General features: G+C 56.5%; 5 protein-coding genes across 5 annotated transcripts; 1 reads left to right on the plus strand and 4 right to left on the minus strand.

Moving 5' to 3' along the window:
• Positions 1-44177: 44177 nt before the first annotated feature.
• LOC138740974 (cyclin-dependent kinase 2-associated protein 2-like) lies at positions 44178-45817 on the plus strand. The gene is made up of 4 exons (XM_069894344.1): positions 44178-44467; positions 44969-45057; positions 45257-45383; positions 45637-45817. The coding sequence occupies exons 1-4, from the start codon at positions 44437-44439 to the stop codon at positions 45702-45704; spliced, it is 315 nt and encodes a 104-aa protein (XP_069750445.1). The 5' UTR covers positions 44178-44436; the 3' UTR covers positions 45705-45817.
• A 12719-nt stretch (positions 45818-58536) lies between these two features.
• Positions 58537-64254, minus strand: LOC138742059 (serine/arginine repetitive matrix protein 1-like). The gene is made up of 9 exons (XM_069896252.1): positions 64108-64254; positions 62835-63008; positions 62562-62710; positions 61662-61862; positions 61079-61289; positions 60084-60416; positions 59773-59943; positions 58750-58920; positions 58537-58665 (listed from the first exon to the last, which is right to left on the minus strand). The coding sequence occupies exons 1-9, from the start codon at positions 64252-64254 to the stop codon at positions 58537-58539; spliced, it is 1686 nt and encodes a 561-aa protein (XP_069752353.1).
• Positions 64255-65451: 1197 nt separating this feature from the next.
• LOC138742060 (proteoglycan 4-like) lies at positions 65452-68956 on the minus strand. The gene is made up of 6 exons (XM_069896253.1): positions 68806-68956; positions 68243-68391; positions 67970-68118; positions 66282-67238; positions 65804-66193; positions 65452-65680 (listed from the first exon to the last, which is right to left on the minus strand). Exons 1-6 carry the CDS (start codon positions 68954-68956, stop codon positions 65452-65454), a joined length of 2025 nt encoding a protein of 674 aa, XP_069752354.1.
• A 26805-nt stretch (positions 68957-95761) lies between these two features.
• On the minus strand, positions 95762-97804 carry LOC138742061 (serine/arginine repetitive matrix protein 1-like). Its single transcript, XM_069896254.1, has 4 exons — positions 97352-97804; positions 97105-97238; positions 96482-96976; positions 95762-96182 (listed from the first exon to the last, which is right to left on the minus strand). The coding sequence occupies exons 1-4, from the start codon at positions 97802-97804 to the stop codon at positions 95762-95764; spliced, it is 1503 nt and encodes a 500-aa protein (XP_069752355.1).
• A 1298-nt stretch (positions 97805-99102) lies between these two features.
• Positions 99103-101071, minus strand: LOC138742062 (uncharacterized). Its single transcript, XM_069896255.1, has 3 exons — positions 100287-101071; positions 99608-100108; positions 99103-99523 (listed from the first exon to the last, which is right to left on the minus strand). The coding sequence occupies exons 1-3, from the start codon at positions 101069-101071 to the stop codon at positions 99103-99105; spliced, it is 1707 nt and encodes a 568-aa protein (XP_069752356.1).
• Between the last annotated feature and the right edge of the window lie 3670 nt (positions 101072-104741).

Below are 104741 nucleotides of genomic sequence, written 5' to 3' on the forward strand. Positions count from 1 at the left end.
TTATCATTACATATCTCCCTGCTGGATCTATTATTTCCTCTTCTATTTTAATTGGTACATTTTTACTAATTAATATAGCTACTCCTCTTGCTTTTGAATTACACGACGCTGCTGTTACTTGTCCTACCCAATCTCTCTTTAATTTCTTGTGCTCCAATTCAGTTAAATGTGTTTCTTGCACAAATGCTATATCAATTTTTTCTTTTTTCAGTAAATTTAGCAGTTTCTTCCTTTTAATTTGGTTATGTATTCCATTAATATTTAAAGTCATATATTTCACCGTAGCCATTTTATACTTTGTTTATCTTCCCTTTCCGTTTCTCCATCATTACCTTTCTTTCTTATCCATTTCTGCTTTCTTGTTTTGAACACTTTATAAGACAACATTTCTAAAACATCAAACATTTTCCCTTTTCTCCTATTTAAAACTTCTTTAACCCCATTCTCCCCTCCCCCTCCTGAGTTGTCCTTTATCCCTTGTCGGACAACCGCATCTACCCTCTCCATTTGGATTTGCGAATTCACTCGCAAACGTCAGCTGATTTTGCAGTGACCGTAACTCCTCCCCACCCAGCCCCCTCCCAGAAAAGATTTCAATTTTCATATGTAACAAAGGTCACTCTTTTAATTCCCTCCTTATTCCCTCTATTCCATTTCCCTCCCTTATTAATTCTTGTCTGTAGTCTATATATTTTCCTCTAAATACGGATACATTCATGTATGCACACTATATATATTATATATATATATATATATATATATATATATACACACACATATACCTCTTGACCCACATACATATAGATCGTGGTCATTTTTACTCTTATTACATGTCTTCATCTCTCTGCTTGTTTTGTAGTTGTTCTGCAAATTTCCTTGCTTCCTCTGGATCCGAGAATAGTCTGTTTTGCTGCGCTGGAATAACTATTTTAAGTACCACTGGGTACTTTAGCATAAATTTATATCCTTTTTTCCATAGGATCGTTTTTGCTGTATTAAACTCCTTTCTCTTCTTCAGGAGTTCAAAACTTATGTCTGGATAGAAAAAATTTTTTTGACCTTTGTATTTCAGTGGCTTTTTGTCTTCTCTTATTTTCTTCATTGGTTTCTCCAATATATTTTCTCTTGTTGTATATGTTAAGAATTTTACTAAGATGGATCTTGGTTTTTGTTGTGGCTGTGGTTTAAGGGCTAATGTTCTATGTGCCCTTTCTATTTCCATTTCTTCCTGTAATTCTGGTCTTCCTAGGACCCTGGGGATCCAATCTATTATAAATTCTCTCATATTCTTGCCTTCTTCATCTTCCTTAAGGCCCACTATCTTTATATTATTTCTTCTATTATAATTTTCCATTATATCTATCTTCTGAGCTAACAGCTCTTGTCTCTCTTTAACTTTTTTATTAGATTCTTCTAATTGCTTTTATAAGTCCTCTACTTCCATTTCTACGGCTGTTTCTCGTTCTTCCACCTTGTCCACTCTTTTTCCTATATCTGACATGACCATCTCTATTCTATTCATTTTTTTTTCTGCACTTTTAATTCTTCTTTTTATTTCACTAAGTTCTTGTGATTGCCATTCTTTTACTGATTCCATATATTCTTAAAAATAAATATATCCATTGTCTTGCCTTTCCCTTCTTCTTCCATTTCTCTATGTTCTTCTTCTTCTTCTTCTTCCTCTGGGTTGGTCATCTGTTGTTTCCTTGTTTTCTTTTTTCTTTCTTCTTTCTTGTTCTCGTTGTTTTCTATGTTCTCTTCCTGTTGTTGTGTTGCAGCTGTCATTCTCAGCTGTGGAGATTGACTCCTCAGCTGGTCCCCCCTCCAGTCAGTGTTTTTTTTTCATGTGCATCGCGCATGCGTGACTCCTCGCGCATGCGCGGTTGCGCACTTTTACTTGGCTCCGCGAGCCATTTTTGTAGTCCCGAGCTCAGGACTTCCATTGATCTTAGGGAGCAGGCTTCTCTCTCCGCGGCGGGCCTCCTCAAACAGGTAAGGCCTTCACCTTCTTCTTCGACGTTCTTTCTTCTTCTCTTCTTCCCGTTGCTTTCGACTTTTCTTTCTTCGCTGCCATTTTCTTCCCACCTTTACTTTCACTTTGTTTTAATTTTTATTCTTGTACTTTGTGTTTTGTGTATTTTTTTAAATTTTCCGGAGAGGGCTGGAGTTCCATGACTGGCCACTACTCCATCACGCGACTCCCCCCATCTATTTGCATCTTCATCAAAAAAGAACCAATCACTGTGTCAAGTAGCACTCTGTTATATGTTATTCGAGTAGAAAGCATTTTTTTTTCACAGCTACATCTTGTGATTTGGAAACTAATCATTGTTTGTAAGTTTCAATACATTAAAATGCAATGGTTTGTTAATTAATATGATTTCCTTTTAGGTCTTCAAATGTTATGTGCCTATGAATGAATATTTTGAGAACATTGTGGAGCATATATTTTTGGTGGGACACTTTGGGTATATTGGAGAGGGCCTTGGGGGTGTCTGTGCTCCTATTCCTCAGGCCTCAGTGTATACACAAGGGTTCTGCTGATAGCATTATACATTCAATGTTTCTCTGTTCTGGAATTCCATATTTAAGTGTACCAAGGGTATTAGTAAATTGGGTGTAAATTAGGCGGCATGGACTCATGGGCGGAAAAGGCCTGTAATCATGGAAAAAAACGTTTGGGGGAAAAAAAAATTCACCCATGTATTTCACCAAGGCATGTTTGGATAACAATGAAAAAGTATGAATTTAAAATTTCAGAAAGAAAATTAATTGCATTGTTGAATATATATTTCATCCACAGGAATGTTTGTGGATGCTGGTTTGTTTTATTGTTTGGCTTGGCTTCGCGGACGAAGATTTATGGAGGGGGTAAATGTCCACGTCAGCTGCAGGCTCGTTTGTGGCTGACAAGTCCGATGTGGGACAGGCAGACACGGTCGCAGCGGTTGCAGGGGAAAATTGGTTGGTTGGGGTTGGGTGTTGGGTTTTTTCTCCTTTGTCTTTTGTCAGTGAGGTGGGCTCTGCGGTCTTCTTCAAAGGAGGTTGCTGCCCGCCGAACTGTGAGGCGCCAAGATGCACGGTTTGAGGCGATATCAGCCCACTGGCGGTGGTCAATGTGGCAGGCGCCAAGAGATTTCTTTAGGCAGTCTTTGTACCTCTTGTTTGGTGCACCTCTGTCACGGTGGCCAGTGGAGAGCTCGCCATATAACACGATCTTGGGAAGGCGATGGTCCTCCATTCTGGAGACGTGACCTACCCAGCGCAGTTGGATCTTCAGCAGCGTGGATTCGATGCTGTCGGCCTCTGCCATCTCGAGTACTTCGATGTTAGGGATGAAGTCGCTCCAATGAATGTTGAGGGTGGAGCGGAGACAACGCTGGTGGAAGCGTTCTAGGAACCGTAGGTAATGCCGGTAGAGGACCGATGATTCGGAGCCGAACAGGAGTGTGGGTATGACAACGGCTCTGTATACGCTTATCTTTGTGAGGTTTTTCAGTTGGTTGTTTTTCCAGACTCTTTTGTGTAGTCTTCCAAAGGCACTATTTGCCTTGGCGAGTCTGTTGTCTATCTCGTTGTCGATCCTTGCATCTGATGAAATGGTGCAGCCGAGATAGGTAAACTGGTTGACCGTTTTGAGTTTTGTGTGCCCGATGGAGATGTGGGGGAGCTGGTAGTCATGGTGGGGAGCTGGCTGATGGAGGACCTCAGTTTTCTTCAGGCTGACTTCCAGGCCAAACATTTTGGCATTTTCCGCAAAATAGGACGTCAAGCGCTGAAGAGCTGGCTCTGAATGGGCAACTAAAGCGGCATCGTCTGCAAAGAGTAGTTCACGGACAAGTTCCTCTTGTGTCTTGGTGTGAGCTTGCAGGCGCCTCAGATTGAAGAGACTGCCATCCGTGCGGTACCGGATATTTTATACACATCTTAAAATCAGTTTATATACAGTTAACATCACAAAATAAATTGGAACTCTGATTAAAATGTATATTTTTGATTTTATTATATATTTTTTGTCAAATAAAATACAGTCATTAAAAATGAGGAAAAAAAACAACACCCTATCAGTCACCAGCCTGTGCCCCACTACTGGGGACCTGTTATTCTATATAAAAAAACCTCACCCACCAGATCAGACCCCGGGTCGTGTCCCACTCCCGAGGAACTGTCATGCTGTATATAAACATCCCAGGATCAGACACCAACCTGTGTCCAACATCCGGGGACCTTTTATTCTATATATAAACCCCACTGGATTAGAAACCATCCAGTGTCACACTCCTGGGGATCTGATATTCTATATATCAACCACCCCCGGATCAGTGCCTGTGCCGCATTCGCAGGGACCTGTTGTTCTATATATAAACCACACGCCCCAGAATCAGATCCCAGCCCGTCTACCACTTCTGGGTATTCTGCTATTCTATACATAATCCCTCCCCCTGAATCAGATTCTAACCTGTGTCCCACATTCGGGGACGCTGTTATTCTATATATAAACCCCACGGATCAGGTCCCATGCTGTGTGCCACTCACGGGGACCTGCTATTCTATATATAAACCCCAGACCAGATCAGATCCCAGGCTGTGTCCCACTCCGGGGGAATCAGATATTCTATATATAACCCCCAGGGTCGTACCCTAGTCGCTGTCCCACTCCCGGGGACATTTCTTCTATATATAAACTCCCTGGATATGATCCCAGCCTGGGTCACACTCCCAAGGACCTGAAATTCTGGATATAAACCCCAACCCGGACCAGTTCCCAGCCTCTGTCCCACACCCGGTGAATTAGATATTTTATATATAAAACTCCCCGGATTTGTCCCCAGTCTGTGCCTCTCTACTAGGGACCTGTATTCTATATATAAACCCCACCGGATCAGACCCAAGGCTGTGCCCCACTCCCGTGGACCAGGGTCAGACCCCATCCTGTGTCCGACTCTTGGGGACCTTATATTCTATATATAAACCCTGTGGTCAGACCCCATCCTGTGTCACACTACCAGGAACTGTTATTCGATATATAAACGCCTCGAGATAAGATCCCAGGCTCTTTCCCACTACCAGAGTCCTGTTATTCTATATATAAACCCCCCACCCACACAAATCAGACCCAAGGCTATGCCCCACTTTCGGGGTTCTGTCGTGCGGTATATAAACACCCACAGGATCAGATCCCAGACTGTATCTCACTCCCGGGGACCTTTTATTCTATTTATAAACTCAGTGGATAAGACCTCAGCCTGTGTCACACTCTCGGTGATCTGAAATTCTATTTATAAACCCCACCCCGGTTCAGATCCCAGGCTCTGTTCCACTCCAGGAAAATGACATATTTTATATATTATCCCCACCGTATCAGTCTCCAGCCTGTGCCCCACAACCGGGGACCTGTTATTCTCTATATGAAGCCACACTAGATCAGATCCCAGCCTGTGTCACTCTCCTGAGGACCTGTTATTCTATATAAAAAAACCCCACTGGATGAAATCCCAATCTGTGTCCCTCTCCCAGGGACAGGATATTCTTCCGATATACTCCCCCTGGATCAGACCCCAGCATCTCTCCCACTTCCTGGGACCTGTTATTCAATATATATAAGCCCCCTGGATCAGATTCCAGCCTGTCACCTACTCCCCAGGACCACTTATTATATAAATAAAACACAGGATCAGATCACAGCATGCGTTCCACTCCCGGGGACCTGTTACTCTCTATATAAACCCACCCTAGTTCATATCCCAGCCTCTGCCCCACTCCTGGGTACCTGCTATTCTATACATAATCCCTCCCGCCGGATCAGATTCCATGCTGTGTGGCACTCCCAGGGACCTGTTATTCTATATATAAAGCTTCCCGGATGAGGTCGCATCCTGTGTCCCACTCTTGTTGGACCTGTTATTCTATATATAACCCCAGACCAGATCAGATCCCAGTCTCTGTCCCACTCCCGGGGAATCAAATATTCTATACATAAACCCCCTGGATCAGATACCAACTTGTGTCCCACTCCTGGGGACCTTTTATACTTTATATAAACCCCATGGATCAGACCCCAGTCTGTGTCCCACTCCCGGGGACCTTTTTTTCGATATAAAAAACCCCTCGATCAGATAAAACCATGTGTCCCTCTCCCGGGGACCTGTTATTCTATATAAAAAACCCCACCAGATGAATCCCAGTCTGTGTCCCTCTCCCAGGGACTGGATATTCTATCTATAATCCCCCCTTGGATCAGACCACAGCATCTCTCCCACTTCCTGGGACCTGTTATTCAATATATATAAGCCCCATGGATCAGATTCCAGCCTGTCACCAACTCCCAAGGACCACTTATTCTATAAATAAAACACAGGATCAGATCCCAGCATGTGTTCCACTCCCGGGGAATTGTTATTCTATATATAAACCCCACACCGGATCAGATCCCAGTCTGTGTCCCACTCCAGGAGCACTAATATTCTAAATATGAACCCCCACCTCGATCAGACCCCAGACTGTGTCCCACTCCCAAGTAATCTGATGTACTCTGTATTACCTCACCCCCACCACAGATACCAGGATCAGATACCAGACTGTGTCCCACTCCCGGTGATCTTTTATTCTATATATTAACCACCCTTGATCAGATCCCAGTATGTGTCCCACACCAAGCAACCTGTTATTCTATATAAACCCCACTGGATCAGGCGCCATCTGTCTCCCAATCCCGGGGACATATTATTTACATATAAATACCCCCCGGATTAGTTCCCAGCCTCTGTCCCACTCCTGGGGAATCAGATATTTTATATGTAAACCCTCCAGATAAGATCCCAACCTGTGTTCCACTCCTAGGGTCCTTTTGTTCTCTATTTTCTCTGACCCCATGGATCAGACCCCAGCGTCACACTCCCAGGGACTTATTATTCTCGCTATAAACCCCAATGGATCAGATGCCAGGCTGTCCCACTCCCGGGGAGATGTTGTACTATATATAAAGCCTGGCGATCAGACCCCAGAATGTGTCACACTACCAGGGACGTAATATTCCTTATATTTTTTCCAGCCTGGATTATATGCCAATCTCTGTCCCACTCCCGGGTAATCTGGTATTCTATCTATAAACCCCAGCCCGGATTAGATCCCAGGCTCCGATCCACTCCAGGAGAATCAGATATTTTATTTAAAAACCCCAACGTGTCAGTCCCCAGCCTGTACGCCACCACCGGGGACCTGTTATTCTATATAAAAAAGCCCCACCCCACCCTACCAGATCAGATCCCAGCCTGTATCCCACTCCTGGTAACTTTTTATTTTATTTATAAACCCCACTGGATCAGACCCCATCCTGTGTCACACTCCCGGGGATCTGATTTTCTATATATCAACCACTCCTGGGTATCTGCTATTCTGTACATAATCCCTCCCCCCAAATCAGATTCCAACCTGTGTCCAACATTGGGGGATGCTGTTATTCTAAATATAAACCCCACACCAGATCCCATGCTGTGTGCCAGTTGCGGCACCTGTTTCTCTATATATAAAGCCCCCAGGATCAGGTTGCATCCTGTGTCCCACTCTTGTGGACCTGTTATTCTATATATAAACCCCAAACCAGATCACTCTGGTGTGATCCGGGGAATCAGATATTCTATATATAACCCCCCGGGGTCATATTCCAGCCTGTGTCCCACTCCCAGGGACATGTTATACTGTATATAATCCGCCCAGATCAGATCACAGCCTTTGTCCCACACCCAGGGACCTGTTATTCTTTCTATAAACCCTATCCGGGATCAGATCCCAGTCTGTGACACACTCCCAGAGATCTGATATTCTATTCATAAACCCCACCCTAGATCAGATCCCAGTGTCTGTCCCACTAACGGGGTATCAGATATTCTATATATAAACCACCCCACCAGCATCAGATCCCAGCCTGTGTCCCACTCCTGGGGACCTGTTATTCTATATATCAACCCCAGGGATCAGATCCCAGGCTGTGTCCCTCTACTGGGAACCTGCTTTTTGATATATAAAGTCCGCCGATCAGACCCAAGCCTGTGTCACACTCCTAGGGACCAGATATTCTCTAGATTATCCCCAGCCCAGATCATATTCCAGCCTCTGTCCCACAGCCGGGGGCCCTGTTAGTCTATATATAAACCCCCCGGATCAGATCCCATCCTGTGTCCCACTACTGGGGACCTTTTATTCTATTTATAAAGTCAGTGGATCAGACCTCAGCCTGTGTCACACTCTCAGGGATCTGATATTCTACATATAAACCCCACCCCGGATCAGATCCCAGGCTCAGTTCCACTCCAGGAGAATCCGATATTTTATATATAAACCCAACCGTATCAGTCACCAGCCTGTGTCCCACTCCCGAGGACCTGTCATCCTGTATATAAAGATCCCAGGGTCAGACCCCAACCTGTGTCCCACATCCGGGGACCTTTTATTCTATATATAAACCCCACTGGATCAGACCCCAACATGTCTCACACTCTCGGGGATCTGATATTCTATATATCAACCACCCCCGGATCAGTCCCCAGCCTGTGCCGCACTCCCGGGGTCCTGTTGTTCTATATATCAACCACACGCCCCAGAATCAGATCCCAGCCTCTGCCCCACTCCTGGGTATCTGCTATTCTGTACATCATCCCTCCCCCCGAATCAGAATCCAACCTGTGTCCCACATTCGGGGACGCTGTTATTCTATATATCAACCCCACACCAGATCAGATCCCAGGCTCTGTCCCACTCCCGGGGAATCAGATATTCTATATATAACCACCCGGGGTCATATTCCAGCCTGTGTCCCACTCCCGGGGTCATTATTTTCTATAAATAAACTCCCCGGATATGATCCCAGCCTGGGTCACACTCCCAGGGAACTGTGATCAACCCGGACCAGTTCCCAGCCTCTGTCCCACACCCGGTGAATCAGATATTTTATATGTAAACCTCCCCGGATCAGTCCCCAGTCTATGCCCCACAACTAGGGACCTGTTATTGTATATAAAAAACTCCACTGGATGAGATCCCAGTCTGTGTCACTCACACAGTGACTGGATATTCTACCTATAAAACCCACCTGGATCAGACTCCAGCATCTCTCCCACTTCTTTGGACCTGTTATTCAATATATATAAGCCCCCTGGATCAGATTCCAGCCTGTCACCTACTCCCGAGGACCACTTATTATATAAATAAAACACAGGATCAGATCACAGCATGCGTTCCACTCCCGGGGAATTGTTATTCTATATATAAACCCCACACCGGATCAGATCCCAGTCTGTGTCCCACTCCATGAGCACTAATATTCTAAATATGAACCCCCACCTCGATCAGACCCCAGCCTGTGTCCCACTCCCAAGTAACCTGATGTACTCTATATTAGCTCCCCCCCCCACCACAGATCAGACCCCAGGCTGTGCCCCACACCCAGGGACCTGTTATGCTGTATATAAATACACCCAGGATCAGATATCAGCCTGATACATTCCTGGGGACTTTTTATTCTATATATAAACCCCACTGTATCAGACCCCATCCTGTGTCCCACTCCCGGGAATCAGATATTCTATATATAAACCACACCATGGATCAGATCTTTGCCTCTGTCCCACTCCCAGGGAATCAGATATTCTATCTACAAACCACTCCCGGATCAATCCCCAGCCTGTGTCCCACTTCCAGGGACTTGTTATTCTTCATATAAACCAACCTCCCGGATGAGTCCCTAGTCTGTGCCCCTCTACTAGGGACATGTTATTCTCTATATAAACCTCACCGGATCAGATCCAAGGCTGTGTCCTACTATCGGGAACATTTTATTCAATATATAATTGCCGCCGATCAGACCCCAGCCAGTGTCCCACTCCCGGGACATTTTATTCGACAAATAAATTTCCCAGATCAGACCCCAGGCTGTGTCCCACTCCCAGGGACATGTTATACTGTATATAATACACCCAGATCAGATCACAGCCTTTGTCTCACACCCAGGGACCTGTTATTCTTTCCATAAACCCTATCCGGAATCAGATCCCAGTCTGTGTCACACTCCCAGAGATCTGATATTCTATTCATAAACCCCACGCTAGATCTGATCCCAGTATCTGTCCCACTCACGGGGTATCAGATATTCTATATATAAACCACCCCACCAGCATCAGATCCCAGCCTGTGTCCCACTCCTGGGGACCTGTAATTCTATATATCAACCCCAGGGATCAGATCCCAGGCTGTGTCCCACTACTGGGGACCTGTTTTTTGATATATAAAGTCTGCCGATCAGACCCAAGCCGGTGTCACACGTCCAGGGACCAGATATTCTCTATATTATCCCCAGCCCAGATCATATCCCAGCCTCTGTCCCACACCCGGGGGCCCCGTTAGTCTATATATAAACCCCCCCTGGATCGGATCCCATCCTGTGTCCCACTACTGGGGACCTTTTATTCTATATATAAACTCCCTCTGGATCAGATCTCAGCCTGTTTCCCACTCCCGGGGACTTTTTATTCTAAATAGAAACCTCCCAGATCAGACCCCAGCCTGTGTCACTCTCCCGGGTACCTGATATTCTATATATAAACCACAGCCTGGATCAAATCGCAGCCTCTTCCCCACTCCCAGGGAATCAGATATTCTATATATATAAACCCCCTCCCCCACCCCCCCACCCTGGATCAGTCCCCAGCCTGTGCTCCACTCCCGTGGATCTGTTATTTTATATATTATCCACACTGGATCAGATCCCAAGCTGTGTACCTCTCACGGGGACCTGCTATTCTCTTTAAAAAAACCCAGATCAGATCCCAGTCTGTGTTCTACACCCAGGGACATGTTATTCTTTCTATAAACCCTATCCGGGATCAGATCCCAGTCTGTGTCACACTCCCAGAGATCTGATATTCTATTCATAAACCCCACCCTAGATCAGATCCCAGTATCTGTCCCACTCATGGGGAATCAGATATTCTATATATAAACCACCCCACCAGCATCAGATCCCAGCCTGTGTCCCACTCCTGGGGACCTGTTATTCTATATATCAATCTCAGGGATCAGATCCCAGGCTGTGTCCCACTACTGGGGACCTGATTTTTGATATATAAAGCCCGCCAATCAGACCCAAGCCTGTGTCACACTCCCAGGGACCAGATATTCTCTATATGATCCCAAGCCCAGATCATATGCCAGCCTCTGTCCCACACCCGGGGACCCTGTTAGTCTATATATAAACCCCCCCCAGGATCAGATCGCATACTGTGACCCATTTCTGGAGACCTGATATTCTATGTATAATCCCCACCCGGATCAGAACCCAGCCTCTGTCCCACTCCTGGGGAACATGAAATTCTATATATAAACCCCTAGGATAAGACCCCAGCCTGTATCACACGACCTGGAACCTGTTATTCTATGTAAAAAGCCTCCTGGTTCAGATTCCAGCCTGTGTCCAACTCCTGGGGACCTTTTATCTATATATAACACCCCTGGATCAGACTCCAGCCTGTGTCCGACTCCCAGGGACCTTGCATTCTATTTATAAACCCCACCCTGGATTAGATCCCACCCTCGGTCCCACTCCCAGGGAATCAGATAAACCCCCATCCCCCCACCCCTGGATCAGTCCCCAACCTGTGCCCTACTCCCAGGGACCTGTTATTCTATACATAAATCACCCACCCCGGATCAGATCCCAGCTTGTGTCCCACTCCAGGTATCTGATATTCTGTATATAAAGACCGCCAGATCAGACCCCAGCCTGTGACCCACTACCGAGAACCTGTTATTCTCTATATAAAGCCTCTCTGTATTAGATCCCAGCCTGTGTCCATCTACTGGGGACCTTTTAGTCGATATATAAACCCACCCCGATCAGACCCCAGCCTACGTCCTACTCTCGAGGAACCTGATATTTTCCATATAAACCCTACTCAATGATATCCCAGCCTGTCTCCCACTCCCAGGTACCTGATATTTTATATATAAACACACCTAGATCAGACCCCAGCCTGTCCCACACCCAGGGATCATATTCTATAAATAAACCCACCCCCCGGATCAGATCCCAGCCGGTGACCCACTCCCAAGGACCTATTATTCTATATATAAACAACCCTAGCTCGGATCTGACCCAGCCTGAGTCCCACTCCTCGGGACCTTTTATTCTATATATAAAACCCCACCCCCTCCGCCAGATCAGATCCCAGCCTGTGACCCATTCCCGGGAACCTGAAATTCTCTCTATAAACACTACTGGTTCAGATCCCAGCCTGTGACCTACCCCCAAGGACCCGTTATTCTTTATATAAAACACCGGATCAAATCTCAGCCTGTATTTCACTCCCGGGGTTGTGTTATTTTATATATAAAACCCACCCCGGATCAGATCCCCGCCTGTGTCCCACTCCTGGGGTCTTGTTATTCTATATATAAATCCCCCACCCGATTAGATTCTAGCCTGTCACCCACTCCTGGGGAACCTGATATTCTCTATATTAAACCCCCCCACCCCACTACGGATCAGACACCAGCCTGTGTTACACTCTCGGGGATCTGGTATTCTGTCTATAAACCCCAGCCCGGATCAGATCCCAGGCTCCGTTCCACTCCAGGAGAATCAGATATTTTATTGAAAAACTGCAACGTGTCAGTCCCCAGCCTGTACACCACCACCGGGGACCTGTTATGCTATATAAAAAAGCCCCACCCCACCCTACCAGATCAGACCCAAGGTTGTGTCCCACTCGCGAGGACCTGTCATGCTGTATATAAGCACCCCAGGATCAGATCCCAGCCTGTATCCCACTCCTGGTAACTTTTTATTTTATATATAAACCTCACTGGATCAGACCCCATCCTGTGTCACTCACCCAGGGATCTGATTTTCTATATATCAACCACCCCCGGATCAGTTCCCAGCCTGTGCCGCACTCCCGGGGACCTGTTGTTCTATATATCAACCACACGCCCCAGCATCAGATCCCAGCCTCTGCCACACTCCTGGGTATCTGCTATTATGTACATAATCCCTCCCCCTGAATCTGATTCCAACCTGTGACCCACATTCGGGGACGCTGTTATTCTATGTATAAACCCCACGGATCAGATCCCATGCTTTGTGCCAGTTGCTGCACCTGTTATTCTATATATAAAGCCCCGCGGATCAGGTTGCATCCTGTGTCCCACTCTTGTGGACCTGTTATTCTATATATAAAATCCCCACACCAGATCAGATCCCAGGCTCTGTCCCACTCCCGGGGAATCAGATACTTTATATATAACCACCCGGGGTCATATTCCAGCCTGTGTCCCATCCCGGGCTCATTATTTTCTATATATAAACTCCCCGGATATGATCCCAGCCTGGGTCACACTCCCAGGGAACTGATATTCTAGATATAAACCCAACCCGGACCAGTTCCCAGCCTCTGTCCCACACCCGGTGAATCAGATATTTTATATATAAACCTCCCCGGATCAGCCCCTAGTCTATGCCCCACTACTAGGGACCTGTTATTGTATATAAAAAACCCCACCGGATGAGATCCCAGTCTGTGTCCCTCACACAGTGACCGGATATTCTACCTATAAACCCCACCTGGATCAGACCCCAGCATCTCTCCCACTTCCTTGGACCTGTTATTCAATATATATAAGCCCCCTGGATCAGATTCCAGCCTGTCACCTACTCCCCAGAACCACTTATTATATAAATAAAACACAGGATCAGATAACAGCATGCGTTCCACTCCTGGGAAATTGTTATTCTATATATAAACCCCACTGTATCAGACCCCATCCTGTGTCCCACTCCCAGGAATCAGATATTCTATATATAAACCACACCACGGATAAGATCCTTGCCTCTGTCCCACTCCCAGGGAATCAGACATTCTATCTACAAACCACTCCCGGATCAATCCCCAGCCTGTGTCCCACTTCCAGGGACTTGTTATTCTCCATATAAACCACACCCCCCGGATCAGTCCCCAGTCTGTGCCCCTCTACTAGGGACCTGTTATTCTCTATATAAATCTCACCGGATCAGATCCAAGGCTGTGTTCCACTCCCGGGGACATTTTATTCGATAAATAAATTTCCCGGATCAGACCCCAGGCTGTGTCCCACTCACGGGGAATCTGATATTCTATATATAAACCACCCCACCAGCATCAGATCGCAGCCTGTGTCCCACTCCTGGGGACCTGTTAGTCTATATATAAACCCCCCCACCCCTCCGGATCAGATCCCATCCTGTGACCCTTTCCTGGAGAACTGATATTCTATGTATAATCCCCACCCTCTGTCCCACTCCCAGGGAATCTGATAAACCCCCATCCCCCCACCCCTGGATCTGTCCCCAACCTGTGCCCTAATCCAGGGGACCTGTTATTCTATACATAAATCCCCCACCACAGATCAGATTCCAGCTTGTGTCCCACTCCAGGCATCTGATATTCTGTATATAAAGACCGCCAGATCAGACCCCAGCCTGTGACCCACTACCGGGAACCTGTTATTCTCTATATAAAGCCTCTCTGTATCAGATCCCAGCAAGTGTCCATCGACTGGGGACCTTTTAGTCTATATATAAACCCACCCCGATCAGACCCCAGCCTACGTCCTACTCTCGAGCAACCTGATATTCTCCATATAAACCCAACTGAATGATATCCCAGCCTGTCTCCCACTCCCAGGTACCTGATATTTTATATATAAACACCCCTGGATCAGACCCCAGCCTGTCCAACACCCAGGGATCTGTTATTCTATAAATAAACCCACCACCCTGATCTGACCCCAGCCTGAGTCCCACTCCTGGGGACATTTTATTCTATATATAAACCCCCACCCCCTCCACCAGATCAGATCCCAGCCTGTGACCCATTCCCGGGAACCTGAAATTCTCTCTATAAACACTACTGGTTCAGATCCCAGCCTGTGACCTACCCCCAAGGACCCGTTATTCTTTATATAAAACACCGGATCAAATCTCAGCCTGTATTTCACTCCCGGGGTTGTGTTATTTTATATATTAAACACTCCCCGGATCAGATCCCCGCCTGTGTCCCACTCCTGGTAACTTTTTATTTTATATATAAACCCCACTGGATCAGACCCCATCCTGTGTCACACTCCCGGGGATCTGATTTTCTATATATCAACCACTCCTGGGTATCTGCTATTCTGTACATAATCCCTCCCCCCAAATCAGATTCCAACCTGTGTCCCACATTGGGGGATGCTGTTATTCTAAATATAAACCCCACACCAGATCCCATGCTGTGTGCCAGTTGCGGCACCTGTTTTTCTATATATAAAGCCCCCAGGATCAGGTTGCATCCTGTGTCCCACTCTTGTGGACCTGTTATTCTATATATAAACCCCAAACCAGATCACTCTGGTGTGATCCGGGGAATCAGATATTCTATATATAACCCCCCGGGGTCATATTCCAGCCTGTGTCCCACTCCCAGGGACATGTTATACTGTATATAATCCGCCCAGATCAGATCACAGCCTTTGTCCCACACCCAGGGACCTGTTATTCTTTCTATAAACCCTATCCGGGATCAGATCCCAGTCTGTGACACACTCCCAGAGATCTGATATTCTATTCATAAACCCCACCCTAGATCAGATCCCAGTGTCTGTCCCACTAACGGGGAATCAGATATTCTATATATAAACCACCCCACTAGCATCAGATCCCAGCCTGTGTCCCACTCCTGGGGACCTGTTATTCTATATATCAACCCCAGGGATCAGATCCCAGGCTGTGTCCCTCTACTGGGAACCTGCTTTTTGATATATAAAGTCTGCCGATCAGACCCAAGCCTGTGTCACACTCCTAGGGACCAGATATTCTCTAGATTATCCCCAGCCCAGATCATATTCCAGCCTCTGTCCCACAGCCGGGGGCCCTGTTAGTCTATATATAAACCCCCCGGATCAGATCCCATCCTGTGTCCCACTACTGGGGACCTTTTATTCTATTTATAAAGTCAGTGGATCAGACCTCAGCCTGTGTCACACTCTCAGGGATCGGATATTCTACATATAAACCCCACCCCGGATCAGATCCCAGGCTCAGTTCCACTCCAGGAGAATCCGATATTTTATATATAAACCCAACCGTATCAGTCACCAGCCTGTGTCCCACTCCCGAGGACCTGTCATCCTGTATATAAAGATCCCAGGGTCAGACCCCAAACTGTGTCCCACATCCGGGGACCTTTTATTCTATATATAAACCCCACTGGATCAGACCCCAACATGTCTCACACTCTCGGGGATCTGATATTCTATAAATCAACCACCCCCGGATCAGTCCCCAGCCTGTGCCGCACTCCCGGGGTCCTGTTGTTCTATATATCAACCACACGCCCCAGAATCAGATCCCAGCCTCTGCCCCACTCCTGGGTATCTGCTATTCTGTACATCATCCCTCCCCCCGAATCAGAATCCAACCTGTGTCCCACATTCGGGGACGCTGTTATTCTATATATCAACCCCACACCAGATCAGATCCCATGCTCTGTCCCACTCCCGGGGAATCAGATATTCTATATATAACCACCCGGGGTCATATTCCAGCCTGTGTCCCACTCCCGGGGTCATTATTTTCTATAAATAAACTCCCCGGATATGATCCCAGCCTGGGTCACACTCCCAGGGAACTGGTATTCTAGATATAAACCCAACCCGGACCAGTTCCCAGCCTCTGTCCCACATCTGGTGAATCAGATATTTTATATGTAAACCTCCCCGGATCAGTCCCCAGTCTATGCCCCACTACTAAGGACCTGTTATTGTATATAAAAAACACCAACGGATGAGATCCCAGTCTGTGTCCCTCACACAGTGACCGGATATTCACCCTATAAACCCCACCTGGATCAGACCCCAGCATCTCTCCCACTTCCTTGGACCTGTTATTCAATATATATAAGCCCCCTGGATCAGATTCCAGCCTGTCACCTACTCTCCAGGACCACTTATTATATAAATAAAACACAGGATCAGATCACAGCATGCGTTCCACTCCCGGGGAATTGTTATTCTATATATAAACCCCACACCGGATCAGATCCCAGTCTGTGTCCCACTCCAGGAGCACTAATATTCTAAATATGAACCCCCACCTCGATCAGTCCCCAGCCTGTGTCCCACTCCCTAAGTAACCTGATATGCACTATATTACCTCCCCCTCACCCCAGATCAGACCCCAGGCTGTGCCCCACACCCAGGGACCTGTTATGCTGTATATAAGTACACCCAGGTCTGGATATCAGCCTGTGTTACATTCTTGGGGACTTTTTATTCTATATATAAACCCCACTGTATCAGACCCCATCCTGTGTCCCACTCCCAGGAATCAGATATTCTATATATAAACCACACCACGGATCAGATCCTTGCCTCTGTCCCACTCCCAGGGAATCAGATATTCTATCTACAAACCACTCCCGGATCAATCCCCAGCCTGTGTCCCACTTCCAGGGAATTGATATTCTCCATATAAACCACACCCCCCGGATCAGTCCCCAGTCTGTGCCCCTCTACTAGGGACCTGTTATTCTCCATATAAACCTCACCGGATCAGATCCAAGGCTGTGTTCCACTCCTGGGGACATTTTATTCGATAAATAAATTTCCCAGATCAGATCACTCACGGGGAATCAGATATTCTATATATAAACCACCCCACCAGCATCAGATCGCAGCCTGTGTCCCACTCCTGGGGACCTGTTAGTCTATATATAAACCCCCCCCCACCCCACCACCGGATCAGATCCCATCCTGTGACCCATTCCTGGAGAACTGATATTCTATGTATAATCCCCACCCTCTGTCCCACTCCCAGGGAATCTGATAAACCCCCATCCCCCCACCCCTGGATCAGTCCCCAACCTGTGCAATAATCCAGGGGACCTGTTATTCTATACATAAATCCCCCACCACAGGTCAGATTCCAGCTTGTGTCCCACTCCAGGCATCTGATATTCTGTATACAAAGACCGCCAGATCAGACCCCAGCATGTGACCCACTACCGGGAACCTGTTATTCTCTATATAATGCCTCTCTGTATCAGATCCCAGCAAGTGTCCATCGACTGGGGACCTTTTAGTCTATATATAAACCAACCCCGATCAGACCCCAGCCTACGTCCTACTCTCGAGGAACCTGATATTCTCCATATAAACCCTACTGAATGATATCCCAGCCTGTCTCCCACTCCCAGGTACCTGATATTTTATATATAAACACCCCTGGATCAGACCCCAGCCTGTCCAACACCCAGGGATCTGTTATTCTATAAATAAACCCACCCCCCTGATCTGACCCCAGCCTGAGTCCCACTCCTGGGGACCTTTTATTCTATATATAAACCCCCACCCCCTCCACCAGATCAGATCCCAGCCTGTGACCCATTCCCGGGAACCTGTAATTCTCTCTATAAAAACTACTGGTTCAGATCCCAGCCTGTGACCTACCCCCAAGGACCCGTTATTCTTTATATAAAACACCGGATCAAATCTCAGCCTGTATTTCACCTCCGGGGTTGTGTTATTTTATATATAAAACCCACCCCGGTTCAGATCCCCGCCTGTGTCCCACTCCTGGGGTCTTGTTATTCTGTATATAAATCCCCCCCCAACTGATTAGATTCTAGCCTGTCACCCACTCCTGGGGAACCTGATATTCTCTATATTAAACCGACCCCACCCCACTCCGGATCAGACATCAGCCTGTGTTACACTCTCGGGGATCTGGTATTCTAGATATAAACCCCAGCCCGGATCAGATCCCAGGCTCCGTTCCACTCCAGGAGAATCAGATATTTTATTTAAAAACCCCAACGTGTCAGTCCCCAGCCTGTACGCCACCACCGGGGACCTGTTATTCTATATAAAAAAGCCCCACCCCACCCTACCAGATCAGATCCCAGCCTGTATCCCACTCCTGGTAACTTTTTATTTTATTTACAAACCCCACTGGATCAGACCCCATCCTGTGTCACTCTCCCAGGGATCTGATTTTCTATTTATCAACCACCACCGGATCAGTCCCCAGCCTGTGCCGCACTCCCGGAGACCTGTTGTTCTATATATCAACCACACGCCCCAGCATCAGATCCCAGCCTCTGCCACACTCCTGGGTATCTGCTATTCTGTACATAATCCCTCCCCCTGAATCTGATTCCAACCTGTGACCCACATTCGGGGACGCTGTTATTCTATGTATAAACCCCACGGATCAGATCCCATGCTTTGTGCCAGTTGCTGCACCTGTTATTCTATATATAAAGCCCCGCGGATCAGGTTGCATCCTGTGTCCCACTCTTGTGGACCTGTTATTCTATATATAAAATCCCCACACCAGATCAGATCCCAGGCTCTGTCCCACTCCCGGGGAATCAGATATTTTATATATAACCACCCGGGGTCATATTCCAGCCTGTGTCCCACTCCCGGGCTCATTATTTTCTATATATAAACTCCCCGGATATGATCCCAGCCTGGGTCACACTCCCAGGGAACTGATATTCTAGATATAAACCCAACCCGGACCAGTTCCCAGCCTCTGTCCCACACCCGGTGAATCAGATATTTTATATGTAAACCTCCCCGGATCAGCCCCCAGTCTATGCCCCACTACTAGGGACCTGTTATTGTATATAAAAAACCCCACCGGATGAGATCCCAGTCTATGTCCCTCACACAGTGACCGGATATTCTACCTAAAACCACACCTGGATCAGACCCCAGCACTCTCCCACTTCCTTGGACCTGTTATTCAATATATATAAGCCCCCTGGATCAGATTCCAGCCTGTCACCTACTCCCCAGGACCACTTATTATATAAATAAAACACAGGATCAGATCACAGCATGCGTTCCACTCCCGGGGAATTGTTATTCTATATATAAACCCCACTGTATCAGACCCCATCCTGTGTCCCACTCCCAGGAATCAGATATTCTATATATAAACCACACCACGGATCAGATCCTTGCCTCTGGCCCACTCCCAGGGAATCAGATATTCTATCTACAAACCACTCCCGGATCAATCCCCAGCCTGTGTCCCACTTCCAGGGACTTGTTATTCTCCATATAAACCACACCCCACGGATCAGTCCCCAGTCTGTGCCCCTCTACTAGGGACCTGTTATTCTCTATATAAACCTCACCGGATCAGATCCAAGGCTGTGTTCCACTCCCGGGGACATTTTATTCGATAAATAAATTTCCCGGATCAGACCCCAGGCTGTGTCCCACTCACGGGGAATCAGATATTCTATATATAAACCATTCCACCAGCATCAGATCGCAGCCTGTGTCCCACTCCTGGGGACCTGTTAGTCTATATATAAACCCCCCCCCCCCACCGGATCAGATCCCATCCTGTGACCCATTCCTGGAGAACTGATATTCTATGTATAATCCCCACCCTCTGTCCCACTCCCAGGGAATCTGATAAACCCCCATCCCCCCACCCCTGGATAAGTCCCCAACCTGTGCCCTAATCCAGGGGACCTGTTATTCTATACATAAATCCCCCACCACAGATCAGATTCCAGCTTGTGTCCCACTCCAGGCATCTGATATTCTGTATATAAAGACCGCCAGATCAGACCCCAGCCTGTGACCCACTACCGGGAACCTGTTATTCTCTATATAAAGCCTCTCTGTATCAGATCCCAGCAAGTGTCCATCGACTGGGGACCTTTTAGTCTATATATAAACCCACCCCGATCAGACCCCAGCCTACGTCCTACTCTCCAGGAACCTGATATTCTCCATATAAACCCAACTGAATGATATCCCAGCCTGTCTCCCACTCCCAGGTACCTGATATTTTATATATAAACACCCCTGGATCAGATCCCAGCCTGTCCAACACCCAGGGATCTGTTATTCTATAAATAAACCCACCCCCCTGATCTGACCCCAGCCTGAGTCCCACTCCTGGGGACCTTTTATTCTATATATAAACCCCCACCCCCTCCACCAGATCAGATCCCAGCCTGTGACCCATTCCCGGGAACCTGAAATTCTCTCTATAAACACTACTGGTTCAGATCCCAGCCTGTGACCTACCCCCAAGGACCCGTTATTCTTTATATAAAACACCGGATCAAATCTCAGCCTGTATTTCACTCCCGGGGTTGTGTTATTTTATATATAAAACCCACCCCGGATCAGATCCCAGCCTGTGTCCCACTCCTGGGGTCTTGTTATTCTATATATAATTCCACCCCCCCCGATTAGATTCTAGCCTGTCACCCACTCCTGGGGAACCTGATATTCTCTATATTAAACCCCCCCACCCCACTCCGGATCAGACACCAGCCTGTGTTACACTCTCGGGGATCTGGTATTCTATCTATAAACCCCAGCCCGGATTAGATCCCAGGCTCCGATCCACTCCAGGAAAATCAGATATTTTATTTAAAAACCCCACCGTATCAGTCCCCAGCCTCTACGCCACCACCGGGGACCTGTTATTCTATATAAAAAAGCCCCTCCCCACCCTACCAGATCAGACCCCAAGTTGTGTCCCACTCTCGAGGACCTGTCATGCTGTATATAAACACCCCAGGATCAGATCCCAGCCTGTATCCCATTCCTGGTAACTTTTTATTTTATATATAAACCCCACTAGATCAGACCCCATCCTGTGTCACACTCCCGGGGATCTCATTTTCTATATATCAACCACTCCTGGGTATCTGCTATTCTGTACATAATCCCTCCCCCCAAATCAGATTCCAACCTGTGTCCCACATTCGGGGATGCTGTTATTCTATATATAAACCCCACACCAGATCCCATGCTGTGTGCCAGTTGCGGCACCTGTTTTTCTATATATAAAGCCCCCAGGATCAGGTTGCATCCTGTGTCCCACTCTTGTGGACCTGTTATTCTATATATAAACCCCACACCAGATCACTCTGGTGTGATCCGGGGAATCAGATATTCTATATATAAACCCCCGGGGTCATATTCCAGCCTGTGTCCCACTCCCAGGGACATGTTATACTGTATATAATCCGCCCAGATCAGATCACAGCCTTTGTCCCACACCCAGGGACCTGTTATTCTTTCTATAAACCCTATCCGGGATCAGATCCCAGTCTGTGACACACTCCAGGAGATCTGATATTCTATTCATAAACCCCACCCTAGATCAGATCCCAGTGTCTGTCCCACTAACGGGGTATCAGATATTCTATATATAAACCACCCCACCAGCATCAGATCCCAGCCTGTGTCCCACTCCTGGGGACCTGTTATTCTATATATCAACACCAGGGATCAGATCCCAGGCTGTGTCCCTCTACTGGGAACCTGCTTTTTGATATATAAAGTCCGCCGATCAGACCCAAGCCTGAGTCACACTCCTAGGGTCCAGATATTCTCTAGATTATTGCCAGCCCAGTTCATATTCCAGCCTCTGTCCCACAGCAGGGGGCCCCGTTAGTCTATATATAAACTCCCCCGGATCAGATACCATCCTGTGTCCCACTACTGGGGACCTTTTATTCTATTTATAAAGTCAGTGGATCAGACCTCAGCCTGTGTCACACTTCCAGGGACTTGTTATTCTCCATATAAACTACACCCCCCGGATCAGTCCCCAGTCTGTGCCCCTCTACTAGGGACCTGTTATTCTCTATATAAACCTCACCGGATCAGATCCAAGGCTGTGTTCAACTCCCGGGGACATTTTATTCGATAAATAAATTTCCCGGATCAGACCCCAGGCTGTATCCCACTCACGGGGAATCAGATATTCTATATATAAACCACCCCACCAGCATCAGATCGCAGCCTGTGTCCCACTCCTGGGGACCTGTTAGTCTATATATAAACCCCCCCCCCCACCGGATCAGATCCCATCCTGTGACCCATTCCTGGAGAACTGATATTCTATGTATAATCCCCACCCTCTGTCCCACTCCCAGGGAATCTGATAATCCCCCATCCCCCCCACCCCTGGATCAGTCCCCAACCTGTGTCCTAATCCAGGGGACCTGTTATTCTATACATAAATCCCCCACCACAGATCAGATTCCAGCTTGTGTCCCACTCCAGGCATCTGATATTCTGTATATAAAGACCTCCAGATCAGACCCCAACCTGTGACCCACTAACGGGAACATGTTATTCTCTATATAAAGCCTCTCTGTATCAGATCCCAGCAAGTGTCCATCGACTGGGGACCTTTTAGTCGATATATAAACCCACCCCGATCAGACCCCAGCCTACGTCCAACTCTCGAGGAACCTGATATTCTCCATATAAACCCTACTGAATGATATCCCAGCCTGTTTCCCACTCACAGGTACCTGATATTTTATATATAAACACCCCTGGATCAGACCCCAGCCTGTCCCACTCGCATGGATCTGTTATTCTATAAATAAACCCACCCCCCTGATCTGACCCCAGCCTGAGTCCCACTCCTGGGGACCTTTTATTCTATATATAAACCCCCACTGCCTCCACCAGATCAGATCCCAGCCTGTGACCTATTCCTGGGAACCTGAAATTCTCTCTATAAACACTATTGGTTCAGATCCCAGCCTGTGACCTACCCCCAAGGACCTGTTATTCTTTATATAAAACACCGGATCAAATCTCAGCCTGTATTTCACTCCCGGGGTTGTGTTATTTTATACATAAAACCCACCCCGGATCAGATCCCCGCCTGTGTCCCACTCCTGGGGTCTTGTTATTCTATATATAAATCCCACCCCCCGATTAGATTCTAGCCTGTCACCCACTCCTGCGGAACCTGATATTCTCTATATTAAACCCCCCCAACCCCACTCCGGATCAGACACCAGCCTGTGTTACACTCTCGGGGATCTGGTATTCTATCTATAAACCCCAGCCCGGATTAGATCACAGGCTCCGATCCACTCCAGGAGAATCAGATATTTTATTTAAAAACCCCACCGTATCAGTCCCCAGCCTGTACGCCACTACCGGGGACCTGTTATTCTATATAAAAAAGCCCCACGCCACCCTACCAGATCAGACCCCAAGTCGTGTCCCACTCTCGAGGACCTGTCATGCTGTATATAAACACCCCAGGATCAGATCCCAGCCTGTATCCCATTCCTGGTATCTTTTTATTTTATATATAAACCCCACTGGATCAGACCCCATCCTGTGTCACACTCCCGGGGATCTGATTTTCTATATATCAACCACTCCTGGGTATCTGCTTTTCTGTACATAATCCCTCCCCCCAAATCAGATTCCAACCTGTGTCCCACATTCGGGGATGCTGTTATTCTATATATAAACCCCACACCAGATCCCATGCTGTGTGCCAGTTGCGGCACCTGTTTTTCTATATATAAAGCCCCCAGGATCAAGTTGCATCCTGTGTCCCACTCTTGTGGACCTGTTATTCTATATATAAACCCCACACCAGATCACTCTGGTGTGATCCGGGGAATCAGATATTCTATATATAAACCCCCGGGGTCATATTCCAGCCTGTGTCCCACTCCCTGGGACATGTTATACTGTATATAATCCGCCCAGATCAGATCACAGCCTTTGTCCCACACCCAGGGACCTGTTATTCTTTCTATAAACCCTATCCGGGATCAGATCCCAGTCTGTGACACACTCCAGGAGATCTGATATTCTATTCATAAACCCCACCCTAGATCAGATCCCAGTGTCTGTTCCACTAACGGGGTATCAGATATTCTATATATAAACCACCCCACCAGCATCAGATCCCAGCCTGTGTCCCACTCCTGGGGACCTGTTATTCTATATATCAACCCCAGGGATCAGATCCCAGGCTGTGTCCCTCTACTGGGAACCTGTTTTTTGATATATAAAGTCCGCCGATCAGACCCAAGCCTGTGTCACACTCCTAGGGACCAGATATTCTCTAGATTATCCCCAGCCCAGATCATATTCCAGCCTCTGTCCCACAGCCGGGGGCCCCGTTAGTCTATATATAAACCCCCCCGGATCAGATCCCATCCTGTGTCCCACTACTGGGGACCTTTTATTCTATTTATAAAGTCAGTGGATCAGACCTCAACCTGTGTCACACTCTCAGGGATCTGATATTCTACATATAAACCCCACCCCGGATCAGATCCCAGGCTCAGTTCCACTACAGGAGAATCAGATATTTTATATATAAACCCAACCGTATCAGTCACCAGCCTGTGTCCCACACCCGAGGACCTGTCATCCTGTATATAAAGATCCCAGGATCAGACCCCAACCTGTGTCCCACATCCGGGGACCTTTTATTCTATATATAAACCCCACTGGATCAGACCCCAACATGTCTCACACCCTCGGGGATCTGATATTCTATATATCAACCACCCCCGGATCAGTCCCCAGCCTGTGCCGCACTCCCGGGGACCTGTTGTTCTATATATCAACCACACGGCCCAGAATCAGATCCCAGCCTCTGCCCCACTCCTGGGTATCTGCTATTCTGTACATCATCCCTCCCCCCGAATCAGAATCCAACCTGTGTCCCACGTTCGGGGACCTTTTATTCTATATATAAACCCCACTGGATCAGACCCCAACATGTCTCACACTCTCGGAGATCTGATATTCTATATATCAACCACCCCCGGATCAGTCCCCAGCCTGTGCCGCACTCCCGGGGACCTGTTGTTCTATATATCAACCACACGGCCCAGAATCAGATCCCAGCCTCTGCTCCACTCCTGGGTATCTGTTATTCTGTACATCATCCCTCCCCCCGAATCAGAATCCAACCTGTGTCCCACGTTCGGGGACGCTGTTATTCTATATATAAACCCCACACCAGATCAGATCCCAGGCTCTGTCCCACTCCCGGGGAATCAGATATTCTATATATAACCACCCGGGGTCATATTCCAGCCTGTGTCCCACTCCCGGGGTCATTATTTTCTATAAATAAACTCCCCGGTTATGATCCCAGCCTGGGTCACACTCCCAGGGAACTGATATTCTAGATATAAACCCAACCCGGACCAGTTCCCAGCCTCTGTCCCACACCCGGTGAATCAGATATTTTATATGTAAACCTCCCCGGATCAGTCCCCAGTCTATGCCCCACTACTAGGGACCCGTTATTGTCTATAAAAAACACCAACGGATGAGATCCCAGTCTGTGTGTCTCACAGAGTGACCGGATATTCTACCTATAAACCCTACCTGGATCAGACCCCAGCATCTCTCCCACTTCCTTGGACCTGTTATTCAATATATATAAGCCCCCTGGATCAGATTCCAGCCTGTCACCTACTCCCCAGGACCACTTATTATATAAATAAAACACAGGATCAGATCACAGCATGCGTTCCACTCCCGGGGAATTGTTATTCTATATATAAACCCCACACCGGATCAGATCCCAGTCTGTGTCCCACTCCAGGAGCACTAATATTCTAAATATGAACCCCCACCTCGATCAGTCCCCAGCCTGTGTCCCACTCCCTAAGTAACCTGATATGCTCCATATTACTTCCCACTCACCCCAGATCAGACCCCAGGGTGTGCCCCACACCCAGGGACCTGTTATGCTGTATATAATTACACCCAGGACTGGATATCAGCCTGTGTTACATTCTTGGGGACTTTTTATTCTATATATAAACCCCACTGTATCAGACCCCATCCTGTGTCCCACTCCCAGGAATCAGATATTCTATATATAAACCACACCACGGATCAGATCCTTGCCTCTGTCCCACTCCCAGGGAATCAGATATTCTATCTACAAACCACTCCCGGATCAATCCCCAGCCTGTGTCCCACTTCCAGGGACTTGTTATTCTCCATATAAACCACACCCCCCGGATCAGTCCCCAGTCTGTGCCCCTCTTCTAGGGACCTGTTATTCTCTCTATAAACCTCACCGGATCAGATCCAAGGCTGTGTTCCACTCCCGGGGACATTTTATTCGATAAATAAATTTCCCAGATCAGACCCCAGGCTGTGTCCCACTCACGGGGAATCAGATATTCTATATATAAACCACCCCACCAGCATCAGATCGCAGCCTGTGTCCCACTCCTGGGGACCTGTTAGTCTATATATAAACCCCCCCCCCCCACCGGATCAGATCCCATCCTGTGACCCATTCCTGGAGAAGTGATATTCTATGTATAATCCCCACCCTCTGTCCCACTCCCAGGGAATCTGATAAACCCCCATCCCCCCACCCCTGGATCAGTCCCCAACCTGTGCCCTAATCCAGGGGACCTGTTATTCTATACATAAATCCCCCACCACAGATCAGATTCCAGCTTGTGTCCCACTCCAGGCATCTGATATTCTGTATATAAAGACCACCAGATCAGACCCCAGCCTGTGACCCACTACCGGGAACCTGTTATTCTCTATATAAAGCCTCTCTGTATCAGATCCCAGCAAGTGTCCATCGACTGGGGACCTTTTAGTCTATATATAAACCCACCCCGATCAGACCCCAGCCTACGTCCTACTCTCGAGGAACCTGATATTCTCCATATAAACCCTACTGAATGATATCCCAGCCTGTCTCCCACTCCCAGGTACCTGATATTTTATATATAAACACCCCTGGATCAGACCCCAGCCTGTCCAACACCCAGGGATCTGTTATTCTATAAATAAACCCACCCCCCTGATCTGACCCCAGCCTGAGTCCCACTCCTGGGGACCTTTTATTCTATATATAAACCCCCACCCCCTCCACCAGATCAGATCCCAGCCTGTGACCCATTCCCGGGAACGTGAAATTCTCTCTATAAACACTACTGGTTCAGATCCCAGCCTGTGACCTACCACCAAGGACCCGTTATTCTTTATATAAAACACCGGATCAAATCTCAGCCTGTATTTCACCCCCGGGCTTGTGTTATTTTATATATAAAACCCACCCCGGTTCAGATCCCCGCCTGTGTCCCACTCCTGGGGTCTTGTTATTCTGTATATAAATCCCCCCCCAACTGATTAGATTCTAGCCTGTCACCCACTCCTGGGGAACCTGATATTCTCTATATTAAACCCACCCCACCCCATTCCGGATCAGACACCAGCCTGTGTTACACTCTCGGGGATCTGGTATTCTAGATATAAACCCCAGCCCGGATCAGATCCCAGGCTCCGTTCCACTCCAGGAGAATCAGATATTTTATTTAAAAACCCAAACGTGTCAGTCCCCAGCCTGTACGCCACCACCGGGGACCTGTTATTCTATATAAAAAAGCCCCACCCCACTCTACCAGATCAGATCCCAGCCTGTATCCCACTCCTGGTAACTTTTTATTTTATGTATAAACCCCACTGGATCAGACCCCATCCTGTGTCACTCTCCCAGGGATCTGATTTTCTATATATCAACCACCACCGGATCAGTCCCCAGCCTGTGCCGCACTCCCGGAGACCTGTTGTTCTATATATCAACCACACGCCCCAGCATCAGATCCCAGCCTCTGCCACACTCCTGGGTATCTGCTATTCTGTACATAATCCCTCCCCCTGAATCTGATTCCAACCTGTGACCCACATTCGGGGACGCTGTTATTCTATGTATAAACCCCACGGATCAGATCCCATGCTTTGTGCCAGTTGTTGCACCTGTTATTCTATATATAAAGCCCCGCGGATCAGGTTGCATCCTGTGTCCCACTCTTGTGGACCTGTTATTCTATATATAAAATCCCCACACCAGATCAGATCCCAGGCTCTGTCCCAATCCCGGGGAATCAGATATTTTATATATAACCACCCGGGGTCATATTCCAGCCTGTGTCCCACTCCCGGGCTCATTATTTTCTATATATAAACTCCCAGGATATGATCCCAGCCTGGGTCACACTCCCAGGGAACTGATATTCTAGATATAAACCCAACCCGGACCAGTTCCCAGCCTCTGTCCCACACCCGGTGAATCAGATATTTTATATGTAAACCTCCCCGGATCATCCCCCAGTCTATGCCCCACTACTAGGGACCTGTTATTGTATATAAAAAACCCCACCGGATGAGATCCCAGTCTATGTCCCTCACACAGTGACCGGATATTCTACCTATAAACCACACCTGGATCAGACCCCAGCACTCTCCCACTTCCTTGGACCTGTTATTCAATATATATAAGCCCCCTGGATCAGATTCCAGCCTGTCACCTACTCCCCAGGACCACTTATTATATAAATAAAACACAGGATCAGATCACAGCATGCGTTCCACTCCCGGGGAATTGTTATTCTATATATAAACCCCACTGTATCAGACCCCATCCTGTGTCCCACTCCCAGGAATCAGATATTCTATATATAAACCACACCACGGATCAGATCCTTGCCTCTGTCCCACTCCCAGGGTATCAGATATTCTATCTACAAACCACTCCCGGATCAATCCCCAGCCTGTGTCCCACTTCCAGGGAATTGATATTCTCCATATAAACCACACCCCCCGGATCAGTCCCCAGTCTGTGCCCCTCTACTAGGGACCTGTTATTCTCCATATAAACCTCACCGGATCAGATCCAAGGCTGTGTTCCACTCCTGGGGACATTTTATTCGATAAATAAATTTCCCAGATCAGATCACTCACGGGGAATCAGATATTCTATATATAAACCACCCCACCAGCATCAGATCGCAGCCTGTGTCCCACTGCTGGGGACCTGTTAGTCTATATATAAATCCCCCCCCACCGGATCAGATCCCATCCTGTGACCCATTCCTGGAGAACTGATATTCTATGTATAATCCCCACCCTCTGTCCCACTCCCAGGGAATCTGATAAACCCCCATCCCCCCACCCCTGGATCAGTCCCCAACCTGTTCCCTAATCCAGGGGACCTGTTATTCTATACATAAATCCCCCACCACAGATCAGATTCCAGCTTGTGTCCCACTCCAGGCATCTGATATTCTGTATATAAAGACCGCCAGATCAGACCCCAGCCTGTGACCCACTACCGGGAACCTGTTATTCTCTATATAAAGCCTCTCTGTATCAGATCCCAGCAAGTGTCCATCGACTGGGGACCTTTTAGTCTATATATAAACCCACCCCGATCAGACCCCAGCCTACGTCCTACTCTCGAGGAACCTGATATTCTCCATATAAACCCAACTGAATGATATCCCAGCCTGTCTCCCACTCCCAGGTACCTGATATTTTATATATAAACACCCCTGGATCAGATCCCAGCCTGTCCAACACCCAGGGATCCGTTATTCTATAAATAAACCCACCCCCCTGATCTGACGCCAGCCTGAGTCCCACTCCTGGGGACATTTTATTCTATATATAAACCCCCACCCCCTCCACCAGATCAGATCCCAACCTGTGACCCATTCCCGGGAAACTGAAATTCTCTCTATAAACACTACTGGTTCAGATCCCAGCCTGTGACCTACCCCCAAGGACCCGTTATTCTTTATATAAAACACCGGATCAAATCTCAGCCTGTATTTCACTCCCGGGGTTGTGTTATTTTATATATAAAACCCACCCCGGATCAGATCCCAGCCTGTGTCCCACTCCTGGGGTCTTGTTATTCTATATATAAATCCCCTCCCCACCGATTAGATTCTAGCCTGTCACCCACTCCTGGGGAACCTGATATTCTCTATATTAAAACCCCCCACCCCAGACCGGATCAGACACCAGCCTGTGTTACTCTCTCGGGGATCTGGTATTCTATCTATAAACCCCAGCCCGGATTAGATCCCAGGCTCCGATCCACTCCAGGAAAATCAGATATTTTATTTAAAAACCCCACCGTATCAGTCCCCAGCCTGTACGCCACCACCGGGGACCTGTTATTCTATATAAAAAAGCCCCTCCCCACCCTACCAGTTCAGACCCCAAGTTGTGTCCCACTCTCGAGGACCTGTCATGCTGTATATAAACACCCCAGGATCAGATCCCAGCCTGTATCCCATTCCTGGTAACTTTTTATTTTATATATAAACCCCACTGGATCAGACCCCATCCTGTGTCACACTCCCGGGGATCTGATTTTCTATATATCAACCACTCCTGGGTATCTGCTATTCTGTACATAATCCCTCCCCCCAAATCAGATTCCAACCTGTGTCCCACATTCGGGGATGCTGTTATTCTATATATAAACCCCACACCAGATCCCATGCTGTGTGCCAGTTGCGGCACCTGTTTTTCTATATATAAAGCCCCCAGGATCAGGTTGCATCCTGTGTCCCACTCTTGTGGACCTGTTATTCTATATATAAACCCCACACCAGATCACTCTGGTGTGAACCGGGGAATCAGATATTCTATATATAAACCCCCGGGGTCATATTCCAGCCTGTGTCCCACTCCCAGGGACATGTTATACTGTATATAATCCGCCCAGATCAGATCACAGCCTTTGTCCCACACCCAGGGACCTGTTATTCTTTCTATAAACCCTATCCGGGATCAGATCCCAGTCTGTGACACACTCCAGGAGATCTGATATTCTATTCATAAACCCCACCCTAGATCAGATCCCAGTGTCTGTTCCACTAACGGGGTATCAGATATTCTATATATAAACCACCCCACCAGCATCAGATCCCAGCCTGTGTCCCACTCCTGGGGACCTGTTATTCTATATATCAACCCCAGGGATCAGATCCCAGGCTGTGTCCCTCTACTGGGAACCTGTTTTTTGATATATAAAGTCCGCAGATCAGACCCAAGCCTGAGTCACACTCCTAGAGTCCAGATATTCTCTAGATTATTGCCAGCCCAGATCATATTCCAGCCTCTGTCCCACAGCCGGGGGCCCCGTTAGTCTATATATAAACCCCCCCGGATCAGATCCCATCCTGTGTCCCACTACTGGGGACCTTTTATTCTATTTATAAATGTCAGTGGATCAGACCTCAGCCTGTGTCACACTCTCAGGGATCTGATATTCTACATATAAACCCCACCCCAGATCAGATCCCAGGCTCAGTTCCACTCCAGGAGAATCAGATATTTTATATATAAACCCAACCGTATCAGTCACCAGCCTGTGTCCCACTCCCGAGGACCTGTCATCCTGTATATAAAGATCCCAGGATCAGACCCCAACCTGTGTCCCACATCCGGGGACCTTTTATTCTATATATAAACCCCACTGGATCAGACCCCATCCTGTGTCCCACTCCCAGGAATCAGATATTCTATATATAAACCACACCACGGATCAGATCCTTGCCTCTGTCCCACTCCCAGGGAATCAGATATTCTATCTACAAACCACTCCCGGATCAATCCCCAGCCTGTGTCCCACTTCCAGGGACTTGTTATTCTCCATATAAACCACACCCCCCGGATCAGTCCCCAGTCTGTGCCCCTCTACTAGGGACCTGTTATTCTCTATATAAACCTCACCGGATCAGATCCAAGGCTGTGTTCCACTCCCGGGGACATTTTATTCGATAAATAAATTTCCCGGATCAGACCCCAGGCTGTGTCCCACTCACGGGGAATCAGATATTCTATATATAAACCACCCCACCAGCATCAGATCGCAGCCTGTGTCCCACTCCTGGGGACCTGTTAGTCTATATATAAACCCCGCCCCCCCCACCGGATCAGATCCCATCCTGTGACCCATTCCTGGAGAACTGATATTCTATGTATAATCCCCACCCTCTGTCCCACTCCCAGGGAATCTGATAAACCCCCATCCCCCCACCCCTGGATCAGTCCCCAACCTGTGCCCTAATCCTGGGGACCTGTTATTCTATACATAAATCCCCCACCACAGATCAGATTCCAGCTTGTGTCCCACTCCAGGCATCTGATATTCTGTATATAAAGACCGCCAGATCAGACCCCAGCCTGTGACCCACTACCAGGAGCCTGTTATTCTCTATATAAAGCCTCTCTGTATCAGATCCCAGCAAGTGTCCATCGACTGGGGACCTTTTAGTCTATATATAAACCCACCCCTATCAGACCCCAGCCTACGTCCTACTTTCGAGGAACCTGATATTCTCCATATAAACCCTACTGAATGATATCCCAGCCTGTCTCCCACTCCCAGGTATCTGATAGTTTATATATAAACACCCCTGGATCAGACCCCAGCCTGTCCCACTCGCAGGGATCTGTTATTCTATAAATAAACCCACCCCCCTGATCTGACCCCAGCCTGAGTCCCACTCCTGGGGACCTTTTATTCTATATATAAACCCCCACTCCCTCTACCAGATCAGATCCCAGCCTGTGACCCATTCCCGGGAACCTGAAATTCTCTCTATAAACACTATTGGTTCAGATCCCAGCCTGTGACCTACCCCCAAGGACCTGTTATTCTTTATATAAAACACCAGATCAAATCTCAGCCTGTATTTCACTCCCGGGGTTGTGTTATTTTATATATAAAACGCACCCCGGATCAGATCCCCGCCTGTGTCCCACTCCTGGGGTCTTGTTATTCTATATATAAATCCCCCCCCCTGATTAGATCCTAGCCTGTCACCCACTCCTGGGGAACCTGATATTCTCTATATTAAACCCCCCCAACCCCACTCCGGATCAGACACCAGCCTGTGTTACACTCTCGGGGATCTGGTATTCTATCTATAAACCCCAGCCCGGATTAGATCTCAGGTTTCGATCCACTCCAGGAGAATCAGATATTTTATTTAAAAACCCCACCGTATCAGTCCCCAGCCTGTACGCCACCACCGGGGACCTGTTATTCTATATAAAAAAGCCCCACGCCACCCTACCAGATCAGACCCCAAGTTGTGTCCCACTCTCGAGGACCTGTCATGCTGTATATAAACACCCCAGGATCAGATCCCAGCCTGTATCCCATTCCTGGTATCTTTTTATTTTATATATAAACCCCACTGGATCAGACCCCATCCTGTGTCACACTCCCGGGGATCTGATTTTCTATATATCAACCACTCCTGGGTATCTGCTATTCTGTACATAATCCCTCCCCCCAAATCAGATTCCAACCTGTCTCCCACATTCGGGGATGCTGTTATTCTATATATAAACCCCACACCAGATCCCATGCTGTGTGCCAGTTGCGGCACCTGTTTTTCTATATATAAAGCCCCCAGGATCAAGTTGCATCCTGTGTCCCACTCTTGTGGACCTGTTATTCTATATATAAACCCCACACCAGATCACTCTGGTGTGATCCGGGGAATCAGATATTCTATATATAAACCCCCGGGGTCATATTCCTTCCTGTGTCCCACTCCCAGGGACATGTTATACTGTATATTATCCGACCAGATCAGATCACAGCCTTTGTCCCACACCCAGGGACCTGTTATTCTATCTATAAACCCTATCCGGGATCAGATCCCAGTCTGTGACACACTCCCAGAGATCTGATATTCTATTCATAAACCCCACCCTAGAACAGATCCCAGTGTCTGTTCCACTAACAGGGTATCAGATATTCTATATATAAACCACCCCACCAGCATCAGATCCCAGCCTGTGTCCCACTCCTGGGGACCTGTTTTTTGATATATAAAGTCCGCCGATCAGACCCAAGCCTGTGTCACACTCCTAGGGACCAGATATTCTCTAGATTATCCCCAGCCCAGATCATATTCCAGCCTCTGTCCCACAGCCGGGGGCCCCGTTAGTCTATATATAAACCCCCCCGGATCAGATCCCATCCTGTGTCCCACTACTGGGGACCTTTTATTCTATTTATAAAGTCAGTGGATCAGACCTCAGCCTGTGTCACACTCTCAGGGATCTGATATTCTACATATAAACCCCACCCCGGATCAGATCCCAGGCTCAGTTCCACTACAGGAGAGTCAGATATTTTATATATAAACCCAACCGTATCAGTCACCAGCCTGTGTCCCACTCCCGAGGACCTGTCATCCTGTATATAAAGATCCCAGGATCAGACCCCAACCTGTGTCCCACATCCGGGGACCTTTTATTCTATATATAAACCCCACTGGATCAGACCCCAACAAGTGTCACACTTTCGGGGTCTGATATTCTATATATCAACCACCCCCGGATCAGTCCCCAGCCTGTGCCACACTCCCGGGGACCTGTAGTTCTATATATCAACCACACGCCCCAGAATCAGATCCCAGCCTCTGCCCCACTCCTGGGTATCTGCTATTCTGTACATCATCCCTCCTCCCGAATCAGAATCCAACCTGTGTCCCACATTCGGGGACGCTGTTATTCTATATATAAACCCCACACAAGATCAGATCCCAGGCTCTGTCCCACTCCCGGGGAATCAGATATTCTATATATAACCACCCGGGGTCATATTCCAGCCTGTGTCCCACTCCCGGGGTCATTATTTTCTATAAATAAACTCCCCGGATATGATCCCAGCCTGGGTCACACTCCCAGGGAACTGATATTCTAGATATAAACCCAACCCGGACCAGTTCCCAGCCTCTGTCCCACACCCGGTGAATCAGATATTTTATATGTAAACCTCCCCGGATCAGTCCCCAGTCTATGCCCCACTACTAGGGACCCGTTATTGTCTATAAAAAACCCCACCGGATGATATCCCAGTCTGTGTCCCTCACACAGTGACCGGATATTCTACCTATAAACCCCACCTGGTTCAGACCCCAGCATCTCTCCCACTTCCTTGGACCTGTTATTCAATATATATAAGCCCCCTGGATCAGATTCCAGCCTGTCACCTACTCCCCAGGACCACTTATTATATAAATAAAACACAGGATCAGATCACAGCATGCGTTCCACTCCCGGGGAATTGTTATTCTATATATAAACTCCACACGGGATCAGATCCCAGTCTGTGTCCCAATCCAGCAGCACTAATATTCTAAATATGAACCCCCACCTCGATCAGTCCCCAGCCTGTGTCCCACTCCCTAAGTAACCTCATATGCTCTATATTACCTCCCCCTCACCCCAGATCAGACCCCAGGCTGTGCCCCACACCCAGGGACCTGTTATGCTGTATATAAGTACACCCAGGACTGGATATCAGCCTGTTACATTCTTGGGGACTTTTTATTCTATATATAAACCCCACTGTATCAGACCCCATCCTGTGTCCCACTCCCAGGAATCAGATATTCTATATATAAACCACAACACGGATCAGATCCTTGCCTCTGTCCCACTCCCAGGGAATCAAATATTCTATCTACAAACCACTGCCCGATCAATCACCAGCCTGTGTCCCACTTCCAGGGACTTGTTATTCTCCATATAAACCACACCCCCCGGATCAGTCCCCAGTCTGTGCCCCTCTACTAGGGACCTGTTATTCTCTATATAAACCTCACCGGATCAGATCCAAGGCTGTGTTCCACTCCCGGGGACATTTTATTCGATAAATAAATTTCCAGGATCAGACCCCAGGCTGTGTCCCACTCACGGGGAATCAGATATTCCATATATAAACCACTTCACCAGCATCAGATCGCAGCCTGTGTCCCACTCCTGGGGACCTGTTAGTCTATATTTAAACCCCCCCCCCCCCCCCACCGGATCAGATCCCATCCTGTGACCCATTCCTGGAGAACTGATATTCTATGTATAATCCCCACCCTCTGTCCCACTCCCAGGGAATCTGATAAACCCCCATCCCCCCACCCCTGGATCAGTCCCCAACCTGTGCCCTAATCCTGGGGACCTGTTATTCTATACATAAATCCCCCACCACAGATCAGATTCCAGCTTGTGTCCCACTCCAGGCATCTGATATTCTGTATATAAAGACCACCAGATCAGACCCCAGCCTGTGACCCACTACCGGGAACCTGTTATTCTCTATATAAAGCCTCTCTGTATCAGATCCCAGCAAGTGTCCATCGACTGGGGACCTTTTAGTCTATATATAAACCCACCCCGATCAGACCCCAGCCTACGTCCTACTCTCGAGGAACGTGATATTCTCCATATAAACCCTACTGAATGATATCCCAGCCTGTTTCCCACTCCCAGGTACCTGATATTTTATATATAAACACCCCTGGATCAGACCCCAGCCTGTCCCACTCGCAGGGATCTGTTATTCTATAAATAAACCCACCCCCCTGATCTGACCCCAGCCTGAGTCCCACTCCTGGGGACCTTTTATTCTATATATATAAACCCCCACCCCCTCCACCAGATCAGATCCCAGCCTGTGACCCATTCCCGGGAACCTGAAATTCTCTCTATAAACACTATTGGTTCAGATCCCAGCCTGTGACCTACCCCCAAGGACCTGTTATTCTTTATATAAAACACCGGATCAAATCTCAGCCTGTATTTCACTCCCGGGGTGTGTTATTTTATATATAAAACCCACCCCGGATCAGATCCCCGCCTGTGTCCCACTCCTGGGGTCTTGTTATTCTATATATAAATCCATCCCCCCGATTAGATTATAGCCTGTCACCCACTCCTGGGGAACCTGATATTCTCTATATTAAACCCCCCCACCCCACTCCGGATCAGACACCAGCCTGTGTTACACTCTCGGGGATCTGGTATTCTATATATAAACCCCAGCCCGGATTAGATCCCAGGCTCCGTTCCACTCCAGGAGAATCAGATATTTTATTTAAAAACCCTACCGTATCAGTCCCCAGCCTGTACGCCACCACCGGGGACCTGTTATTCTATATAAAAAAGCCCCTCCCCACCCTACCAAATCAGACCCCAAGTTGTGTCCCACTCCCGAGGACCTGTCATGCTGTATGTAAACAGCCCAGGATCAGACCCCAGCCTGTATCCCATTCCTGGTAACTTTTTATTTTATATATAAACCCCACTGGATCAGACCCCATCCTGTGTCACACTCCCGGGGATCTGATTTTCTATATATCAACCACTCGTGGATATCTGCTATTCTGTATATAATTCCTCCCCCCAAATCAGATTCCAACCTGTGTCCCACATTCGGGGATGCTGTTATTCTATATATAAACCCCACACCAGATCCCATGCTGTGTGCCAGTTGCGGCACCTGTTTTTCTATATTTAAAGCCCCCAGGATCAGGTTGCATCCTGTGTCCCACTCTTGTGGACCTGTTATTCTATATATAAACCCCACACCAGATCACTCTGGTGTGATCCGGGGAATTAGATATTCTATATATAACCCCCCGGGGTCATATTCCAGCCTGTGTCCCACTCCCAGGGACATGTTATACTGTATATAATCCGCCCAGATCAGATCACAGCCTTTGTCCCACACCCAGGGACCTGTTATTCTTTCTATAAACCCTATCCGGGATCAGATCCCAGTCTGTGACACACTCCCAGAGATCTGATATTCTATTCATAAACCCCACCCTAGATCAGATCCCAGTATCTGTCCCACTAACGGGGTATCAGATATTCTATATATAAACCACCCCACCAGCATCAGATCCCAGCCTGTGTCCCACTCCTGGGGACCTGTTATTCTATATATCAACCCCAGGGATCAGATCCCAGGCTGTGTCCCTCTACTGGGAACCTGTTTTTTGATATATAAAGTCCGCTGATCAGACCCAAGCCTGTGTCACACTCCTAGGGACTAGATATTCTCTAGATTATCCCCAGCCCAGATCATATTCCAGCCTCTGTCCCACAGCCGGGGGCCCCGTTAGTCTATATATAAACCCCACTGGATCAGACCCCATCCTGTGTCACACTCCCGGGGATCTGATTTTCTATATATCAACCACTCCTGGGTATCTGCTATTCTGTATATAATTCCTCCCCCCAAATCAGATTCCAACCTGTGTCCCACATTCGGGGATGCTGTTATTCTATATATAAACCCCACACCAGATCCCATGCTGTGTGCCAGTTGCGGCACCTGTTTTTCTATATATAAAGCCCCCAGGATCAGGTTGCATCCTGTGTCCCACTCTTGTGGACCTGTTATTCTATATATAAACCCCACACCAGATCACTCTGGTGTGATCCGGGGAATTAGATATTCTATATATAACCCCCCGGGGTCATATTCCAGCCTGTGTCCCACTCCCAGGGACATGTTATACTGTATATAATCCGCCCAGATCAGATCACAGCCTTTGTCCCACACCCAGGGACCTGTTATTCTTTCTATAAACCCTATCCGGGATCAGATCCCAGTCTGTGACACACTCCCAGAGATCTGATATTCTATTCATAAACCCCACCCTAGATCAGATCCCAGTATCTGTCCCACTAACGGGGTATCAGATATTCTATATATAAACCACCCCACCAGCATCAGATCCCAGCCTGAGTCCCACTCCTGGGGACCTGTTATTCTATATATCAACCCCAGGGATCAGATCCCAGGCTGTGTCCCTCTACTGGGAACTTGTTTTTTGATATATAAAGTCCGCTGATCAGACCCAAGCCTGTGTCACACTCCTAGGGACTAGATATTCTCTAGATTATCCCCAGCCCAGATCATATTCCAGCCTCTGTCCCACAGCCGGGGGCCCCGTTATTCTATATATAAACCCCCCCGGATCAGATCCCATCCTGTGTCCCACTACTGGGGATGCTGTTATTCTATATATAAACCCCACACCAGATCCCATGCTGTGTGCCAGTTGCGGCACCTGTTTTTCTATATTTAAAGCCCCCAGGATCAGGTTGCATCCTGTGTCCCACTCTTGTGGACCTGTTATTCTATATATAAACCCCACACCAGATCACTCTGGTGTGATCCGGGGAATTAGATATTCTATATATAACCCCCCGGGGTCATATTCCAGCCTGTGTCCCACTCCCAGGGACATGTTATACTGTATATAATCCGCCCAGATCAGATCACAGCCTTTGTCCCACACCCAGGGACCTGTTATTCTTTCTATAAACCCTATCCGGGATCAGATCCCAGTCTGTGACACACTCCCAGAGATCTGATATTCTATTCATAAACCCCACCCTAGATCAGATCCCAGTATCTGTCCCACTAACGGGGTATCAGATATTCTATATATAAACCACCCCACCAGCATCAGATCCCAGCCTGTGTCCCACTCCTGGGGACCTGTTATTCTATATATCAACCCCAGGGATCAGATCCCAGGCTGTGTCCCTCTACTGGGAACCTGTTTTTTGATATATAAAGTCCACCGATCAGACCCAAGCCTGTGTCACACTCCCAGGGACCTTATATTCTCTAGATTATCCCCAGCCCAGATCATATTCCAGCCTCTGTCCCACACCCGGGGGCCCCGTTAGTCTATATATAAACCCCCCCGGATCAAATCCCATCCTGTGTACTACTGTTGGGGACCTTTTATTCTATTTATAACTCCCTCTAGATCAGATCTCAGCCTGTTTCCCACTCCCGGGGACTTTTTATTCTAAATAGAAACCTCCCAGATCAGACCCCAGCCTGTGTCACTCTCACGGGTACCTGATATTCTATATATAAACCCCATCCTGGATCAAATCGCAGCCTCTGCCCCACTCCCAGGGAATCAGATATTCTATATATAAACCACCCCCCCCCATTCCTGGAGACCTGATATTCTATGTATAATCCCCACCCGGATCAGACCCCAGCCTCTGTCCCACTCCTGGGGAACCTGAAATTCTATATATAAACCCCTAGGATAAGACCCCAGCCTGTATCACACTACCAGGAACCTGTTATTCTATGTATAAAGCCTCCTGGTTCAGATTTCAGCCTGTGTTCCACTCCTGGGGACTTTTTATCTATATATAACACCCCTGGATCAGACTCCAGCCTGTGTCCGACTCACAGGGACCTTGCATTCTATTTATAAAACCCACCCTGGATTAGATCCCACCCTCTGTCCCACTCCCAGGGAATCAGATAAACCCCCATCCCCCCAACCCTGGATCAGTCCCCAACCTGTGCCCTACTCCTGGGGGCCTTTTATTCTATACAAAAATCCCCCCACCCCGGATCAGATTCCAACTTGTGTCCCACTCCAGGGATCTGATATTCTGTATATAAACACACCCAGATCAGACCCCAGCCTCTGTACCACTCCCAGGGTCCTGATATACTATATATAAAGACCGCCAGATCAGACCCCAGCCTGTGATCCACTACCGGGAACCTGTTATTCTCTACATAAAGCCTCTCTGTATTAGATCCCAGCCTGTGTCCATCAACTGGGCACCTTTCAGTCTACATATAAACCCACCCCGATCAGACCCCAGCCTACGTCCCACTCTCAAGGAACCTGATATTCTCCATATAAACCCTATTGAATGTTATCCCAGCCTGTCTCCCACTCCCAGGTACCTGATATTTTATATATCAACACCCCTGGATCAGTCCCCAGCCTGTCCCACACCCAGGGATCTGCTATTCTATAAATAAACCCACCCCCCGGATCAGATCCCAGCCTGTGACCCACTCCCAAGGACCTATCATTCTATATATAAACAACCCTAGCTCGGATCTGACCCCAGCCTGAGTCCCACTCCTGGTGACTTTTTATTCTATATATAAACCCCCACTCCCTCCGCTAGATCAGATCCCAGCCTGTGACCCATTCCCGGGGACCTGATATTCTCTATAAACACTACTGGTTCAGATCCAAGCCTGTGACCTACCCCCAAGGACCTGTAATCCTATATATAAAACACCAGATCAAATCTCAGCCTCTATTTCACTCCCGGGGATGTGTTATTTTATATATAAAACCCACCCCGGATCAGATCCCCGCCTGTGTCCTACTCCTGGGGACCTGTTATTCTGTTTATAAATCCCCCCCCAGATTAGATTCTAGCCTGTCACCCATTCCCGGGGAACCTGATATTCTCAATATAAACCCCCCCCCCCACTCCGGATCAGACACCAGCCTGTGTTGCACTCTCGGGGATCTGGCATTCTATATATAAACCCCAGCCCGGATCAGATCCCAGGCTCCGTTCCACTCCAGGAAAATCAGATATTTCATTTAAAAACCCCACCGTATCAGTCCACAGCCTGTACCCCACTACCGGGGACCTGTTATTCTATTTAAAAAAGCCCCACCCCACCCCACCAGATCAGACCCCAGGTTGTGTCCCACTCCCGAGGACCTGTCATGCTGTATATAAACAACCCAGGATCAGATCCCAGCCTGTATCCCACTCCTGGTGACTTTTTATTTTATATATAAACCCCACTGGATCAGACCCCTTCCTGTGTCACACTTCCGGGGATCTGATTTTCTATATATCAACCACCCCCGGATCAGTCCCCAGCCTGTGCCGCACTCCCGGGGACCTGTTGTTCTATATATGAACCACACGCCCCAGCATCATATCCCAGCCTCTGCCCCACTCCTGGGTATCTGCTATTCTGTACATAATCCTTTCCCCCGAATCAGATTCCAACCTGTGTCCCACATTCGGGGACATGTTATAACCCCACCAGTGGGGTTTCTATATATAAACCCCATGGATCAGATCTCATGCTGTGTGCCACTTGCGGCAACTATTATTCCATATATCTGTTTTTTGATATATAAAGTCCACCGATCAGACCCAAGCCTGTGTCACACTCCCAGGGACCATATATTCTCTAGATTATCGCCAGCCCAGATCATATTCCAGCCTTTGTCCCACACCCGGGGACCCTATTAGTCTATATATAAACCCCCCCAGGATCAGATTGCATCCTGTGACCCATTCCTGGAGACCTGATATTCTATGTTTCATCCCCACCCGGAGCAGACCCCAGCCTCTGTCCCACTCCTGGGGAACATGAAATTCTATATATCAACCCCTAGGATAAGACCCCAGCCTGTATCACACTACCAGGCACCTGTTATTCTATGTATAAAGCCTCCTGGTTCAGATTCCAGCCTGTGTCCCACTCCCGTGGACCTGTTAGTCTCTTTATAAAGCCCCTTGGATCAGATTCCATCTTGTGACCTGTTATACTATATATAAACACCCCCCGGATCAGATCCCAACCTGTGTCCCACTACTGGGGACCTTTTATTCTATATATAAACTCCCTCTGGATCAGATCTCAGCCTGTTTCCCACTCCCGGGGACTTTTTATTCTAAATAGACACCTCCCAGATCAGACCCTAGTCTGTGTCACTCTCCCGGGTATCTGATATTCTTTTTATAAACCCCACCCCGGATCAAATCGCAGCCTCTGCCCCACTCCCAGGGAATCAGATATTCTATATATATAAACCCCCCCCCCTCCCCTCCCCACCCTGGATCAGTCCCCAGCCTGTGCTCCACTCCCGTGGATCTGTTATATATTATCCTCACTGGATCAGATCCCAAGCTGTGTACCTCTCACGGGGACCTGCTATTCTCTTTAAAAAAAACCCAGATCAGATCCCAGCCTGTGTTCCACAACCAGGGACGCTGTTAGTCTATATATAACCCCCCCCCCCATCAGATCCCAGCCTTTGTCCCACTCCTGGGGACCTGATATTCTATATATAAACCCCACCCCCCACATCAGACCTCAGACTCTGTCCCACTCCCGGGGAACCAGATATTGTATATATAAACCCCCCACTGCGATCAGATCTCAGCCTGTGCCCCACTCCTGGGGTCCAGTTATTCTATATATAGAGGTAGACTGACAGATAGATATTTAGATAGATGGACTGACATATTTATAGAGATGGACAGATATATCGACAGACAGATAGAGAGATAGATGGACAGATTAATAAACTGATAGAGATATTGGCTGACAGATAGATACGCAGACAGATAGAGAGATAAACTGACAGATAGATATTTATATAGATGGACAGATAAATATACAGATAGAGAGATAGACAGATAAATAGATATTTAGATAGATGGACAGACAGACAGGGAGATAGAGAGATAGACTGATAGATATTTAGATAGATACACAGACAGATAGATGGACAGACAGCGAGACAGATGGTGAAATAGACCGATAGATAGATATTTAGATAGACAGACTGATAGAATAATAGACATAGATATTTAGATAGATGGACAAATACATAGGCAGGTGGATAGACAGATAGAGACAAAGATAATTATATAGATCCATAGAGACAGATATATTTTGATTCACAGACAGATAGAGAGATAGAGAAAGAAATACAGAGAGGCAGATAGAGAGAGGAGACTTTAGATATGGTCCATTTCAGTACGAGTTGATTCACTCTCTTCTCTTCCTCTGCTCACTCTCACGTTCACATCTCTCCTCCTCCCCCACCCTCCCCCTCTCTCTCTGTGCCCCGTCTCCCTGCGTCCCCTCTCCATCTCTCTCCTCCTCCCCTCTCAATCCCCCCTCTCTCTGTGTCCCGTCTCCCTGTGCCCCCTTTCCCTCTCTCTCCACCCCCCCTCTCTCTCTCCCTCCCCTCTCAATCCCTCTTCTTTCTGTACCTCGTCTCCCCCCTCTCTCCCGCCCCCCCACCTCTCTCTCCCTCCCTCCCTCCCTCCACCGGTCCGACCCGCCCCGGAATCGCGCCGGAGGAAGGGGAGGATCTGCGGACACAACAGAGCAAGATGTCTTTTAAACCGAGCGGAACGCAGCCCGGTAGTAATGTGGGGAGAGGAAGAGGGACGCGGGGAGAGAGGGAGGGAGGGAGGGAGGGAGGGAGAGAGAGAGAGAGAGAGAGAGAGACTGGGGGAGAGAAAGAGACGGGGGTGGGAATGGGTGGGGGGGGAGAGAGAGAGACTGGCGGGGAGAGAGACTGGGGGAGAGAGAGAGAGACGGGAGGAGAGAGAGACGGGGAGAGAAAGAGACTGGGGGAAAAAGAGAGACGGGGGGGAGAGAGAGAGACTGGAGGGGGGGGGAGAGATACGGGGGGAGAGAGAGACTGGGGGGAGAGAGAGAGACTGGGGAGAGAGAGTGACTGGGGTGAGAGAGAAAGAGAGACGGAGAGAGACTGGGGGGAGAGAAAGAGAGACTGGAGGGGAGAGAGAGAGAGAGAGAGAGAGAGAGATTGGGCAAGAGGGAAACTGGGGTGGACAGAAGGGGGTGCGAGAGACAGGGATTATCCATCTGGCTCATAATGACCTGTCTATCCCCCAACAGTGATGAATGTCTCCTCATCGAGTCTCACCAGCACCACGTTCAGACCCGTGTTCAATGACTTCGGACCCCCCTCCATGGGATACATGCAGGTGAGGAGACCGGGGGAGTGGGGAAAGAGGGTGGGAAGGGGGGGTGGGAGAGAGGGGGGGGAGAGGGCGAGAGAGAGAGGGCGAGAAAATGGGAGAGGTGGGAGAGGGAGGTAGAGAGGGTGGAATATGTTGTTATACGGATAACTCTCTCCCCCTCTCTCCCTCTGCCCCCCCTCCCTTCTCCATTCCCCCCTGGCAGGCCCTGAAGCCCACCCAGCCATCACAGAGCACCTACTCCGACCTCCTGGCCGTCATCGAGGAGATGGGGAAGGAAATCCGCCCGACGTACGCTGGCAGCAAGAGTGCAATGGAGCGACTGAAGAGAGGTGGGTGGGGCCTGGGGGCAAGTGAGCGGGGCCTGGGGCCGGGAGAGCCATTCGTGGAACAGCAAGATCCCAGGGTATGGGGCATCCGGCTTGCACAGATTCATAAATCTCTCCCTTCTCCACCCCCATTTCTCCCCCCTCTCTTCCCCGCTGTCCCCCTCTCTCCTCCCTCCTCTCTCTCTCCCCCTCATTTCTCCCCCCTCTCTCTCCCCCTCTCCCTCCCCACCATGGTCTCTCCCCTTCTCTTCCTCAGGTATAATCCACGCTCGTGCTCTGGTCCGGGAATGTTTAGCAGAGACAGAAAGAAACGCTCGTTCGTAGCCGGTCAACTCCCTCCCTCCCTCCTCCGAAATCTCCCGGATCCCGGCCAATGCAGGCGGCTGGAACAAGTGAAGATTTCCGCGACCTTTAATAAATTCATCGTTTGACAGACATTTCCCTCTGTTCCCCACCGTTCACCGTGTCGGTCCCTGTACCATGACGTTTCTCTGTCCCCTGCCGTTCACCATGTCGGTCCCTGTACCCCAAGGTCTCTCTGATTTCTACCATTCACCGTGTTGGTCCTTGTAACCCGAGGTCTCTCTGTTCCCTGCCATTCACCATGTCGGTCCCTGTATTATGAGATTTCTCTGTTCCCCACCATTCACCGTGTCGGTCCCCATACCCCGAGGTCTCTCTGTCCCCCACCATTCACCTTGTTGGTCCCTGTACCCTGATGTCTCTCCATTCCCCGCCATTTACCGTGTCTGTCCCTGTACCCTGAGGTCTCTCTGTTCCCCACTATTCACCGTTTCGGTCCCGGTACCCTGAGGTCTCTCCGTTACCCACTGTTCACCGTGTCGGTTCCCATACCCCAAAGTCTCTCCGTTCCCCACCCTTCACCGTGTTGGTCCCTGTAACTTGAGGTCTCTCTGTTCTATGACAGGGTGTTTCTAAGCCCTGTCCCGTCACTCACTCCCAGGGTGGGGACAAAGGGAAGATTTACTGGGTCAGGGAGAATGTCAGTCAGTGTCAGAGGTTGGTCAGGGTCAGAGGGAGAGGGCCAAAAGTATGTCTGACTCAGGGACAAGGCCGGTCAGGGTCAGACTTTTGTCAGGGGTCTGACTGGGTGGAGGATCAGAGACCAATCATGTCATGGGTCTGTCAGGATCGGAGGGGTTGTCAGAGTCCAGTCGGGGGTCAGTCATCCAGAAGTTAAGGGTCACATTCCAGACTGACCAATCAAGATCCTGCCTCCGAACGACAAGGTCAATTTTCACCAATCAGAGGTGCCCAGGTCGACCAATCACAGGCGGCCATCAGGACAAAGCCAATGAGAAGCACGGACAGGACGTCCGTCAAGAGGATCCAGGCCAATCAACGGTATCAGGGGCGGGACGTCCTCCCCAGCAGGAAGTGTCAGTCTGTCCGCCAATGAGAAGCTGGGGTGGGGTCCGTCAACATCACGCGGGCCAAACAATGGCAACGGGGTGGGAGGTGCACTTCGGCGGGAAAAGTGGCTGATCTCGCGCCAATGAGAAGCCGTGGTTGGACGTCCGTCAACATTACGCGGGCCAATCAACAGCGAGGGTGGAACGTGTACTCCGGCGTGGAAAGTGGCCGCCTTTTCATCAATAAGAAGCTGGGTCAGGACTTCCTTTGATAGCCGCCAGGCCAATCAAAACAAGGTATGGGCGGGACTAAATCTCAGGTGTCTCTCCTGCACGGAACGCCAAACTGACGCCAGAGCAGCCCGAAGTCGATAGCCGCCGGGCCAATCCGAGGAGGAGGAGGAGGGGGAGGGACGTTCGCTTCGGCAGTGCGGCCGTCATGGCAGCCGCTCCGACCAAGTTCCTGTTCCTGATGGGGTTTCCCTCCGCCCTCCCGGGCCTCGACCTTCTGTGACCATGGGGCCGGCCGGCTCCCCTCACCATGGCGCCGTCTACGAAGCTGGGCAGGTGGCGTTTGGCGTCGCCGTCGGCCTTCGGGTATTTACGGCGACCGATGGGACAGTCTTTCAGCTATTTACGGCTACCGACTTTCGGATGTTTCGTGGATCCGACCTTCGTACCCTTGACCCCTTTGCATTGGACTCTGACCCCTGGTGACCCTGTGCATTGACTCCTGTGCATTGAACCGTGACCCCAGGTGACCCTGTTCTTGGACGTTGACCCTTGGCGACTCTGTGCACTGGACCTTGACCCCTGTGTATTAAATCTTGACCCCTGGCGACACCCTGCATTGGACCTCGACCCCTCTCCATTGAAGCCTGACCTCTGGTGACCCTATACCCTGACCTTGACCACCGGCGACCCTGTGCATTGGACTTTGACCCCTGTGTGTCGAACCTTCACCTCTGTGTTGAACCTTGACCCCTGGTGACTGCATGCTGGAATTTGAACCCTGTGCATTGAATCCTGACCCCCGATGACCCTGTGCACTGGACCTGACCCCCGTGTGTTGAACCTTGACCCTTGGGGACCCTGTGCATTGGACCTTAACCCTTCGATGACCTGGTATAGTAACATCTTGCCCCTGAACCCTGCTCCCTCTCAGATTCCAACTTTGGATTTCCTGCCAGAGCCCATGTGCAACTCACGGCAGCCCTGAGGAACACCCTTCCGTGTGGCCCATGGTGGAATTACCCCGCCTCCAAGGGGACGAGCGCCGTGAGACTCAACCGGGACCCCAGTGACACGTTGGTGACCTAGGCGAGGGGATGGAAAGCAATGTGTCCGGGTTTGGAGGCAGGAACAGGAAGGAGGATAATTACCTGGAGCATTGTGCACAGTTCTGGGCTCCTCATCTGAGGAAGGACATCCTGGCCCGTGGATGGGGTTCACATCCCAGTAAATCTTCAGGGGATAAAGCCCCGAACCTGTTAACCCTTTCCCTGTAAATCAGTCCTGACGTCCCGGCAACATCCCAGTAAATCTACAGGGGATAAAGTCCCGAACCTGTTGAACCTTTCCCTGTAACTCAGTACCCGACGTCCAGGCAAGATCCAAGTAAATCTTCAGGGAATAAAATCCTGAACCTGTTGAACCTTTCCCGGTAACTCAAACCCTGATGTCCGGGTAACATCCCAGTAAATCTTCTCTGCCCTCTTTCTATCTGATTGAGATCAAAGCTGGCCTCACTGACGTCTTGTCCAATTTCACCTTAACCTCCTGTACTCGGTCCTATGGTTTATGAATGTCAATGTGCCAAAAGCTCTCTTCACGACCCCGTCCACCTATGACACCACTTTCAGGGGATTATGTCTCTGTTCCCAGATCCCTCTGTCCCCCCTTGCCCCTCAGTGTTCGACTGTTCACCATGTACACTCGACCTCTGTCCCACCGTGCCCCTCAGTGCCTGACCGTTCACCGTGTACTCCCAACCTCTGTCCCACCGTGTCCCTCAGCGTCCAACCATTCACCATGTACGTCCAACCTCTGTCCCACCGAGTCCCACGGCACCCGACCGTTCACCATGTACACCCGACCTCTGCCCCACTGCGCCCCTCAGCACCCAACTGTCCACCACGTACGCCTGACCTCTGTTCCACTGTGCCCCTCAGTGCCCGGCCTCTGTAATCCTGGACGTGGGGACAGTCGGGAGGTGGGTGGATGCCCTTAATCAGACCAGCTGAAGTGTTTACAGTTTCTTTCATGGTGACCTGTGTAAACAGAGGAAGCTGCCTTGGAGCATCTTCTGCCAGTGCCCCGCGGGGTGCAGACGTCTATAGTGTGAGATGAGTGAGTGGGCTGGGATCAGTCTGTGCTGGTCAGAAATGTCTCCATATCCTGCACTGGGAGTGCGGTTACCCGGTCTCTGTGTCCCGCACACGGTTCCCCCATTCTCCGAATCTCACATACGGATCCCCCGGTCTCAGTATCCCGCATGCAGATCCCCCGGTCTCTGTATCCCGCACGCGGATCCCCCGGTCTCTGTATCCCGCACGCGGATCCCCCGGTCTCTGTATCCCGCACGTGGATCCCCCGGTCTCTGTATCCCGCACGCGGATCCCCCGGTCTCTGTATCCCGCACGCGGATCCCCCGGTCTCTGTATCCCGCACGCGGATCCCCCGGTCTCTGTATCCCGCACACGGATCCCCCGGTCTCTGTATCCCGCACGCGGATCCCCCGGTCTCTGTATCCCGCACGCGGATCCCCCGGTCTCTGTACCCCGCACGAGGATCCCCCGGTCTCTGTACCCCGCACGCGGATCCCCCGGTCTCTGTATCCCGCACGCGGATCCCCCGGTCTCTGTATCCCGCACGCGGATCCCCCGGTGTCTGTCTCCCGCACGCGGATCCCCCGGTCTCTGTCTCCCGCACGCGGATCCCCCGGTCTCTGTCTCCCGCACGCGGATCCCCCGGTCTCTGTCTCCCGCACGCGGATCCCCCGGTCTCTGTCTCCCGCACGCGGATCCCCCGGTCTCTGTCTCCCGCACGCGGATCCCCCGGTCTCTGTCTCCCGCACGCGGATCCCCCGGTCTCTGTCTCCCGCACGCGGATCCCCCGGTCTCTGTCTCCCGCACGCGGATCCCCCGGTCTCTGTCTCCCGCACGCGGATCCCCCGGTCTCTGTCTCCCGCACGCGGATCCCCCGGTCTCTGTCTCCCGCACGCGGATCCCCCGGTCTCTGTCTCCCGCACGCGGATCCCCCGGTCTCTGTCTCCCGCACGCGGATCCCCCGGTCTCTGTCTCCCGCACGCGGATCCCCCGGTCTCTGTCTCCCGCACGCGGATCCCCCGGTCTCTGTCTCCCGCACGCGGATCCCCCGGTCTCTGTCTCCCGCACGCGGATCCCCCGGTCTCTGTCTCCCGCACGCGGATCCCCCGGTCTCTGTCTCCCGCACGCGGATCCCCCGGTCTCTGTCTCCCGCACGCGGATCCCCCGGTCTCTGTCTCCCGCACGCGGATCCCCCGGTCTCTGTCTCCCGCACGCGGATCCCCCGGTCTCTGTCTCCCGCACGCGGATCCCCCGGTCTCTGTCTCCCGCACGCGGATCCCCCGGTCTCTGTCTCCCGCACGCGGATCCCATGGCTCCGTATCCCACAGTGGGATAATTAACCGTATACAACCACTCTCTACAGATCCGTGTGTGTCCCATCTTGAGTCCAAAGGTGTGTGTCTCTCCCAACACCTGTAGGTCAAGATGGACAGGAACGCAGTGTGAATCTGGTGAGTGGATCAAATTCCAGTCTAACATCAACCCTCCCTGTCTCTGTAACCCCCTCCGGTCCCCGACACCCCTCTCTGACTCTGTAACCTCCTCTGTTGCCTGACACCCCTCCCTGTTTTCTGTAACCCCCTCTGATCCCCTACACCCCTCCATGTCTTTGTAACTACTTCTGGTCCCCGACACCACTCCCTGTCTCTGTTACCCACTCCGGTCCCCAAAACCCCACCCTGTCTCAGTAACCACCTCCGGTCCCCAAAACCCCACCCTGTCTTAGTAACCATCTCCAGTCCCCAATACCCCTCCCTGTCTCTGGAACCACCTCCGGGTTCCCTCCACCCCTCCCTGTCTCTGTCACTCCCTCCGGTCCCCTACATCCCTCCCTATCTCTGTAACCACCTCCGGTCCCCGACACCTCTCCCAGTCTCTGTAACCCACAACAGTCCCAAAAACCCCTCACTGTCTCTGTATACACCCTCTGGAACCCGACACCCCTACCCGTCACTGTAACCCCCTCCGGTCCCCTATTCCCTGTATCTGTAAACCCCTCTGGTCCCCTACACTCCTCCCTGTCTCTGTAACCCTCTCCGGTCCCCTACACTCCTCCCTGTCTGCAACAGCCTCTGGGTTCCCTACACCCCTCCCTGTCTCTGTAACTCTCTCCGGTCCCCTACACTCCTCCCTGTCTGCAACAGCCTCTGGGTTCCCTACACCCCTCCCTGTCTCTGTAACCCTCTCTGGTCCCCAACACCCCTCCCTATTCTGTAACCCACTTCGGTCCCTGATACTCCTCCCTGTCTCTGTAACCCCCTAGGGGTTCCCTACACCCCTCCCCGTGTCCATAACCCTCACATCCCTCTCAGACTCTGTAACCTCCTCCGTCACACGACACCCCTCCCTGTCTCTGTAACACCATCCGGTCCCCTACACCCAACCATGTCTCTGTAAACTCTTCCGGTTCCTGACAGCTCTCACTGTCTCTGTATCCCACTACAGGTTCCCTACCCCATGTTTCTGTAACCTCCTCCGGTCCCTTACATCCTTCCCTGACTCTGTGACCTCCTCCATTTCTCGATACCTCTCCCTGTCTCTATAACCCTCTCTGGTCACCTACACCCCTCATTGACTTAATAATCCCCTACGGTCCCAGTCATCCCTCCCTTTCATCAAAAGACACTACGGTCCCTTACACCATACCCTATCTCTGTCACCCACTCCATTCCCCAACACCCCTCCCTGTCTGTAACCCCCTCCGGTACCCGACATCCCTCCCTGTGTCTGTAACCCCCTGTGGTCCACTATACCCCTACATGTTTTTGTCACCCCATCTGCTCCCAGACTCCCCTCCCCGTCTCTAAGCCCCTCCGGTCCCTTACACCCCTCCCTGTTTCTGTAACCAGCTCCTGTCCCCGACACACCTCCCTGTCTCTGTAACCCCCTACGGTGCCTGACATCCCTCTCTGACTCTGTTGCCCACTCCGGTCCCCTACACTCTTTCCTTTCTTTGTAACTCCCTCTGGTCCCCGACTCCTCTATCCGTCTCTAACTCCCTCCAGTCCCCGATACACCTAGCCGTTTCTATAACCCGCTCCGGTCCCTGACACCCCTTCCCATCTCTGTAACCCTCTCCGGGTTCCCTACATCCCTCCCGTCCCTGTAACCCCTTCCGGTCCCCTACACCGCTGCCTGTCTCTGTAACACCCTCCGGTCCCCTACACTGCTGCCTGTCTCTGTAACACCCTCCGGTCCCCTACACCCTGCCTGTCTCTGTAACCCCCTCTGGGTTGCCGACACACCGACCTGTCACTGTAAACCGCCCCCTGGTCGCCGACACCCTCCGGTCCCCAAAACCACTCCCTGTATCTCTATTCCCCTCCGGTCCCTGAAACCACACCCCGTCTCTAACCCACTCCGGTCCCCAACTTCCCTCCCGTTCACTTTAAGACCCTCCTGTACCCTACATCCTTTCCCATCTCTGTAACGCCCCACCGTCCCCGACACCCTCCCCCCTTCTCTGTAACCCCCCTCTCGGACTATGTAACATGCTCCATGGTCCAACACCCCTCCCTGTTTTTTCTAACACACTCCAGTGCCCTACACCCCTCCCAGTCTTTGTAACCCCCACCAGTCCCTGACACCTCTCTCTGTCTTTGAAACCCCCGATGGTCCTAAAAACCCCTCTCTGTCCTAGTAACCCCCCTCCGGATCGCGACACCCCTACCCGTCTCTGTAACCCCCTCCGGTCACCTACACCCCTACCTGTCCCTGCAATGCCATGCGGTCCCCGACAACCCTCCCCATCTCTGTAACCCCCTCCGGGTTACCTATACGACTTGTCTCTGTCACCCCCTCTGGTCCCTTACATCCCTCCCCGTCTCTGTAACCCATCCCGGACCCCGACTCCCCTCCCCGTCTCTGTAACCCTCTCCGGTTTCCCTGTACCCCTCTCTGTATCTGTAACCCCCACCAATGCCCTACATCCCTCCCTGTCTCTGTAACCCCCCCCCTCGGGTCTCCAACACACATTCCTGTCTCTGTATTCCACTCTGGTCCCTGACACCCCTCCCCGTCTCTGTAACCCCCCTCCGGGATCCCAACACCCCTCCCCATCTCTGTAACCACATCCAGAACCCTGACACCCCTCCCTGCCTCTGTAACCCCTTATGGTCTCCAAAACCCCTCCCTATCTCTGTAATCCCCTCCAGACCCCAACACCCCTAACCGTATCTGTAACCTCCTCCGGACTCCGACACCCCTCCCCTTCTCTAAAAGACCCTCCGGTCCCCTACACCCCTCCCTGTCTCTTAAGCCCCTCCAATCCCTGACTCCCCTCCTTATCTCAGTGACACCCTGCGGTCACTACACCTCTCCCTCTCTCTGTCAACCACTCCGGTCAACGACACCCACTCCGGTCCCTGACAACCCTCCATGTCTCTGTAACCCCCTCCAGGGCCCTGACCCCTCCCCAACTCGGTAACCCACTCCTGTACCCGACACCCCTCTCTGACTCTGTAAACTCCTCTCGCCTGACACCCCTCCCTGTTTTATGTAATCCCCTACACCCCTCCCTGTCTTTGTAACCCCCTCTGGTCCCGACCCGTCTCTAACTCCTTCCAGTCCCCGATACACCAAGCCGTTTCTATAACACGCTCCGGTTCCCGACACCCATTCCCATCTCTGTAACCCTCTCCGGGTTCCCTATATCCCTCCCCGTCTCTGTAACCCCTTCCGTTCCCTACACTGCTTGTCTCTGAAACTCCCTCCAGTCCCCTACACACCTGCTTGTCTCTGAAATCCCTCCGGTCGCCTACACACCTCCCTGCCTTTGTAACTCCCTCCAGTCCCTGTCACCCCATCATGTCTCTGTAACCATCTCCGTTATCGACAGCCCACCTCGTCTCTGTAACCCACTTCGGTCGCCGACATCCCTCCCTGTCTCTGAAACCCCTCAGGTCCCTAACAACCCTCACTGTCTCTGTAACCGACTCCGGTACCTGACGCCCCTCTCTGATTCTATTACCTGGTCCAGGTCCCTACACCCCTCCCTGTCTTTGTAAGCCCCTCTGGTCCCCGACTCCCCTACCCGTCTCTAACTCCCTCCGGTCCCCGATACACGTAGCCGTTTCTATAACCCGCTCTGATCCCTGACACCCCTTCTCATCTCTGTAACTCTCTCCGGGTTCGCTACATCCCTCCCCGATCTGTAACCCACTCCGGTCTCCTACACCCCTCCCGTCTCTGTTACCCATGCCGGTCCCCGACACCCCTCCATGTCTCTGTAACCCCCTCCAGGACCCCAACACCCCTCCTGAACTCTGTAAACTCCTCCGTCGCCTGACACCCCTCCCTGTTTTCTGTAATCCCCTACACCCCTCTCTGTCTTTTTAAACCCCGACTACCTTCCCCATCTCTAACCCCCTCCAGTCCCCGACATCCCTCTCTGTAACTGTAACGCCCTACCATCCCCCAAAACCCTCCCTGTCTCTGTAATCCACTCTGGTCTGCGACACCCCTAACCATCTCTGTAACCACCTCCGATCCCCTACATCCCTCCCTGATGCTGTAATACTATCCAGTCTCCTACCCCCCGCTATGTCTCTGGGTCACCCCCTCCGGTTCCTGACAGCCGTTCCGTCTCTGTAATGCCCTACGGATTCACTACACCCCTCTCTGTCTCTGTAACCCTCTCCGGTCCCCGACACCCCTCCCTGTCACTGTATCCCCTTCCGTACTCCAACACCCCTTCCCTTCTCTGTAATACCTTCCTGTCCCTAACACCCCTCCCCGTCTCTAAGCCCCTCCAGTGCCTGACGCCCCTCCCTATCTCTGTTACACCCTGTGGTCATTTACACCTCTCCCTGTCTCTGTCAGCCACTCCGGTCAATGACCCCCTCCCTGTCTCTGTAACCCCCCACTCTGCCCCGACATCCCTCCCTGTCTCTTACCCACTCCGCTCCCTGACACTCCTCCATGTCTCTGTAACCCCCTCCGGTCCCTGACACCCCATCATGTCTCTGTAACCCTCTCCGGTACCCGACAGCCCACCCCATCTCTGTAACCCACTCTGGTCGCCGATATCCCACCCCGTCTCTGAACCCCTTCAGGTCCCTGACAACTCTCACAGTCTCTGTAACCCCCTCCGGTGCCCGACACCCTTCTCTGATTCTGTTACCCGCTCCAGGTCCCCACACCCCTCCCTGTCTTTGTAATCCCCTCTGGTCCCCGACTCCCCTACCCGTCTCTAACTCCCTCCGGTCCTCAATATACCTAGCTGTTTCTATAACCCGCTCCGGTCCCTGACATCCCTTCCCATCTCTGTAACCCTCTCTGGGTTCTCAACATCTCTCCCCGTCTCTGTAACCCCTTCCGGTCCCCTACACTCCTGCCTGTCTCTGAAACCCCCTCCAGGACCCCGACACCCTTCCTCAACTCTGTAACCCACTCTGGTACCCGACACCCCTCTCTGACTCTGTAAACTCCTCCATTGCCTAACACCCCTCCCTGTTTTCTGTAATCCCCTAGAGCCCTCTCTGTCTTTTTAAACCCCGACTACCTTCCCGCCTCTAAACCCCGCCAGTCCTCGACATCCCTCTCTGTAACTGTAACCCCCTAACGTCCCCCAAAACCCTCCCTGTCTCTGTAACCCCCTCTGGTCCCCTACATCCCTCCCTGTCTCTGTAACACCATCCAGTCCCCTACCCCCCACCATGTCTCTGTTACCCCCTCTGGTTCCCGACAGCCCTTCTGTCTCTGTAACACACTACGGGTTCATTACACCCCTCCATGTCTCTAACTCCATCCGGTCCCCTAGACCCCTCACTGTCTTTGTAACCCCTTCGATCCCTGACACCCCATCATGTCTCTATAACCCTCTCCGGTACCCGACACTCCTCCCCGTCTCTGTAACCCCTTCTGGTCCCCTACACCCCTGCCTGTCTCTGAAACACCCTCCGGTCCCCTACACCCCTGCCTGTCTGTGTAACCCCCTCCAGGTTCCCGACACATCCATCCGTCACAATAAAACCCCACCCTGGTCCCCGACACCCTTCCCTGTCTCTGAAACAACCTCCGTTCCCCGACACCTCTCCCTGTCTCTGTATCTCCCTCTGGTCCCCAACACCATACCCTGTCTCTGTAACCTCCTCCGGTGTCTGATACTCCTCTCTGACTCTGTATCCTACTCTGGTGCCCTACACCCTTCCCTGTCTTTGTAACCTCCTCTGGTCCCTGACTCCCCTCCCCGTCTCTAACTCCCTCTGGTCCTCGACACCCCTGTAACCCTCTCCGGTACCAGACACCCCTCCCCTTCTCTGTAACCTCCCCCCTCCCCTCGGACTATGTGTAGTCCGGAGTGGCTCCGTGGCTGAACACCCCTCCCCATCTCAGTATCCCCCTCCGGGTCTGCAAATCCCTTCCCCGTCTCTGTAACCCTCTCCGGTTTCCCAATACCCCTCCCTGTATCAGTAAACCCCACCAGTGCCCTACATCCCTTCCCATCTCTGTAACCCCTTGCGGGACCCTGACACCCCTCCCCATCTCTGTAACCCGATCCGGGAACCTGACACCCCTCCCTGCCTCTGTAACCCCCTATGGTCCCCAAAACCCCTCCCTGTTTCTGTAACCCCTTCCAGTCCTCAAAACCCCAAACCGTCTCTGTCACCTCCTCCGGGCTCCGAAACCCCTCCACTTATCTGAAAGACCCTACATCCCACCCCGTCTCTGAGCCCCTCCAGTCCCTGACTCCCCTCCCTATCTCTGTTACACGCTGCGGTCACTTACACCTCTCCCTCTCTCTGTAAACCACTCCGGTCAACGACATCCCTCCCTGTCTCTGTTACCCACTCCGGTCCCCGACACCCTTCCATGTCTCTGTAACCCCCTCCAGGACCCCGACACCCCTCCCCAACTCTAACGCCCTCCGGTACCCGACACCCCTCTCTGACTCTGTAAACTCCTCCGTCGCCTGACACCCCTCCCTGTCTTTTTAAATCCCTACTACCTTCCCCGTCCCTAACGTACCCCAAAACCCTCCCTGTCTCTGTAACCCCCTCTGGTCCGTGACTCCCCTGCCCGTCTCTGTAACCACCTTCGGTCCCCTACATCCCTCCCTGAATCTGTAACACCATCCAGTCCTCTATCCCCTGTTATGTCTCTGTTAGCCACTCTGGTTCCCGACAGCCCATCCGTCTCTGTAACCCCCTACGGGTTCACTACACCCCTCCCTGTCTCTGTAACCCCTTCCAGACTCCGAAACCCTTCCCTTCTCTGTAATACCCTCCGGTCCCCAAAACCCCTCCCTGTCTCAAAGCCCCTCCAGTGCCCGACACCCCTCCCTATCTCTGTTACACCCTGTGGTCACTTACACCTCGCTCTGTCTCTGTCAACCACTCCGGTCAACGACACCCCTCCTTGTTTCTGTAACCCCCCCCCACAAGTCCCCAACTTCCCTCCCTGTTTCTTTTACCCACTCCGCTCACTGACACCCCTCCATGTCTCTGTAACTCCTTACGGTCCTCGACACCCTTCCCCGTCTCTGTAACTCCATCCAGTCCCCTAGATCCCTCCATGTCTTTGTAACCCCCTCCGGTCCCTGACACCCATTATGTCTCTGTAACCCTCTCCAGGTCCCCGACAGCCCACCCCATCTCTGAATCCACTTCGGTCCCAAACAACCCTCCCTGTCTCTGTCACCCACTGCGGTCCCCGACACCCCTCACTGTCTACGTAATCCCCTACGGGTTCCCCACACCCTTCCCAGTCTCTGAAACCACCACTGGTCCCCCTACACGCCTTCCTGTCTCTGTAACCCCCTCCAGTTCCCAACACCCCTCCCCATCTCTGTAACCCCCTCTGGGTCTGCAACACCCTTCCCTGTCTCTGTAATCCCCTGCAGTCCCTATCACCCCCACCCGTCTCTGGTACCAGAAACGCCACCCGTTCCTATAACCCCCCTCCGGTCCTCGACATGCCACCTGTCTAAGTAACCCGCTTCAGTTACCGACACCCCTCCCTGTCTCTGTAACTCCCTCCGGTGCCTGACACCCCTTCCCATCTCTGTAACCCTCTCTGGGTTCCCTACACCCTTCCCTGTCTCTGTAACACTCTCCGGGTTCACTACACCCCTCCCTGTCTCTGTAACCCACTCAGGTCCACTGCACACCTCCCTGTATCCGTAACCCACTCCGATCCCCAACACATCTCCCTCTATCTGCAATGCCCCTCCAGTCCCTGACACCCCGACCCATCTCTGTAACCCCCTTCGGGCACCTGACACCCTTCCCCATCTCTGTAACCCGCTGTAACCCAGACACACCACCTGTCTCTGTAACCAGCTTCAATCCCCGACACACCTCCCTGTCTCTGTAACCCCCTCCGTTCCTGGACACCCCTCCCCATCTCTGTAACTGTCGAGGTTTTTGAATGTAATAAAATTTCCTGCATTATTGTTCAGTGACTGAGTCTGATTTCTTTCCACCAGGGAAACCGATAAATCTCTGATCTTCATCTTCACACTTCCCTCACTCGAAAGGAGTGATAGAGACAGTGGGGTGAAATTTCGCAGTGTGCGAGGGGACGGGGCTTTGCTCTGTGCGAGGGGACGGGGCTTCGCTCTGTGCGAGGGGACGGGGCTTCGCTCTGTGCGATGGGACGGGGCTTTGCTCTGTGCGATGGGACGGGGCTTCGCTCTGTGCAACGGGTCGGGGCTTCGCTCCGTGTGACGGGACGGGGCTTCGTTCCGTGTGACGGGACGGGGCTTCGCTCCGTGTGACGGGACGGGGGTTCGCTCCGAGTGACGGGACGGGGCTTCGCTCCGAGTGACGGGACGGGGATTCGCTCCGTGCGAAGGGAGTGGACGAGGCTTTGCTCTGTGTGACGGGACAGGGCCTCGCTCTTTGTGACGGGACGGGGCTTTACTCTGTGTCCCTGCCCTCGGAGTGTGTGACGGGACGGGTCTTTGCTCTGTGTGACGGGAAGGAGCTTTGCTCTGTGTGACAGGACGGGGCTTTGTTCTGTGTGACGGGATGGGTCTTCACTCTGTGTGATGGGACGGGGCTTCTCTCTGTGTGACGGGACGGGGCTTCTCTCTGTGTGACGGGACGGGGCTACTCTCCGTGTGACGGGACGGGGCTTCTCTCCTTGTGACGGGACGGGGCTTCTCTCCTTGTGACGGGACGGGGCTTCTCTCCTTGTGACGGGACGGGGCTTCTCTCCTTGTGACGGGACGGGGCTTCTCTCCTTGTGACGGGACGGGGCTTCTCTCCTTGTGACGGGACGGGGCTTCTCTCCTTGTGACGGGACGGGGCTTCTCTCCTTGTGACGGGACGGGGCTTCTCTCCTAGTGACGGGACGGGCCTTCGCTCCTAGTGACGGGACGGGGCTTCGCTCCGTGCGAAGGGAGTGGGCGGGGCTTTACTCTGTGTCCCTACCCTCGGAGTGTGTGACGGGACGGGGCTTTGCTCTGTGTGACGGGAAGGAGCTTTGCTCTGTGTGACAGGACGGGGCTTTGTTCTGTGTGACGGGATGGGTCTTCACTCTGTGTGATGGGACGGGGCTTCTCTCTGTGTGACGGGACGGGGCTTCTCTCTGTGTGACGGGACGGGGCTACTCTCCGTGTGACGGGACGGGGCTTCTCTCCTTGTGACGGGACGGGGCTTCTCTCCTTGTGACGGGACGGGGCTTCTCTCCTTGTAACGGGACGGGGCTTCTCTCCTTGTGACGGGACGGGGCTTCTCTCCTTGTGACGGGACGGGGCTTCTCTCCTTGTGACGGGACGGGGCTTCTCTCCTTGTGACGGGACGGGGCTTCTCTCCTAGTGACGGGAAGGGCCTTCGCTCCTAGTGACGGGACGGGGCTTCGCTCCTTGTGACGGGACGGGGCTTCGCTCCGTGTGACGGGACAGGGTGAGACTTTGTTCTGTGTGACGGGTCAGGGCTTTATTCTGTGTCCCTGCCTCGGGAGAGTGTGACGGGACGGTGCTTCGCTCTGTGTGACTGGACAGGGCTTCACTCTGTCTCCCCGCCCCTGGAGAGTTAAACGGGATGGGGCGATGCTACGTGTCTCCGCCCCAGCATTGTGTGGCGGGATTGCGCTTCACTCTCTGTCCCTGCCCTGGGAGTGTGACTGGACGGGGCTTTGTTCCGTGTGACGGCACGGGGCTTCGCTCTGTCCGACGGGACGGGGCTTCGCTCCGTCTGACGGGACGGGGCTTCGCTCCGTCTGACGGGACGGGGCTTCGCTCCGTGTGACGGGACGGGGCTTCGCTCCGTGTGAAGGGAGTGGACGAGGCTTTGCTCTGTGTGACGGGACAGGGCCTCGCTCTTTGTTACGGGACGGGGCTTTACTCTGTGTCCCTGCCCTCGGAGTGTGTGACGGGACGGGGCTTTGCTCTGTGTGACGGGAAGGAGCTTTGCTCTGTGTGACAGGACGGGGCTTTGTTCTGTGTGACGGGATGGGTCTTCACTCTGTGTGATGGGACGGGGCTTCTCTCTGTGTGACGGGACGGGGCTTCTCTCTGTGTGACGGGACGGGGCTTCTCTCCTTGTGACGGGAAGGGGCTTCTCTCCTTGTGACGGGACGGGGCTTCTCTCCTTGTGACGGGACGGGGCTTCTCTCCTTGTGACGGGACGGGGCTTCTCTCCTCGTGACGGGGCGGGGCTTCTCTCCTTGTGACGGGACGGGGCTTCTCTCCTCGTGACGGGACGGGGCTTCTCTCCTTGTGACGGGACGGGGCTTCTATGCTGGTGACGGGACGGGGCTTCTCTCCGGGGCTTCTCTCCTTGTGACGGGACGATGGCTTCTCTCCTTGTGACGGGACGGGGCATCTCTCCTTGTGACGGGACGTGGCTTCTCTCCTTGTGACGGGACGGGGCTTCGCTCCTTGTGATGGGACGGGGCTTCGCTCCTTCTGACGGGACGGGGCTTCGCTCCGCGTGACGGGACAGGGTGAGACTTTGCTCTGTGTGACGGGTCAGGGCTTTATTCTGTGTCCCTGCCTCGGGAGAGTGTGACGGGACGGTGCTTCGCTCTGTTTGACTGGACAGGGCTTCACTCTATCTCCCAGCCCCTGGAGTGTTTGACGGGACGGGGCGACGCTTTGTGTGACGGGACGTGGCGACGCTACGTGTCTCCGCCCCAGCATTGTGTGACGGGATGTCGCTTCACTCTCTGTCCCTGCCCCGGGAGTGTGACGGGACGGGGCTCCAGTCCGTGTAAAGGGTCGGGGCTTCGCTCCGTGTGACGGGAGTGGACGAGGCTTTGCTCTGTGTGACGGAACGGGGCTTTACTCTGTGTCCCTGCCCCGGGAGTGTGTGAAGGGTTGGGGCTTTGCCCTGTGTCCCCACCCCAGGTGTATGTGACGGGACGGGGCTTTGCTCTGTGTGACGAGACAGGGCTTTGCTCTGTGTGACGGAACGGGTCTTCGCTCTGTGTGACGGGATGGGGCTTTCCTCTGTGTGACGGGATGGGGCTTTGCTCTGTGTGACGGGATCGGGCTTTGCTCTGTGTGACGGGATGGGGCTTTGCTCTGAGTGACGGGACGGGGCTTTGCTCCATGTGACGGGTCGGGGCTTCGCAGCGCGTGACGGGACGGTGCTTCGCTCCGTGTGACGGGACGGGGCTTCACTCTGTTTCACCGCCCCTGGAGTTTTTGACGGGACGGGGCGACGCGTTGTGTGATGGGACTGGGCGACGCTACGTGCCTCCGCTCCAGCATTGTGCGACGGGATGGTGCTTCACTCTCCGTCCCTGCCCCGGGAGTGTGACGGGACGGGGCTTCGCTCCGTGTGACGGATCGGGGCTTCGCTCCGTGTGACGGGAGAGGGCGAGGATTTGCTCTGCGCAACGGGACAGGGCATCGCTCTTTGTGACGGGACGGGGCTTTACTCTGTGTCCCGGCCCCGGGAGTGTGTGAAGGGTTGGGGCTTTGCTCTGTGTCCCCACCCCAGGTTTTGTGTGACGGGATGGGGCTTTGCTCTGTGTGACGTGACGGGGCTTTGCTCTGCGTGACGGGATGGGTCTTCACTCTGTGTGAAGGGACGGGGGTTCTCTCTGTGTGACGAGACGGGGCTTCGCTCCTCGTGACGGGACGGGGCTTCGCTCCTCGTGACGGGACGGGGCTTCGCTCCTCGTGACGGGACGGGGCTTCGCTCCGTGTGACGGGACGGGGCTTCGCTCCGTGTGACGGATCGGGGCTTTGCTCTGTGTCACTGCCCCGGGAATGTGTGAAGGGTTGGGGCTTTGCTCTGTGTCTACACCCCAGGTGTGTGTGACGGGACTAGGCTTTTCTCTGTGTGAAGGGACGGGCTTTGCTCTGTGTGACGGGACGGGCTTTGCTCTGTGTGACGGGACGGGGCTTTGCTCTGTGTGACAGGACGGGCTTTGCTCTGTGTGACGAGATGGGTCTTCACTCTGTGTGACGGGAAGGGGCTTCTCTCTGTGTGAAGGGACGGGGCTTCGCTCTATGTGACGGGACAGGACTTTGCTCCATGTGACGGGTCGGGGATCGCAGCGTGTGACCGGACGGTGCTTCGCACCGTGTGACGGGACGTGGCTTCGATCCGTATGACGGGACGGGGCTTCGCTCTGCGTGACGGGACGGGGCTTCACTCTGTTTCACCCCCCCTGGAGTTTTTGACGGGACGGGGCGACGCTTTGTGTGATGGGACGTGGCGACGCTACGTGCCTCCGCCACAGCATTGTGCGACGGGATGGTGCTTCACTCTCTGTCCCTGCCCGGGGAGTGTGACGGGACGGGGCTTCGCTCCGTGTGACGGATAGGGGCTTCGCTCCGTGTGACGGGAGAGGACGAGGATTTGCTCTGCGTAACGGGACAGGGCCTCGCTCTTTGTGACGGGACGGGGCTTTACTCTGTGTCCCGGCGCCGAGAGTGTGTGAAGGGTTCGGGCTTTGCTCTGTGTCCCTACCCCAGATTTGTGTGACGGGATGGGGCTTTGCTCTGTGTGACGGGACGGGGCTTTGCTCTGTGTGACGGGACGGGGCTTTGCTCTGTGTGACGGGATGGGTCTTCGCTCTGTGTGACGGGACGGGGCTTCTCTCTGTGTGACGAGACGGGGCTTCGCTCGTCTTGACGGGACGGGGCTTCGCTCCTCGTGATGGGACGGGGCTTCGCTCCTCGTGACGGGACGGGGCTTCGCTCCTCGTGACGGGACGGGGCTTCGCTCCTAGTGACGGGACGGGGCTTCGCTCCTCGTGACGTGACGGGGCTTCGCTCCTCGTGACGGGACGGGGATTCGCTCCTCTTGACGGGACGGGGCTTCGCTCCTCGTGACGGGACGGGGCTTCGCTCCTCGTGACGGGACGCGGCTTCGCTCCTCGTGACGGGACGGGGCTTCGCTCCTCGTGACGGGACGGGGCTTCGCTCCTCGTGACGGGACGCGGCTTCGCTCCTCGTGACGGGACGGGGCTTCGCTCCTCGTGACATGACGGGGCTTCACTCCTTGTGACGGGACGGGGTTTGGCTCCTTGTCCCTGCCATGGGAGTGTGTGACGGGAAGGGGCATCGCTCTGTGCGACGGTATGGGGCTTCTCTCTGTCTCCCCGCCCCAGGAGTGTGTGAAGGGTTGTGGCTTTGCTCTGAGTCCCTGCCCCAGGTGTGTGTGACGGGACGGGACGGCGCTTCGCTCCGTGTGACGAGACGGGGCTTCGCTCCACGTGACGGGACGGGGCTTCTCTCCTCGTGACCGGACGGGGCTTCGCTCCTCGTGACGGGACGGTGCTTCGCTCCTCGTGACGGGACGGGTCTTCGCTCCTCGTGACGGGACGGATCTTCGCTCCTCGTGACGGGACGGGGCTTTGCTCCTCGTGACGGGACGGGGCTTCGCTCCTCGTGACGGGACGGGGCTTCGCTCCTCGTGACGGGACGGGGCTTCGCTCCTCGTGACGGGACGGGGCTTCGCTCCTCGTGACGGGACGGGGCTTCGCTCCTTGTGACGGGACGGGGCTTCGCTCCTTGTCCCTGCCATGGGAGTGTGTGACGGGAAGGGGCTTCGCTCTGTGTGACGGTATGGGGCTTCAGTCTGTCTCCCCGCCCCAGGAGTGTGTGAAGGGTTGGGGCTTTGCTCTGAGTCCCTGCCCCAGGTGTGAGTGACGGGACGGGACGGTGCTGCGCTCCGTGTGACGGGACGGGGCTGCGCTCCGTGTGACGGGACGGGGCTGCGCTCCATGTGACGGGACGATGGCTTCTCTCCTTGTGACGGGACGGGGCATCTCTCCTCGTGACGGGACGGGGCTTCTCTCCTCGTGACGGGACGGGGCATCTCTCCTCGTGACGGGACGGGGCTTCTCTCCTTGTGACGGGACGGGGCTTCGCTTCTTGTGACGGGACGGGGCTTCGCTCCGTGTGACGGGACAGGGTGAGACTTTGCTCTGTGTGACGGGTGAGGGCTCTATTCTGTGTCCCTGCCTCGGGAGAGTGTGACGGGACGGTGCTTCGCTCTGTGTGACTGGACAGGGCTTCACTCTGTCTCCCCGTCCCTGGAGTGTTTGACGGGACGGGGCGACCCTTTGTGTGACGCGACGTGGCGACGCTACTTGTCTCCGCCCCAGCATTGTGTGACGGGATGGCGCTTCACTCTCTGTCCCTGCCCCGGGAGTGTGACGGGACGGGGCTCCAGTCCATGTAAAGGGTCGGGGCTTCGCTCCGTGTGACGGGAGTGGACGAGGCTTTGCTCTGTGTGACGGAAAGGGGATTTACTCTGTGTCCCTGCCCCGGGAGTGTGTGAAGGTTTGGGGCTTTGTTCTGTGTGACGGAATGGGTCTTCACTCTGTGTGAAGGGACGGGGCTTCTCTCTGTGTGACGAGACGGGGCTTCGCTCCTCGTGACGGGACGGGGCTTCGCTCCTCGTGATGGGACCGGGCTTTGCTCCTCGTGACGGGACGTGGCTTCGCTCCCCGTGACGGGACGGGGCTTCGCTCCGTGTGACGGGACGGGGCTTCGCTCCGCGTGACGGATCGGGGCTTTGCTCTGTGTCCCTGCCCCGGGAATGTGTGAAGGGTTGGGGCTTTGCTCTGTGTCTACACCCCAGGTATGTGTGACGGGACGGGCCTTTGCTCTGTCTGACGGGACGGCTTTGCTCTGTGTGACGGGACGGGGCTTTGCTCTGCGTGACGGCACGGGGCTTTGCTCTGTGTGACGGGAAGGGGATTTGCTCTGTGTGACAGGACGGGGTTTGCTCTGTGTGACGGGATGGGTCTTAACTCTGTGTGACGCGAAGGGGCTTCTCTCTGTGTGAAGGGACGAGGCTTCGCTCTATGTGACGGGACAGGAGTTTGCTCCATGTGACGGGTCGGGGCTTCTCAGCGTGTGACGGGACGGTGCTTCGCTCCGTGTGACGGGATGTGGCTTCGATCCGTATGACGGGACGGGGATTCGCTCTGCGTGACGGGACGCGGCTTCACTCTGTTTCACCGCCCCTGGAGTTTTTGGCGGGACTGGGCGACGCTTTGTGTGATGGGACGGGGCGATGCTACGTGCCACCGCCCCAGCATTGTGCGACGGGATGGTGCTTCACTCTCTTCCCTGCCCCGGGAGTGTGACGGGACGGGGCTTCGTTCCGTGTGACGTATAGGGGCTTCGCTCCGTGTGACGGGAGAGGACGAGGATTTGCTCTGCGTAACGGGACAGGGCCTCGCTCTTTGTGACGGGACCGGGGTTTACTCTGTGTCCCGGCCCCGGGAGTGTGTGAAGGGTTGGAGCTTTGCTCTGTGTACCCCACCCCAGGTTTGTGTGACGGGATGGGGCTTTGCTCTGTGTGACGGGACGGGGCTTTGCTCTGTGTGACGGGACGGGGCTTTGCTCTGTGTGACGGGATGGGTCTTCACTCTGAGTGACGGGACCGGGCTTCTCTCTGTGTGACGAGACGGGGCTTCGCTCCACGTGACGGGACGGGACTTCGCACCTCGTGACGGGACGTGGCTTCGCTCCTCATGACGACACGGGGCTTCGCTCTGTGACGGGACGGGGCTTCGCTCCTCGTGACGGGACGGGGCTTCGCTCCACGTGACGGGACGGGGCTTCGCTCCTCGTGACGGGACGGGGCTTCGCTCCTCTTGACGGGACGGGGCTTTGCTCCTCGTGACCGTACGGGGCTTCGCTCCTCGTGACTGGACGGGGCTTCGCTCCTCGTGACGGGACGGGGCTTCGCTCCTCGTGAAGGGACGGGGCTTCGCTCCTCGTGACGGGACGGGGCTTCGCTCCTCGTGACGGGACGGGGCTTCGCTCCTTGTGACGGGACGGGGCTTCGCTCCTTGTCCCTGCCATGGGAGTGTGTGACGGGAAGGGGCTTCGCTCTGTATGACGGTATGGGGCTTCACTCTGTCTCCCCGCCCCAGGAATGTGTGAAGGGTTGGGGCTTTGCTCTGAGTCCCTGCCCCAGGTGTGTGTGATGGGACGGGACGGGGCATCGCTGCGTGTGACGGAAGGGGCTTTGTTCCGTGTGACGGGACGGGGCTTCGCTCCGTGTGACGGGACGGGGCTTCGCTCCGTGTGACGGGACGGGGCTTCGCTCCATGTGACGTGACGGGGCTTCGCTCCGTGTGACGGGACGGGGCTTCGCTCCGTGTGACGGGACGGGGCTTTCCTCTGTGTGACGGGACGGGGCTTTGCTCCATGTGACACGACGGGGATGCGCTCCGTGTGACGGGACGGGGCTGCGCTCTGTGTGATGGGACGGGGCTGCGCTCCGTGTGACGGGACGATGTCTTCTCTCGTTGTGACGGGACGGGGAATCTCTCCTCGTGACGGGACGGGGCTTCTCTGCTTGTGACGGGACGGGGCTTCGCTCCTTGTGACGGGACGTGGCTTCGCTCCTTGTAACGGGACGGGGCTTCGCTCCTCGTGACGGGACGGGGCTTCGCTCCTTGTGACGGGACGTGGCGACGCTACGTGTCTCAGCCCCAGCATTGTATGACGGTATGGGGCTTCACTCTGTCTCCCCGCACCAGAAGTGTGTGAAGGGTTGGGGCTTTGCTCTGAGTCCCTGCCCCAGGTGTGTGTGATGGGACGGGACGGGGCATCGCTCCGTGTGACGGAAGGGGCTTCGTTCCGTGTGACGGGACGGGGCTTCGCTCCGTGTGACGGGACGGGGCTTCGCTCCGTGTGACGGGACGGGGCTTCGCTCCTTGTGACGGGACGAGGCTTTCCTCTGTGTGACGGGACGGGGCTTCGCTCCGTGTGACGGATAGGGGCTTCGCTCCGTGTGACGGGAGAGGACGAGGATTTGCTCTGCGTAACGGGACAGGGCCTCGCTCTTTGTGACGGGACGGGGCTTTACTCTGTGTCCCGGCCCCGGGAGTGTGTGAAGGGTTGGGGCTTTGCTCTGTGTCCCCACCCCAGGTTTTGTGTGACGGGATGGGGCTTTGCTCTGTGTGACGTGACGGGGCTTTGCTCTGCGTGACGGGATGGGTCTTCACTCTGTGTGAAGGGACGGGGGTTCTCTCTGTGTGACGAGACGGGGCTTCGCTCCTCGTGACGGGACGGGGCTTCGCTCCTCGTGACGGGACGGGGCTTCGCTCCTCGTGACGGGACGGGGCTTCGCTCCGTGTGACGGGACGGGGCTTCGCTCCGCGTGACGGATCGGGGCTTTGCTCTGTGTCACTGCCCCGGGAATGTGTGAAGGGTTGGGGCTTTGCTCTGTGTCTACACCCCAGGTGTGTGTGACGGGACTAGGCTTTTCTCTGTGTGAAGGGACGGGCTTTGCTCTGTGTGACGGGACGGGCTTTGCTCTGTGTGACGGGACGGGGCTTTGCTCTGTGTGACAGGACGGGCTTTGCTCTGTGTGACGAGATGGGTCTTCACTCTGTGTGACGGGAAGGGGCTTCTCTCTGTGTGAAGGGACGGGGCTTCGCTCTATGTGACGGGACAGGACTTTGCTCCATGTGACGGGTCGGGGATCGCAGCGTGTGACCGGACGGTGCTTCGCACCGTGTGACGGGACGTGGCTTCGATCCGTATGACGGGACGGGGCTTCGCTCTGCGTGACGGGACGGGGCTTCACTCTGTTTCACCCCCCCTGGAGTTTTTGACGGGACGGGGCGACGCTTTGTGTGATGGGACGTGGCGACGCTACGTGCCTCCGCCACAGCATTGTGCGACGGGATGGTGCTTCACTCTCTGTCCCTGCCCGGGGAGTGTGACGGGACGGGGCTTCGCTCCGTGTGACGGATAGGGGCTTCGCTCCGTGTGACGGGAGAGGACGAGGATTTGCTCTGCGTAACGGGACAGGGCCTCGCTCTTTGTGACGGGACGGGGCTTTACTCTGTGTCCCGGCGCCGAGAGTGTGTGAAGGGTTCGGGCTTTGCTCTGTGTCCCTACCCCAGATTTGTGTGACGGGATGGGGCTTTGCTCTGTGTGACGGGACGGGGCTTTGCTCTGTGTGACGGGACGGGGCTCTGCTCTGTGTGACGGGATGGGTCTTCGCTCTGTGTGACGGGACGGGGCTTCTCTCTGTGTGACGAGACGGGGCTTCGCTCGTCTTGACGGGACGGGGCTTCGCTCCTCGTGATGGGACGGGGCTTCGCTCCTCGTGACGGGACGGGGCTTCGCTCCTCGTGACGGGACGGGGCTTCGCTCCTAGTGACGGGACGGGGCTTCGCTCCTCGTGACGTGACGGGGCTTCGCTCCTCGTGACGGGACGGGGATTCGCTCCTCTTGACGGGACGGGGCTTCGCTCCTCGTGACGGGACGGGGCTTCGCTCCTCGTGACGGGACGCGGCTTCGCTCCTCGTGACGGGACGGGGCTTCGCTCCTCGTGACGGGACGGGGCTTCGCTCCTCGTGACGGGACGCGGCTTCGCTCCTCGTGACGGGACGGGGCTTCGCTCCTCGTGACATGACGGGGCTTCACTCCTTGTGACGGGACGGGGTTTGGCTCCTTGTCCCTGCCATGGGAGTGTGTGACGGGAAGGGGCATCGCTCTGTGCGACGGTATGGGGCTTCTCTCTGTCTCCCCGCCCCAGGAGTGTGAAGGGTTGGGGCTTTGCTCTGAGTCCCTGCCCCAGGTGTGTGTGACGGGACGGGACGGCGCTTCGCTCCGTGTGACGAGACGGGGCTTCGCTCCACGTGACGGGACGGGGCTTCTCTCCTCGTGACCGGACGGGGCTTCGCTCCTCGTGACGGGACGGTGCTTCGCTCCTCGTGACGGGACGGGTCTTCGCTCCTCGTGACGGGACGGATCTTCGCTCCTCGTGACGGGACGGGGCTTTGCTCCTCGTGACGGGACGGGGCTTCGCTCCTCGTGACGGGACGGGGCTTCGCTCCTCGTGACGGGACGGGGCTTCGCTCCTCGTGACGGGACGGGGCTTCGCTCCTCGTGACGGGACGGGGCTTCGCTCCTTGTGACGGGACGGGGCTTCGCTCCTTGTCCCTGCCATGGGAGTGTGTGACGGGAAGGGGCTTCGCTCTGTGTGACGGTATGGGGCTTCAGTCTGTCTCCCCGCCCCAGGAGTGTGTGAAGGGTTGGGGCTTTGCTCTGAGTCCCTGCCCCAGGTGTGAGTGACGGGACGGGACGGGCCTTCGCTCCGTGTGACGGAAGGGGCTTCGTTCCGCGTGACGGGACGAGGCTTCGCTCCGTGTGATGGGACGGGGCTTCGCTCCGTGTGACGGGACGGGGGTTCGCTCCGTATTACGGGACGGGGCTTCTCTCCTTGTGACGGGACGGGGCTTCTCTCCTAGTGACGGGACGGGGCTTCTCTCCTAGTGACGGGACGGGGCTTCGCTCCTTGTGACGGGATGGGGCTTCGCTCCGTGTGACGGGACAGGGTGAGACTTTGTTCTGTGTGACGGGTCAGTGCTTTATTCTGTGTCCCTACCTCGGGAGAGTGTGACGGGACGGTGCTTCGCTCTGTGTGACTGGACAGGGCTTCACTCTGTCTCCCCGCCCCTGGAGAGTTGGACGGGATGGGGCGATGCTACGTGTCTCCGCCCCAGCATTGTGTGGCGGGATTGCGCTTCACTCTCTGTCCCTGCCCTGGGAGTGTGACTGGACGGGGCTTTGCTCCGTGTGACGGCACGGGGCTTCGTTCTGTCCGACGGGACGGGGCTTCGCTCCGTCTGACGGGACGGGGCTTCACTCCGTCTGACGGGACGGGGCTTCGCTCCGTGTGACGGGACGGGGCTTCGCTCCGTGTGACGGGACGGGGCTTCGCTCCGTGTGACGGGACGGGGCTTCGCTCCGTGTGAAGGGAGTGGACGAGGCTTTGCTCTGTGTGACGGGACAGGGCCTCGCTCTTTGTGACGGGACGGGGCTTTACACTGTGTCCCTGCCCTCGGAGTGTGTGACGGGACGGGGCTTTGCTCTGTGTGACGGGAAGGAGCTTTGCTCTGTGTGACAGGACGGGGCTTTGTTCTGTGTGACGGGATGGGTCTTCACTCTGTGTGACGGGACGGGGCTTCTCTCCTTGTGACGGGACGGGGCTTCTTTCCAGTGACGGGACGGGGTTTCTCTCCTTGTGACGGGACGGGGCTTCTCTCCTTGTGACGGGACGGGGCTTCTCTCCTTGTGACGGGACGGGGCTTCTCTCCTTGTGACGGGACGGGGCTTCTATGCTGGTGACGGGACGGGGCTTCTCTCCTTGTGACGGCACGGGGCTTCTCTCCTTGTGACGGGACGATGGCTTCTCTCCTTGTGACGGGACGGGGCATCTCTCCTTGTGACGGGACGTGGCTTCTCTCCTTGTGACAGGACGGGGCTTCGCTCCTTGTGACGGGACGGGGCTTCGCTCCTTGTGACGGGACGGGGCTTCGCTCCGTGTGACGGGACAGGGTGAGACTTTGCTCTGTGTGACGGGTCAGGGCTTTATTCTGTGTGCCTGCCTCGGGAGAGTGTGACGGGACGGTGCTTCGCTCTGTGTGACTGGACAGGGCTTCCCTCTGTCTCCCCGCCCATGGAGTGTTTGACGGGACGGGGCGACGCTACGTGTCTCCGCCCCAGCATTGTGTGACGCGATGGCGCTTCACTCTCTGTCCCTGCCCCGGGAGTGTGACGGGACGGGGATCCAACCGTGTAAAGGGTCGGGGCTTCGCTCCGTGTGACGGGAGTGGACGAGGCTTCGCTCCGTGAGACGGGACGGGGCTTCGCTCCGCGTGACGGATCGGGGCTTTGCTCTGTGTCCATGCCCCGGGAATGTGTGAAGGGTTGGGGCTTTGCTCTGTGTCTACACCCCAGGTATGTGTGACAGGACGGGGTTTGCTCTGCGTGACGGGATGGGTCTTCACTCTGTGTGACGGGAAGGGGCTTCTCTCTGTGTGAAGGGACGGGGCTTCGCTCTATGTGACGGGACAGGACTTTGCTCCACGTGACGGGTCTGGTCTTCGCAGTGTGTGACGGGACGGTGCTTCGATCCGTGTGACGGGACGTGGCTTCGATCCGTATGACAGGACGTGGCTTCGCTCTGCGTGACGGGACGCGGCTTCACTCTGTTTCACCGCCCCTGGAGTTTTTAACGGGACGTGGCGACGCTTTGTGTGATGGGACGGGGCGATGCTACGTGCCTTCGCCCCAGCATTGTGCGACGGGATGGTGCTTCACTCTCTGTCCCTGCCCCGGGAGTGTGACGGGACGGGGCTTCGCTCCGTGTGACGGATAGGGGCTTCGCTCCGTGTGACGGGAGAGGACGAGGATTTGCTCTGCGTAACGGGACAGGGCCACGCTCTTTGTGACGGGCCCGAGATTTACTCGGTGTCCCGGCCCCGTGAGTGTGTGAAGGGTTGGAGCTTTGCTCTGTGTCCCCACCCCAGGTTTGTGTGACGGGATGGGGCTTTGCTCTGTATGACGGGACGGGGCTTTGCTCTGTGTGACGGGATGGGGCTTTGCTCTGTGTGACGGGATGGGTCTTCACTCTGTGTGAGGGGACGGGGCTTCTCTCCGTGTGACGAGACGGGGCTTCGCTCCGTGTGACGGGACGGGGCTTCGCTCCTTGTGACGGGAAGGGGCTTCTCTCCTTGTGACGGGACGGGGCTTCTCTCCTTGTGACGGGACGGGGCTTCTCTCCTTGTGACGGGACGGGGCTTCTCTCCTCGTGACGGGGCGGGGCTTCTCTCCTTGTGACGGGACGGGGCTTCTCTCCTCGTGACGGGACGGGGCTTCTCTCCTTGTGACGGGACGGGGCTTCTATGCTGGTGACGGGACGGGGCTTCTCTCCGGGGCTTCTCTCCTTGTGACGGGACGATGGCTTCTCTCCTCGTGACGGGACGGGGATTCGCTCCTCGTGACGGGACGGGGCTTCGCTCCTTGTGACGGGACGGGGCTTCGCTCCTTGTCCCTGCCATGGGAGTGTGTGACGGGAAGGGCTTCGCTCTGTATGACGGTATGGGGCTTCACTCTGTCTCCCCGCCCCAGAAGTGTGTGAAGGGTTGGGGCTTTGCTCTGAGTCCCTGCCCCAGGTGTGTGTGATGGGACGGGACGGGGCATCGCTCCGTGTGACGGAAGGGGCTTTGTTCTGTGTGACGGGACGGGGCTTCGCTCCGTGTGACGGGACGGGGCTTCGCTCCTCGTGACGGGACGGGGCTTCGCTCCGTGTGACGGGACGGGGCTTCGCTCCGTGTGACGGGACGGGGCTTCACTCCGTGTGACTGGACGGGGCTTTCCTCTGTGTGACGGGACGGGGCTTTGCTCCACGTGACGGGACGGGGCTGCGCTCCGTGTGACGGGACAGGGCTGCGCTCTGTGTGACGGGACGGGGCTGCGCTCCATGTGACGGGACGATGTCTTCTCCCGTTGTGACGGGACGGGGAATCTCTCCTCGTGACGGGACGGGGCTTCTCTCCTCGTGACGGCACGGCGCTTCGTTCCTTGTGACGGGACGGGGTTTCGCTCCTTGTGACGGACGGGGCTTCGCTCCGTCTGACGGGACAGGGTGAGACTTTGCTCTGTGTGACGGGTCAGGGCTTTATTCTGTGTCCCTGCCTCGGGTGAGTGTGACGGGACGGTGCTTCGCTCTGTGTGACTGGACAGGGCTTCACTCTGTCTCCCCGCCCCTGGAGTGTTTGACGGGACGGGGCGACGTTTTTTGTGACGGGACATGGCGACGCTACGTGTCTCAGCCCCAGCATTGTGTGACGGGATGGCGATTCACTGTCTGTCCCTGCCCCGGGAGTGTGACGGGACGGGGCTCCAGTCCGTGTAAAGGGTCGGGGCTTCGCTCCGTGTGACGGGAGTGGACCATGCTTCGCTCCGTGTGACGGGACGGGGCTTCGCTCCGCTTGATGGATCGGGGCTTTGCTCTGTGTCCCTGCCCCGGGAATGTGTGAAGGGTTGGGGCTTTGCTCTGTGTCTACACCCCAGGTATGTGTGACGGGACGGGCTTTGCTCTGTGTGACGGGACGGGGCTTCGCTCCGTGTGACGGGACGGGGCTTCGCTCCGTGTGACGGGATGGGACTTCGCTCCGTGTGACAGGACGGTGCTTCGGTCCGTGTGACAGGACGGTGCTTCGGTCCGTGTCACGGGATGGTGTTCGCTCCGTGTGACGGGATGGGGCTTCGCTCCGTGTGACGGGACGGCGCTTTCCTCTGTGTGACGGGACGGGGCTTTGCTCCGTGTGACGGGACGGTGCTGCGCTCCGTGTGACGGGACGGGGCTGCGCTCCGTGTGACGGGACGGGGCTGCGTTCCATGTGACGGGACGATGGCTTCTCTCCTTGTGACGGGACGGGGCATCTCTCCTCGTGACGGGACGGGGCTTCTCTCCTTGTGACGGGACGGGGCTTCGCTCCTTGTGACGGGACGGGGCTTCGCTCCGTGTGACGGGACAGGGTGAGACTTTGCTCTGTGTGACGGGTGAGGGCTCTATTCTGTGTCCCTGCCTCGGGAGAGTGTGACCGGACGGTGCTTCGCTCTGTGTGACTGGACAGGGCTTCACTCTGTCTCCCCGTCCCTGGAGTGTTTGACGGGACGGGGCGACCCTTTGTGTGACGCGACGTGGCGACGCTACTTGTCTCCGCCCCAGCATTGTGTGACGGGATGGCGCTTCACTCTCTGTCCCTGCCCCGGGAGTGTGACGGGACGGGGCTCCAGTCCGTGTAAAGGGTCGGGGCTTCGCTCCGTGTGACGGGAGTGGACGAGGCTTTGCTCTGTGTGACGGAAAGGGGATTTACTCTGTGTCCCTGCCCCGGGAGTGTGTGAAGGTTTGGGGCTTTGTTCTGTGTGACGGGATGGGTCTTCACTCTGTGTGAAGGGACGGGGCTTCTCTCTGTGTGACGAGACGGGGCTTCGCTCCTCGTGACGGGACGGAGCTTCGCTCCTCGTGACGGGACGGGGCTTCGCTCCGTGTGACGGGACGGGGCTTCGCTCCGCGTGACGGATCGGGGCTTTGCTCTGTGTCCCTGCCCCGGGAATGTGTGAAGGGTTGGGGCTTTGCTCTGTGTCTACACCCCAGGTATGTGTGACGGGACGGGCCTTTGCTCTGTCTGACGGGACGGCTTTGCTCTGTGTGACGGGACGGGGCTTTGCTCTGCGTGACGGCACGGGGCTTTGCTCTGTGTGACAGGACGGGGTTTGCTCTGTGTGACGGGATGGGTCTTAACTCTATGTGACGGGAAGGGGCTTCTCTCTGTGTGAAGGGACGAGGCTTCGCTCTATGTGACGGGACAGGACTTTGCTCCATGTGACGGGTCGGGGCTTCTCAGCGTGTGACGGGACGGTGCTTCGCTCCGTGTGACGGGATGTGGCTTCGATCCGTATGACGGGACGGGGATTCGCTCTGCGTGACGGGACGCGGCTTCACTCTGTTTCACCGCCCCTGGAGTTTTTGGCGGGACTGGGCGACGCTTTGTGTGATGGGACGGGGCGATGCTACGTGCCACCGCCCCAGCATTGTGCGACGGGATGGTGCTTCACTCTCTTCCCTGCCCCGGGAGTGTGACGGGACGGGGCTTCGCTCCGTGTGACGTATAGGGGCTTCGCTCCGTGTGACGGGAGAGGACGAGGATTTGCTCTGCGTAACGGGACAGGGCCTCGCTCTTTGTGACGGGACCGGGGTTACTCTGTGTCCCGGCCCCGGGAGTGTGTGAAGGGTTGGAGCTTTGCTCTGTGTACCCCACCCCAGGTTTGTGTGACGGGATGGGGCTTTGCTCTGCGTGACGGGACGGGGCTTTGCTCTGTGTGACGGGACGGGGCTTTGCTCTGTGTGACGGGATGGGTCTTCACTCTGAGTGACGGGACCGGGCTTCTCTCTGTGTGACGAGACGGGGCTTCGCTCCACGTGACGGGACATGACTTCGCACCTCGTGACGGGACGGGGCTTCGCTCCTCGTCACGGGACGGGGCTTCGCTCCGTGACGGGACGGGGCTTCGCTCCTCGTGACGGGACGGGGCTTCGCTCCACGTGACGGGACGGGGCTTCGCTCCTCGTGACGGGACGGGGCTTCGCTCCGTGTGACGGGACGGGGCTTCGCTCCGTGTGACGGGACGGGGCTTCGCTCCGTGTGACTGGACGGGGCTTTCCTCTGTGTGACGGGACGGGGCTTTGCTCCACGTGACGGGACGGGGCTGCGCTCCGTGTGACGGGACGGGGCTGCGCTCTGTGTGACGGGACGGGGCTGCGCTCCGTGTGACTGGACGATGTCTTCTCCCGTTGTGACGGGACGGGGAATCTCTCCTCGTGACGGGACGGGGCTTCTCTCCTCGTGACGGGACGGCGCTTCGCTCCTTGTGACGGGACGGGGTTTCGCTCCTTGTGACGGACGGGGCTTCGCTCCGTCTGACGGGACAGGGTGAGACTTTGCTCTGTGTGACGGGTCAGGGCTTTATTCTGTGTCCCTGCCTCGGGTGAGTGTGACGGGACGGTGCTTCGCTCTGTGTGACTGGACAGGGCTTCACTCTGTCTCCCCGCCCCTGGAGTGTTTGACGGGACGGGGCGACGTTTTTTGTGACGGGACATAGCGACGCTACGTGTCTCAGCCCCAGCATTGTGTGACGGGATGGCGATTCACTGTCTGTCCCTGCCCCGGGAGTGTGACGGGACGGGGCTCCAGTCCGTGTAAAGGGTCGGGGCTTCGCTCCGTGTGACGGGAGTGGACCATGCTTCGCTCCGTGTGACGGGACGGGGCTTCGCTCCGCTTGACGGATCGGGGCTTTGCTCTGTGTCCCTGCCCCGGGAATGTGTGAAGGGTTGGGGCTTTGCTCTGTGTCTACACCCCAGGTATGTGTGACGGGACGGGCTTTGCTCTGTGTGACGGGACGGGGCTTCGCTCCGTGTGACGGGACGGGGCTTCGCTCCGTGTGACGGGATGGGACTTCGCTCCGTGTGACAGGACGGTGCTTCGGTCCGTGTCACGGGATGGTGTTCGCTCCGTGTGACGGGATGGGGCTTTGCTCCGTGTGACGGGACGGCGCTTTCCTCTGTGTGACGGGACGGGGCTTTGCTCCGTGTGACGGGACGGTGCTGCGCTCCGTTTGACGGGACGGTGCTGCGCTCCGTGTGACGGGACGGGGCTGCGCTCCGTGTGACGGGACGGGGCTGCGCTCCATGTGACGGGACGATGGCTTCTCTCCTTGTGACGGGACGGGGCATCTCTCCTCGTGACGGGACGGGGCTTCTCTCCTTGTGACGGGACGGGGCTTCGCTCCTTGTGACGGGACGGGGCTTCGCTCCGTGTGACGGGACAGGGTGAGACTTTGCTCTGTGTGACGGGTGAGGGCTCTATTCTGTGTCCCTGCCTCGGGAGAGTGTGACGGGACGGTGCTTCGCTCTGTGTGACTGGACAGGGCTTCACTCTGTCTCCCCGTCCCTGGAGTGTTTGACGGGACGGGGCGACCCTTTGTGTGACGCGACGTGGCGACGCTACTTGTCTCCGCCCCAGCATTGTGTGACGGGATGGCGCTTCACTCTCTGTCCCTGCCCCGGGAGTGTGACGGGACGGGGCTCCAGTCCGTGTAAAGGGTCGGGGCTTCGCTCCGTGTGACGGGAGTGGACGAGGCTTTGCTCTGTGTGACGGAAAGGGGGTTTACTCTGTGTCCCTGCCCCGGGAGTGTGTGAAGGTTTGGGGCTTTGTTCTGTGTGACGGGATGGGTCTTCACTCTGTGTGAATGGATGTGGTTTCTCTCTGTGTGACGAGACGGGGCTTCGCTCCTCGTGACGGGACGGGGCTTCGCTCCTCGTGATGGGACCGGGCTTCGCTCCTCGTGACGGGACGGGGCTTCGCTCCTCGTGACGGGACGGGGCTTCGCTCCGTGTGACGGGACGGGGCTTCGCTCCGCGTGACGGATCGGGGCTTTGCTCTGTGTCCCTGCCCCGGGAATGTGTGAAGGGTTGGGGCTTTGCTCTGTGTCTACACCCCAGGTATGTGTGACGGGACGGGCCTTTGCTCTGTCTGACGGGACGGCTTTGCTCTGTGTGACGGGACGGGGCTTTGCTCTGCGTGACGGCACGGGGCTTTGCTCTGTGTGACAGGACGGGGTTTGCTCTGTGTGACGGGATGGGTCTTAACTCTGTGTGACGGGAAGGGGCTTCTCTCTGTGTGAAGGGACGAGGCTTCGCTCTATGTGACGGGACAGGACTTTGCTCCATGTGACGGGTCGGGGCTTCTCAGCGTGTGACGGGACGGTGCTTCGCTCCGTGTGACGGGATGTGGCTTCGATCCGTATGACGGGACGGGGATTCGCTCTGCGTGACGGGACGCGGCTTCACTCTGTTTCACCGCCCCTGGAGTTTTTGGCGGGACTGGGCGACGCTTTGTGTGATGGGACGGGGCGATGCTACCTGCCACCGCCCCAGCATTGTGCGACGGGATGGTGCTTCACTCTCTTCCCTGCCCCGGGAGTGTGACGGGACGGGGCTTCGCTCCGTGTGACGTATAGGGGCTTCGCTCCGTGTGACGGGAGAGGACGAGGATTTGCTCTGCGTAACGGGACAGGGCCTCGCTCTTTGTGACGGGACCGGGGTTTACTCTGTGTCCCGGCCCCGGGAGTGTGTGAAGGGTTGGAGCTTTGCTCTGTGTACCCCACCCCAGGTTTGTGTGACGGAACGGTGCTGCGCTCCGTGTGACGGGACGGGGCTGCGCTCCGTGTGACGGGACGGGGCTGCGCTCCATTGTGACGGGACGATGGCTTCTCTCCTTGTGACGGGACGGGGCATCTCTCCTCGTGACGGGACGGGGTTCTCTCCTTGTGACGGGACGGGGCTTCGCTCCTTGTGACGGGACATGGCGACGCTACGTGTCTCAGCCCCAGCATTGTGTGACGGGATGGCGATTCACTGTCTGTCCCTGCCCCGGGAGTGTGACGGGACGGGGCTCCAGTCCGTGTAAAGGGTCGGGGCTTCGCTCCGTGTGACGGGAGTGGACCATGCTTCGCTCCGTGTGACGGGACGGGGCTTCGCTCCGCTTGACGGATCGGGGCTTTGCTCTGTGTCCCTGCCCCGGGAATGTGTGAAGGGTTGGGGCTTTGCTCTGTGTCTACACCCCAGGTATGTGTGACGGGACGGGCTTTGCTCTGTGTGACGGGACGGGGCTTCGCTCCGTGTGACGGGACGGGGCTTCGCTCCGTGTGACGGGATGGGACTTCGCTCCGTGTGACAGGACGGTGCTTCGGTCCGTGTCACGGGATGGTGTTCGCTCCGTGTGACGGGATGGGGCTTTGCTCCGTGTGACGGGACGGCGCTTTCCTCTGTGTGACGGGACGGGGCTTTGCTCCGTGTGACGGGACGGTGCTGCGCTCCGTTTGACGGGACGGTGCTGCGCTCCGTGTGACGGGACGGGGCTGCGCTCCGTGTGACGGGACGGGGCTGCGCTCCATGTGACGGGACGATGGCTTCTCTCCTTGTGACGGGACGGGGCATCTCTCCTCGTGACGGGACGGGGCTTCTCTCCTTGTGACGGGACGGGGCTTCGCTCCGTGTGACGGGACAGGGTGAGACTTTGCTCTGTGTGACGGGTGAGGGCTCTATTCTGTGTCCCTGCCTCGGGAGAGTGTGACGGGACGGTGCTTCGCTCTGTGTGACTGGACAGGGCTTCACTCTGTCTCCCCGTCCCTGGAGTGTTTGACGGGACGGGGCGACCCTTTGTGTGACGCGACGTGGCGATGCCACTTGTCTCCGCCCCAGCATTGTGTGACGGGATGGCGCTTCACTCTCTGTCCCTGCCCCGGGAGTGTGACGGGACGGGGCTCCAGTCCGTGTAAAGGGTCGGGGCTTCGCTCCGTGTGACGGGAGTGGACGAGGCTTTGCTCTGTGTGACGGAAAGGGGGTTTACTCTGTGTCCCTGCCCCGGGAGTGTGTGAAGGTTTGGGGCTTTGTTCTGTGTGACGGGATGGGTCTTCACTCTGTGTGAATGGATGTGGTTTCTCTCTGTGTGACGAGACGGGGCTTCGCTCCTCGTGACGGGACGGGGCTTCGCTCCTCGTGACGGGACGGGGCTTCGCTCCGTGTGACGGGACGGGGCTTCGCTCCGCGTGACGGATCGGGGCTTTGCTCTGTGTCCCTGCCCCGGGAATGTGTGAAGGGTTGGGGCTTTGCTCTGTGTCTACACCCCAGGTATGTGTGACGGGACGGGCCTTTGCTCTGTCTGACGGGACGGCTTTGCTCTGTGTGACGGGACGGGGCTTTGCTCTGCGTGACGGCACGGGGCTTTGCTCTGTGTGACAGGACGGGGTTTGCTCTGTGTGACGGGATGGGTCTTAACTCTGTGTGACGGGAAGGGGCTTCTCTCTGTGTGAAGGGACGAGGCTTCGCTCTATGTGACGGGACAGGACTTTGCTCCATGTGACGGGTCGGGGCTTCTCAGCGTGTGACGGGACGGTGCTTCGCTCCGTGTGACGGGATGTGGCTTCGATCCGTATGACGGGACGGGGATTCGCTCTGCGTGACGGGACGCGGCTTCACTCTGTTTCACCGCCCCTGGAGTTTTTGGCGGGACTGGGTGACGCTTTGTGTGATGGGACGGGGCGATGCTACGTGCCACCGCCCCAGCATTGTGCGACGGGATGGTGCTTCACTCTCTTCCCTGCCCCGGGAGTGTGACGGGACGGGGCTTCGCTCCGTGTGACGTATAGGGGCTTCGCTCCGTGTGACGGGAGAGGACGAGGATTTGCTCTGCGTAACGGGACAGGGCCTCGCTCTTTGTGACGGGACCGGGGTTTACTCTGTGTCCCGGCCCCGGGAGTGTGTGAAGGGTTGGAGCTTTGCTCTGTGTACCCCACCCCAGGTTTGTGTGACGGGACGGTGCTGCGCTCCGTGTGACGGGACGGGGCTGCGCTCCGTGTGACGGGACGGGGCTGCGCTCCATTGTGACGGGACGATGGCTTCTCTCCTTGTGACGGGACGGGGCATCTCTCCTCGTGACGGGACGGGGTTCTCTCCTTGTGACGGGACGGGGCTTCGCTCCTTGTGACGGGACATGGCGACGCTACGTGTCTCAGCCCCAGCATTGTGTGACGGGATGGCGATTCACTGTCTGTCCCTGCCCCGGGAGTGTGACGGGACGCGGCTCCAGTCCGTGTAAAGGGTCGGGGCTTCGCTCCGTGTGACGGGAGTGGACCATGCTTCGCTCCGTGTGACGGGACGGGGCTTCGCTCCGCTTGACGGATCGGGGCTTTGCTCTGTGTCCCTGCCCCGGGAATGTGTGAAGGGTTGGGGCTTTGCTCTGTGTCTACACCCCAGGTATGTGTGACGGGACGGGCTTTGCTCTGTGTGACGGGACGGGGCTTCGCTCCGTGTGACGGGACGGGGCTTCGCTCCGTGTGACGGGATGGGACTTCGCTCCGTGTGACAGGACGGTGCTTCGGTCCGTGTCACGGGATGGTGTTCGCTCCGTGTGACGGGATGGGGCTTTGCTCCGTGTGACGGGACGGCGCTTTCCTCTGTGTGACGGGACGGGGCTTTGCTCCGTGTGACGGGACGGTGCTGCGCTCCGTTTGACGGGACGGTGCTGCGCTCCGTGTGACGGGACGGGGCTGCGCTCCGTGTGACGGGACGGGGCTGCGCTCCATGTGACGGGACGATGGCTTCTCTCCTTGTGACGGGACGGGGCATCTCTCCTCGTGACGGGACGGGGCTTCCCTCCTTGTGACGGGACGGGGCTTCGCTCCTTGTGACGGGACGGGGCTTCGCTCCGTGTGACGGGACAGGGTGAGACTTTGCTCTGTGTGACGGGTGAGGGCTCTATTCTGTGTCCCTGCCTCGGGAGAGTGTGACGGGACGGTGCTTCGCTCTGTGTGACTGGACAGGGCTTCACTCTGTCTCCCCGTCCCTGGAGTGTTTGACGGGACGGGGCGACCCTTTGTGTGACGCGACGTGGCGACGCTACTTGTCTCCGCCCCAGCATTGTGTGACGGGATGGCGCTTCACTCTCTGTCCCTGCCCCGGGAGTGTGACGGGACGGGGCTCCAGTCCGTGTAAAGGGTCGGGGCTTCGCTCCGTGTGACGGGAGTGGACGAGGCTTTGCTCTGTGTGACGGAAAGGGGGTTTACTCTGTGTCCCTGCCCCGGGAGTGTGTGAAGGTTTGGGGCTTTGTTCTGTGTGACGGGATGGGTCTTCACTCTGTGTGAATGGATGTGGTTTCTCTCTGTGTGACGAGACGGGGCTTCGCTCCTCGTGACGGGACGGGGCTTCGCTCCTCGTGATGGGACCGGGCTTCGCTCCTCGTGACGGGACGGGGCTTCGCTCCTCGTGACGGGACGGGGCTTCGCTCCGTGTGACGGGACGGGGCTTCGCTCCGCGTGACGGATCGGGGCTTTGCTCTGTGTCCCTGCCCCGGGAATGTGTGAAGGGTTGGGGCTTTGCTCTGTGTCTACACCCCAGGTATGTGTGACGGGACGGGCCTTTGCTCTGTCTGACGGGACGGCTTTGCTCTGTGTGACGGGACGGGGCTTTGCTCTGCGTGACGGCACGGGGCTTTGCTCTGTGTGACAGGACGGGGTTTGCTCTGTGTGACGGGATGGGTCTTAACTCTGTGTGACGGGAAGGGGCTTCTCTCTGTGTGAAGGGACGAGGCTTCGCTCTATGTGACGGGACAGGACTTTGCACCATGTGACGGGTCGGGGCTTCTCAGCGTGTGACGGGACGGTGCTTCGCTCCGTGTGACGGGATGTGGCTTCGATCCGTATGACGGGACGGGGATTCGCTCTGCGTGACGGGACGCGGCTTCACTCTGTTTCACCGCCCCTGGAGTTTTTGGCGGGACTGGGCGACGCTTTGTGTGATGGGACGGGGCGATGCTACGTGCCACCGCCCCAGCATTGTGCGACGGGATGGTGCTTCACTCTCTTCCCTGCCCCGGGAGTGTGACGGGACGGGGCTTCGCTCCGTGTGACGTATAGGGGCTTCGCTCCGTGTGACGGGAGAGGACGAGGATTTGCTCTGCGTAACGGGACAGGGCCTCGCTCTTTGTGACGGGACCGGGGTTTACTCTGTGTCCCGGCCCCGGGAGTGTGTGAAGGGTTGGAGCTTTGCTCTGTGTACCCCACCCCAGGTTTGTGTGACGGGACGGGGCTTTGCTCTGTGTGACGGGACGGGGCTTTGCTCTGTGTGACGGGATGGGTCTTCACTCTGAGTGACGGGACCGGGCTTCTCTCCGTGTGACGAGACGGGGCTTCGCTCCGTGTGACGGGACGGGGCTTCGCTCCGTGTGACTGGACGGGGCTTTCCTCTGTGTGACGGGACGGGGCTTTCCTCTGTGTGACGGGACGGGGCTGCGCTCCGTGTGACGGGACGGGGCTGCGCTCCGTGTGACGGGACGGGGCTGCGCTCCGTGTGACGGGACGATGTCTTCTCCCGTTGTGACGGGACGGGGAATCTCTCCTCGTGACGGGACGGGGCTTCTCTCCTCGTGACGGGACGGCGCTTCGCTCCTTGTGACGGGACGGGGTTTCGCTCCTTGTGACGGACGGGGCTTCGCTCCGTCTGACGGGACAGGGTGAGACTTTGCTCTGTGTGACGGGTCAGGGCTTTATTCTGTGTCCCTGCCTCGGGTGAGTGTGACGGGACGGTGTTTCGCTCTGTGTGACTGGACAGGGCTTCACTCTGTCTCCCCGCCCCTGGAGTGTTTGACGGGACGGGGCGACGTTTTTCGTGACGGGACATGGCGACGCTACGTGTCTCAGCCCCAGCATTGTGTGACGGGATGGCGATTCACTGTCTGTCCCTGCCCCGGGAGTGTGACGGGACGGGGCTCCAGTCCGTGTAAAGGGTCGGGGCTTCGCTCCGTGTGACGGGAGTGGACCATGCTTCGCTCCGTGTGACGGGACGGGGCTTCGCTCCGCTTGACGGATCGGGGCTTTGCTCTGTGTCCCTGCCCCGGGAATGTGTGAAGGGTTGGGGCTTTGCTCTGTGTCTACACCCCAGGTATGTGTGACGGGACGGGCTTTGCTCTGTGTGACGGGACGGGGCTTCGCTCCGTGTGACACGACGGGGCTTCGCTCCGTGTGACGGGATGGGACTTCGCTCCGTGTGACAGGACGGTGCTTCGGTCCGTGTCACGGGATGGTGTTCGCTCCGTGTGACGGGATGGGGCTTCGCTCCGTGTGACGGGACGGCGCTTTCCTCTGTGTGATGGGACGGGGCTTTGCTCCGTGTGACGGGACGGTGCTGCGCTCCGTGTGACGGGACGGTGCTGCGCTCCGTGTGACGGGACGGGGCTGCGCTCCGTGTGACGGGACGGGGCTGCGCTCCATGTGACGGGACGATGGCTTCTCTCCTTGTGACGGGACGGGGCATCTCTCCTCGTGACGGGACGGGGCTTCTCTCCTCGTGACGGGACGGGGCATCTCTCCTCGTGACGGGACGGGGCTTCTCTCCTTGTGACGGGACGGGGCTTCGCTTCTTGTGACGGGACGGGGCTTCGCTCCGTGTGACGGGACAGGGTGAGACTTTGCTCTGTGTGACGGGTAAGGGCTCTATTCTGTGTCCCTGCCTCGGGAGAGTGTGACGGGACGGTGCTTCGCTCTGTGTGACTGGACAGGGCTTCACTCTGTCTCCCCGTCCCTGGAGTGTTTGACGGGACGGGGCGACCCTTTGTGTGACGCGACGTGGCGACGCTACTTGTCTCCGCCCCAGCATTGTGTGACGGGATGGCGCTTCACTCTCTGTCCCTGCCCCGGGAGTGTGACGGGACGGGGCTCCAGTCCATGTAAAGGGTCGGGGCTTCGCTCCGTGTGACGGGAGTGGACGAGGCTTTGCTCTGTGTGACGGAAAGGGGATTTACTCTGTGTCCCTGCCCCGGGAGTGTGTGAAGGTTTGGGGCTTTGTTCTGTGTGACGGAATGGGTCTTCACTCTGTGTGAAGGGACGGGGCTTCTCTCTGTGTGACGAGACGGGGCTTCGCTCCTCGTGACGGGACGGGGCTTCGCTCCTCGTGATGGGACCGGGCTTTGCTCCTCGTGACGGGACGTGGCTTCGCTCCCCGTGACGGGACGGGGCTTCGCTCCGTGTGACGGGACTGGGCTTCGCTCCGCGTGACGGATCGGGGCTTTGCTCTGTGTCCCTGCCCCGGGAATGTGTGAAGGGTTGGGGCTTTGCTCTGTGTCTACACCCCAGGTATGTGTGACGGGACGGGCCTTTGCTCTGTCTGACGGGACGGCTTTGCTCTGTGTGACGGGACGGGGCTTTGCTCTGCGTGACGGCACGGGGCTTTGCTCTGTGTGACGGGAAGGGGATTTGCTCTGTGTGACAGGACGGGGTTTGCTCTGTGTGACGGGATGGGTCTTAACTCTGTGTGACGGGAAGGGGCTTCTCTCTGTGTGAAGGGACGAGGCTTCGCTCTATGTGACGGGACAGGAGTTTGCTCCATGTGACGGGTCGGGGCTTCTCAGCGTGTGACGGGACGGTGCTTCGCTCCGTGTGACGGGATGTGGCTTCGATCCGTATGACGGGACGGGGATTCGCTCTGCGTGACGGGACGCGGCTTCACTCTGTTTCACCGCCCCTGGAGTTTTTGGCGGGACTGGGCGACGCTTTGTGTGATGGGACGGGGCGATGCTACGTGCCACCGCCCCAGCATTGTGCGACGGGATGGTGCTTCACTCTCTTCCCTGCCCCGGGAGTGTGACGGGACTGGGCTTCGTTCCGTGTGACGTATAGGGGCTTCGCTCCGTGTGACGGGAGAGGACGAGGATTTGCTCTGCGTAACGGGACAGGGCCTCGCTCTTTGTGACGGGACCGGGGTTTACTCTGTGTCCCGGCCCCGGGAGTGTGTGAAGGGTTGGAGCTTTGCTCTGTGTACCCCACCCCAGGTTTGTGTGACGGGATGGGGCTTTGCTCTGTGTGACGGGACGGGGCTTTGCTCTGTGTGACGGGACGGGGCTTTGCTCTGTGTGACGGGATGGGTCTTCACTCTGAGTGACGGGACCGGGCTTCTCTCTGTGTGACGAGACGGGGCTTCGCTCCACGTGACGGGACGGGACTTCGCACCTCGTGACGGGACGTGGCTTCGCTCCTCGTGACGACACGGGGCTTCGCTCTGTGACGGGACGGGGCTTCGCTCCTCGTGACGGGACGGGGCTTCGCTCCACGTGACGGGACGGGGCTTCGCTCCTCGTGACGGGACGGGGCTTCGCTCCTCTTGACGGGACGGGGCTTTGCTCCTCGTGACCGTACGGGGCTTCGCTCCTCGTGACTGGACGGGGCTTCGCTCCTCGTGACGGGACGGGGCTTCGCTCCTCGTGAAGGGACGGGGCTTCGCTCCTCGTGACGGGACGGGGCTTCGCTCCTCGTGACGGGACGGGGCTTCGCTCCTTGTGACGGGACGGGGCTTCGCTCCTTGTCCCTGCCATGGGAGTGTGTGACGGGAAGGGGCTTCGCTCTGTATGACGGTATGGGGCTTCACTCTGTCTCCCCGCCCCAGGAGTGTGTGAAGGGTTGGGGCTTTGCTCTGAGTCCCTGCCCCAGGTGTGTGTGATGGGACGGGACGGGGCATCGCTGCGTGTGACGGAAGGGGCTTTGTTCCGTGTGACGGGACGGGGCTTCGCTCCGTGTGACGGGACGGGGCTTCGCTCCGTGTGACGGGACGGGGCTTCGCTCCATGTGACGTGACGGGGCTTCGCTCCGTGTGACGGGACGGGGCTTCGCTCCGTGTGACGGGACGGGGCTTTCCTCTGTGTGACGGGACGGGGCTTTGCTCCATGTGACACGACGGGGATGCGCTCCGTGTGACGGGACGGGGCTGCGCTCTGTGTGATGGGACGGGGCTGCGCTCCGTGTGACGGGACGATGTCTTCTCTCGTTGTGACGGGACGGGGAATCTCTCCTCGTGACGGGACGGGGCTTCTCTGCTTGTGACGGGACGGGGCTTCGCTCCTTGTGACGGGACGTGGCTTCGCTCCTCGTGACGGGACGGGGCTTCGCTCCTCGTGACGGGACGGGGCTTCGCTCCTTGTGACGGGACGTGGCGACGCTACGTGTCTCAGCCCCAGCATTGTATGACGGTATGGGGCTTCACTCTGTCTCCCCGCCCCAGAAGTGTGTGAAGGGTTGGGGCTTTGCTCTGAGTCCCTGCCCCAGGTGTGTGTGATGGGACGGGACGGGGCATCGCTCCGTGTGACGGAAGGGGCTTCGTTCCGTGTGACGGGACGGGGCTTCGCTCCGTGTGACGGGACGGGGCTTCGCTCCGTGTGACGGGACGGGGCTTCGCTCCTTGTGACGGGACGAGGCTTTCCTCTGTGTGACGGGACGGGGCTTCGCTCCGTGTGACGGATAGGGGCTTCGCTCCGTGTGACGGGAGAGGACGAGGATTTGCTCTGCGTAACGGGACAGGGCCTCGCTCTTTGTGACGGGACCGGGATTTACTCTGTGTCCCGGCTCCGGGAGTGTGTGAAGGGTTGGAGCTTTGCTCTGTGTCCCCACCCTAGGTTTATGTGACGGGATGGGGCTTTGCTCTGTGTGACGGGACGGGGCTTTGCTCTGTGTGACGGGACGGGGCTTTGCTCTGTGTGACGGGATGGGTCTTCACTCTGTGTGACGGGACGGGGCTTCGCTCGAAGTGACGGGACGGGACTTCGCTCCTCGTGACGGGACGGGGCTTCGCTCCTCGTGACGGGACGGGGCTTCGCTCCTCGTGACGGGACGGGGCTTCGCTCCTCGTGATGGGACGGGGCTTCGCTCCTCGTGGCGGGACGGGGCTTCGCTCCACGTGACGGGACGGGGCTTCGCTCCTCGTGACGGGACGGGGCTTTGCTCCTCTTGACGGGACGGGGCTTCGCTCCTTGTGACCGTACGGGGCTTCGCTCCTCGTGACGGGACGGGGCTTCGCTCCTCGTGACGGGACGGGGCTTCGCTCCTCGTGACGGGACGGGGCTTTGCTCCTTGTGACGGGACGGGGCTTCGCTCCTTGTCCCTGCCATGGGAGTGTGTGACGGGAAGGGCTTCGCTCTGTATGACGGTATGGGGCTTCACTCTGTCTCCCCGCCCCAGAAGTGTGTGAAGGGTTGGGGCTTTGCTCTGAGTCCCTGCCCCAGGTGTGTGTGATGGGACGGGACGGGGCATCGCTCCGTGTGACGGAAGGGGCTTCGTTCCGTGTGACGGGACGGGGCTTCGCTCCGTGTGACGGGACGGGGCTTCGCTCCGTGTGACGGGACAGGGTGAGACTTTGCTCTGTGTGACGGGTGAGGGCTCTATTCTGTGTCCCTGCCTCGGGAGAGTGTGACGGGACGGTGCTTCGCTCTGTGTGACTGGACAGGGCTTCACTCTGTCTCCCCGTCCCTGGAGTGTTTTACGGGACGGGGCGACCCTTTGTGTGACGGGACGTGGCGACGCTACTTGTCTCCGCCCCAGCATTGTGTGACGGGATGGCGCTTCACTCTCTGTCCCTGCCCCGGGAGTGTGACGGGACGGGGCTCCAGTCCGTGTAAAGGGTCGGGGCTTCGCTCCATGTGACGGGAGTGGACGAGGCTTTGCTCTGTGTGACGGAAAGGGTATTTACTCTGTGTCCCTGCCCCGGGAGTGTGTGAAGGGTTGGGGCTTTGTTCTGTGTGACGGGACAGGGCTTTGCTCTGTGGGACGGGACGGGGCTTTGCTCTGTGTGACGGGATGGGTCTTCACTCTGTGTGACGGGACGGGGCTTCGCTCCAAGTGACGGGACGGGACTTCGCTCCTCGTGACGGGACGGGGCTTCGCTCCTCGTTACGGGACGGGGCTTCGCTCCTCGTGACGAGACGGGGCTTCGCTCCATGTGACGGGACGGGGCTTCGCTCCTCGTGACGGGACGGGGCTTTGCTCCTCTTGACGGGACGGGGCTTCGCTCCTCGTGACCGTACGGGGCTTCGCTCCTCGTGACGGGACGGGGCTTCGCTCCTCGTGACGGGACGGGGCTTCGCTCCTCGTGACGGGACGGGGCTTCGCTCCTTGTGACGGGACGGGGCTTCGCTCCTTGTCCCTGCCATGGGAGTGTGTGACGGGAAGGGCTTCGCTCTGTATGACGGTATGGGGCTTCACTCTGTCTCCCCGCCCCAGAAGTGTGTGAAAGGTTGGGGCTTTGCTCTGAGTCCCTGCCCCAGGTGTGTGTGATGGGACGGGACGGGGCATCGCTCCGTGTGACGGAAGGGGCTTCGTTCCGTGTGACGGGACGGGGCTTCGATCCGTGTGACGGGACGGGGCTTCGCTCCGTGTGACGGGACGGGGCTTCGCTCCGTGTGACATGACAGGGCTTCGTTCCGTGTGACGGGACAGGGTGAGACTTTGCTCTGTGTGACGGGTGAGGGCTCTATTCTGTGTCCCTGCCTCGGGAGAGTGTGACGGGACGGTGCTTCGCTCTGTGTGACTGGACAGGGCTTCACTCTGTCTCCCCGTCCCTGGAGTGTTTGACGGGACGGGGCGACCCTTTGTGTGACGGGACGTGGCGACGCTACTTGTCTCCGCCCCAGCATTGTGTGACGGGATGGCGCTTCACTCTCCGTCCCTGCCCCGGGAGTGTGACGGGACGGGGCTCCAGTCCGTGTAAAGGGTCGGGGCTTCGCTCCGTGTGACGGGAGTGGACGAGGCTTTGCTCTGTGTGACGGAAAGGGGATTTACTCTGTGTCCCTGCCCCGGGAGTGTGTGAAGGGTTGGGGCTTTGTTCTGTGTGACGGGATGGGTCTTCACTCTGTGTGAAGGGACGGGGCTTCTCTCTGTGTGACGAGACGGGGCTTCGCTCCTCGTGACGGGACGGGGCTTCGCTCCTCGTGATGGGACCGGGCTTCGTTCCTCGTGACGGGACGGGGCTTCGCTCCTCGTGACGGGACGGGGCTTCGCTCCGTGTGACGCGACGGGGCTTCGCTCCGCGTGACGGATCGGGGCTTTGCTCTGTGTCCCTGCCCCGGGAATGTGTGAAGGGTTTGGGCTTTGCTCTGTGTCTACACCCCAGGTATGTGTGAACGGACGGGCCTTTGCTCTGTCTGACGGGACGGCTTTGCTCTGTGTGACGGGACGGGGCTTTGCTCCTCTTGACGGGACGGGGCTTCGCTCCTTGTGACCGTACGGGGCTTCGCTCCTCGTGACGGGACGGGGCTTCGCTCCTCGTGACGGGACGGGGCTTCGCTCCTCGTGACGGGACGGGGCTTTGCTCCTTGTGACGGGACGGGGCTTCGCTCCTTGTCCCTGCCATGGGAGTGTGTGACGGGAAGGGCTTCGCTCTGTATGACGGTATGGGGCTTCACTCTGTCTCCCCGCCCCAGAAGTGTGTGAAGGGTTGGGGCTTTGCTCTGAGTCCCTGCCCCAGGTGTGTGTGATGGGACGGGACGGGGCATCGCTCCGTGTGACGGAAGGGGCTTCGTTCCGTGTGACGGGACGGGGCTTCGCTCCGTGTGACGGGACGGGGCTTCGCTCCGTGTGACGGGACAGGGTGAGACTTTGCTCTGTGTGACGGGTGAGGGCTCTATTCTGTGTCCCTGCCTCGGGAGAGTGTGACGGGACGGTGCTTCGCTCTGTGTGACTGGACAGGGCTTCACTCTGTCTCCCCGTCCCTGGAGTGTTTTACGGGACGGGGCGACCCTTTGTGTGACGGGACGTGGCGACGCTACTTGTCTCCGCCCCAGCATTGTGTGACGGGATGGCGCTTCACTCTCTGTCCCTGCCCCGGGAGTGTGACGGGACGGGGCTCCAGTCCGTGTAAAGGGTCGGGGCTTCGCTCCATGTGACGGGAGTGGACGAGGCTTTGCTCTGTGTGACGGAAAGGGTATTTACTCTGTGTCCCTGCCCCGGGAGTGTGTGAAGGGTTGGGGCTTTGTTCTGTGTGACGGGACAGGGCTTTGCTCTGTGTGACGGGACGGGGCTTTGCTCTGTGTGACGGGATGGGTCTTCACTCTGTGTGACGGGACGGGGCTTCGCTCCAAGTGACGGGACGGGACTTCGCTCCTCGTGACGGGACGGGGCTTCGCTCCTCGTGACGGGACGGGGCTTCGCTCCTCGTGACGAGACGGGGCTTCGCTCCACGTGACGGGACGGGGCTTCGCTCCTCGTGACGGGACGGGGCTTTGCTCCTCTTGACGGGACGGGGCTTCGCTCCTCGTGACCGTACGGGGCTTCGCTCCTCGTGACGGGACGGGGCTTCGCTCCTCGTGACGGGACGGGGCTTCGCTCCTCGTGACGGGACGGGGCTTCGCTCCTTGTGACGGGACGGGGCTTCGCTCCTTGTCCCTGCCATGGGAGTGTGTGACGGGAAGGGCTTCGCTCTGTATGACGGTATGGGGCTTCACTCTGTCTCCCCGCCCCAGAAGTGTGTGAAAGGTTGGGGCTTTGCTCTGAGTCCCTGCCCCAGGTGTGTGTGATGGGACGGGACGGGGCATCGCTCCGTGTGACGGAAGGGGCTTCGTTCCGTGTGACGGGACGGGGCTTCGATCCGTGTGACGGGACGGGGCTTCGCTCCGTGTGACGGGACGGGGCTTCGCTCCGTGTGACATGACAGGGCTTCGTTCCGTGTGACGGGACAGGGTGAGACTTTGCTCTGTGTGACGGGTGAGGGCTCTATTCTGTGTCCCTGCCTCGGGAGAGTGTGACGGGACGGTGCTTCGCTCTGTGTGACTGGACAGGGCTTCACTCTGTCTCCCCGTCCCTGGAGTGTTTGACGGGACGGGGCGACCCTTTGTGTGACGGGACGTGGCGACGCTACTTGTCTCCGCCCCAGCATTGTGTGACGGGATGGCGCTTCACTCTCCGTCCCTGCCCCGGGAGTGTGACGGGACGGGGCTCCAGTCCGTGTAAAGGGTCGGGGCTTCGCTCCGTGTGACGGGAGTGGACGAGGCTTTGCTCTGTGTGACGGAAAGGGGATTTACTCTGTGTCCCTGCCCCGGGAGTGTGTGAAGGGTTGGGGCTTTGTTCTGTGTGACGGGATGGGTCTTCACTCTGTGTGAAGGGACGGGGCTTCTCTCTGTGTGACGAGACGGGGCTTCGCTCCTCGTGACGGGACGGGGCTTCGCTCCTCGTGATGGGACCGGGCTTCGTTCCTCGTGACGGGACGGGGCTTCGCTCCTCGTGACGGGACGGGGCTTCGCTCCGTGTGACGCGACGGGGCTTCGCTCCGCGTGACGGATCGGGGCTTTGCTCTGTGTCCCTGCCCCGGGAATGTGTGAAGGGTTTGGGCTTTGCTCTGTGTCTACACCCCAGGTATGTGTGAACGGACGGGCCTTTGCTCTGTCTGACGGGACGGCTTTGCTCTGTGTGACGGGACGGGGCTTTGCTCTGCGTGACGGCACGGGGCTTTGCTCTGTGTGACGGGAAGGGGATTTGCTCTGTGTGACAGGACGGGGTTTGCTCTGTGTGACGGGATGGGTCTTCACTCTGTGTGACGGGAAGGGGCTTCTCTCTGTGTGAAGGGACGAGGCTTCGCTCTATGTGATGGGACAGGACTTTGCTCCATGTGACGGGATGGGGCTTCGCAGCGTGTGACGGGACTGTGCTTCGCTCCGTGTGACGGGATGTGGCTTCGATCCGTATGACGGGACGGGGATTCGCTCTGCGTGACGGGACGCGGCTTCACTCTGTTTCACCGCCCCTGGAGTTTTTGGCGGGACTGGGCGACGCTTTGTGTGATGGGACGGTGCGATGCTATGTGCCACCGCCCCAGCATTGTGCGACGGGATGGTGCTTCACTCTCTTCCCTTCCCCGGGAGTGTGACGGGACGGGGCTTCGCTCCGTGTGACGTATAGGGGCTTCGCTCCGTGTGACGGGAGAGGACGAGGATTTGCTCTGCGTAACGGGACAGGGCCTCGCTCTTTGTGACGGGACCGGGGTTTACTCTGTGTCCCGGCCCCGGGAGTGTGTGAAGGGTTGGAGCTTTGCTCTGTGTCCCCACCCCAGGTTTCTGTGACGGAATGGGGCTTTGCTCTGTGTGACGGGACGGGGCTTTGCTCTGTGTGACGGGACGGGGCTTTGCTCTGTGTGACGGGACCGGGCTTCTCTCTGTGTGACGAGACGGGTCTTCGCTCCACGTGACGGGACGGGACTTCGCACCTTGTGACGGGACGTGGCTTCGCTCCTCGTGACGGGACGGGGCTTCGCTCCGTGACGGGACGGGGCTTCGCTCCTCGTGACGGGACGAGGCTTCGCTCCACGTGACGGGACGGGGCTTCGATCCTCGTGACGGGACGGGGCTTCGCTCCACTTGACGGTACGGGGCTTCGCTCCTCGTGACCGTACGGGGCTTCGCTCCTCGTGACTGGACGGGGCTTCGCTCCTCGTGACGGGACGGGGCTTCGCTCCTTGTGACGGGACGAGGCTTCGCTCCTTGTGACGGGACGGGGCTTCGCTCCTTGTCCCTGCCATGGGAGTGTGTGACGGGAAGGGGCTTCGCTCTGTATGACGGTATGGGGCTTCACTCTGTCTCCCCGCCCCAGGAGTGTGTGAAGGGTTGGGGCTTTGCTCTGAGTCCCTGCCCCAGGTGTGTGTGATGGGACGGGACGGGGCATCGCTCCGTGTGACGGAAGGGGCTTTGTTCCGTGTGACGGGACGGGGCTTCGCTCCGTGTGACGGGACGGGGCTTCGCTCCGTGTGACGGGACGGGGCTTCGCTCCATGTGACATGACGGGGCTTTGTGTGATGGGACGGGGCGATGCTACGTGCCTCCGCCCCAGCATTGTGCGACGGGATGGTGCTTCACTCTCTTCCCTGCCCCGGGAGTGTGACGGGACGGGGCTTCGCTCCGTGTGACGTATAGGGGCTTCGCTCCGTGTGAAGGGACGATGTCTTCTCTCGTTGTGACGGGACGGGGAATCTCTCCTCGTGACGGGACGGGGCTTCTCTCCTTGTGACGGGACGGGGCTTCGCTCCGTGTGACGGGACGGCGCTTTCCTCTGTGTGACGGGACGGGGCTTTGCTCTGTGTGACGGGATGGGTCTTCACTCTGTGTGACGGGACGGGGCTTCTCTCCGTGTGACGAGACGGGGCTTCGCTCCACGTGACGGGACGGGACTTCGCTCCTCGTGACGGGACGGGGCTTCGGTCCTCGTGATGGGACGGGGCTTCGCTCCTCGTAACGGGACGGGGCTTCGCTCCTCGTGACGGGACGGGGCTTCGCTCCACGTGACGGGACGGGGCTTCGCTCCACGTGACGGGACGGGGCTTCGCTCATCGTGACGTGACGGGGCTTCGCTCCTCTTGACGGGACGGGGCTTCGCTCCTCGTGACGGTACGGGGCTTCGCTCCTCGTGACGGGACGGGGCTTCGCTCCTCGTGACGGGACGGCGCTTCGCTCCTCGTTAAGGGACGTGGCTTCGCTCCTCGTGACAGGACGGGGCTTCGCTCCTTGTGACTGGACGGGGCTTCGCTCCTTGTCCCTGCCATGGGAGTGTGTGACGGGAAGGGGCTTCGCTCTGTATGACGGTATGGGGCTTCACTCTGTCTCCCCGCCCCAGGAGTGTGTGAAGGGTTGGGGCTTTGCTCTGAGTCCCTGCCCCAGGTGTGTGTGATGGGACGGGACGGTGCATCGCTCCGTGTGACGGAAGGGGCTTCATTCCGTGTGACGGGACGGGGCTTCGCTCCGTGTGATGGGACGGAGCTTCGCTCCGTGTGACGGGACGGGGCTTTGCTGCGTGTGACAGGACGGGGCTTCGGTCCGTGTCACGGGACGGGGGTACGCTCCGTGTGACGGGATGGGGCTTCGCTCCATGTGATGGGACGAGGCTTCGCTCCTTGTGACGGGACGGGGCTTTCCTCTGTGTGACGGGACGGGGCTTTGCTCCATGTGACGGGACGGGGCTGCGCTCCGTGTGATGGGACGGGGCTGCGCTCCGTGTGACGGGACGGGGCTGCGCTCCGTGTGAAGGGACGATGTCTTCTCTCGTTGTGACGGGACGGGGAATCTCTCCTCGTGACGGGACGGGGCTTCTCTCCTTGTGACGGGACGGGGCTTCGCTCCGTGTGACGGGACGGCGCTTTCCTCTGTGTGACGGGACGCTGCTTTGCTCCGTGTGACAGGACGGTGCTGCGCTCCGTGTGACGGGACGGTGCTGCGCTCCGTGTGACGGGACGGGGCTGCTCTCCATGTGACGGGACGATGGCTTCTCTCCTTGTGACGGGACGGGGCATCTCTCCTCGTGACGGGACGGGGCTTCTCTCCTTGTGACGGGACGGGGCTTCGCTCCTTGTGACGGGACGGGGCTTCGCTCCGTGTGACGGGACAGGGTGAGACTTTGCTCTGTGTGACGGGTGAGGGCTCTATTCTGTGTCCCTGCCTCGGGAGAGTGTGACGGGACGGTGCTTCGCTCTGTGTGACTGGACAGGGCTTCACTCTGTCTCCCCGTCCCTGGAGTGTTTGACGGGACGCGGCGACCCTTTGTGTGACGGGACGTGGCGACGCTACTTGTCTCCGCCCCAGCATTGTGTGACGGGATGGCGCTTCACTCTCTGTCCCTGCCCCGGGAGTGTGACGGGACGGGGCTCCAGTCCGTGTAAAGGGTCGGGGCTTCGCTCCGTGTGACGGGAGTGGACGAGGCTTTGCTCTGTGTGACGGAAAGGGGATTTACTCTGTGTGAAGGGACGGGGCTTCTCTCTGTGTGACGAGACGGGGCTTCGCTCCTCGTGACGGGACGGGGCTTCGCTCCTTGTGACGGGACGGGGCTTCGCTCCTTGTCCCTGCCATGGGAGTGTGTGACGGGAAGGGCTTCGCTCTGTATGACGGTATGGGGCTTCACTCTGTCTCCCCGCCCCAGAAGTGTGTGAAGGGTTGGGGCTTTGCTCTGAGTCCCTGCCCCAGGTGTGTGTGATGGGACGGGACGGGGCATCGCTCCGTGTGACGGAAGGGGCTTCGTTCCGTGTGACGGGACGGGGCTTCGCTCCGTGTGACGGGACGGGGCTTCGCTCCGTGTGACGGAACGGGGCTTCGCTCCGTGTGACGGGACGGGGCTTCGCTCCGTGTGACGGGACGGGGCTTCACTCCGTGTGACTGGACGGGGCTTCCTCTGTGTGACGTGACGGGGCTTTGCTCCACGTGACGGGACGGGGCTGCGCTCCGTGTGACGGGACGGGGCTGCGCTCTGTGTGACGGGACGGGGCTGCGCTCCGTGTGACGGGACGATGTCTTCTCCCGTTGTGATGGGACGGGGAATCTCTCCTCGTGACGGGACGGGGCTTCTCTCCTCGTGACGGGACGGCGCTTCGCTCCTTGTGACGGGACGGGGTTTCGCTCCGTCTGACGGGACAGGGTGAGACTTTGCTCTGTGTGACGGGTCAGGGCTTTATACTGTGTCCCTGCCTCGGGTGAGTGTGACGGGACGGTGCTTCGCTCTGTGTGACTGGACAGTGCTTCACTCTGTCTCCCCGCCCCTGGAGTGTTTGACGGGACGGGGCGACGTTTTTTGTGACGGGACATGGCGACGCTTCGTGTCTCAGCCCCAGCATTGTGTGACGGGATGGCGATTCACTGTCTGTCCCTGCCCCGGGAGTGTGACGGGACGGGGCTCCAGTCCGTGTAAAGGGTCGGGGCTTCGCTCCGTGTGACGGGAGTGGACCATGCTTCGCTCCGTGTGACGGGACGGGGCTTCGCTCCGCTTGACGGATCGGGGCTTTGCTTTGTGTCCCGGCCCCGGGAGTGTGTGAAGGGTTGGAGCTTTGCACTGTGTCCCCACCCCAGGTTTGTGTGACGGGATGGGGCTTTGCTCTGTGTGACGGGACGGGGCTTCGCTCCGTGTGACGGGACGGGGCTTCGCTCCGTGTGACAGGACGGTTCTTCGGTCCGTGTCACGGGATGGTGTTCGCTCCGTGTGACGGGATGGGGCTTCGCTCCGTGTGACGGGACGGCGCTTTCCTCTGTGTGACGGGACGGGGCTTTGCTCCGTGTGACGGGACGGTGCTGCGCTCCGTGTGACGGGACGGTGCTGCGCTCCGTGTGACGGGACGGGGCTTCGCTCCTCGTGACGGGACGGGGCTTCGCTCCTCGTGACGGGACGGGGCTTCGCTCCTTGTGACGGGACGGGGCTTCGCTCCTTGTCCCTGCCATGGGAGTGTGTGACGGGAAGGGCTTCGCTCTGTATGACGGTATGGGGCTTCACTCTGTCTCCCCGCCCCAGAAGTGTGTGAAAGGTTGGGGCTTTGCTCTGAGTCCCTGCCCCAGGTGTGTGTGATGGGACGGGACGGGGCATCGCTCCGTGTGACGGAAGGGGCTTCGTTCCGTGTGACGGGACGGGGCTTCGATCCGTGTGACGGGACGGGGCTTCGCTCCGTGTGACGGGACGGGGCTTCGCTCCGTGTGACATGACAGGGCTTCGTTCCGTGTGACGGGACAGGGTGAGACTTTGCTCTGTGTGACGGGTGAGGGCTCTATTCTGTGTCCCTGCCTCGGGAGAGTGTGACGGGACGGTGCTTCGCTCTGTGTGACTGGACAGGGCTTCACTCTGTCTCCCCGTCCCTGGAGTGTTTGACGGGACGGGGCGACCCTTTGTGTGACGGGACGTGGCGACGCTACTTGTCTCCGCCCCAGCATTGTGTGACGGGATGGCGCTTCACTCTCCGTCCCTGCCCCGGGAGTGTGACGGGACGGGGCTCCAGTCCGTGTAAAGGGTCGGGGCTTCGCTCCGTGTGACGGGAGTGGACGAGGCTTTGCTCTGTGTGACGGAAAGGGGATTTACTCTGTGTCCCTGCCCCGGGAGTGTGTGAAGGGTTGGGGCTTTGTTCTGTGTGACGGGATGGGTCTTCACTCTGTGTGAAGGGACGGGGCTTCTCTCTGTGTGACGAGACGGGGCTTCGCTCCTCGTGACGGGACGGGGCTTCGCTCCTCGTGATGGGACCGGGCTTCGTTCCTCGTGACGGGACGGGGCTTCGCTCCTCGTGACGGGACGGGGCTTCGCTCCGTGTGACGCGACGGGGCTTCGCTCCGCGTGACGGATCGGGGCTTTGCTCTGTGTCCCTGCCCCGGGAATGTGTGAAGGGTTTGGGCTTTGCTCTGTGTCTACACCCCAGGTATGTGTGAACGGACGGGCCTTTGCTCTGTCTGACGGGACGGCTTTGCTCTGTGTGACGGGACGGGGCTTTGCTCTGCGTGACGGCACGGGGCTTCGCTCCTCGTGATGGGACCGGGCTTCGTTCCTCGTGACGGGACGGGGCTTCGCTCCTCGTGACGGGACGGGGCTTCGCTCCGTGTGACGGGACGGGGCTGCGCTCCGTGTGAAGGGACGATGTCTTCTCTCGTTGTGACGGGACGGGGAATCTCTCCTCGTGACGGGACGGGGCTTCTCTCCTTGTGACGGGACGGGGCTTCGCTCCGTGTGACGGGACGGCGCTTTCCTCTGTGTGACGGGACGCTGCTTTGCTCCGTGTGACAGGACGGTGCTGCGCTCCGTGTGACGGGACGGTGCTGCGCTCCGTGTGACGGGACGGGGCTGCTCTCCATGTGACGGGACGATGGCTTCTCTCCTTGTGACGGGACGGGGCATCTCTCCTCGTGACGGGACGGGGCTTCTCTCCTTGTGACGGGACGGGGCTTCGCTCCTTGTGACGGGACGGGGCTTCGCTCCGTGTGACGGGACAGGGTGAGACTTTGCTCTGTGTGACGGGTGAGGGCTCTATTCTGTGTCCCTGCCTCGGGAGAGTGTGACGGGACGGTGCTTCGCTCTGTGTGACTGGACAGGGCTTCACTCTGTCTCCCCGTCCCTGGAGTGTTTGACGGGACGCGGCGACCCTTTGTGTGACGGGACGTGGCGACGCTACTTGTCTCCGCCCCAGCATTGTGTGACGGGATGGCGCTTCACTCTCTGTCCCTGCCCCGGGAGTGTGACGGGACGGGGCTCCAGTCCGTGTAAAGGGTCGGGGCTTCGCTCCGTGTGACGGGAGTGGACGAGGCTTTGCTCTGTGTGACGGAAAGGGGATTTACTCTGTGTGAAGGGACGGGGCTTCTCTCTGTGTGACGAGACGGGGCTTCGCTCCTCGTGACGGGACGGGGCTTCGCTCCTTGTGACGGGACGGGGCTTCGCTCCTTGTCCCTGCCATGGGAGTGTGTGACGGGAAGGGCTTCGCTCTGTATGACGGTATGGGGCTTCACTCTGTCTCCCCGCCCCAGAAGTGTGTGAAGGGTTGGGGCTTTGCTCTGAGTCCCTGCCCCAGGTGTGTGTGATGGGACGGGACGGGGCATCGCTCCGTGTGACGGAAGGGGCTTCGTTCCGTGTGACGGGACGGGGCTTCGCTCCGTGTGACGGGACGGGGCTTCGCTCCGTGTGACGGAACGGGGCTTCGCTCCGTGTGACGGGACGGGGCTTCGCTCCGTGTGACGGGACGGGGCTTCACTCCGTGTGACTGGACGGGGCTTCCTCTGTGTGACGTGACGGGGCTTTGCTCCACGTGACGGGACGGGGCTGCGCTCCGTGTGACGGGACGGGGCTGCGCTCTGTGTGACGGGACGGGGCTGCGCTCCGTGTGACGGGACGATGTCTTCTCCCGTTGTGATGGGACGGGGAATCTCTCCTCGTGACGGGACGGGGCTTCTCTCCTCGTGACGGGACGGCGCTTCGCTCCTTGTGACGGGACGGGGTTTCGCTCCGTCTGACGGGACAGGGTGAGACTTTGCTCTGTGTGACGGGTCAGGGCTTTATACTGTGTCCCTGCCTCGGGTGAGTGTGACGGGACGGTGCTTCGCTCTGTGTGACTGGACAGTGCTTCACTCTGTCTCCCCGCCCCTGGAGTGTTTGACGGGACGGGGCGACGTTTTTTGTGACGGGACATGGCGACGCTTCGTGTCTCAGCCCCAGCATTGTGTGACGGGATGGCGATTCACTGTCTGTCCCTGCCCCGGGAGTGTGACGGGACGGGGCTCCAGTCCGTGTAAAGGGTCGGGGCTTCGCTCCGTGTGACGGGAGTGGACCATGCTTCGCTCCGTGTGACGGGACGGGGCTTCGCTCCGCTTGACGGATCGGGGCTTTGCTTTGTGTCCCGGCCCCGGGAGTGTGTGAAGGGTTGGAGCTTTGCACTGTGTCCCCACCCCAGGTTTGTGTGACGGGATGGGGCTTTGCTCTGTGTGACGGGACGGGGCTTCGCTCCGTGTGACGGGACGGGGCTTCGCTCCGTGTGACAGGACGGTTCTTCGGTCCGTGTCACGGGATGGTGTTCGCTCCGTGTGACGGGATGGGGCTTCGCTCCGTGTGACGGGACGGCGCTTTCCTCTGTGTGACGGGACGGGGCTTTGCTCCGTGTGACGGGACGGTGCTGCGCTCCGTGTGACGGGACGGTGCTGCGCTCCGTGTGACGGGACGGGGCTGCGCTCCGTGTGACGGGACGGGGCTGCGCTCCATGTGACGGGACGATGGCTTCTCTCCTTGTGACGGGACGGGGCATCTCTCCTCGTGACGAGACGGGGCTTCTCTCCTTGTGACGGGACGGGGCTTCGCTCCTTGTGACGGGACGGGGCTTCGCTCCGTGTGACGGGACAGGGTGAGACTTTGCTCTGCGTGACGGGTGAGGGCTCTATTCTGTGTCCCTGCCTCGGTAGAGTGTGACGGGACGGTGCTTCGCTCTGTTGGACTGGACAGGGCTTCACTCTGTCTCCCCGTCCCTGGAGTGTTTGACGGGACGGGGCGACCCTTTGTGTGACGGGACGTGGCGACGCTACTTGTCTCCGCCCCAGCATTGTGTGACGGGATGGCGCTTCACTCTCTGTCCCTGCCCCGGGAGTGTGACGGGACGGGGCTCCAGTCCGTGTAAAGGGTCGGGGCTTCGCTCCGTGTGACGGGAGTGGACGAGGCTTTGCTCTGTGTGACGGAAATGGGATTTACTCTGTGTCCCTGCCCCGGGAGTGTGTGAAGGTTTGGGGCTTTGTTCTGCGTGACGGGATGGGTCTTCACTCTGTGTGAAGGGACGGGGCTTCTCTCTGTGTGACGAGACGGGGCTTCGCTCCTCGTGACGGGACGGGGCTTCGCTCTTTGTGACGGGACGGGGCTTCGCTCCTTGTCCCTGCCATGGGAGTGTGTGACGGGAAGGGCTTCGCTCTGTATGACGGTATGGGGCTTCACTCTGTCTCCCCGCCCCAGAAGTGTGTGAAGGGTTGGGGCTTTGCTCTGAGTTCCTGCCCCAGGTGTGTGTGATGGGACGGGACGGGGCATCGCTCCGTGTGACGGAAGGGGCTTCGTTCCGTGTGACGGGACGGGGCTTCGCTCCGTGTGACGGGACGGGGCTTCGCTCCGTGTGATGGGACGGGGCTTCGCTCCGTGTGACGGGACTGGGCTTCGCTCCGTGTGACGGGACGGGGCTTCACTCCGTGTGACTGGACGGGGCTTTCCTCTGTGTGACGGGACGGGGCTTTGCTCCACGTGATGGAACGGGGCTGCGCTCCGTGTGACGGGACGGGGCTGCGCTCTGTGTGACGGGACGGGGCTGCGCTCCGTGTGACGGGACGATGTCTTCTCCCGTTGTGACGGGACGGGGAATCTCTCCTCGTGACGGGACGGGGCTTCTCTCCTCGTGACGGGACGGCGCTTCGCTCCTTGTGACGGGACGGGGTTTCGCTCCTTGTGACGGACGGGGCTTCGCTCCGTCTGACGGTACAGGGTGAGACTTTGCTCTGTGTGACGGGTCAGGGCTTTATTCTGTGTCCCTGCCTCGGGTGAGTGTGACGGGACGGTGCTTCGCTCTGTGTGACTGGACAGGGCTTCACTCTGTCTCCCCGCCCCTGGAGTGTTTGACGGGACGGGGCGACGTTTTTTGTGACGGGACATGGCGACGCTACGTGTCTCAGCCCCAGCATTGTGTGATGGGATGGCGATTCACTGTCTGTCCCTGCCCCGGGAGTGTGACGGGACGGGGCTCCAGTCCGTGTAAAGGGTCGGGGCTTTGCTCCGTGTGACGGGAGTGGACCATGCTTCGCTCCGTGTGACGGGACGGGGCTTCGCTCCGCTTGACGGATAGGGGCTTTGCTCTGTGTCCCTGCCCCGGGAATGTGTGAAGGGTTGGGGCTTTGCTCTGTGTCTACACCCCAGGTATGTGTGACGGGACGGGCTTTGCTCTGTGTGACGGGACGGGGCTTCGCTCCGTGTGACGGGACGGGGCTTCGCTCCGTGTGACGGGATGGGACTTCGCTCCGTGTGACAGGACGGTGCTTCGGTCCGTGTCACGGGATGGTGTTCGCTCCGTGTGACGGGATGGGGCTTCGCTCCGTGTGACGGGACGGCGCTTTCCTCTGTGTGACGCGACGGGGCTTTGCTCCGTGGGACGGGACGGTGCTGCGCTCCGTGTGACGGGACGGGGCTGCGCTCCGTGTGACGGGACGGGGCTGCGCTCCTTGTGACGGGACGGGGCTGCGCTCCATGTGACGGGACGATGGCTTCTCTCCTTGTGACGGGACGGGGCATCTCTCCTCGTGACGGGACGGGGCTTCTCTCCTTGTGACGGGACGGGGCTTCGCTCCTTGTGACGGGACGGGGCTTCGCTCCGTGTGACGGGACAGTGTGAGACTTTGCTCTGTGTGACGGGTGAGGGCTCTATTCTGTGTCCCTGCCTCGGGAGAGTGTGACGGGACGGTGCTTCGCTCTGTGTGACTGGACAGGGCTTCACTCTGTCTCCCCGTCCCTGGAGCGTTTGACGGGACGGGGCGACCCTTTGTGTGACGGGACATGGGGACGCTACTTGTCTCCGCCCCAGCATTGTGTGATGGGATGGCGCTTCACTCTCTGTCCCTGCCCCGGGAGTGTGACGGGACGGGGCTCCAGTCCGTGTAAAGTGTCGGGGCTTCGCTCCGTGTGACGGGAGTGGACGAGGCTTTGCTCTGTGTGACGGAAAGGGGATTTACTCTGTGTCCCTGCCCCGGGAGTGTGTGAAGGTTTGGAGCTTTGTTCTGTGTGACGGGATGGGTCTTCACTCTGTGTGAAGGGACGGGGCTTCTCTCTGTGTGACGAGACGGGGCTTCGCTCCTCGTGACGGGACGGGGCTTCGCTCCTCGTGATGGGACCGGGCTTCGCTCCTCGTGACGGGACGGGGCTTCGCTCCACGTGACGGGACGGGGCTTCGCTCCGTGTGACGGGACGGGGCTTCACTCCGCGTGATGGATCGGGGCTTTGCTCTGTGTCCCTGCCCCGGGAATGTGTGAAGGGTTGGGGCTTTGCTCTGTGTCTACACCCCAGGTATGTGTGACGGGACGGGCCTTTGCTCTGTCTGACGGGACGGCTTTGCTCTGTGTGACGGGACGGGGCTTTGCTCTGCGTGACGGCACGGGGCTTTGCTCTGTGTGACGGGAAGGGGATTTGCTCTGTGTGACAGGACGGGGTTTGCTCTGTGTGACGGGATGGGTCTTCACTCTGTGTGACGGGAAGGGGCTTCTCTCTGTGTGAAGGGACGAGGCTTCGCTCTAAGTGACGGGACAGGACTTTGCTCCACGTGACGGGTCGGGGCTTCGCAGCGCGTGACGGGACGGTGCTTCGCTCCGTGTGACGGGATGTGGCTTCGATCCGTATGACGGGACGGGGATTCGCTCTGCGTGACGGGACGCGGCTTCACTCTGTTTCACCGCCCCTGGAGTTTTTGGCGGGACTGGGCGACGCTTTGTGTGATGGGACGGGGCGATGCTACGTGCCACCACCCCAGCATTGTGCGACGGGATGGTGCTTCACTCTCTTCCCTGCCCCGGGAGTGTGACGGGACGGGGCTTCGCTCCGTGTGACGTATAGGGGCTTCGCTCCGTGTGACGGGAGAGGACGAGGATTTGCTCTGCGTAACGGGACAGGGCCTCGCTCTTTGTGACGGGACCGGGGTTTACTCTGTGTCCCGGCCCCGGGAGTGTGTGAAGGGTTGGAGCTTTGCTCTGTGTCCCCACCCCAGGTTTGTGTGACGGGATGGGGCTTTGCTCTGTGTGAGGGGACGGGGCTTTGCTCCGTGTGACGGGATGGGGCTTTGCTCTGTGTGACGGGATGGGTCTTCACTCTGTGTGACGGGACCGGGCTTCTCTCTGTGTGACGAGACGGGGCTTCGCTCCACGTGACGGGACGGGACTTCGAACCTCGTGACGGGACGTGGCTTCGCTCCTCGTGACGGACGGGGCTTCGCTCCTCGTGACGGGACGGGGCTTCGCTCCTCGTGACGGGACGGGGCTTCGCTCCACGTGACGGGACGGGGCTTCGCTCCTCTTGACGGGACGGGGCTTCGCTCCTCTTGACGGGACGGGGCTTCGCTCCTCGTGACCGTACGGGGCTTCGCTCCTCGTGACTGGACGTGGCTTCGCTCCTCGAGACGGGACGGGGCTTCGCTCCTCGTGAAGGGACGGGGCTTCGCTCCTCGTGACGGGACGGGGCTTCGTTCCTCGTGACGGGACGGGGGTTCGCTCCTTGTGATGGGACGGGGCTTCGCTCCTTGTCCCTGCCATGGGAGTGTGTGACGGGAAGGGGCTTCGCTCTGTATGACGGTATGGGGCTTCACTCTGTCTCCCCGCCCCAGGAGTGTGTGAAGGGTTGGGGCTTTGCTCTGAGTCCCTGCCCCAGGTGTGTGTGATGGGACGGGACGGGGCATCGCTCCGTGTGACGGAAGGGGCTTTGTTCCGTGTGACGGGACGGTGCTTCGCTCCGTGTGACGGGACGGGGCTTCGCTCCGTGTGACGGGACGGGGCTTCGCTCCATGTGACGTGACGGGGCTTCGCTCCGTGTGACGGGACGGGGCTTCGCTCCGTGTGACGGGACGGGGCTTTCCTCTGTGTGACGGGACGGGGCTTTGCTCCATGTGACACGACGGGGCTGCGCTCCGTGTGACGGGACGATGTCTTCTCTCGTTGTGACGGGACGGGGAATCTCTCCTCGTGACGGGACGGGGCTTCTCTCCTTGTGACGGGACGGGGCTTCGCTCCTTGTGACGGGACGGGGCTTCGCTCCTTGTGACAGGACGGGGCTTCGCTCCTTGTGACGGGACGGGGCTTCGCTCCTTGTGACGGACGGGGCTTCGCTCCTTGTGACGGGATGGGGCTTCGCTCCTTGTGACGGACGGGGCTTCGCTCCGTGTGACGGGACAGGGTGAGACTTTGCTCTGTGTGACGGGTCAGGGCTTTCTTTATTCTGTGTCCCTGCCTCGGGTGAGTGTGACGGGACGGTGCTTCGCTCTGTGTGACTGGACAGGGCTTCACTCTGTCTCCCCGCCCCTGGAGTGTTTGACGGGTCGGGGCGGCGCTTTGTGTGACGGGACGTGGCGACGCTACGTGTCTCAGCCCCAGCATTGTGTAACAGGATGGCGCTTCACTCTCTGTCCCTGCCCCGGGAGTGTGACGGGACGAGGCTCCAGTCCATGTAATGGGTCGGGGCTTCGCTCGTGTGACAGGAGTGGACGAGGCTTTGCTCCGTGTGACGGTACGGGGCTTCGCTCCGCGTGACGGATCGGGGCTTTGCTCTGTGTCCCTGCCCCGGGAATGTGTGA

The sequence above is a fragment of the Narcine bancroftii genome, chromosome 8 (genome assembly GCF_036971445.1).
Source record: "Narcine bancroftii isolate sNarBan1 chromosome 8, sNarBan1.hap1, whole genome shotgun sequence".
NCBI lineage: Eukaryota > Metazoa > Chordata > Chondrichthyes > Torpediniformes > Narcinidae > Narcine > Narcine bancroftii.

What these genes read in the sequence shown, in the direction of transcription:
- LOC138742061 (XM_069896254.1), bottom strand. Translation starts at nt 97,804, where the DNA reads ATGCCCCGTCCCGTCACAAGGAGAGAAGCCATCGTCCCGTCACATGGA. An exon ending in TCCCGTCAGACAGAGCAAAG is followed by an intron (nt 97,239 to 97,351) that starts GCCCGTCCGTTC and finishes CGCGGAGCGAAG; the next exon opens with CCCCGTCGCGTCACACGGAG. An exon ending in GAGGAGCGAAGCCCCGTCTC is followed by an intron (nt 96,977 to 97,104) that starts GTCACACAGAGA and finishes TCCGTCACACAG; the next exon opens with AGCAAAGCCTCGTCCACTCC.
- LOC138742060 (XM_069896253.1), bottom strand. Translation starts at nt 68,956, where the DNA reads ATGCCCCTTCCCGTCACACACTCCCATGGCAGGGACAAGGAGCCAAAC. An exon ending in AAGCCACGTCCCGTCACACG is followed by an intron (nt 67,239 to 67,969) that starts GTGCGAAGCACC and finishes CGTCACACGGAG; the next exon opens with CGAAGCCCCTATCCGTCACA. An exon ending in GGGACAAGGAGCGAAGCCCC is followed by an intron (nt 66,194 to 66,281) that starts GTCCCGTCACAA and finishes TCCCTTCACGAG; the next exon opens with GAGCGAAGCCCCGTCCCGTC.
- LOC138742062 (XM_069896255.1), bottom strand. Translation starts at nt 101,071, where the DNA reads ATGTCCCGTCACAAAAAACGTCGCCCCGTCCCGTCAAACACTCCAGGG. An exon ending in AAGGAGCGAAGCCCCGTCCC is followed by an intron (nt 100,109 to 100,286) that starts GTCACAAAGAGC and finishes TCCGTCACACAG; the next exon opens with AGCAAAGCCTCGTCCACTCC. An exon ending in ACGGAGCGCAGCCCCGTCCC is followed by an intron (nt 99,524 to 99,607) that starts GTCACACGGAGC and finishes CCCGTCACACAG; the next exon opens with AGGAAAGCGCCGTCCCGTCA.
- LOC138742059 (XM_069896252.1), bottom strand. Translation starts at nt 64,254, where the DNA reads ATGCCCCGTCCCGTCACAAGGAGAGAAGCCATCGTCCCGTCACATGGA. An exon ending in CAATGCTGGGGCGGAGACAC is followed by an intron (nt 59,944 to 60,083) that starts GTAGCATCGCCC and finishes CCCGTCACACAG; the next exon opens with AACAAAGTCTCACCCTGTCC. An exon ending in AAGGAGAGAAGCCCCGTCCC is followed by an intron (nt 58,921 to 59,772) that starts GTCACAAGGAGA and finishes CCCGTCACAAAG; the next exon opens with AGCGAGGCCCTGTCCCGTCA.
- LOC138740974 (XM_069894344.1), top strand. Translation starts at nt 44,437, where the DNA reads ATGTCTTTTAAACCGAGCGGAACGCAGCCCG. An exon ending in ACCGAGCGGAACGCAGCCCG is followed by an intron (nt 44,468 to 44,968) that starts GTAGTAATGTGG and finishes ATCCCCCAACAG; the next exon opens with TGATGAATGTCTCCTCATCG. An exon ending in CCTCCATGGGATACATGCAG is followed by an intron (nt 45,058 to 45,256) that starts GTGAGGAGACCG and finishes CCCCCCTGGCAG; the next exon opens with GCCCTGAAGCCCACCCAGCC.